General features: G+C 32.1%; 13 protein-coding genes across 13 annotated transcripts in view; 10 read left to right on the plus strand and 3 right to left on the minus strand.

The window, feature by feature from the left end:
- Positions 1-7,581, plus strand: part of LOTGIDRAFT_52385 (hypothetical protein) — a gene marked incomplete at both ends in the record, with an annotated part of 10,830 nt that extends 3,249 nt beyond the window's left edge. The window contains 3 exons of the mRNA XM_009065930.1: positions 5,860-5,969; positions 6,254-6,789; positions 7,421-7,581. Coding sequence (XP_009064178.1) covers positions 5,860-5,969; positions 6,254-6,789; positions 7,421-7,581 — 807 coding nt within the window. The remainder of the gene's footprint in view (positions 1-5,859; positions 5,970-6,253; positions 6,790-7,420) is intronic.
- Positions 7,582-13,235: 5,654 nt separating this feature from the next.
- Positions 13,236-20,481, plus strand: LOTGIDRAFT_168108 (hypothetical protein; the record flags this gene model as incomplete). The annotated part of the gene is made up of 3 exons (XM_009065978.1): positions 13,236-13,288; positions 13,386-13,901; positions 20,460-20,481. The coding sequence occupies 3 exons, from the start codon at positions 13,236-13,238 to the stop codon at positions 20,479-20,481; spliced, it is 591 nt and encodes a 196-aa protein (XP_009064226.1).
- A 9,994-nt stretch (positions 20,482-30,475) lies between these two features.
- LOTGIDRAFT_131099 (hypothetical protein) lies at positions 30,476-38,692 on the plus strand (the record flags this gene model as incomplete). Its single annotated transcript, XM_009065979.1, has 13 exons — positions 30,476-30,590; positions 30,982-31,155; positions 31,818-31,908; positions 32,280-32,408; positions 34,680-34,822; positions 35,771-35,867; positions 36,147-36,260; positions 36,436-36,517; positions 36,929-37,003; positions 37,336-37,395; positions 37,656-37,758; positions 38,152-38,229; positions 38,523-38,692. Coding segments are annotated over 13 exons (1,431 nt in total), but the record flags the coding sequence as incomplete, so codon positions are not given.
- A 4,285-nt stretch (positions 38,693-42,977) lies between these two features.
- On the plus strand, positions 42,978-52,905 carry LOTGIDRAFT_130986 (hypothetical protein; the record flags this gene model as incomplete). Its single annotated transcript, XM_009065980.1, has 13 exons — positions 42,978-43,085; positions 44,101-44,290; positions 46,342-46,432; positions 46,734-46,862; positions 48,964-49,106; positions 49,416-49,512; positions 49,744-49,826; positions 49,989-50,098; positions 50,442-50,516; positions 51,344-51,403; positions 51,835-51,937; positions 52,132-52,209; positions 52,736-52,905. Coding segments are annotated over 13 exons (1,437 nt in total), but the record flags the coding sequence as incomplete, so codon positions are not given.
- Positions 52,906-62,835: 9,930 nt separating this feature from the next.
- On the plus strand, positions 62,836-64,973 carry LOTGIDRAFT_130966 (hypothetical protein; the record flags this gene model as incomplete). Its single annotated transcript, XM_009065981.1, has 6 exons — positions 62,836-62,913; positions 63,316-63,420; positions 63,754-63,841; positions 63,956-64,170; positions 64,402-64,486; positions 64,774-64,973. Coding segments are annotated over 6 exons (771 nt in total), but the record flags the coding sequence as incomplete, so codon positions are not given.
- Positions 64,974-66,274: 1,301 nt separating this feature from the next.
- LOTGIDRAFT_204652 (hypothetical protein) lies at positions 66,275-70,368 on the plus strand. The gene is made up of 8 exons (XM_009065982.1): positions 66,275-66,285; positions 67,434-67,567; positions 68,015-68,120; positions 68,460-68,618; positions 68,871-68,994; positions 69,173-69,363; positions 69,571-69,752; positions 70,214-70,368. The coding sequence occupies exons 2-8, from the start codon at positions 67,434-67,436 to the stop codon at positions 70,311-70,313; spliced, it is 996 nt and encodes a 331-aa protein (XP_009064230.1). The 5' UTR covers positions 66,275-66,285; the 3' UTR covers positions 70,314-70,368.
- Positions 70,369-73,596: 3,228 nt separating this feature from the next.
- LOTGIDRAFT_168115 (hypothetical protein) lies at positions 73,597-85,311 on the minus strand (the record flags this gene model as incomplete). Its single annotated transcript, XM_009065983.1, has 14 exons — positions 73,597-73,633; positions 73,895-74,016; positions 74,328-74,487; positions 74,870-74,967; positions 75,164-75,337; positions 76,365-76,416; positions 77,439-77,518; positions 77,854-77,918; positions 78,147-78,270; positions 78,643-78,742; positions 79,028-79,089; positions 82,346-82,443; positions 84,141-84,197; positions 85,152-85,311. 14 exons carry the CDS (start codon positions 85,309-85,311, stop codon positions 73,597-73,599), a joined length of 1,389 nt encoding a protein of 462 aa, XP_009064231.1.
- Positions 85,312-85,652: 341 nt separating this feature from the next.
- Positions 85,653-87,609, plus strand: LOTGIDRAFT_168116 (hypothetical protein). The gene is made up of 4 exons (XM_009065984.1): positions 85,653-85,830; positions 86,176-86,327; positions 86,724-86,826; positions 87,313-87,609. Exons 1-4 carry the CDS (start codon positions 85,746-85,748, stop codon positions 87,414-87,416), a joined length of 444 nt encoding a protein of 147 aa, XP_009064232.1. The 5' UTR covers positions 85,653-85,745; the 3' UTR covers positions 87,417-87,609.
- A 2,022-nt stretch (positions 87,610-89,631) lies between these two features.
- On the minus strand, positions 89,632-96,484 carry LOTGIDRAFT_196086 (hypothetical protein). The gene is made up of 6 exons (XM_009065985.1): positions 95,990-96,484; positions 93,470-93,561; positions 93,059-93,103; positions 92,495-92,569; positions 91,542-91,612; positions 89,632-90,470 (listed from the first exon to the last, which is right to left on the minus strand). The coding sequence occupies exons 1-6, from the start codon at positions 96,157-96,159 to the stop codon at positions 90,414-90,416; spliced, it is 510 nt and encodes a 169-aa protein (XP_009064233.1). The 5' UTR covers positions 96,160-96,484; the 3' UTR covers positions 89,632-90,413.
- A 342-nt stretch (positions 96,485-96,826) lies between these two features.
- LOTGIDRAFT_204654 (hypothetical protein) lies at positions 96,827-104,476 on the plus strand. Its single transcript, XM_009065986.1, has 9 exons — positions 96,827-97,068; positions 97,802-97,966; positions 98,501-98,676; positions 99,050-99,217; positions 102,236-102,419; positions 103,132-103,329; positions 103,575-103,644; positions 104,011-104,095; positions 104,230-104,476. The coding sequence occupies exons 2-9, from the start codon at positions 97,806-97,808 to the stop codon at positions 104,391-104,393; spliced, it is 1,206 nt and encodes a 401-aa protein (XP_009064234.1). The 5' UTR covers positions 96,827-97,068; positions 97,802-97,805; the 3' UTR covers positions 104,394-104,476.
- Positions 104,477-110,969: 6,493 nt separating this feature from the next.
- On the minus strand, positions 110,970-118,595 carry LOTGIDRAFT_235954 (hypothetical protein; the record flags this gene model as incomplete). The annotated part of the gene is made up of 4 exons (XM_009065987.1): positions 110,970-112,229; positions 112,478-113,586; positions 114,564-114,648; positions 115,968-118,595. The coding sequence occupies 4 exons, from the start codon at positions 118,593-118,595 to the stop codon at positions 111,384-111,386; spliced, it is 4,668 nt and encodes a 1,555-aa protein (XP_009064235.1). The 3' UTR covers positions 110,970-111,383.
- Positions 118,596-133,727: 15,132 nt separating this feature from the next.
- LOTGIDRAFT_196090 (hypothetical protein) lies at positions 133,728-138,892 on the plus strand. Its single transcript, XM_009065988.1, has 9 exons — positions 133,728-133,770; positions 134,160-134,227; positions 134,469-134,515; positions 135,996-136,205; positions 136,487-136,601; positions 136,729-136,854; positions 137,161-137,376; positions 137,696-137,847; positions 138,514-138,892. The coding sequence occupies exons 2-8, from the start codon at positions 134,209-134,211 to the stop codon at positions 137,845-137,847; spliced, it is 885 nt and encodes a 294-aa protein (XP_009064236.1). The 5' UTR covers positions 133,728-133,770; positions 134,160-134,208; the 3' UTR covers positions 138,514-138,892.
- Positions 138,893-139,803: 911 nt separating this feature from the next.
- Positions 139,804-140,729, plus strand: part of LOTGIDRAFT_235955 (hypothetical protein) — a gene marked incomplete at its 3' end in the record, with an annotated part of 10,504 nt that continues 9,578 nt past the window's right edge. Inside the window, exons 1-2 of the mRNA XM_009065989.1 lie at positions 139,804-139,972; positions 140,370-140,420. Of these exons, the coding sequence (XP_009064237.1) occupies positions 140,397-140,420 (24 nt within the window). The 5' untranslated portion in view covers positions 139,804-139,972; positions 140,370-140,396. The remainder of the gene's footprint in view (positions 139,973-140,369; positions 140,421-140,729) is intronic.

Consider the following 140,729-nt stretch of genomic DNA (forward strand, 5'->3'; position numbering starts at 1 on the left):
TACTTTATATTCACATGATATTCTACACCGCATCTATAATTTCCGTTTTCCTTTCACTAGCGGGCCTATTCATACGGAAAATAGAGATTAAAGGCTTTGCCTAGTGTACTTTGGCATTTTACATCTTGAAGTAATTGACTATGGTTTGATTTTCCTCAATAAGAAAATCAGTCGGATTGTAATATGTGCTACAATTATACCATATAGTCATAATGTCTAATCAATGCACAGAGTTATTAAATTTGGTGATAAATGGATGAATAATTGTGATAATGATGTTGAAAATGATGATGGTGATGATGATGATAGTGATAACGACAATAATGATGATAATAATATATTTTATTTGAGAATGTTATGGAATGCAGATTTATAATTACCAATATAGAAAAGAAGATATCATTTAAACTTATGTTTCTTTTCTCGTTATTTTCGGCCAGGAATACAGGAAAGTAATGAAAAAGTTGGTTTTTTTTTTTTTTAAAGTTTTTTTGGAACTTGGTGGTTTTCTCTGAAATGACGCTTTGATTTCTGCTCAAACATGTGGAAACAGTTTCAATTTAATGGGGCATTCCGCTTTTCATTATCAAAAGCGTCGTAAAATTATAGCTGAAGATATTTCTTCAGTATGCTATTAATATCTATGTATCTACTTGATCAAACTGAATTTGTTTTAATAGGGTGAATTAAAAACGGAGAGTTCTAATTTTTAATTAAGCAGTTTGACCTTAATTGCTGGATATCATTAGTTGAAGCCTTTAGAATACTTAGGAGACATATTTAGGCGTTTATTTTATTTATCTGTAGGATACAGTAGTTTTCTAACAGTTTCCAAAAATCATAACTTTTTTTCAGTTTAATCTTTCAAATACGTTTTGGGATACATTTCTCTATATTTTGGCGTATAGCTTTTACAAATTTGTTTTCGACCTACAAAAAAATCGGAAATCCCCTTTTAAGTAATCATTATTAAAGGTTTTGGCGCGTTAATCGATGAAAAAAAATGATTGAACGCTGTGGCTTCAAGGGAGCCACACGGTATTCTTTCACTATGTAAATTGTTAAAAATTTGAAAGTGAAAGGAAAATTTGAAAGTGAATGGCCAAAGCCAGGCAAGCCTGAATTTTTTATTTTTAAATTTTGATCTTTTGCTACATGTTGATTGATATTTTGATTGCAACTAAAATCAGTTTTCTGGCGCTATATGCTTGTAAACGTTAAATTTCAACTTCCGGAATTTTATAGATATTTAATAAATTATTTTTGCAACATGTTAGAATTGTTGATTTAGAAGATTTGAAATGACAAAATTTGTCCCGGAAGTATTAGATCAGTCGCCGTCTTGAAATGACAAAATTCTCTAAAAGAGTACTTTTTGGGATCAGGGTTTAATCGGATTTGCATTATTTAAGGGTTTACATTAACAGTGAACGATTCCTCACAATCGTGTAGGAGCAGATTTTTAAATTTCGAATTTGCTTTTTAGTTATTTCCGGTTGATGTTTTTCAATATTGGCCAAAAATATCAAGGCTCATATCTCGTGACCTCGACCTTTGGTGACCTTGTGACCAGAACAAAAGTTGTTGCTTTAGACGAGATCTATCCACAGATGTCTTCATTTTTCTTATGCAATGTTAACTTCCGGTTTTACAGCCTTTAGAAATTACGATTTTTAACTTTGAAAAGCTCTGTTACGTGACTTAATTAACATACGACAAAATGTCTCATATATTCTTTTTGGTGATATATCACACTTGATATTTTGATCAAAATTGCGCTTTTTAAAAATTGAAACTTTTGTACTCACTTCTATAGTAGGCTAACCGTGCGTAAATTAACGGTGTCTTTAATCCACCAACAGTAACCGTTGCCTTAAAAAACGTATAACTACGAATATCTGATGGTTGTAAAAACTTGAAATTTTGAATATTATTTAACAATGTACAAACTATTAGAGGCAATACAAAATTGTTTAAATGGGCGTGTCAAATCCGGGTTACTTTTACCTTTAACTTAGATATTTGAAATTGTTATAACTCGCAAAGTTTGAATATATCAACATCAAAATTTTGCATATAAATAAATCACTATTTGGGACAATAAGTGATCAAGTAACATTTGTTTCGGCATTTTACTCTAAAAAAGGAAATAGGTTCTACAATTTATAAAATTTTGATATTTAAACCATTTTTAGATATTTCCGTTTGATGTTTTTCAATATCGACCAAAACTTTCATGGCTCGTGACCATGAACTTTGGTGACCTTGTCACCAGACCAAAAGTTGTTGCTCTTGGCGAGAAATACCATCATTTGTCTTGAGCAAATGGCAAGAGCCATTTGAAAATCGCGTTTTTTAACTTTTAAGAGCTCTGTCACGTGACCTAATTAATATACGTAAAAATTTCTTATATATTCTTAAAGTTCCCGATCTCTTCTTTTTTGTGATATATACCAATGGGTATTTTGATCAAAATTGCGCTTTTTAGAATTGGAAACTTTTGTACTGACTTCTTTAGTAACTGTGCGTAAATTCACGGTGTCTATATTCAACGGGCATTCACGGTTGCCTTAAAAACTTTTAACTACGAATATCTCATGATCTAATAATTGTAAACAATTGGCAAATCCGGGTTACTTTTACCTTTACCTTAAATATTTAAAATTGTTATAACTTGCAAACTTTACATTTGTCACCATCGAAATTTTACATAAAAATGAATCACTATTTGGGGTAATAAGTGATATAGAAACATTTGTTTGGGCCTTTCACTTTAAAAAGGTAATGGATTGTACAATTTATAGAATTTTGATATTTTGCAAGGTCAAAGGCCATTGATCTATGATGTCCATTCAAACTTTTATCTTTGATGTCCGATATATACTTCCGGTTTTGCAGACGTCCGAAAACAGCAATTTTTGAAACTTCAAAGGCTCATATTACTTTTATTTGACCTCTGTTGACCTTTTGACCAGAACAAAAGTTATTGTGCTCGACCAGATATATTTAAATATATCTTCATTTGTATTGTGCGGTGTTTATTATCAGTTATTATAAAAATCAACTTTTTACTACCGAGTGTTAACACTTTTGACTACCCAATGCTATCAACTCAATGCGTCTTTTCACTACCGAACGTTGGGTGGTTTATCGAATTTTTACTATCTAGTTTTGTTTTAGTTTGCCATACTATCGCAACAAGACGAACTGTTAACTTCTGCAAATTGATAATGAAATTGCATTATGGACAAATTAACCTGTGCCATATTTGATAAACATATAATCAATGAGCTGTTATATTATCTTTAACTTTATCAATTTGCTATTGGATATTTTCCCAAAAATAGTTTTGAAAGGAAATTTGATATTCCATGTAACACGACAATTTTATTGCTATCACGACAAATACCAACAAACTCGAATCAATCTTGCCAGATGAAAATTGAACTATATGTATTAATATTGTATATCCACTCCTCAAATGGGTACCATTATTGAACAATGGCGCTACAGTCCCCATTCTTGCATGATTTACATAGTACCACGACGCCTTTTTTACATAAGATTAAAATGACTAAATAGAGTCGATTTTATGAAATGTACTCAATATTGATGCTAAAGGTTCAATTTTTCTATTACCCCAAGACAAATCTATCTTCATGAAAGATCTGAAAATGCCAACAAAAAAAAAACTTTATGATATATTACCCCATGTATCTTTTGAGTGAGTGATATTACGAAAAGCCACTTGAAATGGATATTGGTTTTGGGATGTTTAAAAAGATATAAATCTTCAGCTGGTATACTATTGAGATTAAATATATTAGAATATTTGTACCGTGATAAATCGTTTTCTTTATAGTTTTCTATTTTAATCAAATCAATGCAATAAAAGCCCATATTGTAAGGTGAAGATTTATGATTTAGTTCACATGCATTTTTCATGACGTAAACAATCTGCTTTTTTCATAATAGTAACCATTCACTTGAGGTTATTTATAGGATTGTTCCGATTATTTCAACGATTTTTGGTGTTTGACGATCACTACGATTTGGAAGCACGATACTTTGCGCTATATGAGATGATTCAGATCGAACATCGATCCTATTCATCGTAAAAAAAAATTGCAAGATTTCACAATTGACTTCAAGATCTGACTAGATCTGAAATTGTCACAACAATTACAACCACGATTATAAAAGTTCGAGAAACAAGTCCATTTGAAACAGGTTCCAGTTTTAGCTCCAATAGTGACCACCCGTTGATCATGATTTTGAATGACAACTCGACTAAAATTACTACATATAGTAGGCCTAGTAAAGGTTCTTGATGAACGTATCAGATAATACGAATTCGGGTGTCAGATCGAGACCCAATCCTGGACTAAATCGACACATTCCTTTCGGAACGTCTGTGAACGTAACGTAATATCAGATTATCATATATTTACAAATCAGGAACAGATGGAATACGAATGGAACAAATCATATTAGAACTTATCGACTCGTATCACAAACTATTTCAGATAAATTCCACGATAAGCTATACGAATTGTCAATCGTGGAGTTCGAAAGACGAAGAAAGGAAGTACTGCAGTTTTTGGCTAATAAAGACGGGTAAAGATACAATTAACTTTGAAAGTAATGAAAATTAGTTGAATAATGGCGGTTTGAAAGATTCTCGTTGGTTAAGTTGAATTTGGCAATATACCATTTAATTAATCTTTAATACATGTATATGGCTTAATATTGCACTTACCAGAGTTGGTTAAATAGTTTCAGTTCATAAAAGGTAATATAAACGGACACAGAAAACTTGATTAGATACTATAAATGAATGACCTAAAAGTTAATTTGTTTTCGATCGTTCTTCTTTATTTACAAGATGTAATTGAAATGATGTCATTTGAACGTGACGACGATTTGATTTCTTTTCAGTAGCTTCACTATCACTTACGGTTATTGACAAGTGAACGAATAAAATCAGATCATTATATTATAGGCTACGCTAATAGTTGGTCTTGTTTACTTCTAAATGAAACATAACTTTTATTTTCAAATCTTTCCAATAAATTTCTTTCTTCACTAACGAGTGATTAATTTGAAGCTGTTTCTAATATCAATTGTCAGAAAGGATATATTATTTCTAATGTATACTCTGTAGGTTTAAATTGTAGTTAACTTTCCTTTGTTTGTGTTATCTGTAAGTTTGATCAACATGAGATACATACTGCTTTCTGTTTTCCATAATTCCCGACAGACTATTTTACTCTGCAGTTTGCAGAATTCTTTTGGGAGATAAAAAAATGAATGAATGAATGAATGAATGAATGAATGAATGAATGAATGAAGCCTGTTTAGTCATCTTTAACACTTTGAAAGATACTTTACTGAAAGTTATACAATTTTATTGTGGATGTAAAAAGTTTTGGGAGTTTGTTCGTTTTTCTTATGCGCTCTTATCTCTCTGTGCATTGGCATGTTTAACTGTCCTATTCTTATTATAGGAATGGAAGAATGACGAAAGATAAATTATGACATGTGTAATTAATGTGTCCTGTTTTATATTATAGGAATGGTATGATGAAAGATATTACATGTGTAATTAATGTGTCCTGTTTTATATTATAGGAATGGTATTATGAAAGATATGACATGTTTAACTAATGTGTCCTATTTTATATTATAGGAATGGTATTATGAAGATATGACATGTGTAACTAATGTGTCCTGTGTAATATTATAGTAAGGGTATTATGAAAGATATGACGTGTTATTAATGTGTCCTATTTTACTTTATAGGTGTGACATGATGAAAGATATGACAATTTAATTAATGTGTCCTGTTTTACATTATAGGAATGGTATGATGAAAGATTGGTATGGAACGCTAGTGATTTTGAGGATATAATATCTATAAGAATACCATGCGATACAATATGGCTGCCAGATATTGTTTTATATAACAGGTTTGTCGATATATTTCAACATTGAAGAGATTATGAAAAATGGTTTGTTGCGGAAACATCTTGTTTTTTATGGACGTTATTGATAAGGATTTTGGTAACTTTCTTTAACACTGCAGATGAGGATGGGCGTGGGATACAATAAGTTCGAGAGTTTAGCGTTCTATAATCAACATGTTTTTTCTGAAAAAATTTTCTCAGACACTCTCACTTGGGTTTCTATTCCTAGTGTGTGTAGGCTGTGTAATTTCTGATCTTCAAATGTGTGAAATGGTTGTATTTTTCAGCGTAGATGATTATACATCGGGTTACATGCAGAGTTTAGCTATGGTGTACAATAACAGCAGAGTGTTTTGGGGTCCCGTTATTAGATTTAGAAGTTCCTGTAAAATAGACATCACATTTTTTCCTTTTGATAACCAAATTTGTAAATTGAAACTTGGATCTTGGGCTTACAATGGGTGGCAGGTTGATGTGTGGAACAGATCAAATTCGATGGATTTATCTAATTTTGTTGATAACGGTGAATGGGAGCTGTTAGGGTTAGCAGTAGAAAGAAATGTTGTAACCTACAATTGCTGTAACGAACCTTTTCCAGATGTTACGTTCTATATCTATCTAAGACGACGTATTAAGTATTATTTTATGAACATTATTATTCCATGTATCATTCTATCATTCCTGTGTTTAGCAGGATTTCTGCTACCGCCTGAGAGTGGTGAGAAAATCACACTGGGTCTCTCCGTATTACTGACTATAACTGTATTTATGCTAATGGTAGCTGATAAAATGCCACAAACATCAGAGTCTATCTCAGTTATCAGTAAGTTACTTTTTATGTAGGCATAATGCGTTTTTTTTTTCACTTTATAGTTTGCGTTAAAATCTCCATTTCGGTCTCAAGAAACACTGACACAAGTTTATCCCATTTTACAAATGACATAGCAAGTACAGCTTGGTCATTGAACAAAATAGTAGAATAGACAGCCATTTTTGTTAAGATTTTTAAAAAAATAAAATGAATGGAGTTTTACGTCCTACTTTTCTGCACCATGTGGGCTAATGAAGACGGGCAACGCCATGTAGGGTACAATGAGGGAAAATTTGGCAGGACAGCGGCATTAGCCTGCTCTTTTTCGATTTCCAACTGTCGAGGGATCTTTAACGTGCACAGCCTGTAGCACACGGGGCCTCGGTTTATTGTCCCATCCGAACGACTAGACGCTTTTTACATGTCAGCCCCTCTTACCTGCATCACTGACAGGGGGTTAATATTCAGATGTCGCTTTGTTATATGATCGAATATGTCAGAAAGAATATTCCCCCTAACAAAACGACCACCAGGTTAGAAAACAACAGTCAAAGTCAATGTACTCCATTCTTGCTGCGTCGTTAATCAATGAGATCGTGATGTAAGATCGGACATGTTAAATTGCTAACTTTTTGTATTATAGGTATTTATCTGATGGTTGTATTAACGACGAGTTGTTTATCAGTGCTTTCTTCAGTATTTATTCTGGGTATTCATCATCAGAGAGGCAAACCGCACAAAGTTCCCACATGGCTGAAAATGTTCGTTTTCCGATTTTTATCACCCCTACTGTGCATTAAACAACGGCGTCACGAAGAATCTAAACGGAGACAAAATTCCAAAGATTTTTTAGTGTCCAGGAAAGGTAAAGTGGCAACAGAAGAATTGGAAGTAATAAAACTAGATCGGCGGAAAATTGAAGTCGAGATAATCGACACATCAGGTATGGATTTAAGGGGAGACAACCACAACATCAGACAAGACAACAATTGTCGTGAAGGACCGTGTTCAGAATGTATTCAAAATCAAAACACATATAATACATTAATAAAACAATTATTAAATTTAATACAAAGGAAACAAGTGGATGAAATGAAAGATGGAGAAGTGTTAAGAGAGTGGCGGGATGTGGCGTATGTTTTAGATCGTCTGTTGTTTATTTTGTTTTTACTGACCACTGTTATTTCTACTGTATGTATTTTAGAAATGAGGCCAGATTCATTTCAACCTATATCCAATCTCACTATGATCTTACCGCAGGTTGGAATGAAATAAACAGTTACTCATGTAGATAATAAAAAACACGAAGCAAAGGCACTGATAATCTTAGTTCTTATTAAAACACACACTGTTAATTTTTGTAGTACGGTAAACAAAATATTCCAAATGTGAAGAGATAGTGTGGTTAGATAATACTCTTTAAACATTTATACATGCCATTGGTATGTAAAATCAACATCTAGAATATTATAGTTTTACTTGTGGCTACTTGTATGGGCTGGATACTATGAATTTTATTCTATCGTTTAGATACCTGCTCATCTTGATAGACGTTTTAATTATACTGGTCTAAAGCGAAAAGCGGCCAAACTAAAATTGACTTATCTGCCTAAAACTGACCGATCATATCACCCTACTGACTACGTGTTAGTAATGTATTCAACTCTCCTTTCTCAATAAGGCATGTCATTTGAAAATGTATAGGCCCGATCAAAATTGGTCGTATAGGACCACGTTTCACCTTGTTCCATTGTAGTATTGTTTACACGAATATATAAGGTGTTTCTTTTAAAACTTTTCACTTGATAAGTTATAATGTGCATCAAAACTCGTCCTCTGTCACCTTTCTACACAAAATTTAAACAGGGATGTTTATAATCACCCAAGGATGAACTCTATTGAAAATCAGATGAATCGGAAAATATTTACTATGAGTTATTGCCCTTGTTCTTGAATTGTTTGTGGACACGATAGAGAGCTGGTTTCTTGATGGATTTTGACGAAATTTGGAGTGAGTGTTTGTAATCACCCAAGGCGGAATCCTATTGAAAATCAGACGTATCGAAAAATATTTACTATGAGTTATTGCCCTTGTTCTTGAATTGTTTGTGGACACGATAGAGAGCTGGTTTCTTGATGGATTTTGACGAAACTTGGTGTGAGTGTTTGTAATCCCCCAAGGATAAACCCTATATAGCCTGTCTGTCTGTCTGTCCGTAAATATATAACTGTCTTTTACCACTTGCTGTCACTTAAAAGATTCAATTCTATATGGATTAAATGAAACTTGACATGTTAAATTAATCCCACTTGAATAAAAAAGCTGTAAACAAAACCCATGAAATATGAAAATTTCACTCTCAGAAACATTCATTTACTGATAACTCTTGTCAACCTCTGGGACAAATTAGCTGCCATTACAAATGTGGGCGTATTACGTATCGCTATTTTATTATAATTCAGTGCATAAATTGATGTAAACATACATTTATAATTCAACAACATGTATATATTACAAATAAAGTCCTTTTTTCTGTCACTTGATCCTGGAGATTCCCATTTTCGTCCCCATGCTCTTAATTTGTCTTGTCCTATAAAACATAAACAGATAAAAATTATATATTAGCCCTGATTATTTCAATGAAATTCAATTTGAATATGATTTGCAAATACAAATTGGATATGAAATTTTTTTAAATATTGCAATGGAAATGGATTACAAGCCCTTAAATTGAATTGAAGCTTCACTAAAAAGGTCCCCTCGTGGGGAAGGGCATACTTCTATGCTTATTTGGTTTATCTCTTTAAGAAATAATGTTACCAATAAATAAAAGACAAATAAGGCTTACCTTACCACCATTTGATTCATCTACATATTTATCTTCTCCAGTACATCTTCTGGGCAAACTTTTTACTCTAATGGGTTACCCCAGTTAGTTTTGGATTGTATAGATATTTTCAATTTCGTCCATCACTGCAATCAAGTTGGAAATCATGTGAGCAAACTATTGTGCCATCAGTAATATGTTAAAACAAGCACACGTAGGCCTATGTCAGTATGTGTAAACAGCCTGATGGTGCTATTTAAGTATAAAATTATGACAAATTGGCCAAAATGTAGTAGGGCACATATCTGTTGAACAGGGGTGGGACTGTGAGCTGTTGTATTTAGAAAATTGGTTATGTAGACTGAAGATAATTAAAGAAAACTGTTATTGTTAAGTTGTCTAGGTTAGTAATTAACTAATATAGCTGCAATAGGCCTATGCCACCTAAAAAAAGCACAAAGAAGGGACCAAGCCCAAGCCAAGAGGATAAGTAACTAGTAAGACAGACCTACCCTACAAAGACTGATAAATGATTTTCAGCTTTTTAACTTACAAATAAAATCTATAAAAAAAAGGAAACGGGTAGACTTGCTACTCAATCCAGAGGGGCAGATTCTCTTATTCAGATAAGATTAAACTTACCCTCCAATCACGAAATATCATTTAACAAATCACAGTTGTAGGAGAGTAGGTTAGTCACTCAGTCAGGAATATTTTTAAAAGTTTTCATTTGGTCATATCACAATTTTTTTCTTTATTTTTCGTGTGCTAATTTATAATGATGCCGTCTATGAATTGATATTTTTGATTTTTGATAAACATAATCGCTATTATTCATTTTTTTGTTGTTTTGTGATCGAAGGCATCTTCTCATTATCCCCCTTGAATAGCAACAAAGACATGTCAAGGTGACAACTCTGCGGGAGATTAAAATAGCTACAAAAAGTTTTAACTCTTGGTTCTTGCTGTTCTTCACAACCAGGCAACATCTTCCCCACCCTTGTCTCCTTCAGAAATTGTGTTGGTCGATAAGGGGGCTGCAGGAGAAGATTGGAAACACACCTCTACATCTAGTGAAAACCTGTTACAGACTTTATAGGGAATCACACTCACAGTCGGATTCAACTACTAGTACTACTCCTCCATGCTATATCCACAGGGATATGTCTAAAAAAAAAGAGCTGCTAAGCCTAACTGGTAAAGGTTGCGTCATGACAACAATATAGGCCTACAATAATAATAGTAAAAATACTAATGTGAAAAGGAAAGTGACTGAAGTCACAAAGTTTCATGTCAATGTGAATGATAGGGAGAAAACAAAAGATAGCTTGCCAGGCAAGGTAACATACGCCCATTAACAGCTGCCAGAAACGATAAAATCGTTAGAGGCTTGATAATGAATTTTCAAATAATCTTAAAATCATCTATAAGTCAAGGCAAAAACCTGAAGCAGTTCATCAACTTATCATCAAATTCAAACATGAACAATGTCTCATCGCTGACACACAAGGGTAATAACTCGGAAACTGTTCATCCGATTATTACCAATTTCTAACCTAGCTGACCTGCAAGCCTAATTTGACAAGTTTTAATTAAGTCAATAACTACGAAACCCTTCACCTCAATGTTACCAATTACGAACTCGAGTGAGATCTCATCAATATATACATGCATACCTAGTTTCATCTAGGTTGGATAAAAACTGTAGCCTCTATCGCGCCTACAAAAAATGTGAACGGATGGACGGACCGACGGACAAGGGCAACGGCAATATACGTCCACATTTCCATGTGGGCGTATAAAAAAGGTGAGTCTGAAAGCATGGTTTATTTATTTCATACCTTGACTGCAATCTAAGCACTTGGCTACAGTTAGCCTACACACTTCTATGATACAAAAAAGGTGTCAATTGCAGTCAAGGGTTGAAACACTGTGATAGCGGGGGAGGGGCAGGGGGCATCTTACTCACTGCACGTTAGCCTGTTCCCATCATTCACATTGGCATCAAACTTTGTGACTTGGGAATGGGAAGACGCCTTCGATCACAGACAACAAAAAGTGGCCATTGAATAATAGCGATTATATTTATTAAAAATCAAAAAAATCAATTCATAGACGGCATTATTATAAACTTGCCCTGTGTACACGAATAATAAAGAAAGAAATTGTGATTTGACCAAATGCAAGCTTTTAAAAATATTCTTTTTTAGATGTAAAATGTTTTGATTCCCGAATTTGTGCACGCCCTTCGGCGCAAATTTAGTTTCGATTTTTTCTCTTTTCTGACCCAATTCGGACAGTTCGGACGGTTCGGGAATTCGGAATTTTAAAGCTGAACACGGTGACCACTTAGCCTCGCTGTGGAGTTAGTGGGCGGAGCTATGCATGCGTTTTGAGAAAGGAGTTGCTTCATGAAGTCTCTTGTTCTTGACCTAGCAATGACGTCTGCAAACTATGACGTCAGTGACCTTGAAACTAAGACTCAAGGACTATGTGAATTCTAAAGGGAGATAACCACAAAGTAAAATTAGGCTCCAGACAACCAGAATTTGCCCTAACATACACTTGTCTGAAAGTCAAATTCTCAAAATAATTGATAAAAATGAACACACAATAAGCCTACAATTAAATGCTTCAAACTACCCATAATTAACATGCGTAGGCCTAGGCCTACTAACTCTATAATATGTAAGAATACACACAAAACTATGTTTCAAAATATTGAAATACATGTAATACCATAGGCTACTATTGTTTTGAATTTCAGTTGATACTTTATTTGCATAAGTTGTGGTCTGAGGCTTTTGTAATGTGACCACGTGCTTGCTAGAGTTATTCGCCCTTGTTTCCGAGCCATTTTAAATGGGAACATTTTGAGAAACCTTTCCTGTTTTATTATGATTAACTTAATTTAGGGGCTTTGGACAAAACTCTTCAGGTACTTTTAAGATCAGCTTTATAACGGTCGTTTATATTATGCATACGTTCTTTTTGTATTTGTCTTAGAATATCGCGATGTAGAGCAACATATCGAGTCGAAAGTGCTTTTGATTGTTCTTCTACCCTTCTTTTCATTATTAATTGTAATTATATGGTTTTGCGTTTACTTGAATGTTTTGTTAGGTAACGGTCAGATTTGCTTAGCGTATTTTGTTTGTTGCATTCATTATTGTATTTTAATGTCGCCCGTAGCACGTGAATAGCATTACTAACTCCCCATTTGATAGGTTTACTGTATAAAGGGAGATAACTTCTGCTTGAACGGGCACCATTAAATGTAGTTATGTCCCATACAATATTTATTAGTAGCCTTAAGAAGTAAGTACATTTATTATCTCACGTAAAGGTTGAAGATTTGTACTTATGATTTTATTCTTTATACATTTCAGAATACATAGTTCGAATTAGTACATACATAAACTAATAAACTGTATTATTGGAAATTTGTCTTGACACCACCCCTTCCCTACCATAAATTTTCAGAAGAGTTTTCAACTGATCCAGTTGGACAACATTCTGTAGTAGAAGACATACATCAGGAGAGACCAAGTTTAATTTCTGGAGAAATTCTACTGCAGAAGAGAGGACATTTTTCATAACTATAGATTAATTTGGTAGAAAAAAATCATAATGGACAAAGGAGTGATAGAAGCTGTTGCCGACCTACCTACCCACTCAAAATCGTAAGGTTATTCAGCAAACAAGCGACCCAGCAGATTTTCGAGAGAGGAAGCAGAATAGGAAGATACTGAAGGGGAGAATAACTCGTGCTATAAATAGAATCACAGATTCTATTGAGAGTGGAAATATTAAAGCACGAAGAGTTCAGAAAGAATTGAATGATATCAAGCAAGACTGTATATTGGCTAGAGAATGTAATAACGCACTGTATGGATTAGTCGGTGAATCTGAAGAAGAAAGATTGGATCAATGGGACGATGATTTGATGACGACATTGTATGATATAGAAGAATATGTCGAAGATTATATAAAGGCACCACAACAGCAACAACAGAATCAGGACACAGTTACAGAGTCTTCAACGAATGGAAGGATAAATGGTACCGCTCCATCAACGAGTAATGAACACAGTGACGATATAGAAAGCTTATCAACTGCGGAATCTGGTTCAATACGTACACCAAGTGAAGTGCTACCATCATCTACCAATGCAATTACCAATACTCTCGTCATGCCATCTGACAATAATAATCATCGTATAGTAGCAGTTGATGATTGGATAGATAAGTTGGAAGAGTTTAAGGAAACCAGTTTATCCAATGAGTTTAAAGAGATGTCTGTAGCGGAAGCATTATTCAAATTAGAGGCTGCGAGAGATATACCTGCAGTACAGATACCAAAGTTCAACGGCGACGCTCTACTCTACGTTGACTTTATAGAGAAATTCAAATTAAATATTCATGACAAACAACATCTGAAGGATGACATGAGAATGACACAGTTGAAAATGCATCTGGAGGGAGAAGCTGCTCATCTACTGTCAGGAATGGGTAACCAATAAATTATGTACGCCACAGCACTGAAATCCATAAAGCAGGAATTTGGTCATAGAAGCAAAATATCTAGGAAATGGATCAATAAATTGACCAAAGGGAGTAAAATCACAATCATTGAAAGAAGTAAATTGAGAGACCTGTCAATGGACATCGTCAACTGTATAGCTACACTAAAATTGATAAGGTATGACGCTGATATTAATGTAACTTATAACATGAGAATGATAATGAAGAGATTGCCTGACAATTTGATTGATAAATGGAAGTTCTGTGCCATAAGTATTAGAGAAAAGGATGAGACTCCAAATATTGAACATATCAATAGCTTTATTAGAAGACATGTTAAGGCGATGTTCGATCCAGATTTCGGAGATATCCAGAAGTCAACGGCGACGTTCAATACGAAGGTACCGAAGTCTGTAAATTCTACACAAAGAAAGTTTGAGCAAAGACCATCTACATGTCCAGTTTGTGACGAGAACCATAGAATTTACGATTGTTCAACGTTCAAAGATCTTCCTTATGATGACAAACTCAACAAGATTAAAGAACTAAGGCTTTGTTTTAGTTGCTTGGCTAAAGGTCACATCACCAAAGACTGTCGAAGAAAGAGAGCCTGTGGCAAAAATGGCTGTGTTAGATTACACAACACACTCCTTCACACGGACCCACCAACAGCAAGCAGCGTTTCAACTCGGTATAAGGCTGGAATACTACCTGTACTACGTGCCAAGTTCCGGTCATCTAGTGGACGCTACGTCTGGGGAAATGTGTTAATAGACAGTGGAACAGGAATAACAATTATACGCAAGACAAGGCAAGAGCTTAATTTACAAGGAGCTAAAGATAGTAGAAGAGTGATATTTAAAATTTATGCTATGAATGGAGCCGAAGAATACTCAATAGAAGCCCACGAGCTAGATTCATGGTAATAGATGTCCCCAACTTGAATAGAAAATGACTTAAATCCTTTCCACATCTTACAGACATTGTTGATGATTTTAAACACAAAGGTGGACCTATAGAACTTGTTCTTGGAGTACATTATAGTCATATACACGCAGATGAAGAAATTCGGCAAGGCTTACCATACGAACCACTAGCAAGAAAAACTAAACTCGGATGGTACGTCATTGGTCCAGATAGCAGTTTGAGAGTAGCACAACTTTGTTCTGTTAGTTTTGTAGAGAAAAGAGACTTACAGAAATTTTATGAACTGGAAACTATTGGAATTCAAGCACCAGACTGTTCATGTCCAGTAAAAGCTCTATCATTAGAAGACAAACTAACCATGAAGGTTTTTGAAGAAACTTGCAAACGAGAAGGAGATAGATATTCCATAGGCCTACCATGAAAGACCCGTCATTATTACCAAATAATTATCTGGTTGCAGAAAGAAGATTAAAGTCATTAGAGAGAAGTCTACTAAAAGATCCAGTGAAAGCAACAAAGTCATCAACGACTATGAGCAAAACGGTTGGGCAACAGAAGTCAAACCAGAGGACGTATGTCGTGAAGATCAGCCTGTTTACTATTTGCCTCACCATGGTATATATAGACCAGAGAAACAGAGTACACCTCTAAGAGTCGTCTTTGATCCTGCAGTATTGGTAAATGGAACATCATTGAATTCATTCCTTTGTAAAGGACCTTGTCTCATTGGGAATTTACTAGAGGTTTTGATACGCTTTCGAGAGAACACAGTAGCAATCATGGGAGACATTTCCAAAATATTCATTCAAATTTTATTAGAAGAAAGAGACACCCAAGTCCATAGGTTTCTATGGAGAAATCTAAACCAAAATACAACACCAACTGTTTACAGACTTTTACGTAGCGATAAACCTTCAACAGCCATGGCAAGCTATGTCCTTTTACAGAGCGCTGCGGAGAATAAATATTTATATCCAGAAGCAGCCAAGATTCTAGAAAGAGATCGCTACATGGATGACCTAATAAGATCTTGTCACACAGCAGATGAAGCAATGGGTTGCATTAACCAGCTAGAAACTGTCCTCAACACCGGAAGTTTCAAAGTCAAGCAATGGTTCTGTTCAGATGAAAACGTGCGTCAGCGATTGAAGGGATTATCATTTATAGAAGATGTAAATATTAAAGCTTCAAATACCATTGAATTTAAATCTGACGGAGATACAAGTACCAAAACTTTAGGAATTGGATGGGATCCAGAGCCAGACATCATAAAATTTTCTGTTAAACATATAACAGTTGAGAACCTAACGAAGAGAACTGTCTTGTCAAAGGTAGCTATGTTCTACGACCCACTAGGATTAGCGTCAGGAGTAACCGTAAGAGCTAGGATTGCCCTACAAGATTTATGGAGATTAGCACTAGATTGGGACGACCGACTACCTAAAGAATTTCATCCAACATGGTACGACTTATTTTCTGATCTTAACAAATAGGCAGAAATTAGATTCCCATGATGTCTAAGACCTAAAGATGCTATTGGACAACCTGAATTACACATCTTTGGAGATGCAAGTGGTAAAGCTTATGGAGGAATGGCGTATCTACTATGGAATACACCAAGATCACCAGAAGTAAGATTAGTGTCAGCCAAAGCAAGAGTTGCCCCACTTCGTCAAACTACCATACCCAGATTGGAGTTGATGGCAGCATTGATTTCATCAAGACTGGCTAGAACCATCTATGATGCACTGGAAACCAAACCTTCAAGACTAGTATTATGGTCCGATTCTCAGGTGGTATTATTTTGGTTACGTTCTGAATCTGCAATCTTGAAGCCTTTTGTGGGATTACGTGTAGCAGAGATTCAATCTACATGGGGTTCTGATAAATTTAGATATGTATCCACTGGGCTTAATCCTGCTGATGATTTGAGCAGAGGAATAACTGTAGATCAACTTAAGGAGAGATGGGTGCATGGTCCCTCATTCCTACGATTACCAGAATACGAATGGCCTACAGACTTGCAAGAAAACTTAGAACCTGACGCAGAATTCAAACTACCCAAAATTGTTTGTCCTGTAATTAAAGTCAGTGAAGTTTTAGATGTTTCCAGATTTTCAAGCTATCCTAAACTGGTTAGAGTTCTTGCCTACTGCCATAGATTTATCAGTGCAACCAGGAAACTAAAAACCTATCCAAATCATGTATTGCAACCAGAAGAACTGGAACATTCCGAGTATCGATTACTTATGCTGGTGCAACGACCAATAACAGATTGGGAGGAGCGCTATCGAGATTTAGCCCCCTTCATCAAGGATAGCATCATCAGAGTTGGAGGTAGATTGAGAAAATCTTCATTGGAATATGACGAAATTCATCCTATTTTATTGTTACCAGAGAATGAAGTTACAAAGCTAATCGTAAGAGACTTTCATGCTAAAAATGGCCATTGCGGTGCAGAAAGGACACTTAGTGATATAAGACGTAAGTTCTGGATAATTAGAGGCAGAAACTGTGTGAAAGGCCTCATAAGACAATGCGTAATTTGCAGGAAACAGAGGCAACCAGCGCACACTACATTAATGGCTGATTTACCATCGGATAGACTCAGACCTTTACAGTAGCTGGTGTGAATTTGTTTGGCCCATTTAGCCTGAAGATTTCCAGAAATAAGACGATGAAAGCATGGGGTGTAATATTCACCTGCGCAACCGTTAGAGCGGTTCATTTAGACATAGTAGAAAGTTCGTCAACACCAGCTTTCTTGCAAGCTCTAAGAAGATTCGTCTCCAATCATGGATGGCCACAAGTTTTCATTTCCGACAATGGATCCAATTTCGTTGGAGCTGAGAAGGAATTGCGTCTACTCTACGAAAATGGTAAACGTCAAATCGCAGATTTCGCCATGTTACACAAAACCAAATGGAAGTTCAACATTCCTTTGAGTCCTCACCAAGGAGGAAAGCTTAATAAAGCAGACTAAGAAGGCTTTAAATGTTACAATAGGTGAACAGATCCTATCTTGGAGTGAGATGGCTACCATATTTGCTGAGGTCAAATGTTTGTTGAATAGTCGCCCAATTACATATTCATCAAGTGATCCTAATTACTATTCAGCTTTGACACCTAATCACTTTTTTATTGGAAGAGCTACCATTGAAGTACCTCAAGGTCCTTACAAAGAGACGAATAATCTACATAAGCGTTTTGAATTTGTGCAGATGTTAATAAATAAATTCTTTACAAAATTTGTTAAAGAATACTTTCCCACGCTGATGAAAAGATCTAAATGGCTTAGAAAAGAGAGACAATTAAAGATTGGTGATATAGTATTGATGACTGATACAAATATTCCACGAGGAAAATGGGAAATGTCCAGAGTCATCGAAGTTTATCCTGGAAGCGATGGAGTTATCCGTAATATTAAAGTGAAAACCAAAAATGGAGAGTATAGGCGTTCCATTCAGAGATACTGCCCTGTCCTTGAGTGCGAAGATTAGTTATAGTGATGTTTGTTGTAAATCATTTAGTGCAAAGATAAGACTTTGGTAACTTGTGTGACTGTGCACGCTTAAGAGACATTTAACATCACTTTATATAGTATTGACATTACTTCGTACACTGCTGTGGGTTGGGAGGATGTTTTGAATTTCAGTTGATACTTTATTTGCATAAGTTGTGGGCTGAGGCATTTGTAATGCGACCACGTGCTTGCTAGAGTTATTCGCCCTTGTTTCCGAGCACGCCATTTTAGATGAAAACATTTTGAGAAACCTTTCCTGTAGCTTTATAACGGTCGTTTATATTATGCATACGTTTTTGTATTTGTCTTAGAATATCGCGATGTAGAGCAACTTATCGAGTCGAAAGTGCGTTGCGTGTTCTCCTACCCTTCTTTTCATTATTAATTGTAATTATATAGTTTTGCGTTTACGTGAATGTTTTGTTAGGTAACGGTCAGATTTGCTTAGCGTATTTTGTTTGTTGCATTCATTATTGTATTTTAATGTCGCCCGTAGCACGTGAATAGCATTAGTAACTCCCCATTTAATCGGTTCCTTGTATAAAGGGAGATAACTACATTTAATGGTGCCCGTTCAAGCAGAAGTTATGTCCCATACAATATTTGTTAGTAGCCTTAAGAAAACTAAGGGAAGTAAGTACATTTATTATCTCACGTAAAGGTTGAAGAGTTGTACTTTTATTCTTTATACATTTCAGAATACATAGTTCGAATTAGTACATACATAAACTAATAAACTGTATTATTGGAAATTTGTCTTGACACCACCCCTTCCCTACCAACTATTAAATGACTAATAACTAACAAGCAATTTAAATATGAAACCTATTTGGAAGTCTGCTAAACCAAACGAATTCTATGCATCAGCTTCTAGGACAACAGAGATCTTATGAACAGGGCGTTGCAATTTAGTTGATTTTGCTTGCACATTTACAATCCGTACAAATCCTTTTTTTGTCATAAATTACACTTATAACTCTACCTAACGTATATGAACTTCGAATAGCATTATCTAATACAACTACTATGTCTCCTTCAGAAACATTTTTACGAGAAGTCCATTTTGCTTAGTCTGCAATAATGTTAAGTATTCTTTCGAAAATCTTTTCCACTTCCATCTTTTATTACTGAGATATTGTATTTGTCTCCATCGTCTATTGGCTTAATTATTATTCTTGCCAAAGGGCCCTGGGGGAACATTTTCACCATTGCGAAACAAAAGCAAATGATTTGAAGTTATGGGTTCAAGATCGTTTTTATTAGTTGATGAAATAGTTAATGGATGGTTGTTCAATACTGCCTCGACTTCGCACAGGGGAGTTGAGAGAGACTCGTCATCCAAAAGTACCAAAAGCATGGTATATAAAATCTTACGAGTGCTTCGGATGAGTCTCTCAAAAACCCCACCGAAATGCGAACCCACAGGAGGATTAAACTTCCAATAAATTCCATTCTGAAGCAGCTCATTCTTCATCTGTTCTTGATTCCATCTTCGGATGTCTTCTCTCATTTCTCTTTCAGTGTCAACCAAATTAGTTCGATTATCGGATCTGATAACCTTCACCGGACCTCTTCTAGCTATTAAACGTCTAATTGCGTTGATACAGGAATTTGTTGTAAGATGCCACCTCTAAATGTACAGCTGGACGGAAATATAACTCCGTACCTCTTCACGTACGTACGTCCTCTTTTGACATCGATGGGGCCAAAGAAATCCTTTTTGTTTGAAAATGGTTACAATCTGTGTCATACCTGCCACAGTGCCAGGTGCAGCATCGATATCATTATATTCGAGATAATCGGACAATTGTAAAAAACGTGATAAAGCGAGATCGCGACTTAGTTTCAGACCATCAAATCTGTCTAATTTTGTTATTCCAGATCTATCAATGGCCATGATTAAGCATAGGCCAATGAACAGAATTGACAGCGGATATCTAAGTAACAATTTCAGAAAAGGCATGGAAATAGTAAAATACAAATAAAAGAGTAATATCTTATGCATAGAAAAATTAAAAGAAAGCATTCACACACACAATCATACTGGATACATTACCACATGATGATAATAAACTGTCTTGAGTTGAATATCATAAAAGGTTCTTGAATATCATTAGAGTTCTTGAATATCATAACAGTTCTTGAAACTTTGGTTTGAAAGCTGGGGCTGATGAAACCATGAAACAATCTCTGCTGTTAGTTAAAACTAAAATGGTGCATAACAATAAATAGTCTACTGTAGCCTAGATCTAATGTAAGTTCTTGGGACAGATGAAATTCTGCAGCTTGCATACGCATGTACAGGAAACGCGTGGTGAGGCCAAGCTTTCTAGGCTCTTTTATTTCTACTAATTCTGCACGTACACAATACGATGAAACAAATTCTTAGTAGGCTTAATCAGTAGCCTCCAAAGTTTTTTTTTTTTTTTTATAAAAGTTCAAATCAACAGCAAAATTAAGGAGTTGAAAAATTGTTAGGAATGATTCTCTGGCTGATTTTCTATCACAGACCGTGTGACGAGTAGGTCATTAAATCGTTGAATATCACCTGAATTCTAGGTCATCAATCAAAATTGTTCTTCCAATTTTTTACACAGGAAAGGAAACGGCAATCTCCACCATGTTATGTTGGACTGTAGGGGTTTTGGGTCCAGGATAATCTGTCCTTAGTTCCTTTCCACAGTGAAAACAATATTCAAGATTCAGCCATGATTTGTATTCTCTAGGAAGTGACATCATAGATGTTACATATTCATAAGGTAAAATACAATCAACTAAAGGGAGGTAAATCCAATATTAGGATTAATAGTAATATTCAGACCAACTTAAAGGTAAATAATACTAATACAAATGAAGATCTAAAGATCTGAATGCGACAATAGTGTCCTTTCCTGGGGTATTGTGAATGTCCATCAACACAAGCTTTGACAAATTAGAGTCTTAGGAAGAATCATTTGATGTTTAGAGTCAAATGGCAGATTTTACCTTGATAATTTACCACCGACTCTCAAAGTCTCTTCCACTAACACAGGATCAAGCTTTAATAAGTAGCTGTTCTTCTTTAAATTGCTACCGGATTTTAAAGTCTTAATTTCTTCTTCGAAATGCTGATTCTTGACAAATTCTACTACAGTCAAGTAACCTAATTTCGTGGAAACCTAATATTCGTGGATTTCCGGAAAGGATTTATAATTTATATGAGCGACCGTGCGCGACCGTGCGCGACCTCCGCATTAGATTGTTTTGATAAACATGGGTTTTCTCTACAATATCAGCTAGTAGATTGAATCCAGTAGTTTTAAGAAAGGTAAAGTGTATTAACGTATACTTTGACAAATACAAAATGGCGGATTTCAGTTATTACCAAACATCACCATTTTTTATCGGCCGAATTTCCTTATAATCCCAAGCGGTAATCGGAATTCCAAGTGTTGTCTGCTAGAATATAGTCCAACGAATGAAGTCACGTGATCAACTAGCGGATTCCATGTCAGCAGAAAATTTCTATGAAACACAAAGTGGACCATATTCTTATGTTGTTTCAGTGACATTTTTTTTTAAATCGTGGTTCTTTGAAGGAATTGTCACTAGTTATAATGAATTGATATTTAAGATAAATACTAAGAGAAGTTAATTATACCACCCGGTATCTATACAACGTGTTTTTCTCAACTTATTTATAGATCAAACCTTGTACACGAAAATAGGTGATGCATTCTGCAGCCGTTGCCGAGTTGGTTGCTCATGAAATATGAGTCAAAGTGAAGGATTCATTAAGAAAATCGAAATAAACCAATTTTAATTATTTTGTAGAATATCTGAGGAAGCATTTAAGACATTACAAATTTTTTTCGTTTTTTTAACTTTGACGAAATTCGGTGTTGAATCCTTATATCCACGAAAATAGGTTACACCACTGTATCTTCTTCTCTACTTTCTGTAAAATGTCTCTGTTCATCTGAAGCTGGTAAACTCTTTCTTCTCTCTTCATCTGTAAATATCTAATGAATACAAACCAACCAATTGCTTTCTTCAGTTTGTGCCAGTTAGAATAAGGATTTATAACTGATTCTAATATTGTGATTGGTTTGTTTGCATTAGTTACCATTTGGGTGCATACAACTGTCTTCTTGACTTCAGCATTTTCCTGCGGAGTGTTGTATGAAGATGGTTCTGATTCTTTTAAGGAACTCTCACCCATCTGTTGACCTGCTCTGTGTCATTCATAGCGATACTTCTTGACGCGTCATCTGCTGGGTTGTTCTTGGTTCCTACGTACCTCCACTGCTCTACATCTGTGCCATCGCGGATTATTTCAATACGAATAGAAACAAAGGTATGGAAGCGAGTATTAACGTTGCGAATGTATCTTAATACAGTCATACTATCTGTCCAGTAAAATGTCTCATCGACCTTAAGCTCAAGTTCCCGTAGGACCACATGGCCGCAGTGAGTTCCATACGAGGTATCGTTATTCGCTTTAACGGCGCTACTCTGGACTTAGCTATTATTGGACTACAGTTAACGTTACGGGAAGAGCCTACGAGTCTAATATAAATAAGAACACCATATGCAATGTCACTTGCGTTACTGAAACTATGAATTTGGCACAAAACGATGTCTTTCAAATTGTCTCCTCTGTAGCACCTAGACACAGATAAATTGTTCTAATTGCGATATATTCTTCAACCATTAGTTCCACTTTGTAGATTCAGCGTAGTCCTCTCTGACACATACTTTGAATGATGAGTTTAGCTGATAAGATGAAGGGAGAAGCTAGACCTAAAGGATCGTATAGATATGCTACTGTGGACAGTATACCACGTCTAGTTTCTGATTGAGGTTTCAAGTTTATTATATCTTTTTCGACCGACCAACATATTCCTAATGCCCGTTCGATTGATAATGCATCAGTGTCTTAAGTTTAAGTTTTTTACACCTTTAGCCTTTTCAGTGTCTGGTAGTGTGTTTAAAACGCGACGACTACTACTGATCCATTTTGAGACGCGGAAGCCACCTTTCTGGCATAACGTACAAAGTTCTTTAACGAAATTTACTAGTTCGAGTTCACTGTCCATTGACTTTAAACAGTCATCTACGTAAAAGTTTTTGAACACAGTCTGAACCATGTTACTATCAAAAAGTTCTTCATTGTCTATGGCAGTTTTTCTCAGCGCGGCATTTGCACAAGAAAGAGACGACGTCGCACCAAAACGATCAACGACCATTCTGTATGTAGAGGGTTTCTCGTTTATGTTTCCGTCTGGCCATCATAAGAATCTAAGAAAGTCTCTATCTTCTTTTGGTACAAAAACATGCTATGTATTTCACCCATTACTCCATTATCGAAACTATAGTTTCAAGACTTTCATACTATGCCTTTTTTCGCTATGACAATGCTGTTTTTTCAAAATATAACCCTCACCGCTCACGGTTTTAGATTCCGCAATATTTATTTTCCTGTGGATCCATCCGATGTCTGAACTGTTATTTTTTCTAAACAGTTGCAGGTTCGTCTATTTTTGTCTCCAACTGCCGACGGTAGTGTGGAGCCAATTAAATCCAGCTTCTACCTTGTCCACCAGGACATTCTGGGACTTATCTGGAACCAGTGGGGGTTGAGCCACTGTCGAATTATAGGGCACATCTAATACGAGAATTCTAAACTTCTCCTCGCTTGATAATTCTTATTTACTATTCAGAAGATTTTCACTTTTAGACATTTCAGTTGCCATTTTTTCTAGCACGTTATAGCACGCAGTAAAGGGACATAACTCTTGCAAGTTATGACCAAGTTTTTATTCATTGAACTTGTCTTGTTTCGTTTTATGGATTTATGTATTTTGTATTACGGTTCTGATCGTTTGTACTTGGTATTTATTTTATTCCAGATTTCACCATAAAACTATAGTTTTGATTTACCTAACAGGTCCAAATTATAAATAAAACAGATTAAAATATTCCGTTTCATGTGAAACAAATGGCTATTCCGGATTTTATCAGAAACCTTTAGTTTCGTTTAGCAAGTCGTTTTTGTGCAGTTGGGCACGATGCGGCAAGTTGGACAATGCGGCAAAACGAACCCACCGCCATTCGAGAGCCTTATCCAGAAACTTGTTTGCTATTCTTTCGTTGTCTCCATATCTGTTCTCCAGTTCTTCTAATATCTTCTTGAAGGCTATCTGTGAATCTATGTAGCTTAAACTTCTAATGATGTCATTAGGTTCTCCTCTTATATACAGGTCTAAATAATTCAAACGTTTTTCATCTGATGAGGTATTGCTTATGATCAAAGAGTTGAATTGTCTCAAGAACCTTCGACAGCTCGTCATTAAATGTTTCTACAACACATGCTGGTTTCTCCAAATTCATCAAAATGGACTCGATCAATGTTTCAGTTGCTTTAGATTGTGACTGGCTTGAAATGGATTAGTGTGATAAAGGTTGACTAAGGAATGGATTGCTCATCTCTGGGCTACGGTCAACAGTCTCCAAGGCATACTTGAGTTTTCAAGTTTTCTTCGATTGTCATGTTTCGATCATTTATGATTAGAGAATTTTGATCGGGATTGTTCTTATTTTCTTCGTCCATGAGAAATTTTCGTTGTTGCTTGACAATATCCATTTGAACTTGCAGATCAAGCTGCTCTTCTTGAAACTTTATTTCCATTTCTGCTTCTTTCAATTTTCTTTTTTCAGCTTCGAGCCTCTGAAATGTATTTAAAGCCTTGACCTTTGCTACCAGTTCAATTCATTTATATTTAAGAAAATTTATGGAATGTTGTGATTCATTAGACATACCATGACTGTCTATTGATCCTGACTTTATACTGTATGTGTCAGGTACTTGGAAGGAGTGTCTTCTATCGTGTCGTCTTTGGTTACCATGTTTAGAAGATGCCTATCTTCCATTTATTGTATGATGACTATTATGAATGAAGGGGTGATGACTTAGACTACCATGGATGTTTTTATCTTTGGTATGATGACTAATACCGCTATTGTCAGACTGTTGTCTAGTTTCATCACTTGTAAACCAATTTTCAATATAAGTTTTAAAGTTATTGATATATACATCTTTGTCGTCAAAGTAATTATTAAAGTACGTTTGTTTATCCTTTTCGTCAAGGTTTTGACAAAATTCGTCGTGCTGGTTGAGAAAATCTTCATATTTTGTCATCCATTCTGCAAACCTATCTTTGATGTTACTTTCTAGATTTTCGGCTATCAACTGTTTTAACTTTTCTGATTGAGTTTTAAGTTTACCAAACGAAGCTTTTGGTCTCTTTTCACAAACTTATCTTTTGAGCCTATCGGTAGGCCTACTGAATGCCATTCTAATGTCTATCAGTTTATATTGTCTATGAATAATACTAAATTCGTCAATGAAATATAGGCCTAGCGACCACAAACTACATTGGTTGTAAAAATTATATGTCTTTATTCTAATTCTAAAATGTCTTAATATCAATCTATCTAACGGTATAATAACAGTCACGTGACTCATTGCTGTCAATGCATAAGAACGTCTCTAGCCACTACTAATACAGTGGTGTAACCTATTGTCGTGATAAGGATTCAACTTCGAATTTCGTCAAACTTAAAAAAACGAAATTTTTTTTTTATGTCTTAGATGTTTCTTCAGATATTCTTCAAAATAATTAAAATTGGTTGGTTTCGATTTTCTTTATGAATCCTTCACTTTGACCCATATTTCATGAGCAACCAACTCGGCAACGAATTTATTAATATCAATTCATTATAACTAGTGACAATTCCTTCAAAGAACCATGATTTAAAAAAAAATAGTGACTGACAAAATAAGATACGTAGCGTAGTGTGATTTATTGATAAAAGTCACTGAAACAACATAAGAATATGGCCCACTTTCTGTTCCATAGAAATTTTTCTGTTGACACGGAATCCGTTAGTTGATCACGTGACTTCATTCGTAGGACTACATTCTAGCAGACGACACTATTCCGATTACCACTTGGGATTATAAGGAATACGGCCAATAAAAAATGGTGACGTTTGGTAATAAGTGAAATCCGCCATTTTGTATTTGTCAATGTATACATTAATACATTTTACCTTGCCTGAAACTACTGATTTCATTCTACTAGCTGATATTGTACAGATAACCCATGTTTATCAAAACAAGCAAACAAACAGCGGAGGTTACGCAAGGTCACACGTGTAAATTATTAATCATTCCGGAAATGCACGAAAAATAGGTTAGCACGAAATTAGGTTACTTGACTGTACTATCTACTTTCTACTGCCTCTAATTCTTGGCTATTGTGAGGCTCTTGTTGATTGACTGAAAAAACAATAATTTACACTATTTACAAATAAAAAAAACTATTTACGATAAAGGCCTAATGAAATAGGATCTAGCTTCATCCACCATGGACAAGAACATTGGGGCCTAGCCTACTCAGATTTTTATTCTGTGAAATTATCAAAAACTAGCTAACCAATGGGTCGGAGCATCTCCCATGAAAATCGACATTATATTATATTTGGCCCTAAACCCAGTAGACTAATAGATAATTCAATGATCTTAAGAAGTTTCCAACATTCCAGTTTTTTTAAGGCGGTGTGTTCTGGAAAGTCAGGTCTAACCGGAAGTTGTTGTTGTACAGTCATCCAGTCTACCGTCATGGCAGTGATATGTTTTTTCTGTATCTGTCTCTTGTCTGTGTTTACATTTTCTAATGTAGTAAGTAGGCCTACGTTTGTTCTAGAATATTATTAACTATTGATAATCATATCTATAAACAATTTTAAACTGTCCAATAATCATTTGCTAACTTCATCACTTCATCTAGATTTCTATCTCATTTACGCTAGGCAGAGTGAAACTAGACTGACAAATACAGTGGCGTAACCTATTTTCGTGGATATAAGGATTCAACACCAAATTTCGTCAAAGTTAAAAAAACGAAAAAAAAAATTTATGTCTTAGATGTTTCCTCAGATATTCTACAAAATAATTAAAATTGGTTTATTTCGATTTTCTTTATGAATCCTTCACTTTAACCCATATTTCATGAGCAACCATCTCGGCAACGGCGGCAGAATGCGTCACCTATTTTCGTGTACAATGTTTGATCTATAAATAAGTCTAGAAAAGCACGTTGTATGGATACCGGGTGGTATGATTAACTTCTCTTAGTATTTATCTTTAATATCAATTCATTATAACTAGTGACAATTCCTTGAAAGAACCACGATTTAAAAAAAAAATAGAGACTGACAAAATATGATACGTAGCGTGATTTATTGCTAAAAGTCACTGAAACAACATAAGAATATGGTCCACTTTGTGTTCCATAGAAATTTTCTGCTGACACGGAATCCGCTAGTTGATCACGTGACTTCATTTGTTGGACTACATTCTAGCAGACGACACTTGGAATTCCGATTACCGCTTGGGATTATAAGGAAATTCGGCCCATTAAAAATGGTGACGTTTGGTAATAAGTGAAATCCGCCATTTTGTATTTGTCAAAGTATACATTAATACATTTTACCTTGCTTGAAACTACTGGATTCATTCTACTAGCTGATATTGTACAGAAAACTCATGTTTATTAAAACAAACTAATGCGGAGGTCGCGCAAGGTCGCTCATGTAAATTATTAATCCTTTCCGGAAATCCACGAATAATAGGTTTCCACGAAATTAGGTTACTCGACTGTACTCATCTGTTAGTCCGAAACATCTATCTCTATTCCAGCCTCTGATAGATAATATACACAATCATCGGCAGGAGTAGTCCGAAACATCTGCCTCTTTCCCAGCCATTTGATGGATATTTTGACAGCTGTCAGCTGGAGTAGAGTCAGAAGAAAAATTAATTGTAATTTAGTGATGGGCATCACAGTAACTTTCATTAGTATCACGTGACTCTGTGACCTTTGAACTTTTGGCTGTGCGCGCAGTTTTTAATGGTTAATGTTAGATCAGTTTCGCCATGATGGAACCAGAGGCATGACATGACATAACTTCAAAAATGTTCATCTTTCCAAATATACCTGGGTTTTGCAGATCCGAGGTATCTAAATAGGTTCAAAACCCCTGTACCTGCGGAGAATGGAATGTCCCAATTTAATAGGGCCTATTTTTTTTGTCTCATATTAAATTACCTTTATGATGACTGTACATAAGCCACTTTCGCATTGTGCAAACGCGCACCATACAAAAGTAGATAATTCAAAGGTCTTTGGAGATAAAAACAATGTGATTGTCAAGTACCGCAAACATGGAGAAGTAAAGAAAATAACTTTATTGATGTTATGCACATTGTAAAACAACCAAACACAATTTAGTTAGTAAGTTTAGAGAAAATTTATGTGTCAATATTTTCAGCTTTTGAAATATATATCAAAGGCTAGAATATGGCAGATGTTCAGAATCAGAAGTACATTTTCTACTGTTAATCATTTGTACATAATAGAATGTCTTTTATCCCATAAAAATATAAGGCTTATTAAAATTTTGCACCTCTGCACTCATCATGTTTTGTGTGACATAATAATCATTAGCCTATCATATTTTAGATGGGGGCTCTGTTGAATGTGAAATCTAGATCAGGGATATCTTGGACACAAGTCACACCTGCCGTGACTGCTGTTTGATATGGGTTGAAGAAAGAGTGTGTTAAAGAAATACGCATTGTCATCTCTATGTTTGCTAATTTGCACCACCTTCACATTTTTTAGTTAAATATTTCTAATTCACATACAGTTTAAATGCACCATAATAGATAGACTGTCGCCATTTTCATGGTGTTAATTCAAATGTTTATGAAATGAATGTTCTTTGTCCCACATAAAGATACATGATTTATCATGTCAGGAAAAACATCTATTGTTGAATATCCTTTCTAATCCATCATACTCAATATGTCAAAATGACTTCTCTTTTTTTATGATTTGGTTAATAAGTTCATTTCACATGATATTTATTTTCAGTGATTCTAACAATCTTTATCAGTTCTACAATTTCTAAAAAGTCCTGAATGCAATTGTAATGATCCCACAAACATTTCTTCACAATCATTCAAACAAATGTTCATAGCTCCCCAAACAATTTTCATAGTCCTACTATCATTTTTTTTATATACCCACAGGTAAGTGTTGCCTTCTTAATATGTGCACATTTCTTGTGAGATAACAGCTTCTATTTGATTTGATAAAATTTGGTTACAGTAATTTAAATGAAAATAGTGTGATCAATAATGATGAGATTTTGGTCAAATTTGACTTTGACTTCTGAATTTTAATGAAATTTGGTGTGATCATTTACATTGTTGACATCTTGGACAATTTTGAAATTGACGATTTGTTGACATTTTTGAGTTATTTCCATTGACTTACTAAAAACTAATGAAATTAGTGTGATCATTTGTTGTGATGAAATCTGGGTCAAGTTTGATTTTGACGACGTTTTGATGAACGCTTTTTAATGTGACAAAATGAACAGTTGACTTAGTTTAACATGTCAAAATTTGATTGTGAACACAATAGACATGCTACAATTTTCATCTGATTTTAATGAAACTTGGTGTGATTATTGGTGAGATCTTGAAAAAGTTTGAATTTGCTGATTTTTCGATATACGGTTTTTAATACGCCCATATGGAAATAAGGACGTTTATTGTCGTCGCCCCAGTGATAGATAGGCTACAGTTTTAATACAATCTTGATGAAACTTGGTATGCATGTGTAAGTCTAATGTAAGCTGTTATAGTTGGCAGACAGACTAAAAAGTGCACAATTGCCCAATACTTTCTATCTAACTAGCATTTTCCTAATTAAACATCAAGAACGGAGTCACTTAATTGTTTCAATATTATTTTGATTTTTATTATTTTATAGGTGAATGGAGAGCTAGGTATATTATATGCCAGATCAGGAAACAACAACTCATTAGAGACTACATTATGTATTGCCTATAATCCAAAATATCAAAAATTACCAAAACACTCATACTTGGCAGTAAGTTAGCTGAATTTTTTATTGATATTTTGTTTCACCAGATCCGTTCATGTACCGGTAACTGAACTATCAGGTTCAGTAATAGTGTTCACAGCTCACCGTCTAATTTTAAGCCTTTAAATCCATGTGTAACCAGAATTATCAGTTTTTAAAGTTTGACCAGTTGTCGTCTACAAAAGACATCTATAGAAATAGGAAAAGAAATTCCTATATTGAATTGAGGAATAATGTGATTTTGGTGCATTCTAGTACTTCTGAAGTAGACTCAATTCAACCCCCCAAAATGGTTTTTTTGTCCTTTGAACACATATTATTGTGATTTGTATGATCATCCATGTATGCTTATTCTTTCAATTCTAGTTTTTTTCTGTGTTTGTAGAAATCACATCCTTTAGCAGACTATTCATCCAGTAATGGCTGTGATGATATTTACACAAAAACAATAGAAAGTCATGTTGTTTTCGTACAACGTGGTTATTGTACATTCGCCCAGAAAGCCCGTTTTGTACAAAGGTATAATGGAACTGCTCTGATTTCAATAAATGATGAAAATAAAACATCACTGGTAAGTACAATAAATACACACAATGTTATACATGACATGATGACTCATGACATTGTGAAAATGTGCAATATTTCTAAGAACTGCCAACTTTTGATTGTTCTGTTATTAACAACATTTTAGAATGGATGCAAATTCAATGGTCAGCATGTGTTGATTTTAGACAGAAAATTGTGGATTTTGAAGAGTTTATTGTTAAAAAAAAACATGGAAAGAAAACTTGAGTGTTTAGATGGGTTGAACTGTTTTCTTTCACTTTTACTAAAACAAACTTCATGGAGGGTGTTTTTCAATCTCATAACTGATATTCAAGAATTCAATGATTGAATAATAGAAGAAAATATGAAGTAAAACTCTGATTCTGAAAAAGGTCAAAAATCCTGTATTAAGAAACAAACGAGTCTTAAAATGTCAAGTTCCTGTACAAAATAACAAATTATTCTATAAAGGTCAAGGTCTAGTGTTGTAACAAATGATTCTGAAAAGGTCAAGTTTATGTATATGTACAGTAACAAATGATTCCTAAAAGCTCAGGTTCCTGTTCACAGTAACAAATGCCCTTTATTCACTAATAAATTATTCTGAAAAGTCTAAACATCTATACACAGTAACAAATAAGTCTAAAAAGGTCATCATAAGAAGTAATTGTATAAATATATTTATAGACAGTGCCAGGTGGAACAGAAGACGATTATGATAATATTACCATCATTCTAGCTACTATATTATGGAAAGATTTCCAAACATTAGAGGCAAGTTTGTTACATCTACCCCATTTCTACTTGGTATATTGTGGCCTTTTATCCTTCTCAGTCCCAATGCCAACAAGACAAAAGGTAGAAATAATTGGATTGAATTTTCATTCAATGACTAACTTGAAAACGCAACATGAAGATCATCAGTTTATAGCAATTTAGAGACAATTATATTTAATAGTAATTTTGGAGGTGTTCATTCCTTTATCTAATCATATTTCGTCATAGAACTTTAGAAGTTTTTGAAATATGCATTTGGTCTCCCTGAAGAACAAAATCTATTGCTTGTGTTTACAGTTTTGAGTTTTGAAGTTTCAAGATGATAAGAAGAAGTTTGTATTTTTAATTTATATGAATATTTATAGGAAATAGGAAGTGATGTATATGTGTCTATGTATGCCCCTGATGATGCTAAAGTAGATCCTAATATGGCATGTATATATTTGATAGCCATGTTTTGTGTTGGTGTTGGATCTTTTTGGTCTGGTATTGTCAGACATGATATGTAAGTATTGTTTCTATAATATGTTAACAGAGACAAATTAAGATATTTATTATTTGATATTATTTATTAATTTGAATTCAGATAAATATAATTTTAGAATATAATGTATTGATTATTTGATATTATTTATTTATTTATTAGTAATTCTGATAAATATAAAGTTAGAGTATATTTATTGATTATTGAATATTATTTATCAATAAGTAATTCTGATAAATATAGGGTTAGAATATGTTTATTGATTATTTAATATTATTTATCAATAAGTAATCCTGATAAATATAGGGTTAGAATATATGTATTGATTATTTAATATTATTTATTAATAAGTAATCCTGATAAATATAGGGTTAGAATATATGTATTGATTATTTAATATTATTTATTAATAAGTAATCCTGATAAATATAGGGTTAGAATATATTTATTGATTATTTAATATTATTTATTAATTGAAGTATAGATCTAATTCAGATAAAAGTAACAATGACATTTATTATAATTTCAGTAAGAAGTAAAGATGTAATTCAGATAAAAGTAACAATGACATTTATTATAATTTCAGTAAGAAGTAAAGATGTAATTCAGATAAAAGTAACAATGACATTTATTATAATTTCAGTAAGAAGTAAAGATGTAATTCAGATAAAAGTAACAATGACATTTATTATAATTTCAGTAAGAAGTAAAGATGTAATTCAGATAAAGTAACAATGACATTTGTTATAATTTCAGTAAGAAGTAAAGATGTAATTCAAATAAAAGTAACAATGACATTTATTATAATTTCAGTGAGAAGTAAAGATGTAATTCAGATATAAGTAACAATGACATTTATTATAATTTCAGTAAGAAGTGTAGATGTAATTCAGATAAAAGTAACAATGACATTTATTATAATTTCAGTAAAAAGTAAAGATGTAATTCAGATAGTAATAATGACATTTGTTATAATTTCAGTAAGAAGTAAAGATGTAATTCAGATATAAGTAACAATGACATTTATTATAATTTCAGTAAGAAGTGTAGATGTAATTCAGATAAAAGTAACAATGATATTTATTATAATTTCAGTAAGAAGTATAGATGTAATTCAGATAAAAGTAACAATGATATTTATTATAATTTCAGTAAGAAGTAAAGATGTAATTCAGATAAAAGTAACAATGACATTTATTATAATTTCAGTAAGAAGTATAGATGTAATTCAGATAAAAGTAACAATGATATGTATTATAATTTCAGTAAGAAGTAAAGATGTAATTCAGATAAAAGTAACAATGACATTTATTATAATTTCAATAAGAAGTATAGATGTAATTCAGATAAAAGTAACAATGATATTTATTATAATTTCAGTAAGAAGTAAAGATGTAATTCAGATAAAAGTAACAATGACATTTATTATAATTTCAGTAAGAAGTATAGATGTAATTCAGATAAAAGTAACAATGACATTTATTATAATTTCAGTAAGAAGTAAAGATGTAATTCAGATAAAAGTAACAATGATATTTATTATAATTTCAGTAAGAAGTATAGATGTAATTCAGATAAAAGTAACAATGATATTTATTATAATTTCAGTAAGAAGTATAGATGTAATTCAGATAAAAGTAACAATGATATTTATTATAATTTCAGTAAGAAGTATAGATGTAATTCAGATAAAAGTAACAATGACATTTATTATAATTTCAGTAAGAAGTATAGATGTAATTCAGATAAAAGTAACAATGACATTTATTATAATTTCAGTAAGAAGTATAGATGTAATTCAGATAAAAGTAACAATGACATTTATTATAATTTCAGTAAGAAGTAAAGATGTAATTCAGATAAAAGTAACAATGACATTTATTATAATTTCAGTAAGAAGTATAGATGTAATTCAGATAAAAGTAACAATGACATTTATTATAATTTCAGTAAGAAGTAAAGATGTAATTCAGATAAAAGTAACAATGACATTTATCATAATTTCAGTAAGAAGTATAGATGTAATTCAGATAAAAGTAACAATGATATTTATTATAATTTCAGTAAGAAGTATAGATGTAATTCAGATAAAAGTAACAATGACATTTATTATAATTTCAGTAAGAAGTAAAGATGTAATTCAGATAAAAGTAACAATGACATTTATCATAATTTCAGTAAGAAGTAAAGATGTAATTCAGATATAAGTAACAATGACATTTATTATAATTTCAGTAAGAAGTATAGATGTAATTCAGATAAAAGTAACAATGATATTTATCATAATTTCAGTAAGAAGTATAGATGTAATTCAGATAAAAGTAATAATGTAGAAGAAGATGAAGCTGTTGATTTATCACCTATATCATTATTAATATTAGTTATTTTATTATGTGGAATGTTAGTTTCTTTATATTTTTTCTATGACTATCTTGGTGAGTACTTTTCGGTGATGTAGTGTTTCTTCTTTTGTCTCTTCCCCTGTGACTGGAAAAACAAGCATAGATCAAAACCCTTTCATTTTTGCAATTGTCTGAACATATAGTTGTTGCTTTTCTTTACAATTTCCAATGTCGAATCAAACAGCTGTATATGTTATAAAGAAAAATTTTCCTCTTGTAGATTTAAGTGAAATGATTTGGTAATTGATTATATTTTATATACATTATAATGTGGAATTACATTGTTGTCACCCTTGGCGTCAAAATTGGCTTGTAAACGCGATAGAGACTACAGTTTTCATCTGATTTGAATGAAATTTGGTGTGATCATTTATATTGATGAGATCTTGGACAAGTTCAATATTCACAATTTTTCGATGAACGGTTTTTGAGTTATTGCCCTTGACTTATGAAAAACGTGTCAAAATTTGTTTGTGAAAACAATAAAGACTACAGTTTTCATCCAATTTAAATGAAATTTGGTGTGAATATTTATAATGATGAGATCTTGGTCAAGTCTGAAGTTGACTATATTTCGATGAATGGTTTTTGAGTTATTGCCCTTGATTTATGAAAAATGGGTCAAAATTTGTTTGTGAATACAATAGAGAGTACAGTTTTCATCCGATTTAAATGAAATTTGGTATGATCATTTATAATGATGAGATCATAGTCAAAATTGAATTTGACAATTTTTCGATCAACAGAATTTGAGTTACTACCCATGATTTACTGAAAACTCATCAAAATTTGTTGGTGATAGAGGTGACAGAATTTTGTTAAATAATGTGTCTTTGTTTAAATCAACAATATCTTGCACAAATTAGATTTTTGGTATGATTTGACACAGATAGATAACTGCCCTTAATATACTGAAAATGTATGAGGAGAGTGGGCGTATCTTGCTAGGCAACCACTTGTATTGAAATGTAATTATTTCAGTGTATGCTGTGATAGGGTTATTCACTTTAGCTGGATCAGTAGGACTGTATTTCTGTTGTCAACCTATATGGAACAAGATATTAAAATGTCATGCATTGTAAGTAGAGTAGTTTGGTTTGACTTGCATCTGTGGGTACCAACAACAAAATATAAAACGGATTTGTCATTCTGTGTAGCAGGACCACTGTTATGGAACAAGTTACCTGAACAATCAAAAAGCGTTACTTCATAAGAACTATGTGTGTTAAGAAATGTGAAAAGGGCCATGGAATGCTCACATTAAGGCAGTTAAGTTCAATAATTTTAATCTTAATAGTATGGCAATTTACATTCCTCATGATGTTTATTTACTATCTTACAATTTTTTTTATTTCAGTATTTCTGTAGAAAAGATACCAGGGTGTAATGGTGCAATAGAAATTCGTTCAATTTTGTTATATTTATTATGTGCTGCCATCAGTATATTTTGGGCTGTTCAGAGACATGAGAGGTAAGAGAAACAGAAAGAATTCTAAATGACCTGTCTTCTTCAATGAGGTTCTAACCCATGACAAGTGGCATATGTTTTGTAATATAATTACTAAAAACATATATTTTATAAAAACAGTACCAGCATAAAAACAGAGCTCTACTTGAGATGAATTATTTTCTTCTTTTGCTTTTAGTTATGCATGGATATTACAGAACATACTGGGAACAGCATTTTGTATTAATATGTTAAAAACAATCCGATTACCCAATCTCAAGGTATTATTTTAGCAACCTTATATCTTGTTACATGAATATTTTCTTCAGAAAGTTAATGATAGAAACACCTTTATAATTAATGTGTTTAAGATTATTTTTAACTAATAAAGCAGTAGAAAGTTTGACAGTAACTCTATATATGCTGTAGTTTCATAGAACTATTAGAAATACATGTTCTACCTCAAATGATACTTTATATCATTTTCTAATTTTTGGGTATATTTTGACTATACTTTGAATTGGAGCAAATCTCCATGTAAATAACAAATATTTCCACCTTTAAAACAATTGGAATCTCGAGCTTATCTGTTAGTCAAAACAATACATTTTAGAATACATGTATATTTTGATTTATACATCATTATGTTTTAATTATGAAGTGATATCATTAATATTATGATCTTGTTATAGGTGTGTACCCTATTACTGGTCCTGTTATTTTTCTATGATATATTCTTTGTTTTTATTACACCATTATTTACCAAGGTAAGAATGTTTTTGTTATTTTTTGTTATTAAAGTATATCATGTGGATTTTAAGATATGTGTATATATTGTGTAAATTGGTATTTCTCATCATAAACTCAGATGAACTTTAAGAGAATGGCTGTGAAGTAGACATCCAAAATTCTATCCTGGTATAGGTTGGTAAAATACCTTTGATTTTTCATTTCCCCTGTTATGATGCATGAATGAGAGACCATCATTTCATTGATGCTGTTTGATTGGACTCTTATGGGAAAGACTGTCATTTGTGTAATAGTATATTCTCTGTGAAGTGTACCTTGTAGAATGTATAATATCAATATTATATTTTAGACTGGTAAAAGTATAATGGTAGATGTAGCTACAGGTGGAAATAGTTTAACAGGAGAACAGGTAAGAAATGTCTAAATATGGTCATGTGAGTTATTTTAACTGAGTAAACTTACCATACATAAAATTGGTGTAGAGGAAAACTGTATTATAGGATTCATAGAAAGTCTTGTCAAAAATGTTTTCAGCATGAAATAAAAATTGGAAGTCATATTTAATTTTGTTTTTGGTAACAATGCTATTCAAGTAAAGGGAAATTCCAGTCTGATTAATACTTTAAAGGGGGAATTTAGAATAACTTCTTTTTTTTTGTTCTGTTATAGTTACCAATGGTATTTAAATTCCCTAGATTATTATCCTCAGTATATTCTATTTGTACAGAACAACCCTATTCATTATTAGGTTTTGGTGATGTTTTAGTACCAGGTATGTATATGATTAAGATATCTTCTAATACACGCTTAAAAGCACAATAGATTTTGATGAAACTAGGTGTGAGTGTTTGTAATCAGCTAAGGATGAACCGTTTTGAAAATGAGAAGAATAGAAAAATATCCAGTATGAGTAATTGCCCTTGTTCTTGGTAATATTGTTCAGTATTACACAAAAAAGTGTATGACTGAAGGTTGAATATTTCCTAATGTTGATTGTTACTGTACTGCCAACTATTTTCATTTAAAATCAAAGCTGTCAGTGGGTGTATGTCCTGGTCATATCTTCCCTCCAGCCCCTTTCCTTCAATTACCTTTTCCAATATTAGATTTTGTATATGAAATGTGCTTTAACAAAATAAAACGAGTATTTATTCAATTATTATAGGTTTATTGATATCTTATAATCATGGTTTTGATATTGAAATTGGTTCTAAAAGATTGTATTACATATCATCTTTAATAGGTATGTATTTTATCAATTTCATATGAAAATTTGGTAGATCAATACAAAAAGGCTGGAAATTATTATTAAAAGGTGCTTGTAATATGTTTTAAGTGTGCTAGAAATTCTGTTTTAAGTGTGCTTAACTTTCACTTGTTTTTGTCACTGAAGAATAATGAATACAGAAAAATAATGTTAATAAAGATCTATATTTAACATGGATAAATACTTCATTTCATCATTTCATTGTATATATGTTATAATTGTATTTTGATTTGATTGTCTCTAATTACTTTTTGTTACTTTTCTTATAGCATATGCTGTTGGTTTAGGGTTCACATATTTAGCTCTGGCTTTCATGGAGACTGGTCAACCAGCATTGTTATATCTTGTACCTTGTTTACTTATAACAACTTTTACACTAGCTTGTCATAGGAAAGAATTTCGTCTACTATGGTCTGGTATTAAGGTATGCATACTTTAATCTTGCAGATACAGATATCTGTTAATTTGTACAGATTTCAATCCATTAAAAGATGAAACTGATGATTTCCATGTCATACACAGTAGTGTTAGTTGAAATACTGACAAAAAGAAATCATGTTCATTTTGAAACAAAGTGACTTTTGGAGGTGTTAAAGCCATGAAGTCATTTTCAAAATACAAAATGGAAATTAGTGATTTTATAAAAATGGTATTTTTTTTATTTCTAATCTAATCTAGAACTCTAAGAAGGATGATAATATAATAAACAAGGACAGTGTTATACCTACTGCTGTTGTTGGTTCTATAAATAGATCTGGTTCTACATCCACTTTATCAACTGATGGTGGTGGTGAAGAAAGAGTGTTAATTCGTTGATAGTACTAAATTTTTCTTCCATATTTTAAACCAATTGAAATTTTTTTTCTTTTTTCTCTTCGAAAGTTTAAAGTGACCACAAAATGTTAAATGTTCGTAGGCCTACTTGTGTTTCTAAAATAACCAAGATTACTTTGGCACTTAATAAATCTTAGCTTAACACCTTTAATAAATTTAACTGAAGTTTTAGTTTTAAATAGAATAATACATTAAGTAGGAATGGATGAAATAGTTGTCAAGAGTTTTTACCCTCATTTTACGTCAGATAAACACTTTCCATCATTCCAAATGATCTGCAAATCTGTATAGAAGCTAAGTAGAAATGATGTCTGATAACTTATAGATAGGACCTTTTTGGATTGTTACAAAGCAACACTAACTCTCATTTAGAATCTTGTCATTCTGGTTAAGTACATGAGTGAGTACATTTTGAACATAAATTGTGGTGTTTACAAGCAACCATCAAGTGAAAATCTATTGTAAATCTGTGATGCACTAATTAAATGTAAATTTTTATATTACTTTGATTGTAAATTTTGTTAACATTAATAAAGCATAAAGTAATTAACTGTGTTTCTACTTAGGGAAAAAGTCGGCTTTTTTGTGTTTCCATTGGGCAAAGTGTCGAATTGTAAACCTGGTTCAGTCTAATTAAAATAAGACCAAAATCACATCAATTGTTTGTTAGGAACACCAATAGAAATGTAGAAGTACTGGACGTCTGAATTTGATTCTGAAAAGTTTATGGATAGCGAATATTAAAGGGACATGTGGGCCACTTTTAGTGGTTGATTCGAGTCATGAAAATATGTAAATAGTTTTCAGAATTGCTAGAAATGTACGAAAATCATCTTTTCTATGTATCGCAGAGCATTTTAAAATGACGAGTCGTTATTTTAACATTCAAACGCGGATAAATCTGGAAAACACGTGGATATGAAGGCTCAAATTTCGACGGTAAGCAGTGAAAACTATTACAGATTAGCTTTGCTAAAAAAAATTCCCTTTTCTGAAACTTGAGTATGACTGGTCAAAAAAATGTCCCTTTAAACCACCATCATTATTTCGGTGCAACATGAAATGCACGCCCAGATTCCCGAATACTACAAACTAGAAAAATGAATGTGTGAATTTAAGAAGCTATGGCTTATTGTTTACAGACTTTCTGTCTTGAACTAAACTAGTGTCCAAAAGAAACGATACCAACTTATTTTCAAAGTTGTTTTTTACTAAGTGAATTGTCTAATATGAAAACATCCCAATTCGTATTGCACATCCCAAACACAGCATAGTCGATAAAAATACCGGGAACACGTGATCACTTCCGGGAAAAAACGTAAATTTCATGAAAGTGACATTTCCCTCTCTAGCATGTTCTGCACGTGCATAAAAACTGTATAAAACGGCTGATCAGACACGTTGATATCACAGCAACATAAAAAACACAAGATATGCCACGTTTGACAGCCATCGAGAGAGAGAGAGAGAGCCGTTTGAATGGTTCAACAAGGAGCGACACACGTCGACGTCGCCAGAAGGTTGGACTGCGCACGCATCACTACCAACATGACAATGCAAGGCCACACACAGCAAGATTGACACAGAACTTCCTTGCCAACGCCAACGTACAGGTTTTGCCATGGCCCGCATGTCACCGGACATGAATCCCATCGAGCACTTATGGGACCACTTCGATCGGCAAATCCGACGTCGCCGTGTGCCTCCAGTCAACGTCCAGGACTTGGAACGATATCTCCTCGAGGAATGGCAACGCATCACTCCCAACGTCATCATACGTTTGACGGCATCAGTCCGTAGGCGTGTTCTGGCATGTATTGATGCTCACGGTGGACATACCCGCTACTGACTTGACTTTGTGACGTGTGGTGTGACATTTCCCGTTGTTTCTGTGATCAGTGCTCTAACGAAATGTTCTTTTTTCGACCCCACCCATCTTTAAAGGCTTGTCATATTGGTTGTACAGATTTTATTGAAATGAAATTTTTGTACAGATGTTGAGAAAGGATTTCTCAAAAGCATAACACCAATCTTAAACTTCTGCATTGTTTAGTTTTTCTTTTATGTCGTTGCAAACAGGTGGTATCGTTTCTTTTGGACACTAGTTTATTTGCTTAAATTTTTAATAGTATTCATCCTTGGGTAAACATTAACACCAAGTTTTGTCAAAATCCATCGAGAATATTATGCCCTTAGGAGTATTTGAGCAATTTTGCTGGATCGACAAACGGGCGTATTATTATAACTATATATATTTTTTAAGCATACGTCTTCACTAAATCTGACAAAGCTCCTCTAGCTTTAAGGTGGATTTATTATAAATATATTTGTAGACATGTAGGTCCCGTAAACAAATTCTGGGAACAAAGGTTTGAAAGTGTTTTTGTGTTCTCTGATGAATACCGAACAATTTTGACTTGACTGCCCCCTTGAAAATGTCAGGCATTTCAAGGAGGGGTCAACAAAGGTGAAAATTCAAATATATGCCAATCGTGTCGATATGCGCAATACTCGTCGAGTCTTGAGATTCTGCCTCTTTTCCAGCCTCTGATGACTTTTGGCAGTAGCCTAGAATGGGTAAAAAAAAAACTTCATCCGTCACTCCGTCAATGATGTTGTCACTCCGTCAATGATTTCGTCACTCCGTCAATGATTTCGCCACTCATACCCATAGTAACGTCATTGAGGTTGCCAGTCTAGTTATTTTTAGGTGTCTTTGATCATGGCAGTGGTGTGTTATTTTTGTATCTGTCTCTTGTCTGTGTTCACCTTTTCTAATGTGGTAAGTACAATTGTTCTAGGAAATTGTTAACTATCTATTTGTAAGATTTGTCCAATAACCATTGGTGCTAATTCACCTATATTATTTCTGATCTTAATCCTCAATGTGAAACTCTACCTCAAACTCAAACTCAAAACGTGATTAGACAACATACCATACCATGATTCTGCAAAAACGTCATCGCATAGGCCTTAAGGGAAACCGCGTGGTAATGATGTCCTAATTTTTATCTTGCCAGCTGCCTGCACCCGTCAGCAAACGTGCTTGATTTGCTAAGGATTTGGTCAGGATTTGCTCGGGAGATTGAGTTTGAGTACACGTAAATCGCATCTTTACGCTGAGCTTGCTAATGACCTTTTCTTATTACTAGGCCTACTACATTGTCAGTGACTTGTTACTGTCTGCTGTTCAACCACCTACTCTGACAGTGTGATATCGAAGTTATCACTTTTTCAATTGTAAACCTAAATCATAAAGTAATATTGTTCAATAACTTTCCATCCTATTTCTGAGAGGTTACGAGTCATTTCAACAATTATTGGACTGATACCTCATCAGATTGATTTGCTTTATAGGCTATTTTTTTTTTCTTTTAATACCAAAAATTGCACATTATCTCCCAAAAATAATTAAAATGATCTCCTTGGGGGGTAATGACGATTAATAAATAAAGTTTAAAAGGGTCTGATTTATTCGTAGTTAATTTAAACTATGCACCAAAATCTGGAGAGATGTGTGACTTATCTGAAAATTTTAACCTAAAGTATCTCTACGTTAATTAAGAACGCCAACAGATAAAAAGTTTACAAAAACAATTTGCTATGTTTTTTTAAATTTAGAGAAATAGGTTGCCTACTTACTCTTTCAACTAAAAATGATAAAGTCAAACAACTAAAACTAGATCAAGCTGCTTAAATTACAATTAGTATGCTCCGTTTTTAATCACCTCTTTTATAACAAATTCAGGTCGATCAAATATATATATAGAAGCAAAAAAGCATTTTTTTTTTAGAAATCCTTTCATGTAAAAATTACAATGCTTTTTATTTTAAGAATTTTGCATACTGTCTTAATAAGCATTGCGCTTGTTATTTTATAGGTGAATGGAGAGCTAGGTATATTATATGCCAGATCAGGAAACAACAACTCATTAGAGACTACATTATGTATTGCCTATAATCCAAAATATCAAAAATTACCAAAACCTAGCTCCGTAGTAAGTTATTGCCTATTTTTTTTCACTATTGAAGCTGATGATTTGTTTTATCAGGCACGTAGCCAAACTTTATTTTTCAGGGGAACGAGTAATATATTCGGACGGGCAATGGATGGTGTTTGAAGTAATGAAATTGGTCGGTTGTCAGAATTTTTTCAGGGAGCCATCCATTTTTATACGCCCACATGGAAATGTGGACGCATATAGGCCGTCGCCTCTGTCCGTCGGTCCGTCGGTCCGTCCGTCCGTTCACATTTCTTGATGAAACTTGGTATGCATGTAAATATTGATGAGATCTCGGTCAAGTTCGAAATTGGTAATAATCGGATGAACGGTATCAGAGTTATTGCCCCTGACTTAGTAAAAACTCGTCAAATGTGACTTGTAGGCATAATAAAAACTAGTTTTTACCCAACCTAGATAAAACTAGGTATGCATGTAAATATTGATGTGATCTCACTCGAGTTCGTAATTGGTAACAATCAGATGAAGGGTTTGAGAGTTATTGCCCTTGACTTAGTAAAAATTCGGCTTGCACGCACGATAGAGACTACAGTTTTTATCCAATCTTGATGAAACTAGATATGCATGATGAGATCTCGGTCAAGTTAGAAATTGGTAATAATCAGATCAACAGTTTCAGAGTTATTGCCCTTGTGTGTACAACCATGAGACATTGGTCATGTTTGAATTCAAAGCTGCTGGTGATGCTATCAATATTGTTTATCAATATCTGCATTGATGTACTACAAGTTAGACCAATCAGAAATTGAGAGACAATCACCATTTCATTTTATCATAATCATAAAAAGATAATTTAGGGAGTATATCCCTTTAATATATTAACAAAAATCCAATGATAATGTTCTGAGAATGTACTACTGGTAGTACAAGAAAGAGAAAAGAATAATTAATAAATAACATTATCAGTATATTGAAAATAAATGAAGAAAAAATTGTATGATCATCCATGTATGCTTATTCTTTCAATTCTAGTTTTTTTTTGTGTTTGTAGAAATCACATCCTTTAGCAGACTATTCATCCAGTAATGGCTGTGATGATATTTACACAAAAACAATAGAAAGTCATGTTGTTTTCGTACAACGTGGTTATTGTACATTCGCCCAGAAAGCCCGTTTTGTACAAAGGTATAATGGAACTGCTCTGATTTCAATACATTATGAAAATGAAACATCACTGGTAAGTACAATGCCAGTGGCAGAGCACAAAAACAAAATTTATTGGAGTATATACAATGTTGTTTTGCTTTTCTGCTTCAGATAGCTCTTTTGAACACATTTATATGTATGGTAGTAGGTGTTGTTACCCTGGTAGTTGGTGATGTTGTTGGGGTGGAAGTAGGAGAAGTGGTTGTGAGGAATGTTTTTGGATTGGTAACAGGTGGTATTGTCGAACTGGTAGTAGGATATGTTGTTAGGCTGGTAGCATGAGATGTTGTAGGACTAGTATTAAGGGAACTTGTTAGAATAGGTAGTATACGATGTCGATGGAATAGTATAATATTATGTTGAGAGATTGATATTAGAGAATGTAATGGTAATTTTGTTGTTTTTTTTTTGGGGGGGGGGGGCGGAAAGGCGTCTTTACTGAGCCGCAACGGCGTTGGAAAATTAGCTCAGAACATGTTAAGGTCGCCATGCCTCAAGCGTGGTATAAGCGTGAATAATCGCCCTTGAGATCATCATAACATTTCCATTAACGCAATAAAAATGAAGTAGCCTACACCTTGAAGTAATGACTGACATTACTCCAAGTCTACACCAAGCCAAAAGATTGTATTAGAAACGCGCCTAAGGGAACGCAATAATGTTCATTTTAATTCCATGGGTTTTTTGCCAGCGTTTTCAACGTTTGCCGGCACCCAAGCCGATGTAACGGGATTATTCTTGAAACCCTTGCCTGAATCTGTCAATTAGTTCATCGTCATCAAGTGCAGCTCATATTAGTCATCTGCAGCAGTCTAATGGGTCTTGCACCGAGGAGAGTAAATATACCTAGTACAGTACTAACAATCGGAACCGCAAAACGAAACCTGAAATCCAAGCAACCTATTGGCGAAACATTAGAAGCAGAAATGAACTTTTCACATGGAGAAGTATCTCAATCATAAGTGACGAAGTACTTCATAATGGAAAGTGGCACAAGGTGTCTAGAAGAGTAAGCATACTCTTCCCGTCATAGCTTCTTAGGATCGTATTCGAAATTTGACTCGTTTCACGGCAGAAAAGGGGCTGACAGGAATGGCTACTGCGATAGCATCTCAAGATTGGGTAGGCATCCAACAATTGGTATTGCCGATGCATCTTTTTCCTGGTAACTATAATGTTGGCATATCTGCGTGTTCAGGGTTTTCATCGATTTCAATACTTTCAACTTTTGCTTTGTCTTTGGAGACGCTCAACTCAAAGGTTCTGCTGCACAGTGTAACACATCAAGGTCATAATTCACACAGAACGCTTCCATTTTTGGCTATAGTATATTTTTGGAAAGGTAGAGGGAGTGTTGCAGAACTGGTAGTATAAGATGTTGAAGGTCTGGTAGTAGAGGATGCCGACGGACTGAAAGTAAGGGATGTTGCTGAATTGTAAGATGATGATGCAGTCGGATTTGTGATAGGGGAATATTGTTGGGGTGGTGATGGAGGATGTATTAGGGGAGATTGTTGGACTGGTAGAAAGGGGGTGTTGTAGAACTGGTAGAAGGACAATTTATTGGACCTATTATAGTTGATGTTTTGTGCTGGTAGTAGGAGGTGTTAGAGAATTATGAGAGATTCTGGCGTTGGTAAAAGGGGTTCTATAGGACTGGTGGATGTTGTTGAACTGGTATTAAGACATTGTTGGATTGGTAGATGACAATGTTGTCGGACAGGTTGTAGGGTAATGCTGTTCGGCTGGTTATGGGTGATGTCATTGTTGGACTAGTATTATGGAGGTTGTTGATTGTTGGACCAGTGGAAAGGGGGTGGTGTAGGAATGGTAGTAGGATAATTTATTATATTAGGCTGGTAGTAGGAGATGCCGTCGGACTGATAGTAGGTGGTGTTAAGGGAGATTGTTCCACTGGTTGTAGGTTTGATGGTTAGGGATGTTGTTGAATTGGTAGTAGGAGACGCAGTGGGACTAGTACAAAGTAAAAAACGATTCCCAAAAAGGTCAAGTTCCTGTATACAGTAACAAATAAGTCTAAAAAGGTCATCAAAAGAAATAATTGTATAAATATATTTATAGACAGTGCCAGGTGGAACAGAAGACGATTATGATAATATCACCATCATTCTAGCTACTATATTATGGAAAGATTTCCAAACATTAGAGGCAAGTTTGTTACATCTACCCCATTTCTATTATTTTGTGTTTGTTAAATGCTGATGCCAACTCACAGTCCACCACTTTAAATGGGTGGAATTGCATTGAATTGAATTTTTAATAGTACAAAATGTGTGATAAGACTAACTGGAGACTCATGTACCATACCCATCAACAAACAATTGTCTAATTTCGGAGGCGTATACATTTAAAATATGCATTTGGTCTATTTGCTTATGTTTTGAGTTTTGAAGTTTCAAGATGATAAGAAGAAGTTTGTATTTTTAATTTATATGAATATTTATAGGAAATAGGAAGTGATGTATATGTGTCTATGTATGCCCCTGATGATGCTAAAGTAGATCCTAATATGGCATGTATATATTTGATAGCCATGTTTTGTGTTGGCGTTGGATCTTTTTGGTCTGGTATTGTCAGACATGATATGTAAGTATTGTTTCTATAATATGTTAACAGATACGTAAATGAATTGATTGAAAAATAGTTTCAGTTCATGAATAACATGTTTAGAAATTAAAAGTATATTCAATGTGGTTATCTAGTTATTTGTGAAGAACTATATGCATGATTATATGTAATGATGAAATATGTTACTAACTAATTAAAGTTTAATTACATTCAGATAAATATGATGTCAGAATACATATATGTACTGATTATTTAACATTGTTTATTAACAAGTATTTCAGATAAATATAATTTTAGAATATATGTATTGATTATTTAATATTAGTTAATAATCAGTAATCAAGATAAATATTTTGTTAGAATGTATGTATTAATTATTTATTAATAAGTAATTCAGATAAATATAACGTGAGAATTATATATGTATTCATTATTTGATATTATTTACTTATTAGAGATTCAGATAAATGTTATGTTAGAATATAATCATGTATTGATTATCTAATATTATTTAGCAAGTCAAATAAGTATAATGTTAGATCAAATTCAGATCAAAGTATCATAATTTCAGTGAAAAGTATAATTGTAATTCAGATAGAAGTAAGAATTAAATGTATTACAATTTCAGTAAGAATTATTGTTGTTCAGATAAAAGTTAAAATATAATTTAGATGTAGGCTAATTCAGATAAAAGAAAATTTATTATAATTTTAGGGACAAGTATAGATGTAATTCCGATAATGTAAACATTAATTTTATTGATGTAATCAGTAAGAAGTATTAATATTATCCGATAGAAATTATAAGTATTATTAATATCTTTGAGAAGTAAAGATGTAATTCAGGTGAAGTGAAAATTGAATTTATTATAATTTCAGTAAGAAGTAAAGATGTAATTCAGGTGAAGTGAAAATTGAATTTATTATAATTTCAGTAAGAAGTAAAGTTGTAATTCAGATGAAAGTAATAAAAATGAATTTAATTATAATTTCAGTAAGAAGTAAAGATGTAATTCAGGTGAAGTGAAAATTGAATTTATTATAATTTCAGTAAGAAGTAAAGTTGTAATTCAGATGAAAGTAATAAAAATGAATTTAATTATAATTTCAGTAAGAAGTATAGATGTAATTCAGATATAAGTAACAATGACATTTATTATAATTTCAGTAAGAAGTAAAGATGTAATTCAGAAAAAAATAACAATGACATTTATTATAATTTCAGTAAGAAGTAAAGATGTAATTCAGATAAAAGTAACAATGACATTTATTTTAATTTCAGTAAGAAGTAAAGATGTAATTCAGATAAAAGTAATAATGACATTTATTATAATTTCAGTAAGAAGTAAAGATGTAATTCAGATAAAAGTAACAATGGTATTTATTATAATTTCAGTAAGAAGTAAAGATGTAATTAGTAACAGTATGACATTTATTATAATTTCAATAAGAAGTAAAGTTGTAATTCAGATAAAAGTAACAATGACATTTATTATAATTTCAGTAAGAAGTAAAGATGTAATTCAGATATAAGTAACAATGACGTTTATTATAATTTCAGTAAGAAGTAAAGATGTAATTCAGATAAAAGTAACAATGATATTTATTATAATTTCAGTAAGAAGTAAAGATGTAATTCAGAAAAAAAATAACAATGACATTTATTATAATTTCAGTAAGAAGTAAAGATGTAATTCAGATAAAAGTAACAATGACATTTATTATAATTTCAGTAAGAAGCAAAGATGTAATTCAGATAAAAATAATAATGACATTTATTATAATTTCAGTAAGAAGTAAAGATGTAATTAGTAACAATGACATTTATTATAATTTCAATAAGAAGTAAAGATGTAATTCAGATAAAAGTAACAATGACATTTATTATAATTTCAGTAAGAAGTAAAGATGTAATTCAGATAAAAGTAACAATGACATTTATTATAATTTCAGTAAGAAGTAAAGATGTAATTCAGATATAAGTAACAATGACATTTATTATAATTTCAGTAAGAAGTAAAGATGTAATTCAGATAAAAGTAACAATGACATTTATTATTATTTTAGTAAGAAGTAAAGATGTAAGATAAAAGTAACAATGACATTTATTATAATTTCAGTAAGAAGTATAGATGTAATTCAGATAAAAGTAATAATGTAGAAGAAGATGAAGCTGTTGATTTATCACCTATATCATTATTAATATTAGTTATTTTATTATGTGGAATGTTAGTTTCTTTATATTTTTTCTATGATTATCTTGGTGAGTACTTTTAGTAACAATTAGTTTCTTGTTTATGCTTTCCACATGGCCAAAAAAAAAAATACAGGCAATAATACAAAACACCTCATTTTGAATTGAGCTGAACAAAAATTAATTTGAAGCTCTTGAATTCTAGTTTACAAACTTTATCGAATTTAGCTCTTGAGAATAAATAAATATATATATTTTGATAATTTTGGCAGGTGTTTCTTTTCTCTTTTTTTACAACTGTTTTAATATAAAAACTTTTTAATATAAAATATTTTCCTTATGTGTAATTGAATTTGAAAATTTTTGTAATTGTTTCAGTGTATGCTGTGATAGGATTTTTCACTTTAGCTGGATCAGTAGGACTGTATTTCTGTTGTCAACTTATTTGGAACAAGATATTAAAATGTCATGCATTGTAAGTAGAGTAGTTTATTATATGGAAATGATTTAGAAATGCTATTTTAAGCAGAAACTTTAAATGAATTTATCATTCTAATAGGTGAAAGATATCAAAAAAGAAACATTTTGTATTGTATCTCTTACAATTAAATTCATTGTCTATATGTAAATATTTTAATCTAAATAGTATGGCAATTTACATTCCTCATGATGTTTTTTTCCTATCTTACAATTTTTTTTATTTCAGTATTTCTGTAGAAAAGATACCAGGGTGTAGTGGTGCAATAGAAATTCGTTCAATTTTGTTATATTTATTATGTGCTGCCATCAGTATATTTTGGGCTATTCAGAGACATGAGAGGTAAATACTTCAGGAATAATACTTTCATGATGATTTGATGAAAGTATTTATACATTTTGTTATGAAATGATTAATAAAATAGATATATTTTATAAAAACAGTACCAGCATAAAAACAGAGCTCTACTTGAGATGAATTATTTTCTTCTTTTGCTTTTATTTATGCATGGATATTACAGAACATACTGGGAACAGCAATTTGCATTAATATGTTAAAAACAATCCGATTACCCAATCTCAAGGTATTATACCATCAATATGTTATAAAAAAAAAAATGAAACTGATTACTAATAAAGTAATGAAAATTTTGACAGTAGATTTTTGTTTTTGCTGTGTTTTTTCATTATGAAAAAGCGTTTTCCATAAACGTTCAACGTTTATTTAAATTTTGTGATTACTAAACTTTGAATCTGTTCTGCAGTTAGGCATGTAAATTGCAAATATTTACACTTTTAAAACAATTGGAATCTCGAGCTTATCTGTTAGTCAAAACAATAGATTTTAGAATACCTGTATATTTTGATTTATACATCATTATGTTTTAATTATGAAGTGATATAATTGATATTATGATTTTGTTATAGGTGTGTACCCTATTACTGGTCCTGTTATTTTTCTATGATATATTCTTTGTTTTTATTACACCATTATTTACCAAGGTAAGAATGTTTTTGTTACTTTTTGTTATTAAAATATATTGTGTTAACGGGACAGATGCACCTTTGTGGGGGTTGAATTAAGTCTTTGATATATGTAAATAATCTTTAGAAGTACTAAAAATATACGAAAATCTTCAAAAATATCTCAAACAAGGAATTTCTTTAGATGTCTTTTCTAAATATAGCATAGACTCAAGAAAAAACTTTTTAACTTTCAAACGCTGATAATTCTGGACAAATAGGATTTGAAGGCTCAAATTTCGACGTTAAGCTGTGAACACTGCTACTGATTGGCAAAGCTAAAAAAAATTTCCAAGGTTCGATTGATAAAATAATGGAGCACCTGTCATTTTAAATGAAAAATATTAATATCTTGATGTTTAATTGGTATTTCTTCAAATATACTAATATCACATCTATCTTTGAGTTAGGCCACCAAGGTGATAATTAAAGTTTTCAATTCAAAATAACAGGAATTATCACCTGATTACCACCTAAATGAAAATTAAAAAAAAGTGAAATGTGTCGTATATAAGCCTCCGTACAGATCTGACATGGAAAAGCGTTTGGATAAGACAATTAACTGTGCATGTTTAAGATTCCTGGACAGCTGTAAACACAATGCATGGTGCCACCCATCTTCTTAAAGCCAATCAGATGCACAAAAGGAGGATGTAAAACACCACTTCATTTAATTTTCTGACACAGTTTTATCATGTATGTGATGCAGTTTTATGGGATTCTCATTAAAAAGACATTTGAAGAATATATTTCATATTTTTTGTGAAGTCTATTAAGTAAAATGTATAATATCTATTATATTTTAGACTGGTAAAAGTATAATGGTAGATGTAACTACGGGTGGAAATAGTGTAACAGGTGAACGGGTTAGAAATGTGCATTCATAAATATACCGTTCATTTTTAACTATGTAAACTTGCTGTAAAAATGATGTGGAGGAAAACCATAATCCACGATTCAAACAAATTACAATATATATACAATACACAATATATATAAAATGTGCAAGTCATATTGAATGTAATTTGCGGTGACATATTCAATGCTGTGTATTGTTGTGTATTTAATTATATAGGAGACATAATGCTGTAAAGGAAGACATATACCATGAATTTAGAAAGAAAGAAACTGTTTTGTCACAAGAATAAATATCTAGGTTCGGTAGGAACCTTTTTACCAGTTGGTCACTGGCCAAACCTCTTGGTGTTAACAGTCATAAGACTTTCACATACCGAGTAAAATTAACATGACCATCATTTGTTAGGAAGAATTCATGTTGTTTTTTGTTCTGTTATAGTTACCAATGGTATTTAAATTCCCTAGATTATTATCCTCAGTATATTCTATTTGTACAGAACAACCCTATTCATTATTAGGTTTTGGTGATGTTTTAGTACCAGGTATGTATATGATTAAGATATATTTGAATGGCTAATAGCAACTTCAAGCTATGATAGATGTTTCAACTATACTTTTGAACTATCAACTTCGCTTGACATACTCATAGGCTCTACCCCGTTCTTTTCCAATATTAGATTTTGTATATGAAATGTGCTTTAACAAAATAAAACGAGTATTTATTCAATTATTATAGGTTTATTGATATCTTATAATCATGGTTTTGATATTGAAATTGGTTCTAAAAGATTGTATTACATATCATCTTTAATAGGTATGTATTTTATCAATTTCAAAAAATTAAGTATAGATCAATACAAAAAAGGCTTGAAAATTTCAATTTTACGATTAGTTGCTCTGTAAGGGTATGTATACCCGCTTGAACAGGTTTTGGCATTGTGACAAAAAAGAAATAAAACGAAGATTAGTAAAAGATGTCTCAGAATTCTTCACATCAAGGAATTGAGCATTCATTTCATACTTATAGTCTGATCTAAAACCAATGGAAAAATAGTACTATTAGTCTTAGAATGTCTTTGCGTTGAAAAAATATAAACATAAGCACGTATTTTGTCTTCAAAATTTCTTTTTACAGAGGCCCATTTTCAGCCAAAATTTGTGAATTTTTGGGTTGAATTTCTAGGAGGGAAATGTGTTCCATTTCAACGTGAACTCCAAAAAGACATTCTAATTCTTACAATACTATTTTGAGGATGCAGTTCCAATTCTCATCTTTTTTAGTCTTCTCAGCCAATAGATTGTTCCTAATTACAATTTTACTTGTTATTTCATGATTTCAGCATATGCTGTTGGTTTAGGGATCACATATTTAGCTCTGACTTTCATGGAGACTGGTCAACCAACATTGTTATATCTTGTACCTTGTTTACTTATAACAACTTTTACACTAGCTTGTCATAGGAAAGAATTTCGTCTACTATGGTCTGGTATTAAGGTATGCATACTTTAATCTTGTTAATTAAACAGATTTCAATTCATAAATCCTTTGATTTCACCGTTATACATGCAAGAGAGATGTGAGAATTTGAAAGAATGAAAAAGCTTCGTTAACCCATTGGAAGCAGAATTATGCAATCTAGTGATTTTATGAAAATTTCTATTTTGTAGAACTCTAAGAAGGGTGATGATATAATAAACAAGGACAGTGTTATACCTACTGCTGTTGTTGGTTCTATAAATAGATCTTGTTCTACTTCCACTTTATCAACTGATGGTGTGGGTGAAAAAATAAATTTGTAAATTTGTTGATAGTATTTATTTAAATCATCAGAAAAAGACAGCGATCAAAGATTTTGTCTTTGAAAGTTTCATGTTATAAGTTGAACTTTGATACCAATTTTACTGATAGATTTCCGACTTCAACAATATGCTGTCTTGGTAGCAATTTTCAGCCAATCCAAATAAATCAATCGTTATGACGCTTTGTTTGCGAACTTAATCAAAACGAAAGCAGCTTGCCATTATATATTTTAATTAATATGTAGCCTACGGTACAGAATTGAGTAAGATTTTCGGTAAAGAATTGAAGCCGAGAGAAAATCCAACCTAACTTAGGAATATTTACTTGGAAAAGATGTGTTCTTCTCTCTTTAAATAACTCCAACCAAATTTCCACGCCCATAAAACGAAGTGTAGTGGAATTAGTTTAATACGTGTTATGCGTTATACGATGATACATACATACATATTATGTATAATAAGCAGTGGCGGAATTTGGACTTGTTGGACCATAGGCAAACTAACGGTAGAGGGCCTAATATCTCATGTTAAGGAGGGGGCATGGCGTGTTTACAATTTTATGGCAGGAAGTTTGCGATCTTTTTTTTCAGGAACAGAAAGCTCATCAGCATCAATCGACATTCATCACCATTATATTCAAACAACCCAGTAGGACACTTCATTAGTTTTAATCTGGAGAAAGATCGCCTTACATATGCATTCGACACCATTAGTCTCAAATATATCCTCAGAGTTACCACAACATTAGGATACTTAGCTTGGAATTTGTTATTTTTGCGCTTGTATTAGCTGCTCCTTTCAGCTTCTTGGCCTTCAACTTTCTCCCATCTGCCCTTCTGATTTTGAGCCATGATTACCTTACTCTGTTATAATTATTCTCATGTATATTAGTTATCAGTTACAGAGTAGGCCCTATAATTAAATTGCATATAATTTTTAAAAAATCTTTTGGAAGAATCTGGATTTGGTTATATGTGTAGCAGTAGGCCTCATAACAAGTTGATAGCACCAATAGGACAATTAAGTTAACAATGAAAACTTTTGAATCTATAACTTCTGAAGCCAAAGTCGGGACAGACTGGATTCCAATCCTAACGGAAGCCTATTTAATTTCATTTATTATGGTCTATCACAATAAAATGTGTGTGGATGGGCTGAGCATACGGTCGCGGGTCGGTCTACGAAGCGAAGTTTAATATAAAGCAAAGACACGTATCGTCCTCTGATAACGAAGCTTGTGTCTTGGCGACTGCTGACAAAAAGGTAACGAAGTAGCGCCGTCTGTTATTAATCTAGGGAATATGAATATCGAACGGTATTTTAATAAAAAGTCGACCAATAAACAAGAAAATATAAATCACACGATAACGTGCAAACGGTAGGTTGGTAGGTACAATAAGAGTAAAGGTAGCTACGTTTCGTGACAAATCCCTTTATCAAGCGAAACAAAATAAAAATAGGCGACTTAGGTTCTACCTCTACGAAGAACAGCACTAATCTAACAAGAAATGACACATTCAGCTGGTTATTTTTTCAAGGGAGATAATAAACTAAAAAAATTATATAGGTCACAGAAACATTAAAGAATGGCAAAGAAATGGATGAAAGAGTAGTGTATGCTAAGGGTGCGAAACCTTTATAATATTGTTAATGAGGAAGTTTAGTATGTTTTATGTGAAGAAATTTCTCATCGGCTGGGCCGAATTTTCGATGGGCCTGCGGAAATATATTAACTGTTCGATAATTTTTACTGTTTGAAATTTGTCATGGGCCGAATTTTGCATGGGCCAAAAGGCAGCTGCCTAGTTTGCCTGTAGGTTAATCCGCCTCTGATAATTAGACATGAGAATAAGTTCTACTTGGCCAACTTCAAGCTGAAATAGGTCAGTTGTCTGAAGATCGCATAGCGTGAAACTCTGAGTTACAATAATATGGTGTTTTTTTTTAGTTCTGTTTGAACATTTCAATGTATGATGTGTGTAAATAGTCTTCAGAAATACAAGAGCTGCACGAAAATCGCACTTATACGTCAAACGCCAAATTTCAATCGCGGATTATGGATTAACGTGTAGCTGAAGGCTCAAATTATGACGGTGGGTATCTTCACAATGTCAAGCTTTTGCGGACTGCGTCTTCTACCTGGACTACAATAGCCACCTTTCTTGTATCATCACAGAAAACAACGATTGAATTAGATCGTAAGAAAGCGAATACGACCAATCCCAGCCCTCAACAGAAAGAATGTAAACGTTGTTGCCATTGTTTTTACTAACCAATTTGAAATGATGAAAATTGGGCCCAAACGTCTGAAGTTGGACGATATCATTTCTTGGCATATTGTTACCCAATTCAAGTGACCTCTCAAAACAACTTAACTCACATTTACTATTTACTTACAGAAATAAAAAAACATTTTATGACTCTGGCAGATTTATTAGTGATAGTCAAAGCTACAGATCTAGTTTAATAATGTTGATCGTATGTTGACCTTGAAAATTTCTTTTGAAACTAATTTGCGTCAAAAGTATAATGCAAAATTTTTATAATAAAAAAAATTGAAAATTTTACCTGAAATATGTTATTTACATCTTTGTATCTACTTAATCAAAATAAATCAGTTTTAAAAGGGTTATTCAAAACGGAGAATACTAATTCTTTATTTAGCAGTGTGTTTTGGCCTCATAAAGACTCAATATTTTCTAGTGGAAGCTTATAGAATACATAGGACAAAAATGTAAACCTTTTACAAAGTTTTCGTGTTAAATATCAACCGCAGGATTTTTTAAGTGAAAACTTTCAGATAAGTTAATGTGCACATTTCTCTAGATTTTGGTGTAGTTTTCATAAATATAATTATAAGAAATTTGTCACCTACTAAAACAAACTAAAAGCTTCTTTATTTGAGTCTAATACAATCAAACTAGTTGTCTGAAAGACAGATAGGAAAAGTAGGACAACGTAAGCCGTCGTCGCTTCAAGGAGGTTTGAAACGCAGGATTTTAGCCCCTTGATTTTCACAATTTTTTATTTGGGGGAGTATGCTCACGGATCCCCTAGAATTACTCTCATATAAGTTTCCTTTACAACTGATCCAGTACATCAGCTGTGATCCTTGACTTCTATGGAGGTCAATTTGCGCCATTAATCCACACTCCACCGATTTTTCTATTAGTAATACAATGATTCAAAGACAAATGTAAAATATCTTATTACCTACTACTTATAATTCAAACAACTTAATGATTGAAAGGCTAAAATCAAATGTTTATATTCATATGTAATTTAACTAAAACGTTCTTTCAAATAATTTATTTAGCATCTTCCAAAAATCTTAAATAATAAACCACCATAATATTTGATAAATGTCAGTAGTAAATTGGAAAATGTTTGTAGTAAAATGATAAGTGTAACTTCTTTTGTGTATTATGTCTTCTGTTTTATCTCAAATGAATTATATTTTATGCAAATTATTAAGTTATTACCCTATTGAATATTCAGCATTGATACGTCATTTTTTTAAACAATGACTTCTCTATGGTGGCCCATAACGAAATAAATTATGTTTTTAAAAAATTGTCTGTTCTGTTTCGCCTTAAATCATAATGGCGAATGTCACCGAACAGTCTTATCAATGCCCTGATTAGATGTGAAGCTCCATAATGGTGATATTTTCCATCCGCCCGTTCGTCGGTCCGTTCACAATTGCTTGTAAATATTCTAAAAGTCACAATTATTGACAGATTTTGACAAAACTTTGTGCAATTGTTTATTATCACTCAAGGATGAACCTTGATTATAAGACAAATCGAAAATGTTAAGTATGAACTATTGCCCTTGTTCTTGAAAACTCATTCAATTTTTTTAGCTCGTAAACACTTTTGAAGGCCCTATTCCTAACAGATTTTGACATAACGTGGTGTCCATGTCTATTATTATTATCATTATGATTAATGTGAGTTATTACCCCTGTTCTTGAAAACACGTCATATTTTTAGCTTGTGAACACTCTACAAAACACAATTCTTGGCTGATTTTGACCGCAGTTATTGAAATTTGTTTTTCATTGCTCAGGGATGAAACTTATAGAAAATAACAAAAATATTTATTTTAGTTGTTGCCATTATTCTGTGAAAGGTGTTCATAATAAATACTCTAGAAGACACAATTATTGGCGCATTTTGACGAAACTTAGTGAACTGTTTAATTTCAACTATGGATGAACAATATAAAAAAATGAAATATAGGTTTTTGTGGATATCTGATATCCAGGTCCATTCTAAGTGTTGTATCTTGCTTGCGGTGAACGATAGGATACTGGTTGATAAGGTATTTGCACTGAATGTTAAATTTCGTCAACAATAATTGTGCCTTCTATGTGGATCGACAAACGAGGGCAATAACTCATAATCATCTGACGTATTGTTTTTCATTAGGGTTCATCCATTGGTGAAAATAAACAATTTCACCAAGTTTCGTCAATATCAGTCAAGAATATTTCCTTCTGGAGTGTTGGGTCACCCTTGGATGATAATGAACAATTATCTCAAGCACTGTGCCGTGCAGAGCGTTTACAAGCTTGAAATTGAAAATGTTTTAAGAACAAGGACAATAATTCATAATAATACTACTAATTCATAATGTTTTTCGATTATCTTATTTTCATGGTTCATCTGTGATAATAAACAATTACACCAAGTTTTGACAAAATCTTGTCAATTTGTTATGATGATATTTTTAATAGGTTTCACCCATGAGTGATAATAAACACCATGTTTCATTAACATCCGCCAAGAATTGTGCCTTTTGGAGAATATACGAGCTAAGAATTAAACGCGTTTTTAAGAACAAGGGTAATAACTCAATCTTGATAGTGATTACTAACACTCACACTAAGTTTCACCTCTCAAGAATTGTGCCATTTATATTTTACATTGGTCTTTGAATCAGTGTATTAGACAAATCGATAGAGCATGGACTGATGGCACAAATTGATCTCCATAGACCTATAACAATTCACTTTCTTTGCTGTTCAATTCATTTAATTTTCGCTGTTATCTGTATTTATAACTGTCATTACTTCTCTTGAACATCTTCAGATTAAAGGTGATATTTACGATATGATTTGAGTAGTTCAATGGCTCTATATAAAATCATTCCGAATATTGATGTACACAGATGCTCGAGGCTCTGATTGAAAACAAAATGTTGTCCATTATATTGTTGTCTTGTATCTCTGTGGCCTTTACGACACCAGCCAACAGTGGACAAGACTTTACCAAGTAAGTATTAAGTATAAAAAATAATATAGTGGTATGGACTAGAAACCTGTTAATTTGACACGCTTAACTAATGGAATGTGTTCTACTGATACGATTTTTTCTGAAAAGATAAGATTTTAATGCGTGGGCATACTACATGTAGAAGAAATACAGAAGATAAGTTCTTATAGAGACAGGATTAGGCTAAGTAACAAGTAGCCACGAATGAAAAGCGTGGTCGTACGTCTTATACTTTGTCTGTATCTTATTGGGCATCTAAAGCCGCACAACGCTATACAGTATGCATGAAGGAAATATCGCTAGAACAGTGGCATCAGCCTACTTTTATTGATTCACAGGATCAGGGGATCTTAAATTGCATAGCCTAAAGTACATGGAGCCTTGGAACCACAATACGCTTTCCCGTGTCAGTGTCGACTGAACTTCGACCTTGAAGTTTGAACCCTAGGCAACATAAGCCATATTCCTTTAGCAACGGTACGATGATCATCATCTAGCCGTTGCTCTTACAATCTTAATTATTGTCATAAAGTTTGATTGGTAAAGAGTTTACTTCTCTACCAATAATATTCGTTCAAACAACATTTTGCGGGAAAATGTTTGAATAACCAGACGCAAAATTTGAAGTACCAAATTTACTTTCTTTTAAATCTGTAAGTTCATAGTTGAGTCATAGTGCCAAACAGCTTTGATAGTTTTCAGAGCAAGAATTTTTACGCCTCCTCGAATAATATTCACATGTATTCCAAATGACCTGCGAATCAGTGACTCGACAAAGCAAGTAGGCCTACGCGCGACTACACAATTGAGTTATGTACCCTCTCATTGCGTCGGTTTCTGAAATTCTGACACTTGTGCGTACCTTTCTGTCAAGTTTCACATTTATCACTGATCGACAAGTGGGTTGGTGCGAATTTGCAATAGTTTCCGATGATTCAATGAAGGCCGCCATTTTCAATCAACGTCCTTTTATTCCAAATACTACGAGATTCCTGATTGGATGTCGAATGTGACGTATGGTCTACCAAGGGAGGTTATTAGTCCGAGAATATGGGATTGATTTGAATAAGCATCTACCGCTAAAGGAACATGCATATAAGCGAGCAAACGTTTAACTCACTGAGCTACCGAAGCCCTTTACGTGTACAGATGATAATTATTTTGGCCTTTGGGTAAGTCATTCTAATTTTCATTATAACTGTTGTAGAAAACCACGTAGGCCAACTAGGTTTTCTTTTAAAGATAAATGGAACAAATCCAAATGTGGATACTAAGTTTTTAAAAATTAAAATTTTAAAATTATTTTCCAGTTTCCGTTTAATATCAGTTAAAGCCTCTACTCAACAACAGTTACAAGTATTGATGAAGCTACAAGCTGATGGTTTAAATGGGGTAAGTGGTATTCTTTCACTCTTAATTCTAGCATTGGTATTTCCAGAAAAAATAAATGATGGTGATGGAAACAGTTTTTCTGGGATCACTGGAACTATAGGCGTCGGATGGGAACTTGAAATATGCTAGTTTAAATGCATCACCCTGCCTTTTATTTTAGGAATTTTATGACTTTTGGGCAGATCCCTCCACAGTCAGGAATTCTGAAATCATGGTCAGCCCTGCTCAGTATCAAACAGTGGTTACACATCTTCAAGCTAATGGTTTAGAACCCCACGTTGATATTGACAATATCCAAACGTAAGTACACACAAGCATACCTGGAATATTTATCATTGCATGAGAAATAGACCAGCCTCGTCCGTTTTTCTAACATCAAAGTTTAAAAAAAATCAGATTTGAATTGAAAGGTCTAATAAAAATAAGTATTGCTATTTTGTTTATTTTTGCTTACAGTTTAGTTGATAGATCAATGCAGAGAGCAAAAACTGCTACTCCCCTGAACTTCAATAATATTGTTGATCATGGACAGTATCATACTTTAAGTCGTGTAAGTATATCATTCATATTTTCATTTTTATACGCCCACATGAAATGGGGGGCGTATATTGCCATCACCCATGTCCGTCCGTCGGTCCGTTCGTCGGTCCGTCTACAATTGCTCGTAAACACTCTACAAGACATAATTCTTGACGAATTTTGACAAAACTTGGTATGAGTGTTCGTAATCACCCAAGGATGAACCCTATTGAAAATCAGAAGAATCGAAAAATATTGAGTATAAGTTATTGCCCTTGTTCTTGAAAACGCGTTCAATTTTTAGCTCGTAAACACTCTAGAAGGGACGATTCTTGATGGATTTTAACGAAACTTGGTATGAGTGTTCGTAATCACCCAAGGATGAACCCTATTGAAAATCAGAAGAATCTGAAGAATCTCTAGAAGGGACAATTCTTGAAGAATTTTGACGAAACTTGGCATGATTTTAAAAATACTGTTGAATTTATAAAAATACTGTAAAAATTATTTTTTAATTTGTAAAAATACTCTTGACTTTGAAAAACTAGTTAGTAAATTCATGATAATGTTTCATGGAATCGAAGCCTGTGCCAAGTTAGTTCCCTACCACCGGTTTTAAGGAATCAATTAAACTTATTTAAGACTGTGTGCATTTTGGAAGCAGACGTTGAGGTTTAATAATCATTCAATCCCAAAGCAGGCGAGGTCAGCTAGACACTCCCAACCGAAGTTATATGACCAGATTCAGTTCCATTGAAAACAGTAGGGTTGTCAATTAAACCCTGCCCCCCTATCAGAGTGCTGGAAATTATATAATTATTAAGCAAAAACAGATAGCCGTTAATAAGTTTCAAAAAGTATCAAGAAGGTAGTCTACAGGTACATGTAACGTGTTAGAATTGTTTCCCAAGGAAGTATTATTTGTGATGAAACGCTGTGTTAAATTGTTTATTTAGAAGTGTGCTTATCCTTAATATTGTCTTCTGTTTGTGATTCCCGAGGAAGGTTTTGTTTTAACCTAATGCAAATTTTATTTTTTCAGTTATTGGGCTCCTCCGCCTCAGATTCACAATTTATGTCGAATAATTTTGATTGCTATGTTTGAGCCGTTAATATGTTTCAAAAATACATGGTTCAAATCAACCATCAAGTGAACTGGGATAGACAAATGGGCAAATCAAATCTTTCATTAGGTTAATAGCCACTAGCCTCGGGATAATTACTGTGAATTAGTAATCTCCTCATATGGATACAATTTAATGTCTCATTAATCCAACAAACGGTACCAAGACATGGGGGGAGGGGGGAATGATTTCAGCATCATCAGCATAGAGTGACACGTATATTGAATTTCAAATTGGAAAGTATTTTTACAAATTGGAAAGTATGTTTACAATTGGAAAGTAATTTTACAAATTGGAAAGTATTTTTACAAATTGAAAAGTATTTTTACAAATTGGAAAGTATGTTTACAAATTGGAAAGTATGTTTACAAATTGGAAAGTATTTTTACAAATTGAAAAGTATTTTTACAAATTGGAAAGTATGATTACAAATTGAAAAGTATTTTTACAAATTGGAAAGTATGTTTACAAATTGGAAAGTATTTTTACAAATTGAAAAGTATTTTTACAAATATTGGAAAGTATTTTTACAAATTGAAAAGTATTTTTACAAATTGGAAAGTATTTTTTCAAATTCAAAACTATTTATTCAATTAAAAAACATGTCATATTTTCAGATAAATAACCATATATACTGTTTGTAGATAATAATAATATATTTTACAGATGTGTAAATACTTTAATGTGTTTCAGATCAATAACTATGCAGATTCATTTGTCAGCACATACCCAACTCTTGTGAGAAAACGTCAATTGAGTGAAAGAACCTACTTGGGAAAGACCATGGAATATCTTGAGGTAGGTAATAATTTTTATGAATTCACGAAGAGAATAAAAACATAAGTCATGACTGCAACTTACAAAATAAATGTATCTTTATGTATGTTTAGAACCAAAATCGTAAAAGATATAATTTAAATTTAGAATCACCTCCAATATAAAACTATCCAATGGCATACAATGACATGTATGTTACAACTTGTGAACGTTCGAATCTGAATCAATGGAAATTATATATATCCTATGTGAACACTTTCTTCAAGAAAAAAACCCCTTATAACTCCGCTATTATCATCGAGAATATCATGGACTCTGCCGATTGGAATAAAATTACAACTTCACAAGGCCAAACCTATTTATAGACCGAAACATCTGCCTCTATTCCAGTCTCTGGTAGCTATTTGTACAGCAGTCGGCTTGTTTAAAATAGCTTTCTGAGTCCGGAGGCAGATGTTTTGAACTAGGCCAAATTGTCCAAACTTTGTCCAATAACATTCTGCAAAATATATATTATTACAGATTTCAAGAGATTTCGCCGGAACCAAGCCAGCCATTATAATAGAAGCTACGATTCATGCCAGAGAATGGATTTCACCTGCATCAGTTCTATACTTTGTTGACAGAGTAAGAATTTATTGACATTGAACCTCAAAACCGTTCTAGCAAAAATCATTTTTAAACCTGCTGGTAGTTTAGTTTAGAGTTCTCAAGATCCTGTCAGCCTTGGATAAAAGGTCGCTATATACATGTAAAATATGTAGTAAATATAACACCTTTCTTGAATAGTGCTTAAAGCCTGAAACATATAGTATTTTTTTTATATCAAGAAGGTAGTTAGGTACTTGTAACGTATTAAAATTGTTTCCCAAGGAAGTATTATTTGTGTTGAAACGTTTGAAATGTGTTAAATTATTTTTTAAACGAGTGTGCTTATTCCATAATATTGTCTTCTGTTTATTTGTGATTTCGAAGGAAGGTTTTGTTCTATATAAGAGCGATAACCTAATGCAAATTTTATTTTTTCAGTTATTGGGCTCCTCCGCCTCAGATTCACAATTTATGTTGAATAATTTTGATTGGTATGTTTTACTTGTCGCTAACCCTGATGGTTATGAATACACACATACAGACGTAAGTTTCTTTTTTTTCATTCTTTATACTGTATTAACTATCAAAATCACATTATTGGTGATGCATGTTGTACTCAGAATTTTAAGAGTAATCGATTACAAATCAAACTTCAGTAATCGAGCAGTGAAGTTGAATTCGGTTATATTTATAAAGCTGTGGAAGTAATCTTAAAAATCTTTGGTATTGTGGAACCTGCGAGAAACAATCTGTCTTTTGATCATACCTAAAAATGATACGATATTAATCGATGAGAAATAAAGATATTCCTATGTGACGAAATATTAATAGGTGAAATATTATGTATTTATGTTTTTAAATTTTACATTTTGCTAGTATCGAATGTGGAGGAAAAATCGTAGTCCCGGAAATGGTAATTGTTATGGTGTTGATTTAAACAGAAATTTTGAATTCCGTTGGGGACGTAAGTTTATATTAAACATTTAGGCATTAGAAAGTTGTCAAATGTTCTGGAAAGTAGGCAGTATGAAAGTATTTTATTAGATTTTTACAGTCCAATTGATTATAATTATTTTAGTTACTGGTACTAGTAATAACTGTGGTAGTGATATTTACCTCGGACCATCGCCAATGTCAGAAGTTGAATCAAGAAATATTAAAGAAATGGTAGATACAGTTCAAGATGGTGGAACTCGTGCTATTGGATTCTTGGCCGTACACTCCTATTCTCAAATGATATTATTACCATATTCTTTCAATTATAATGAAAGGCCTCCAAATTCTAATGAATTGGTGTGTAAAATTTCTTATATTTTTTATGTTGAAGGCCCACAAAAGAAAAGAATACCAATATTTAGTAGTTCGATTTACTGTCGTCTCAGACTCGTCGGGACATCAGCTAGTTTTGGAAATGGGTACTGACTTTCCGATATTTATGAACTTTAAACGTGTAAGCAAAGTATGCAAATTCACTAAACAGTACTTTTCTAATCAGTATAGCCAAGTTAACTAATTCTCTTCCAGGATAACTATGGCTATGCAGCTGGTAGTGCAATGTCTGCAGTTAATAACAAAAATTTCCAAGTTGGAACTGGACCAAATTTGTTATGTAAGTCGTTTCTAATAAAAACTATCATGAGGCCATCTGCAATGCAAGGTCATGTACAGAAAATAAACACACGAGTCATAACCGATAATAAAAAATCAAAGTCTGATAAAATAAAATCAAGATCTTGTGAAACTGGCAAAACTCGAGGGAAACAACATTTAATGAATAAGGCTTGCAAATTTCATTCGAAACAGTCCGTTTGAATTTGATATTTTGAAAAAGTATAGTCCTGCTTATACTATCATTTATACAAAATAGATTGGATACTATGATTCATGTATTTGCAGATCCAGCAGCCGGTGGATCAGATGATTGGGCTATTGCACTTGGATCTGTTAAATATGCTTACACTTACGAGTTACGACCAAGAACATCAGGTGAAGGTGGATTTGTTTTGCCTACAAGTGACATCATTCCTAGTGGAGAGGAATTATACGCGTCCTTCTACTCTCTAGCTCAAAGTTTCGCCTCAGATAGTAAGAAATAAGCTGTATCTGAAAGCCAATTGTGTACAATAAATGTATTGAAATTTTGTATTTATGTATATTTCAAGAAAATACACCACAGAATTACAGTTTTATTAAAGCAGGCATCATATAAACTATCCAGCTCGGAAATGAAAGATAATTTTGCACGAAATAGCTAATATTTAGGGGTTAGACCAGTGCTTCTTAACCGAGGTCCGTATGCATCTCCAGGGGTGAATTCAAAATTCTTGAGGGTGAACTTGAGCAACGGTTTCAAAATGAAATCACTATATGTATCAATATACGCCACTGGCAGCTTGGATTTTGAATACAAATATTTGGCAGAACGGTAACAATCATCAGTATGAAATATTCAACCATCAGTCATACACTTCTTTTAAACATTTTGGGGCTGTACTGAACAATATCAATAATCTTGCCTTTTAGTGTTTATGAGCTAAGAAATTAAAAGCGTTTTCAGGAACGAGGTCAAAATCACTATTTTTTTTATTTTCAATAGTGTTCATCTATGGGTGATCATAATCAATTTCACCAAGATTCGTAAAAATCTGTTAAGAAAAAAATTATGGTCTGACCGACGGACATGGGTGACGCCAATATATATAAGAATAATTGGGCCAGACTGTAACCACTTCTAGGGTCTAGAGAACATTTGTCAATTTGATGACACCACCAGCAAATCGAATTCTTGCCCTCTCCGGCGCTGAAATTTTGTGACGCGATGAAGTTTGGATTTTGTGACGCGATGAACAAAACGTGCATTCAGTGCCTAATGCCTCTCAGAATAACCTTTTGTTCGCGTCACAAAATACCAGCTTTAGAGAGGGCAGGAATTTGATTGGCTGGCGGGGTCATAAAACTTTCTTTAACTGAAGTGAAAAATGAAAGCTAATAGAAAACGGAACGATTGTTTGGTCTTATTTTATTTATAGGCTACTGATGTTTTAGATTTCTGGGGGTGAATGATGGAGAAGTTTTTTTCTCAAAGGGGGAATTTGATCATAAAGGTTGAGAAGCACTGGGTTAGACCAATAATAATTGTGCGTCTAAGTTTTTGTTATCAACAAATACGATCTAATAAAGTCAATATCTGGCGCAATTGGTGTGTTTCCTTTGGAAATAAGGTAGAAAGTAGTCACCATATCCCGCTCCTTGTTTCCATTCAATCTCAATGTCGTATGTCTATGATGACCTTGCTACCAGGTACCCGTGATATGTGATGTATATCATGTGGTTTTGTTATCAATTTTGATAGGAATATAAAAACAGGCCAAGTAATTTATTTATCATATTAGCAACTAGAATATCAAGGTAAGCTCAATTTAATCTATTTTGGTGAAAATCTAATAACACCATTGCGGCTTCGACTCCAGAGATTGTGTCCAGCCAGGTGTTATAGGCTCTTCTTCTAAATGAATTGAAAATGTTTGAATGTGTTTTTATTGATTCATTCTTTCCATAATATAGATGCCTTTGTGTCGGGCCCAAACTGTAACCGACAGATTCGCCTGTTTTTGATGTAGTGCATTCTATTTCACAAAACAGCAACTATGATGTTACTGAAACCACAAATGATTTAAGAGGTTCTCTACATCTCGCTTTGTATTCAAGAACTAGAAACAGGCTGACACTCAAATACCTGTAATCTTTTTCCAGACGGAACTATAGATGCGCTACACCTTACCAGAAATCTACTGGCGTTGATGGTGTAATTTGATTTTAGACATTATGGCAGTAGTTCCCTACCTATTACAACCTTCACACCCCTGGAGCAATCATTTGTTTCATCCACATTTGCAGCATGTGATGATGTGAGGTGCTCTCTCAACTAAAAATAAATTCTTCTCCTACACCAGTTGGCCACAACCCACACCCCCAGGGGAGAAAACACCACAGGTTGGGAACCAGGGCATTAGGGTCTTAATCTTTAATAAGTTAAAATCAATTAAAATTTTGTACGTCAAAAAAGTAAATATTTATTATATCCATCATGACAAAAAGGCGATTTCAGTTTGAATTGGATAGCTAGAGGACGTTTACGTCTTTAACATACGGTACAGTATTATGAACAATGATTTTCTGATATGAGAGACTATGGAACTGGGTGACATGTCTTCTGATGATGATTTGCGTATGAAAATTGAATAAGCTATTAAACTATGCCTGAAGAATCTGTTTTTATTGGTTATCTAATCATAGTTGATAACATTTTGCAAGTATTTTCACACTGGACTTTAACCATCCTATTAATCTAATGACCTGGATTGATAAATATGATTTGTTATTATCTATAGACAACAATGTAAAATGAAAATTGTAACAATATTGGAATTTAAACTCCTTACCAAATCAGCTTTCCAGAAGTGATTTTTATATCTCTACCACGACAAAATATACTGCGTTCATTCTAGTGAGAACATTTCCCTTTTACTCAAAGAATTTCTTTCTATCATTTTCAGATGTTGCGATTCCTTGCCGCTTTTGCCATATTGGGACTTGCTGCCGCTCTTACCCAGGAACTTCTGGACGAGGAATGGACACAGTTTAAAGCTGCATATGGCAAGACATATGCTCCAAAAGAAGAGGCCATGAGGTAAAAAGTAAAGTGATTTGTTAATGTTATTGATATCTATAAGATTAATATCTTTGCGTCTAACATCCATATGAACTAGGTTCCTCAAACAATCATTTTAACTGACTTTTCGTAGTGCAACGTCAGTTATTAGAATCTTAATGGTTTTGTAAGGCACAGACTAATCAATACATGTAATTGTAGAAATCTTTACTTTTAAATAAAAGGCATGTAAGGAGAACTTAACCCAACAGAAGTTCAATACAGAAGACAAGCCATCTGGTAGGAAGTTTAGGTTGTAACATTGCCGTTAAGCAAAGTTACGAAAGCACAGGCACAGGCGCTATACATATGTGTTGTGCTATATAATTATGTATAATCGATGTTTCAGTTGATTACGTTTGAAGTAAAGAATTGTGAACTTTTTCTCCTTGGCATCTGATTCATACCTTGCATTTCACATTGTAGACGAAAGATTTGGAATGATAATCTTAACTACATCCAAAAACACAATCTAGAAGCCGATAGAAATGTCCACTCATTTAGAGTTGGTATGAATGCTTATGGAGATATGGTAAGTTATAAGATTTCAATATTGTGTCTAATCTACGAATGATTCTCAACATGTTTTATATGTACAGTTAATTCAAAGTAGAAGCAATTCAACTGTTACCTTAATCAGTGACGTTAAGAATAATGGTAGATTCATAACGTTCTGTTCTGTTCATGTAGTTGAAATTTAAGCTCTCATTGAGGACGACTATCTCGTTTCGTTTCTGATTCTGTCAATTTCTATGGAAATCTAAAATTCACATGTAGAAAAAAACATCCCGAGATTTTCAGTGTAAGCTGTGCTGAAGAACCACAATCATTCGTTCCAAATCTATCAATTAATTACACTATTACATTGCAGACAAGTGAGGAATTTGTAAGTGTAATGAACGGTTACAAACAGAATGATAATCAAGATAAGAAAGGAAGAACCACGTTCTTACCCCCCTCCAATATTGGTGATTTACCAACTACTGTTGACTGGAGAACTAAAGGTTACGTAACAGATGTTAAAAATCAGGTAATGTCGATCCTGATGTGAGGCTTATTTGTCTATATATGAGAATAGATTTCAGAATGATTGGGATATGACTTTATCACTCGATGCGTTTTATGACTAACTTAAGTCACTATTGATATGACCAACTCAAGGCCATGGATATCTGGTATAACTCTCACTTAGCTTCAGATGAAGGTTTGTTTAAGAAATAAACCATAGCACCATCAAGCGGTAGTCTTTACCTGCGAACATTTCCTTCTTTTTTTGTTACAGGGACAATGTGGCTCATGTTGGGCCTTCTCTACAACCGGCTCTCTGGAAGGTCAACATTTCAAGAAATACGGACAACTCATTTCAATGTCAGAACAAAATTTGGTTGATTGCTCCAAGAAACAAGGTATGGTCTTGGCTTATTCTTACTCAAGGTCTCTTTCTATTTTGCGAATTGTTCATATTTTGACTGACCTTTTACTTTAATACCTATGGAAACAAATTCTGTATAGTTGTGCTGATATGATTTTGTAAGGTTTTTTTTCTGTCTTGGACTAGCAAATTGTGTTTTATCTCCTACGTAGGTAATATGGGATGTGGTGGCGGTTTAATGGATCAAGCTTTTACCTATATCAAGGTTAACGATGGTATTGATACTGAAGCCTCCTATCCATACACTGCTCAAGATGGTACTTGTCATTTTACCAGAGCTAACGTTGCTGCTAATGATACAGGCTTTGTAGATATCCCATCCGGAAATGAAGATGCTTTGAAGGTACAACTTACTTTGAGATTCCACATTTAAATCATCTCCTTGTTAATATCCGAAAGACAATTAAAACTTCTCCCATTGCACAATCTAAATATGCATGGATTTTCCCTGTTAATCCGATGGATCTATATTTCAGGTATGTTCATTACGTTTTCTGTCGAAATTCTACCTGTACGTGCGTTATATATTTTATCATATTTTATTTTTTAGACTGCTGTAGCTACTGTTGGACCTATCTCTGTTGCTATTGATGCAAGTCATCCATCATTCCAACTCTACAAATCTGGTGTCTACTATGACTTTTTCTGTAGTTCCAAACGATTAGATCATGGTGTGTTGGCTGTTGGATATGGAACTGATGGATCTAAAGATTATTGGTTGGTTAAAAACAGGTACGCATTACCATTTACCAGCAATCATAGTGAAGGAAATAGATGATAAAGGCGTTTACCTAAAATTATATAAAGTATGCCAGAATCAATACAAAAAAACCTACTGTGAAAGTTGTAATCTCTGCAGATTCTGTTGTGAGGTAACTGTCGAGTATTGCAGTATAGAATCAATCTAGTGAAAAATTGCGTTAGAAAGTCTGACCGAATGTGCGAATAAATGAGGTCATTAAAAGGGTTTATTTTTTGATTTATTATTTTCCAGGATGATTGCTTTTTTTAATTGTTCAAGCGTATTAGCATGAAAAGGGTGACTTGTAATTAAAAAGGCCTGGGCTTAATATCTGTCACAGACTGAAAAATATCTATGTTCATATTTCTCCTGTAACACATTGAATTTCCTGGACAATAATTAGGTAAACATGTATGAATAAGGTATAAACTCTATATCATTTTTATTTCAGCTGGGGAGCATCTTGGGGTGATAAAGGTTATTTGAAGATGTCCAGAAACAGGCGTAACAACTGTGGTATTGCAACATCCGCTAGTTATCCAACTGTTTAAGTTATATAATAACAGTTGACATCACGTAATAAAATTAGTCACAAAATTTATAAAAGACTTATTTTTTTTTACCATAATAACCAATTATACATTTACACACTGAAAGAGTGGTGACTAATATTTGGCAGTACAGTAACAATTACCAGTATGAAATATTCAACCTTCAGACATACACTTCTTTTGACCTTATTGAGGCGATACTGAATAATATTACCAAGTTTCGTCAAAATCCATCAAGAATTGCACCTTTTAGAGAAGAACATTGGCAATAATATCGATTCCTCTGATTTCCATTAGGGTTAATCTTTGGGTGATTACATACACACCAAGTTTCGTAAAAATCCATCAAGAATTGTGCCTTCTAGAGTGTTTACGTGCTACAAATTTCAAGAAAAAGGGCAAAAACTCATACCAATTATTTTTCGATTTTCTTGATTATAGGCTTTATCCTTGTGTGACAACAAACACTCACACCAAGTTTCATCAATATCTGTCAATAATTATACCTTCTCGAGCGTTTACGAGCTAAAAATTGAACGCGTTTTCAAGAAAACTCATATTAATTATTTTTCGATTATTCTGATTTCCAATAGGGTTCGACCTTGGGTGATTACCAACACTCATACTAAGTTTCATCTAAATCCGTCAAGATTTGTGCTGGAGTGTTTACGAGCTAAAAATTGAACGCGTTTTCAAGAACAAGTGCAGTAACTCATATTAAATATTTTTCAATTTTCTGATTTTCGATAGGGTTTATACTTGGGTGATTACAAACACTCACTTCCAATTTCGTCAGAACGCGTTTTCAAGAACAAGGGACGGACGGACAGGGCGACGACAATATACGCCCCATTTCATGTGGGCGTATAATAAAAAGGTGTTTGTTGAATATTTTTTCACATTGAAATTTCTGGACAGTTATTTAAATTTTCATGTTGTGTCCTGTATGCATTGACAGATTCCAAGATATAAAAGGCAGTGTAACGGCAAACTCGTTGGTTATTCTGATTAAAACAGTGGTAAACAATATATTATTTTTATTCATTTCACTGATACCAACACCTTTTGATGGCAATGATAAACATGACAACAATATCTTTAAAATATGAAAATAATAATAACAAAGACATATATAGGAGTAATAAAAACATTGAGCTTAAGGAAACATGATAACAGAATTTCCGTATGCAGTAAGTCTGCCCTACTTTAAAGGTTTAATGAAATATTTCATCAATATTTTATGAAATTCAAATGTTGTAAACTGTTCACTGAAATATAATCACTACAATATTTAGTAAAATATTCCAATATTGCAACTCTTGATTGACACATTACTTCATCATTCAATGAAATAAGTCTTTATCTTTACTGAAATATATATTTTACATTTAAGTAAGATTGTATCATTCTAATATTCATTACAATATAAACATTTTCTCAGAATTCTTTGTTTTATTTTGGCTTCATATCTAACGTTTATTAGTTTTAACTAAGAATGTGTATAGATGATGGAATAGATATATATTAATATAGACAATTAGACTTCAGATAAATGTAAAAACAATGCTGAAAATAATAGGAAATAATTATAGGAAGACATGGGATTGGCAATTCTAAACTATAACTAACAAAAATGCATCGAAATGGAGTAACTGTTTAAGATCAATTTTTAAATGATGGTTTTGTGTATGAATTAAATACAAATTTAACTTTTTGACTAAACAATCTGATTAAAATACAGATTCAAGTTAGAATCTCACAACCATAAGTTTCAAGATAGTTCCCAATTAAATTGAATCCTTTGGAATTTAAGGAAAAGCATTCTACCACCAATAATTCTTCCTGAGACATGGTTTTTATAAACTATGGCATAACAGATCTAGAATCAGAGAGATTACTCAAAGAACAAACTGAAATAAAACATGTAGAGCTGTATTTTAATCAGGTTGTTGACTAGACCACTACTAAAGTTATTATATTTTATTTTTATATTACTATAAACATGTAGAATTAATTGTAAGGCTTAAGAAAAAGTTGAGTTTGGGGTATTAATGTATTAGAAGGCACAGAGACAATAGCAATATTCACACAATACACATATATACATTTTTACTATAACATTGTCAAATAAATATTACCTACATTATAGTCTGAAACTGTTAAGGAAGCAAAACTATCCTTTGTTATAATATTTGTATCTGTTAAAGATACACACCACACAATCTCAAGATGTTTTAAAGTGAAAAATAAAGTAAACAATCTCTTTGGAATGGTTTTATTAATTATCAATTAATCTAATTGAACAGGAAAAAAAATAACATTTATGAGAAATTGTCATGATGCATGATTATATATACTTTTCTGACATATTTTCTAAAAAGTCTTATTTTAAATATTAAACTAATATTCATTTATTCAAATGTGTGATATCCTTCTGAAATATTCCATTTTTCTTCACAAATAATTCACTGAGCACTTCATAAACAGTGGAAAGATATTGTATTACATTTCAAAGACTTCAAAACTCATTTTGATAAAGAGTGACTTTAAGGCCCAATTCATGGAAAAAATTGTAGCAATTAATGTAATAAATTAATTGTTATATAATTCAACAAGAGATCTTTCAATTTTGATTAAATACAAGCGTTGAAACTAACTATAAATACTTAGCACAAGGATTACAACGTTCACAATTTCAAATAACAAATACACAAAATGATGAAAATTTGTTTTGATTTGAAAAAATCTAAATTGGCTACATACTACCTATAAAGAAAATGTCGGCAAATCTGCTAGCTGTGCACCTTTTATTAAAAACTATAAATTAAAGCATGGAATATATTTAATAGCTTCACAGCAGATCTTCTTTATACAATAAATAATTCAACATTTCTTATAACTTCTTAATTAAATAACACTCTTTATCAGTTTTAACTGTCAATAAATATTGATGAGATAACATTTCAATTGTTGATATCATTTGTAAATACATTGTAAATTGTAAATACAAAATATAAACATTTAGAAACAATTTCATTTTTACCCAAAAGTCTCCCACGTGGAATTACTTAATTAAATATTCTTAGAGAAACAAAGACACCTGTAGGATGGCTACAACAAACAAAATTGTCAACCCTGTTCACAAAGGGTTAATAGAAACAATGATCTATAGCAGTTCAACGATACAATGATGAGATTTGTTATCTTTGGATTGAATAATAATGACTGAATGATGTTATATCACGGAATATAAAGATGACAATAAAATAATGAAAGTATAAACCTAATAGAACTTCTTAGCTTGAGCTTCTTTATTTTGTCTGAAAGTTAAAGATAAAATCAGTTAATATTCTATATCTACTGCAAAAGATAACTACAAAGATTCTTTTGACCATTTCTCCTTTTTTCTATTTAAGATCTACTGCTACATGTTTTCTAGCTTTTTCACATTTCACAAAACATGAATTTTGTACTATGTTCATGACACAAATTCCTAGCCGCAACAGATAAAAAAATTCCAACCAACAACACGTAATATACAAAAAGTGTTGATGTTGATAATAATGTATTAAATTACCTACCTGTACACCATATAACCTAACATGAATATTAATTGGGCACCTATTGCTATAAAAAATATCATTGGTGATAGACAATTTATATTGGGGCACATAGGTGGTGGACATCCTGATAAACTACCTCCCTAAAATATAAATAAAGATATAGATTGATATAAAAAGAATATGATATAGAGTGGCCACCAGAATACTGAGGTTGGTATCACAAACATGTTATGACAGGGCGTAAGTTTGAAACCAAAAGTACCTCTCATACAGAAAACTCAAGTAAATGGAATAACTATCTGAATCTCAAACAAGAGGGTTCTATTCTCAGTGACCATTTGATTGCTTACAAGTAACCATCTATCCTGACTTCCTGATGAGTTCAATATGTATTTGTATAAACTGACTGAGTCACATCTGTAGTAAATTTCTTTTAACAATCTATTCTTACCTGTGGTCTATTTAATAAATTTGTTACATCTTTTCTTACACCTTGTAAGTTATCTTTTAATTCATGGAATGCCATTTGATTACCCATAGCAGCTTGTCCACCACTAGCTCCTCCACCCTGCATTGTTGATGCTTTAATTTGTATATCATTAACTAATCCTCTACAAATATAATAATTAACAGTATAAATATGTTAACTGGTTTTACATGTTACATTATCTTCAGACAAAAATTATCCTCATTTTGGGATGATTCAGACCAGAATCTCCATGTAAAGTAGACTTGGACAAATGTTGGTTGAAAGCATCCCGAATTTTGCCAAATTGTCCAAATACTGCGAACAACTAGACTAGATAATCATATAGTATTAGTCCTCACTGCCCTCTCTCATTTATGACGCCCCAGAAACCACCTGAAGTAGTTTATATGTTAATGAACACAATAGCAGTAAACTTTGTAAATGAGTATCTGTTGATTATAAAAGTCTATGATTGAGCTTTCAAAGTGAGGCTGTTAAAATGAAATGGGAGTAGAATAACATACCTCATCTCTCTAAGTTGTACTAAAACATCATTTTGATTAGTAAGTACTTGATTAACTTCATGTCTTTTTATTGTATCTATCATAAGAGGTTGTTGACCCTGACAAAAGACAACAAGATGAAATTCAAATTTCATGGGATGATAAATAATCAGATTCAAATATCAAAATTTATCAAATTTCATTCTTTTAAAATATAATCATCCAAATAAAAAGGAGATCCAAGGTATATATTTTAGACAGAAATGTTGTGAAAGCTACAAGAACTGAAAATAGTTTCAGAATCAAAATTCTTACCTGTTGGCCTTGACCTTGAACAGGCACTGGTTGACCACCACTGACACGAGATAAAACTAATTCCTGTCTACCTAATAACTCATCTAATTTACGATTTAAATCTTTCATTGTTAAATGTATATTACTCTGTCCTTCAAATATCATCTTTAATTCTCGTTCATTTTGACTTTCAAACTGAAAACAAAAGAATGAAAATGGAATATGAAGATGATAGGGATGAACGTTGATATCAGTATCAAGCTAAGAGACTCATAAAGTATGTCCAAACATAGAAAATTTATAATACCTTAACTTTATTAGTTTCTCTGAAAATTCTAGTTGCAAATTCATATTTCAAATCCAGAAACGAATTGGTAGATTGTGATAAATTTTTAAATTGTAATTGGATCCATCAAATCAAATTTTTAAGTAAAGCTAAAGATTCACAGGTTCTATTAATTTAGCATTTTGATGAGATAAATTGATGATGTTTTAGTATTGATGATCTATGTACAGGGAATAGGCTAACAAATTGATAAATGCAATTCTAAGGAAAGAATAGCAGCTAGCAGCATGAAGTAGAAATTGGTCAAAGTGTAACTGCTTTTTATAACTTTTATTTTGAAAACTTCTCTATTTCAGAAGCAGGGTCAAGAAAATGTGGTGGTAAAATAAAATTTCATTTCACATAAATGAGAAAAGGAACAAGGCAACTAGAAACAAAAATTGTTGTAAAACTCTGATAATGAAGTTAAAACAATTGTTAAGACTTATTGGACATATAAAAGTTAGGACAAAACTACAAAAATATGTTCCCACTGCAGGTCTATATAATTGTTATTATAATTTAGTGTTAAAATACGATTTCACTTTTTTTTTATTTTCACATCTAAATATAAATATATACAGTCCACCCCGTTCACTATTCTGATGTTTTACTTACATAATCATCCTATTTAGATAAAAAAAATAAAAATAAAAGAAGAAAAATGAATATATCTACTAGTTATTAAGTGAATATATTTAAGGACAAGCCTTTTTAATACACAATCAATTTGAAGGGATATACATATCGACTGAACACTATTTTCAAGAATTTAATTCTCTGAGAGCTATGATTAGGTTCTAAATCTTGGTATCTTGAAATTTTTATGAGATGACATCCCATAAGAATTTTGAAAATTATAAAGAATTGATCTCAGTGAATATAATATTGACTTACAAAATTATCTTCACCATACTCATCAACTTTGTCAGGATGTTGTTTCTTATAGCTACAAATAACACATACCTTGTTAATAATCAATTCATTTATAATATAGAAATATTAGACAACTGACCTGTATATATAATTCAGCCCGAATCTCTACTGAAGTTGGACAAGTAGTTGACGCAGGCTGAATTATATAGGTCAGCTGTCTGAAGATCGCATAGCGTGAAACTCTGATTATTTAAATAGTGAAAATATTTTATTATTATTGTATCATATAATGTATATGATTTATGTTTAAACACATGTGAAAACATTTTAACATATATAAATGTGGAAAAATCAATTAAAGTCATATACACAGCTGAGTATTGTTGTTTAAATCATATACATAGACTTTTTTTAAGGTTGTTTAAAAATTAGGATAAACACATAAACTTAGGCTTGCAGCAAGTTTGTAAAACAAACTCTATATCGTAGCCTGTAGAGTGAGGACAAGCCAAAAAAGTAAAAAAACACGATATCAGAGTTTTATGCGATATCTCTCAAGAAAATCATTGGATCATCACCAAATTCAATAGTGCACATCTTCATAATGATATTGACACATATACAAAAGATCAAAAGAATCTATAGAGAATTGTAGCCTGTAGAGTGAGCACGAGGTAAATTTGAATGGACGGACCGACAGGGGCAACCACAATATACGCCCATACTTACATGTGGGGGTATAACAATACTTTACATACAATATACCAAATAAATAGTGTAAGTTTAAGGGCTGATAATTTAATATTATACTGAGTTATACTGTCAACATGTGAGACATGTCCTGTATTTTTAGAGCAGGACTGTTGATTTGGTTTTATTTTCCAGATATAAATGACAGGAAAGATCATGTATCCAAGGATATATAAAATCTGTTCTGTCCAGAGTATCGAGACAGAAGACAACTCGTTGTTGAGCTTAAAATCAAGAGCTTAATAGGTTGAAGATTGACCTTACGTCAATTTTATTCACCAGTAAAAATATAGTCTAAAATATATTACCGATAATGTGTTAAATTATAATAATAAATCTACATACTCTTGTTTAGCTTTTTCTAATTCTTTATAATAATCATCAAATTCTTTCTCAAACTTCACTTTTTCATCCTCTGATACAGCCTACAAAACATCAATAGTTTTATAAATTATATACATGATACAACTAATATAAACCTACATCATTTCCCTATAACTAGTTATCTAGCATTGCAAGTAGTGAAACCAATTGAGAGTAACAAACCAGAACTAATATAAAGTGGAGTAAATCAATTGTTATTGGGCACCAGTCAAAAAAGTTAAGGCAAAACATGAGTACTTTCAAGGTTCCATCATTTTCAGGTATACATTTTGCCCCCTAAGTCTACAGTTCTTGGCACTACGTAATTTGCAAATATCTTCCAATAGACCACTTGAAGACAAGATAAGAAAGAAAAATAAACACAAACTAATCTAACCTGTCCCTGTGTAGCAGAAGGTGATAACAAGGAATGTGTTAAAAATGATATAACATCATGATCATCTATAAAATATACAAAATATGAATATTTTAAATGTAACATCTGATAAAGTTATGGTTCACACTCTTTATAAATTCATAGAAGTTTTCATCATTTCAAGGTTTTGAACATTTTGTTTTTTGACAAAATGATAATAAGGTTTTTCCCCGATTATGTCAAAATGTTGATTGACATAAGGATTTAAGAAAAGAAGACAATGCTGGAAGCAAAGTTTGCTAAAATAATCTTACCAGCTAGACCACCAGTAGCAGCACTAACACCAAAGAAACCCATCTTAGGTAAGGTCACATCTACAGCTCTCAAACACAATTCAAATTCGTTCTGGTTTTGTGTCATACCATTGTGATAGTATACCTAAAAATTTAATAAGAAATAAGTCTTTTATCAGTATTATCTCAGATAATTAATTAATTATTTTAATCATTTTACATCCTCGAGTTGTAGACAATGGGTCAACTGTGAATGAAAAATTCAGGATCCTGCGTACTATATATAGTCAGTTAGAGTGTTGGTTCTTTACATGACGTCATTTCCTTGGTTACATCTAGTGAATGGCAGCTGTAGGTCCGATGACCTTGAATAAGTCATCTTCACTCATAATTTCAGGCGATCCAACTGTAAATTGGTACGTATAATCCGGGAAAGATCAATGCCAAGAGGTTTGGTCAACTGTGAACCTAAGTTGTAAAATATAGTTGTTTCTTTCTTTCTACTAAAGATACTTACTGTTAAAGCTTTTTGATAATATTCAACTCTAATTTTAACAGGATATGGTTTATTTCTAAAATCTCTTAAACATCCACCTAACTGTTGATTAAAACCATCACTAGCAACAAAAATAATAATATTTCAAAATTGGAATAATAATCATCACATGTGAGTGATTGTCTACACGCTAGCCAAAATTAAAATTTTTTTACAATAACAAGGGCAATAATTTACAAATCCCGTGACTAAAATAAAAGTTGAATTCATACAAGATCATAAGCACACCAAGTTTAATATCAAAATCAAAAAATAAATTAACCAAGAGTTGGGCAGGGTTACAACAATAAACCTCATAACTAGATACAGAAGTTTCTGTTTCCTTAACAAATAACAGTTAACTCACTTGTGATGATCAAACTGTTTAGTACCATCATTTACTACAGCCATGACATATGGATTGTTTTGCTGTAAGAGAAAATTTGAATTATTTAAATTGATAGGGTGGTAGGTCGAACATTTTTTTACTCAAATTTGTAAACATAGGCTTGTGGCAAGTCTCGCAAGTGAATATGCCCACCAGCAGCTTGATAAAGAGCTATATGTAAACTGTAAAACAAACTGAATATCGTAGCAGAGTGAGCACAAGCTAAAAAAGTTAAAAAACACGATATCAGAGTTTTATGCGATATATCTAAAGAAAATCATCGGATCCTCACCAAATTCAATAGTGCACATCTTCATAATGATATTAACACACATACAAAAGATCAAATGAATCTATAGAGAATTGTAGCCTGTAGAGTGAGCATGAGGTAAATGTGAACAGACGGACAGGGGCAACCACAATATACGCCCATACTTACGTGTGGGCATATAAAAACTATATTTATAGTATTATATACAACAAAATCTAGAGAAATGTCTCTTATTGCAGTGCGTTCTTCATTACGTATTTCGAATTACTGCTCTAATTCTGCATCTATTTTGACCGTAACTTTTGTTTTGTTCATTACTTTAAACCAATGACTAAAAGATAGCACTTTATAAAATTTCAGATTTTGACTTTTGTCGCTGACTTTTTTGGTTTTAAATTTAGCGTTTTTTTCAATTTCTACAATTTTATTTCAATCGGTCTAAAAATTTAATAGTAGATAAGCATTTTGATTCCTGACAAATCTATTTTCAATATGTCGATATCACTTCCGGTTTTGACGTCATTCGCCTCTAAACTTGAAATTTCAACTTCCAGAATTTTGTAGGTATTTGAAAAATTCTTTTTGAAATTAGTTAAAATTGTCCCTATAACAATTTTGGAATGAAAAAAAATTTGAACCGGAAGTAACGTGTTAGACGCCATCTTGATGTGACCAATTTTTGTCAAAAACGAAATTAAGCTTCAGGGGTAAATCTGATTTGTGTGATTTTGGTGTCTAAAGAATCTGCAATCGATTGCTAACAAAACTTAGGAAGCCGATTTTTAAATTTTGGATTCGTATTTTTTTTATTTCCGGTTTTATGTTTTCAGTAATTGTCAAAAATATTAAGGCTCATATCTAGTGACTTTGACCTTTGGTGACCTTGTGACCTGAACAAAAGTTATTGCCCCTGACGAGATATATCCGATGATATCCTCACTTTTGTTGTGCATCGTTAACTTCCGGTTCTACAGCCATTGGAAAATCACGATTTTTAACTTTGAAGAGCTCTGTCACGTGACCTAATTAACATACGACAAAAATTCTTATATATTCTTTGAGTGCATAAAATCTCCTTTTTGGTGATATATCACACTTGATATTTTGATCAAAACTGCGCGTTTTAAAAATCGAAACTACGAATATCTCATGATCTAATGATTGTAAAGACTTGAAATTTTGAACATTATTTAACAATGTAGACATCATCACAGACAAATTAAAATTTTTGAAGTGGGCGTGGCACATCCTGTGTGCATTTACCTTTACCTGAAATTTTTGCAATTGTCATAACTCGCAAAGTTTGTAATTGTCATCCTAAACATTTTGCATGAAAGTAGATCACTGCTTAGGACAATTTGTGATAAGATTACAGTTGTTTGCGTTCTTTACTTTAAAAAAGGGAACAGGTTTAACAATTTTAAAAAATTTTATTTTTGAACTTTAATGTAAATGACCTTGACCTTTGCATGGTCAAAGGTCATTGATCTAAGATGACCATTCTTACTTTGATTTTTGATGTGCAACATATACTTCCGGTTTTACAGACGTCCGAAAACAGCAATTTTCGAAACTTCAAAGGCTCATATTACTTTTATTTAACCTTTGTTGACCTTTTGACCTGAACAAAGGTTGTTGCCCATTAAGAGATATATCCGATAATATTTTCACTTTTGTCGTGCTCCGTTAATTTCCGGTTCTACAGCCAATTGAAAATCGCGATTTTTAACTTTAAAAAAAGGTCTATCACGTGACCTAATTTATATAAGCGAAAATTTATCTTTAGTCCTTATTACACGCAATCTATTCCTTCAAATGATATATAACACTTGGTATTTTGATTCAAATTGAATTTGAAAATTTTGTATTGACTTCTATAGTAACTTTGCGTAATTTTAACGGTTTCTATAATTCACCGACAGTCACCGTTGCCTTAAAAAAACTTTTAACTACGAATATCTCATGATCTAATGATTGTAAACACTTGAAATTTTGAACATTATTTCACATTGTACACAATATTATTACAGACAACACAAAATTTTTGCAGTGGGCGTGGCAAATCCGGGTTACTTTTACCTTTACCATAAATTATTCAAATTGTTATAACTCAAAAAGTTTGCATTTTTCACCATCAAAATTTTACAAAAAATTAAAGCACTATTTGGGACAATATCTGATAGAGTTACATTTTGTTTAGGCCTTTTACTTTAAAAAAGGGAATAGTATTTACAATTTATAAAATTTTGATATTTTGACCATTTACATGCATAAACTTGGTCTTTAGAAGGTCAAAGGTTATTGATCTCGATATCCATTCATACTTTTATCTTTGATGTCCGACATATATTTTCGCTTTTACAAAAGTCCCAAAACAGCAATTTTCAACACTTTTAAGGCTTATATTCTCTTTTATTTGACCTCTGTTGACATTTTGGCCGAAACACAAATTATTGTACCTTTCCAAAAATATTTTCATTTTTGTTGTGCGAATTGAACTTTTAACTTTACAGCTATTTGAAAATTCGACTTTTTACTACCGAATGTTAACACCTTTTAGTACCGAATGGTATCAAATTCATGCGTCTTTTCCTACCGAACGGTAAACGGTTTAAACGATTTGTTCTACTATTGAACGTTTACATGCTTTTCTTTCCGGTAAGAAATCCCATTGTGATTTTAAAATGCAACGTTTTATCGATGTATCAGGTTGGATGCGCACTGCTCCGGCACCGTTATAACGGTTCTAATTATATTTGAAAGTTATCACTAAAAAATCCAGTAGTTCATTTTCTTAACTTTGTAGTTTGTAATGCTTTTTGGAAGACGTTAGAAAACTACTGTATGGAATTTAGAGAAATGTGTCTCCTATTATTCTAAAGGTTTCATCTAATAATATAAAATCAAACACCACAACTAGGTCAAATCAGTAATCTCAGTTTTTAATTTCCATTAGTAATGATTAGAATACCATTCAGTTAACAGACTACTAAACATTTTTTTTGAAATTATTAAGAAAAACATACCATGCCATCAGCACCAACTCTACCTCTGCCAGATACCCTGATTGTTACATCAATCTGCCAGTTTTCAGAATTGATCATATTCTTTGTCCAGATCCATCCTAGAATAAAACCATACTTTCATTTTCATTTCTATCAAATCAAAAGATTGAAATAATATCCACTTTAAATAGAAAGTTTCAACATACCGGTACAGTGCAACCTCTAAAGTTATTACTGATCCTTACAAAGGTGAAATTTGGAATATATTGCTTACATCTAATTTAAAGTTTCCATTGTTCTTTATATACTTAAATCAATCCATTATCTGCCAATGATAATCTGAAATCCTTATTTTTTTCCCCTTGATAAAATATAAGCCATTTGTAGTTTGTACGTGTCTGCCTTATTCAGATGCTCTTTTACTATTTAATCTTTTTCATTTACTACCGTTATAACTTATATGTTTACGCAAAATTTGAGACTCATTCTTTTGCCAAAGTCTAACAAAAAAGTTATCTAAATTAAAGAGAGAAAGTAAATAGAGTCTTGTAAAAAACAAGAAAAAGAATAATGATGCAGTACAATGTAATTATTCAGACCATAATTACCATTGTCAACAGCTGTTCAACAGATTAACTACAAAAAATACTGAACAGTCAATAGTTCTGACTAAATATATCATTAAATGAAAAACTATTTAATAATGAAGAATTACAAATTCCTATACATCCAAAAATGATAAAATTATTGTAGCAACAGGTGTATTCAATGAGGCTTGAAGGGAAAGAGCCAGATGGGAATTCAGGACTATCAGATGTACCAGTGGTTCAGATTTCAAACATAAGAGTGTCAGTTAGTTATTGGAAAAGTTTGGGTTGGTATAATAGTTTTATAAATATCAATAAGTTGATGTGATTGGAAGGAAGTATAACAATTTACTATTTAACGAGACACTGGAACAGGTGTACGGTACTTGATTAAAGTAAATCACATGCTCAATCAAAAATTTCAATTACCATGTCAATGATTAGAGAATATTCAGTTCTTCATGAATTTATAAAGTTAATTTAGATGGTCTTATGATTAGGACTCAAAAGGTGTTATGAATTTTAAAAAGGGGGAAACTGCAAGCTAATAAAGATGATTAATGAAAGCTAGAATAAAACTTAGATTCAGGAAGAAAATACCCCTATTGTTTTTAAAAATTATAATTGTCAAATTGATTTAATAATCAATCTTTCTTAGATAACATCACATTGACACTTTTATAGCTCCTTACATCACCAACATCCTTTAGGCTATAATCTAATCTGATTCAGACAAAAGATCTCTATCCCTGTCAAATATATGGTTGACATTCCTCAATATAATATCTTACAGAAATGATTAAAGAAATCAGAAATATAAATATTAAGAAAAAGCTTAACACAAGAAGCAAATTGCTGGCATAAGAAAGGATCATCTCAGGGCAATCTTGAGATACAAAGACCATATGGCAAGCCATTGAAGGCAATCATCTTATATTTAAGGAAAACATAAATGTACAATACAAAGATACAATATCTAAAATAAGTTTCAAGATAATACTAATAGACAGAAAGAGTAATAAAAGCTGCAAGGTCCTCCCTGTGGTATGGAAAAGAGTACTATTCATAACCCTTAGATTGTACAATTTACAGTACAGACTTACAACACCAAAAAAAAACAAATATTTAATATCCTGCTCTTTTCCAATTGTCTCTCTGACTAAACTAAATCATCTTTATAATCTTTTGCAATACCGGTACTGCTAAATTTAACATGAAGAATTACCTACCTTTCTTGCTGCGTAATGAAGGAGTTATTCTCATAGAATCATCACTAGGAAATGCATCTGAAAATGAAAATCAGTTTTGCATTAATGTTACTCTGTACCTCATAGCTCAAGACTCAAATAGGGCATGTTGTAGGAAGAATAAGGAGAAGAACGCTGTGGTAAATTGGTTGGCATATCAGATTCTCTTTCTGTGGAGGTGTGAAGTTAACAGCTTGAGCATATAGCTCTAGTTTACAGTATGAGTTAGAATGAGCCAGAGTTCATATCTAAATAAACCAACTATTTGCGCATCAACACAACACACTAATTCCCTTCTTCCACCTTGGGATGAACAACTTTGCTTTAACATGGCCAGCGATGGAAAAGGATACAATATAAAGGATTAACTACATTAACTGTTGTCCACTTTTGATTTTGAACGTTGTTGAAAGAAAGTTGAGGAATTAGCGTGTTGAGCATGCGCATATATAGTTTCGATTGGCTTATTGCATTCTCACTATTCAAGATTTAAGGGAGTTAACAATGAATGTACTAATAGAGCTGAGGCATGACAGCTTCATAGCCAGGCCTCTATCATTTAATGTTTTTGCACTCTTACTGAAATGTTGTTACAGATTATCTGAAAGTGAATTGAAATATCATTATCAGTTTGAAACCAGTACTGGTCATCTTAAAATGACCTTGCATTGAATGATGATAATTAAAGATTATGAATACAATTTCGATTTTGGTAGTGATAGTCGTTAGGCCTAATAATGCATACTGCTTTGCTAAGACGTAGACATTTAAATAAAAGATAAATAAATTGGTTAAATCGGACTGGAGAGCAATCCAGAACCCTCACAAGTTGTATTCAAATTATTCCTAAATGAGCAGACAGATATTTGAAGAATTGGTTATTTATATCTTGACCATATGGTTTGAAAATAACACAGAATAGAAGGCCTGAAACAATAACACGTGTACAAAACAAACAATTTATATTCAGAACCTTGCAATGTTTCAACTCACCTCCACCATACGTCCAAAATGGCACTGATTTATCTCTTTGCACTAGATGTGGACCTTTAAAACTTAACTTATATTCGAACTTTGCTTTAGGAATTTCACATTTTACAATATAAAGTGACAGAGAAGCAAAAATAACAAAATACATTCGATACGAGTCCATGTTGACGTTTTGACTGAAACGGAAGTGAAACTTCTGACCTATTTGAAGGATCGATACGTGTAAAACGCATGCGCAGTATTACATTTACTCCTCGGCAAGAGAGGTGGATGACACATAATATAGATTCAACCGTAGTCTAAACGTTTCACATTTTAACTCTAAATGGTCCATTTTAATGATTTGTTGATTATATAAAATATAAAAGTAATGCTATGATTAGACAGTAAAATTTGAGCACATTTTTCTGATCTGACTGTGTCAGAATTGAATCAAACAGATCATATGGGTCAATACAATATGACCTTCAACTTGACCTTTGATCCTTCTCTATCCGGATATTACAGTTGTGCCATTTCATAACCCGTTTCATGTTCAGTGTATTAAATAGTCTGGGCAGGGTCGTTTCTCGTAAAGTATCAAGAAATATCAATCAAATGGAGCAAGTTCTACCCCATTTTGCCGAGGGTGAAGTTGTTAAAGGTTTTGGTAGAGGAAGTAAAGAGTTAGGAATACCAACTGGTAAGGATACTGACTATATAGTACTAGTGTTGTAGTTGTGAATAATCTTTATTCACAATCTATGTACATAGGCCTACTGTGAATTATGAATAGAATAGATCTAATAATAGAAGTAGATATTTTGTTTCTACCTTCTTAGGCTGCTACCTAAGGTATGTTTTGTGATGTAGAAATGGTTTTGTAACAAATGGAATGAAACAAATTATATTAGTATGATTGATGTAGGCTATAAATGAAAAATCTGAAAAAGTTAGAGAACAGAAGCAGATATGCCTACAGCTGTACAGCGTCGCATGGAATTGGAAGTGTAAAAGTCAACATATTTTTTACTTTAAATTGTTTCAGCTAACTTTCCAGACAATGTTGTAGACAATTTACCAGAATGTATAGGTTGTGGTGTTTATTATGGTTGGGCGAAGGTTGATCAAGGTTCAGTTTTTAAAATGGTCATGAGTGTTGGGTGGAATCCATATTATCAAAATAAAAAGAAGACAATGGTTTGTAATTTTTTTTTTTTTTTCGGTTAGCATTATGTAAAATAAATAGTGTCAATACTCAATGAACATTACAAATTGATATATTGTTTTATATGAAAATCATGTCAGAAGATTTAGGAAAACCATCATAAAATCAACCTTGTCAATCTGTCCATAATACCCACTTTCCCCTGCAAGCAAATAAATTAAGATTAAAAGTTATTTTAGTTTATTGTTTTTCTATAGATTCACTGTAGATCTGATGAGATTACTCATTAAATCAGTCTGAACAATAATAATGATGTCATAATTTGTGATACTTGTAACTAATCAAATTAATAAATTAATATTATTAGGATAAGATTACTAGAATCAGATTATGAAATTAATAATTATAAGTGTTTTACTTTGTTACAGGAAACGCATATAATACACGCATTTGTAGATGATTTTTATGGTTCACATTTAAAAGTTGTTATGTTAGGTTATATCAGAAATATGAAGAATTTCAGTTCTCTAGGTAAGCAGCTATTTCAATGTTTAATTGTTCACACTATGTTGGTAATATGACACTGTAATATATTGAAATTAAGACATAGTTTAGGTTTAACTTGACCTCAATCTGTTATATATATAAAAGAGTTACACAGCATGAGACCTGTTAAGATCTAGTTAAGGTGTCTTTTTCTATTATAGAACTTACATATTACAACCTTTTTGGCCTTACTGTATTATGCAAGATGGAAAGATAGACAAAGCTAGGTGTTTGCAGAAATTATAAGGGATTTGTTATCTGTTTTGTAAAAATCCTTATGATGTTCAGGTGATTCAGTCTTAATTGGTTTTGTGGGATATCAAATATAATACTATATATATATGTTTTGGATATCAAATTCATCATCAGGACAATTGAGGATTTGAACATTGCTATCTCAAATGTCCAACAAAAAAACCCACTGTTCATGAACATTGATGTCAAAGTCATAGTAATGTTTTTATTTTTCAGAGGAACTGATAAAAGCCATAGAATCTGATATATCTATAGCTAAAGATAAACTAGATGAACCAGAAAATATCATGTTCAGAGATCACAATTTCTTTGAAAGTTAACAACTTCTACAGATATACCAATATAGAAAATAAGGGGCCACTTGATTGGTTTTTTCTGTAACTAAATTATAAACAAATTTAAACACATGACTTATAGCCTGTTTCTTTGAAATCAGGAAATACATTTGAGTTTTGACAAATATTCATTGCAAGATTTTATTAAGAAACAGGGGACTGGGTTATTGTGTTGTATAAAAAATCAAAAGTTGTATTTTATACACTTTCATTCTAATTCATATGATATTATTTCTGTTCATTAAACTCGTATACCGGTACCGGTATGTATGCCTTTGTATTCAGTCCAGTAAATCTGTTAGGTTAGTTTTCAAGGAGCTGGCCAAAGGTATTTATTTTGTAATATTATTACTATTATTATGATATATATATACAATACCAGTGAATACCTGAAATATTAATATATGTTACTAATTTCAATATATTTCATATGAATTCTAAGCAAAAAGCAGAAAAAATATGCCTATCTGGGATTTGCCATAATGTCTATGAAAAAACTTTTATTTTCATTTTTTGTTTACAGTCCCTTGTACAAATGGTTTAATGTTAAATGGTACATTTCAATTATATTTATTGCCAACTATGTGTTTTGTAGGTGGTAGTTGTTTTAATGTTGTAAAATACTTAGTTGGAGGAAGTAACATCAAAATATGATTAATTCCCGGTTTGTGTATTATTATTGTAAGGGGAGAGTGTGTCAGCTTCACATCTCCCAACAGCCAATAATATTATTTAAAGTGAAGTTTGGTATTATACTTTAATATCATATTATCAAGTAATTCTTGTTTTATGAATTTCAATTGGCTCTTCATTTTTACACATAGTTTGATTTTCAATTTATTTCACCATAACATTTTTGACTCTTGATGTTAGAAGATATTTCCTATTTTGCGCTTATAGCTGAGTATAGAATAATGACTGAATTTCCCAGAAGGAGTTTATTATGTTCCATTGCCTTTCATATATCATTATAGTTGATCAATGTGATGTGTTATCCGAATATATCTATGTTCCCAAATTCAGTTTAATCCTTGTTTAGCCATCATTAAAGCCTGATATTGATAATATATTGCTTAGTATTAGACTTGTTGTATAATATTCTTTAAATGACATTTAGAAGTAGACTATTTTCTGGTTGTATAATGCTTTGTATAAGAAAGTATAAAGAAATCCTATTGCTTACTAATGTGATGCAAAGTCTTTCAAATGTCAAGTAAGGAAAATCTTAATTGTGTTGTTAGAACAAATACAATGAAAGAAAATGTGATAATTTTGATGTCAGAGTAATTTTTTGTTTTCATCCATGTTTGATATATCTATACTGATTTCCATGGTATGAAAGTTGTTAGATGATAATTTGATTGGGAAGTTTTAATACAATGTTATTGGAAATTTATAATATACAATTATGTTAAATTAAAGATATATATTTTATACACCTTTGTTTTTTTTTTCTCAGACATTATTCATCATTAGAATGCATAAACACTTGACAGTATAAAGTAGAACTGAATATATCTTGCAATCTTCTTTTTAATAGGAACTGAAAATTTCCCTGCCTCAGAAAATATAACTACCACTCTGTCCTCATTTGTCACTGCTTATTTGGATGTATTACTCACACACAAGACATCTCTTGCATGTGAATGAATAATTTTTCTGGCCACTGTGCAACACAGTAGATATATACACATGTTGAATTGTAGAGGTAATATTTAGAGTTTGGTATATTACGATATTATCGAAAAAAACGGACAATACTGTAGGTAATTTTTCCTATATCAGTATACCATTGCAATAATGAGAATGAGAATATTACGTGACATCAGACGATAAAGACTACTACTGTCTATGACCCTGGGCTATCTAGTTACATTTGAATCGCAAGTATAGCCATTTTGTAAAGGTTGGTCAGAATTCAGAAATCCAACCTTTCAGCCCATGAATCCCCTTCCTACAATGTTCTACCAGAGCTGTGCATGTTGAGCTTTTTGTGTCACAGTACCTATATTCAAACTCATATTCATATTGATATCGCAATGTGCATAAAAACAGGAATGTAACACTAGAAACTTTTGGAATAACTGTGTCTGATTGAGAATAACCCAAAATGCTCAGTCTCCTAGCCAAATTGCTTGTTACTTTGCCAAGTCAACAGTCATAATCAAAGAATGAGTTGAAATATTGAAAAAACAATTTGGGGTTTATATTTAAATTTTTTTTTAATAGTTAATAATTTTTATGTAAAGTCAAGTATTATAGCTGTTTATATGCAAAAGCATTCAAATAAAGAGTTCATATTATAGTATATAACAATATTTTATTATGATACAAATGGTGGTTTTACAGGATTAACTAAATGCAGTAAGGAGCCCAGATGGCTGAGGAGGCATAAATTAGATTTTAAACATGATTTGAATAAGAATGATAACGATATATATAGTATGAATATGACAATTTAAACGCATTAAGAGATTCAGATTGAATAAACATACATGATCACATTCAGTTCAGACAGGACAATTCAAGATTTCTAATTTACATGATACATGAAACTTTCCTGAAAGTGTTGACAACTTTCATACTGCAAACAATTCAAGGAATTCAATGATTAAAGGTCAACTAAAACTGAATTCTGAAATCTCATCTCACTCTAATGAATGGATAATATGCTATAAGATGACTACTTCTTTTAGCGTATGCAGCTAGACAATTGAACGTAGATTTAACATTTAGGGACTTTTTCTTTAAGTTTGTATAAGATCTACATTCATGATTGAAAACCTGAAGAAATCATATTCATAAAGTTTTACAGAAGCCTTTAAAGGTGAAAAATAAGATAGCATAGATGTTAACAAAAATAAACACTACTATTCATGTCAAATACACATAATTACCATTTCTTTTTTTTGAAAAAAAACTTATAGCAATCTCAAGTAAGGTCATCTAGGTATAGCACTTATCAGCATTGTATTAAGAACACTATTTTGTACCTGTAGAACCATATCCACCATCACCTCTCTCTGTTTTATCTAATGACTACAAAATCAAAATCAAATATATTAATTTTTCAGATTTTTTTTATTATTTTCCTTTACATAATAAGAGCAGAACTTAATAAATTTGCTTTTTGTTACTTATAAATAAGTTGTTCCTTAAAGGGACATTCTGCTTTTTTTATATGTCTAAAAAACTTTTTGCTCTAATTTGTTATACCAAAATCTATCTATCCCATAATGTATCTGAAAGTTTTAAGTAAAAAAATTCTGCTGTTAATTTTTTAACGCTAAAACTTTGCGCAAAAAGATTATGTAACTTTTTAATGTTCGTTATGCTTTTTGCAAGCTGTTACAAAACTACAGTAGGGATTTGAGTAAAATAAACGCCTAATTGTAGAGAAATATGTCTCCTACATTTTCTAAATATAGAAAACTATAAAGGCAATCACCTAAACTTGGTCAAACTGTTTAATTAACAATTAGTACTCTCACACAGATATAAATAGCATACTTTAGAAATATTTTCAGGTATAATTTACGTTTGTGATAGTGAAAATGTTTCACAAAAGAAGCGGAATACTCCTTTAAGTTTTATAGATTTAAGTACACATTTGTTTAACATTTTCTGTTTAGAATAAATTTTTTGATTCTTTGTATTAACTGCCTAAATATACAGCATTGACAATCAAACTATACCTTTCATTTCCACCTACAATTCTACAGCTAAAAATGCCTCAGTGATAGTCAAACCCTTTTATAAAGAACTTCAGGACGAATTCTCTAATATCTATACTAAACGTTTGGTGTCTGCTTACAAAAGGAATAAAAATCTGAGTAATGTTTTTGTCCATGGTAGATTAGATTTCCTTTCATTAACTCCCTGAAACAATCGCTCCAGAAGTAGGTAATTTCCTAATTTTCCCAATGCTGAAATCCCTACTTGTGACCTATGCCAGTGATTCTGTAAGAGAGTATCTCTTAAAAACCCTTATACTAAATATTGAGCAAATAAGTAATTGTTTACAATTTGCCTATCTAAATAGAAAGCACATTTTGTGAAGTTTGGTATAATGTATTAGAGTAACATGATTTTTAACCAAAGTTTACTTACAATTTCTTCTTGAAGCTCAGGAATATATATTCTTTCACAAAGCAATTGAGCTATTCTATTTCCTTTCTCAACTGAAATATTGTGATTAACATAATTAAGGTCACCATTCACCATGTGTCTAATGGGAGAAATTGTGTGTACTTTAACTTTAGACATTTGTAAATGATGTGATAGTGATGGACACTGGAGGTCATTCATTCCAAATATCAAAAATTAACATTGTTTAGTTTGCTTTATTAGATTTTGGTACCTAGCCCTTCATGCTTTCAGAAAAATTAACATTTGATCACATTTCACCAAAAAAATAAGTTAATTTTTTTGGCTCCTAAATTTAACAAGTGGTTGCCTAGCAAGATACGCCCACTTTCCTGATACATTTTCAGTATATCAAGGGCAGTTACCTATCTGTGTCAAATCATACCATAAATCTAATTTGTGCAAAAAATAGTTGATTTAATTAAACACACATTATTTAATAAAATTCTGACATAAACTGTCACATCGCGTTAACCAGCCTACAAATTTTGATGCCTTTTTAAAAAGTCTACGGCAATAACTCAAATTCCGTAGTCTCCATTGTGTTCACAAACAAATTTTGAAGCGCTCTCTCGTAAGTAAAGGGTAATAACTCAAAAACATTTATCAAAGATCGTCAAATTCGAATTTTCCTAAGATCTTATTATCATAATTGATCACACCAAATTTCATTTAAATCGGATGAAAATTGTAGTCTCTTTTGACAAGTTTTTCCTAAGTCAAGGGCAATAACTAAAAAAACGTTCATCGAAAGATCGTCAATTTCGAACCTGTTTAAGATCTAATTGATATAAATGATCACACCAAATTTCATTAAAATCTCTATTGCGTTCGCAAGTCAATTGTGGGCGGACAGAGCGGGGCGACTACAATATACGACCACATTATAATGTGGGCGTATAAAAATGAGGCCTAACCTTTGAAATCTTTATCAGAAAAATTAAACAAAACAACCCCAACATTGCCTCTGTAATCTTGATCTATAACTCCAGCTGTAACAGAAATAATATATTTTCTCATTTTGAAGTGACTTTTTGATAACAAAAGTAAAAATAAATGTATAAGCTTAGTTATCTTATCCATTAATTTTCATATTTTTCCTCTGTTGAAATTAATTTGATGACTAGTTATTTTATGACTTTGTAAAATTTCAGTTTATAAATGGAATTTTTACAGGATCTTTATTTGTTATTTAGCTAGATGTTAGATGTACTTCACATCACAATGATTTTATTTTTTGGCCATTTCCTTTAGAGCAGGCTTTCATCGATTTCCTATTATAAAACTTGTTGACAAGACCTACAATATTCAAGCAATATAGAAAGTGAAGTTTCTAGTTTGACGAATATTTGAAAAGATAATGCATTTCATACAGTTCTATTACTACATCAGCTATTTATATTATTCTAGACCTATATCAACACCCAAAAATGCTTAATGTTGCCCTTAAAAATCAAGTTTTGTTTTTAGTAATTACTTACCTCCAACATCAATAAAATTCTTCACAGCCAAACCTGACCTAGGAGCTGAAAGGCAAAAAATTAATTATGAATAGATATTATATGCTCTTATATGATAGGAATATGTCACCTCAATTAATAAACTCTTTTGCCATGTCAGCCCCTCAGTGACCTGGTGAAATATTTATAGATTATACTATCTTATAGCTGAAAGTGAATGAAGGCTAATATACATCATATACATAGGCCTACATCAAAGACTGCCGAATATTGTATTCAAACCAGTAACTCTTCCACAGAGAAAAGTAAATATTGTACACTACTGTCTACTTTTTACACTGACTTAAAAGAGTAAAATCAAGCACACACTTTTAATGGAACCTTTTTACACCAAACAAGAACTATAAAACTGTTACTAAGGCCTATTCTTACCCACTCTACCATAGCAACCATCTGGTAAAGCTATCTGGATATCAGTTTTCACTACTGCTTTATCTTTTGCTGGAACTATCACTTCATATGCACTGCAAATATATATACAGATTATATCACTATCATGAAATATAGAGTACTTTAATACTAATAGTTAGATCATGTAATAATAAGTAAAATTTATGTGATTAAGAAGAAGGTAAAGGGTCCTTCGATCCAATTTAGTTAGAACCTTACTTTAGCCAAGCCTTGTTATCGGTCAAATTTGGCCAATCTGCTGTTTAGACGAATAAGCAGGTTAGTCTCGAAAAATGGTGTTCAGTCAATTTGACAACTCTTCAACAAACCTGGATAACTCATTGACAGCCTTCCGACAACTTCGTGACAAATCAAGAGACTCGTCACATATCACTGAAATAAATTCTGTTTTTTTGAAAGGTTTGTTTATGTTTATTGAGTAACAAAGAAGATTTGACTTAGTTTGGACAAGTTCTCCGAAAATTGTTGATAAAAATCAACAGGTGGCATTGGCTTCGAATTAACAATAACTGCACAAGTGCATAATTCAAAGCTAAATTTATTCTTTCACAACAAGAAGTCCTTTACCTAGCAAATAAAAGTAGAAAACTACAGAAACAATCAGACTGGGCCAGGTGGAATGGCACCATTTTCAATCATTGCTAATCTCAAAGGATTAAACAAGTGGTTGCCTAAGAAGATACGCCCACTTCCCTGATAAATTGTTAGTATATCAAGGGCAGTCACCTGTGTCAAATCATACCAAAAATCTAACTTGTCAGAGATATTTTTATATCACAAAATTTCATAAAATTCTGACTTAAACAGTCACTTTGCATTCTCAAGTCTCGATAGAATTCGTGAACAAATTTTGACGAATTTTTACTTAGTCAAGGTCACTAACTCAAATTCCATTCAATGAAAAAACAGCAAACTGAAACTTGACCGAGACCTCTTTATCATAAGATAGCTTGCCAGGCAAGGTAATATACGCCCACTGGCAGCTTTGATTTTGAATAAAAATATTTAGCAGTACAGTAACAATCACCAGTATGAAATATTCAACCTTTAGTCATACACTTCTTTTAGACTCTTGAATATACTGAATAATATTGAGTATGAGTTATTACCTTGTTCTTGAAAACGTGTTCAATTTTTAGCTTGTGAAAACTCTAGAAGGCAAATGTTCAATTTTCAGCGCCGGAATGAATAATAAAACCAAGTTTTGTCGAAATCCAGCAAGAATCATGTCTTTTAGTGTTTAAGAGCTAAATTTGGAAGCCTTTTCAAGAACAAGGGCAGTAACTCATACTAAATATTGTTCAATTCTTCTGATTTTCAATAGGGTTCATCCTTGGGTGATTACGAACATTCACATTCAGTAGTTTCAAGCAAGGTAAAATATATTAATGTCTACTTTAACAAATACAAAATGGTGGATTTCAGTTATTACCAAACGTCACCATTTTTTTATAATCCCAAGCGGTAATCGGAGTTCCAAGTGTCGTCTGCTAGAATGTAGTCCAATGAATGAAGTCACATGATCAACTAGCGGAATCCGTGTCAGCAGAAAATTTCTATGGAACACAAAGTGGGCCATATTCTTATAAATGTTGTTTCAGTGACTTTTAGCAAGAAATCACGCTACGTATCTTATTTTGTCAGTCACTATTTTTTTTAAAAATCATGATTCTTTGAAGGAATTGTCACTAGTTATAATGAATTGATATTAAAGATAAATACTAAGAGAAGTTACTTATACCACCCGGTATCCATACAACGTGTTTTACAGTACAGTGGTGTAACCTATTTCCGTGCATATAAGGATTCAACACCGAATTACGTCAAAGTTAAAAAAACGAAACCTCAGATATTCTAAAAAATAATTAAAATTGGTAGATTTTCTTTATGAATCCTTTACTTTGACCCATATTTCATGAGCAACCAACTCGGCAGAATGGGTCACCTATTTTCGTGTACAATGTTTGATCTATAAATAAGTCTAGAAAAATACGTTGTATGGATACCGGGTGGTATAATTAACTTCTCTTAGTATTTATCTTTAATATCAATTCATTATAACTAGTGACAATTCCTTCAAAGAACCACGATTTACAAAAAAAAATAGTGACTAACAGAAAACCCATGTTTATCAAAACAAACTAATGCGGAGGTCGCGCAAGGTCCCTCATGTAAATTATTAAACATTTCCGGAAATCCACCAATAATAGGTTTCCACGAAATTAGGTTACTTGACTAGTATATATTTCCTAATAATAGGTTAATAGTTTAATTAAATGTTAGGCACACTCTTCTTAAACACAATGTTAGATCAAATACCTATTAGTATTAATCAGGGAGAGTAAGAGTCTATCTTTTTCACTCCCTATAAACATAATAAATCAACATAGCAAAGTAAGTAGGAGTAAGCTAATATCACTGGCATTATATTGCACTTAGACCCTAGGCCCTAGATTAGAATAAATCTATACAATCATGTACCTGTACAAATCATAGCCTGCTGCAAGTTTTGAACCTCGAGTGGGTGTTAAAGCTTCAGCTGTTAACTTGGCAAACTTCAAAACAACGTTATCTACAGCCATTTTAACTCTTTTAGCTTTTGGTTCAGTTTCTGAAATAGTTTCTGAGTTGAAAACTATATCTGCAGACATGAGTAGGCCTACCCGTTACTTTGTTGATGATCAGAATTCCCCGCCAAAAAGTTGGTGAGTTCCGATTGACCTTTGACTTGGCCAAAATTCTAAAAATAGATTTGGTACGGGATGACAAAGACTACTTTTATGTCTGATTATCGGTGTGACTAAAGACTGTAAACAAGAAAAAACGAATTTCTGATTAAATTACAACTGCTAGACTGTCACATCATCAACAGGAAACACATCATAACTAAGGACAAGGATAGAATAAAGACAATCAATAGGCAATTAGGCATACTGATCAAGTTAAAAATGCGATTCATTTGACTTTCAGTTTCACTCTCCTTCCTTGATGAAGTTTATTACTCGATTATCAAGCACGTAATTTTCTGGGTGATAAGTCGCAATTTTTCCAGACAACAAGAATTACTTATTAATATTTCAGCTGTGGTGGTGGTCTAGGCTACTTCTTAGAATTAAAACATAATTTTCCACATAATATTTATTAATGATCAATGGACTAGTCCCGACAGTTTAACAGAAAAGGTAGGTTATTGTTTTGTTGAATATATTTCCTACTAACATTATGATGATACCTCATTCTGTTGAATTTATTCAACGACAACAGACGACACTGGCATATCATTGACATTGTGTAGCCTATAAACATATAGATCTGATAGATTATTGAAATTCCATTGTATTTCTATTAAATGGGTAAATATGTCGTGAAAGGTATTATACATCAGAATCCCTTTTCATACTAATGCTAATGCATGAAATTTGAAACATTTGTGATCTCATAGATACCTTCTTACTGAACTGAAGTTTGAACTATATAGAAAGAATTATTAGGTTTGAATGACAACACACCTAGAATAGATATCTGCTGCACTGGACATAGATAGCTCAATTTGAATCAAGGTAAAAGTCTGTTCTCTGTGAAATACTGAATTCAAAATGTTGTGTTTGAGAAAAGAAAGTGTAGGATAGTTTTATAAGGGCCTAAACTATGAATGAAGATTTGTAGGCAAAGATAACATCCCATCAATGCTCTAATTTCAATTTATACATAGACTGGTAAACTATGGCATCTGGACTTCAAACAAGGAAGCTAAAAGATTATATTTGGAAGTGACCTCATTCCTTATATACGGTATAACATATTTCTGGGTCTTTTAGTAATTAGCTTTTGATTAATTTGAGACACTTTAAACAGCCTGTTTAGATTTGTTCAACTATCTTGGCTTGGTGAGGAAGAATTAGAAAAGGGAGCCAATTCATCTATTGCCAAAACTATTAGGCCCTTCTGGTGTAGACCTACTGATTTTCATTTACCACATATTAGAAGTTAGAGCTGCTATTTGTAGAAAACATATTATATTTACTCTTTGTATAGATAGGAAAAATATCCCAAAAACCTATTTTTGGTAAAATCCTTAACAAGATATGTGCTTTTTGAATAGAGCATAGGCCTACCGGCTATAATATAAAGTAAGCATTTTGATGCCCAAAGAATTCCATAATTCTTCAAACTATAAGCTTTTAATCCTTTTAAGAAACGGTAAGTTATAATCAAATCGGAATGCACTTTGATGTATAGGCTACAGGTAAATGATTTGATCCCAATGTTTACTTCTTTCTTTTTTTCTTTCAGTACAATGTCACTCCTCATTGCAACTGGTTTATTTTGTGTAATATATTTATTGGTAAAGTTTTTAAATATATCACAACCTTGTCATTTACCAGAATTATATTTTAAAGATAAAACTTCTAATTTTATACAAACAGTATTTACCATGTGTCCTATTTTATTTGAAAGGTAAGCACTGGTTTTGTCAGTTGAGCTTGTTGGTTTACCATGTTGAGATATTTCAATTTTCTAATTGAATTCATACCATAATATCAGCTATTCTTATCAATTAACAGAATAAAGTTCTGACTTCTAATTCAACAAAAGCATACCATTGAAGTTCAGACTATCAGCGCTTTAACAGAGCTGTTAACAATATCTCTTGAGTTATGAAAGTCTGAACCTTTTAATTGAGATGTATGAAAACAAGACATTGGATTATAAATCTGAAAAGATCATTGAAGGAAGTGAAAAAGCTGAAATTGAGAGTATCAGCTTGCTTCACATGTACATTAAATATGCTTGAATGTTGTTTCTCACCTTGTTTTAATGCTTGAATATAGTTTCACATTATATTTTTAAATGCTTGAATATAGTTTCACATATATTTTGAAATAATTGGTTGGTGGTGAAAAAAAAAATGGCTCCATACAGGAATTTCTGTAAATGAATTTGTGTATCTGGGGTTGATATACTTGATAAAATGACTTTTTCATATTCCAGTTATATTCCACCATTATTATGGGGTAAAAGTGGACACCTACAGACATTCATTTATGCTAAAATGGGTCGCATCATGTCACCATTACCTAATGGTAAACGTATAGAACTTATCAGACCAGATAATGCTACGATGTCTTTTGATGTCTTCCAACCTCATTATGAACATCCTACTGGAAGTAAGTGTATATATGGGTAAAGCATGGATGAAAATATGGGTTTGTTTTCAAAATTTGCAAGAACATGAAACAGAATCAAAGGTTTGCTAGTACTCATAATTTAACAAAAATTAACAAAATTAGTGGAAATGACCTTTGTAGTTTATTTGATTCCCACTAAAGCCTACATCAAGCTATAAGATTTTCATTGTAATTTTTCTTTCTATGTTTTCATTTTATTATGGAATATGTAAATAAGAAGGAATTTTCAATACCAATTTCTGTAAAGAATTTATATATTAAGATACACATATTTATTAAATATCACACACATATATACAAATAATCGCTAATGGTATAAAAGAGTGATAATTTAAAAATTTGTATTTCATAGGAGACTATACGTTAGCAGTATGTCCTGGTATAGCTAACAGTAGTGAAAGTCTATATATAAGAACTCTGGTAGATCATGCTCAATATAATGGTTTTAGAGTAGCAGTATTAAACCATCTGGGTGCTTTACGTAAAGTCAAATTAACATCTCCAAGAATCTTCAACTATGGTAAGTAACTGAATCACAAATCTTCAGTATCTGGGATTGGTTTGTGGAGCAGCAACATGTTTTATTCCTCTGACATTCAGTGATGTAGGTCTGAGATGCTGACATGGAAAAAGGATCTCGTCATTCGGATTGGGCAATTAATTGAAGCCCAGATAGGTTATAGGCTGTACATGTTCAAGATCTTTTAACAGTTGGAAATCTATACTGAACTGTCTAATGCCGATCTCCTGGCAAAATTTCCCTCATTGTGTACGCTAGTTGAAGGAATAAAAATTAAAACGTGCGTTAATTAAGAATTTCTAGTACAGTTACACTACCTATCTATCAGTATATAGTTTCTATTGTAGGAGCATGTACTTATCAGTTGTAAATATTTCATATAGGTGTGTTTGTTGGGCATCAATGTAACGTCATAAGGTCAAAAGTACAACCTTTATCTAACAACTCACTCTGTCACTAAAATAGCACTTGTTGTACTCTCATGGATCTATCACTAGACACTCTCAAATGAAAAAAACTGTGATATTCCTTTTTATACGCCCACATGAAATGGGGGACGTATATTGCTGTATATTGCTCGTAAACACTCTACAAGACACAATTCTTAACGGATTTTGACAAAACTTGGTGTGAGTGTTCATAATCACCCAAGGATGAACCCTATTGAAAATCAGAGGAATTGTTCTTAAAAACGCGTTCAAATTTTAGATCGTAAACACTGTAGAAGACACAATTCTTGACTGATTTTGGCGAAAATTGGCATGAGTATTGGTTATCACTCAATGATAAATCCTATTGAAAATCAGAAAAATCCAAAAATATTTAGTATGAGTTATTGCCTTTGTTCTTGAGAACACTTTAAAATTTTAGCTCTTAAACACTAAAAGGGTTTTGATTAAACTTGGTTTTATTATTCAGTACCACACTGAAGATTGAATATTTGTCTTCTAGAGTTTTCACGAACTAAAAATGGAATACGTTTTCAAAAACAGGGGCAATAACTCATACTCAATATTATTCAGTATCGCCCTAAAGTTTTCAAAAGAAGTGTATGACTAAAGGTTGAATATTTCATACTGGTGATTTTTACTGTACTGCTAAATATTTTTATTTAAAATCAAAGCTGCCAGTGGGCGTATATTTCCTTGCCTGGCAAGCTATCTATGTTTTTTTCTGTATCATTTCCTCTGTTCTCTTATTTTATATGTAGGTCCTAATTTAGTCACCTGGAAATTTTATGAGAGACAAGTTAGATAATATATTTAATGATAATGATAATATAATAATAATGATAATAATTTATTTCTATAACGCCTATAATCCAGCAAATTCTGCTCTATGGCGCTGTTGTACAATATGGCATATTACAAATCAACATAACATACATAGAAAAACAGACAGACAATGAAACTTCAAGACCTATCAACCAAAGATAACATTACAAGCAATAACATGCATTAAGAAAATAAAGCATTTACCGGATGGGCTCAGCTATCTCGAGAAGATTAGATTGTTGAGAGCATAGTTTGCGTTCAGGACGATACAGCTTAACAAGGTCTTTCAAATATTGAGGAGTATTTTCTACATTTAAGCTTGAATATGTCATTGTTAAAATTTTAACTTCAATTCTTTTATGTATGGGAAGCCAGTGTAAATTCTTTAAGACAGGAGTAATATGTTTGAGGAGCTTAGTTCTTGATACTATTCTGACTGCTTTGTTTTGAATTTTTTGAAGTTGGCAAAGTTGGTCCTTAGAGATATTAAATAAAAGAGAATTACAATAATCGAATCTGGAAGTGACAAGAGAATTCACAAGCAACTTAGCGGTTTCATTATTGATCATGTTCCTAATTTTACCAATGTTATACAAATGAAAGTTAGTAGTTTTACAGATATAATTAATTTGAGAGTCCATTGACAGATTGTGAGTATGACCATTTGATTCGCCGATATTTACTGAATTCCTTGATGTGTTAGCCAAGTTTTTTCTAGTTCCCATTTTCAATAGTTCTGTCTTATCGTCATTTAGTTTTAAGAAATTATTCTTCATCCAGAGTCTTATCTGCTCCACACATTGTTCAAGATTACCTAGCTGCTCACTTTCATTCAGTCGGTTTAAATTTACATTGTTAGAACCTACAGTATAGGTAGAAATCATGTTCGAGCTAATATATTGGTACAAATAAGTCACTGTGTTATTATTTACGTTCTTTTATTAATAGATTTATCTTTAATAGATAGTAGATGTTTTTGAATAAGTGTCAACACAACCCTGATACAAAATTTAAAAAATATTCTTTATCAGGTCAAGTTGATTATTTTGCCATCAGAATCGGGTGATAAGATACTGTCAACATTGTATTTAACCCTTTTAACACTAGCCTTATAGGTCACATAATGACCTCTTATCTAATGAGTCATAAAATAGCCATGTTGGTGTTAAGAGTGAAGAAGTTCCTAAAAACTTCTATGTAAAGCACTGGCCAAGGTCACAAAAAAAGAGATAAATGTTCAATACAAGATAAGGTGAAGTTAGCATAGTTAGTATTAAGTTCAAAAAACAACCACGAGTAATCTACAATAAACAAAAGTCTATAATATGAAAGTTTTCTTGTTACCAGTTCTAAAAGAAAAGAGTATGAATAGGTTCTGAAAAGATAAACATCTATATATAAGGATTAGAATATATTATACTTAATGAGCTAGAAAATAGAGAGGAGGGTATGACGTTTTATTTCATTCAAATTCAGTGTTCAAAGGTTAATCGGTTTACAATTTGAAATGTCTTATGTCAATTTTTTGTTACCTTCTTTTTAAACATGGGCGACAATAACTGGCAGCAGACATTAGAAGAATGGAATGTCATAAGTTCTGCTGCATTAAATTTGGGATACTTGCTTTGACTTCAATTCTTAGCATAATTCAAACTGATTGTATACTGCCAACATATGTTTCCAAACTCACTGAGTTGCTTGTTTCTACAATAAGTGTCTAATGCTTTGATTTTTGTTTTTACAGGTGAAACTGGTGAATATAATTGTATGATAGATGAATTAAAACGACTATACCCCAATACCAGTATTATAGCTGTAGGTTGTAGTATGGGAGCTAATATAGTTATTAAATACCTAGGTGAATGTAAACAACATGAAAATAAAGTTATTGGTGCTTTATCGTTTTGTCAAGGTTATGATGTCAATGAGTGAGTTAATGGATAAATTTCATAAACTCATTTGAAACAAATTATTCGTTCTTGTCCCTAATAGTAAATTTGTTGTGATTTTAAAGAAAAAACACTTTAATCAACCATTCCTTGCTCATTTGTTTCTAATTTGGGTGCTTTGAAAATACATGTATGTGTATTTTAGTCTTTAAGGGATTGTAAAGAGGTTTTCCATATTTTTTATGTGTATTGAGGACATTGACACAGGATCAATTTGCACCATTCCAATTTTCAATTAGATGTCTGTGGTTCCTGCAATTCCACTAAATCTAAGCGTTTTATGTGCCACTGAACGATAAGTCCTCATGCGATTAAGTCTATTTTACGATTAGTGATGTCATAAAAAACTTGGTTTTAGTGGAATTGTAGGAACCACAGACATCTGATTGAAAATTGGTCTGGTGCTAATTGATATTATCAGTTACCCCGATACACATACACAATTTAGAAAACATCTTTACAATCCCTTTAATTAAAAGCTATGCAAGTACTGGCTGAGCTTTCCTGATATTCTCACATACCCAAATTACAATTACAAACATTCTTGACTAGCAAAGGTAAGTAATAAATATGAAGGAAGGATAAGTTTGCAACTGTCATCAACATTTGCCTTTATCATTTAAGTTTCCTTTAGAAATTACTGGTATTACATGTCTTTGAAATGATTATTTCTTGAAATTTTACTTTTCAGTGCCAAACCATTTTTATTAGGCTGGGAGTCTTGTAGACGTTTATATTGTTATTTTATGGCAATCAATTTAAGACAGTTATTAAGAAGTCATCAAGATATATTGTTTACTGAACAAGCTCAATCAGAGTATGGAACTGTTGAATTAAAAAAACTCTATTCTGCTACATCATTATTAGCTATAGATGAATTATATAGTGTGTAAGTTTCTATTTCTGTCCTAATACAGTCTCTTATACCTGCAATAGAGATCTATATCAGATCAATGCTTAAAATTTTCTCAAGAATCCTTTTACCTACTTATCCATGGCTAATCCTGTGAACAATGATTATTCCTAGATTATCCCAGAGGGAAAGAGGATATAGTATGATCTAAGATATTTCTAGGAAGTATGATAAAATTCTGGTATATTAAAATTAATGGATGAACTGTCTATTTATTATAGAAATGCATTTAAATTTAAATGTTGTGAAGAGTACTATCATTGGGCGAGTTGTAAGCAGTATATACAGAATGTAAGTTATTCAGTTTACTTGTATATAATTATAAGGGGAGGATAGTGTGTGTGTGTCTATATTTGTATAATTATGTCATCATCACAATTTGGCATCATTTCATATTACTAAACTACAGACACTCAAATACAACATGTTTTTGAATTTTGAATTTGAAAAAATTCTAATGTAATTTTACAAAGTCAAAAAGAAAATTTGAAATTCAAAAATTAAAATACATGTCGTATTTTTGCTTCCTTACTAAACCTATATATTTATATTATTTCAGACTAAACCACTATAATTTTTGTAATAACCTATAATATATATTTTAACATCATAATGGGAATTATTTCATATTATTAAACAATATTTATGATATTTCAGATAACTAAACCTATATTTATATTAAATGCAGAAGATGATCCTATTGTTCCCAAACAGTTATATACCACACCTTTAAAATATCAAGGTAAGTCAATTGACATTATTGAACAAATTCCTGGTAATTAACTTATATGTTTTCAGTTTATAAACTTGTATTTGAAGTACTATTTATGTTAAATACTAAAACCCAATATACATGTATATCTATTTTTCTTTCAGAAAACCATGATAACTGTTTATTTATTGTAACTAAACATGGAGGTCATTTAGGATTTTTTGAAGGAGGATTTATTAAACCTAATACAATAACCTGGTTAGATAGAGCTGTTGTTCAGTTCTCTAATGTTCTCTGTGAATTAGATTGTAAGGAGAGGAAATCTTAGACTTTATTAAAAGGGTATGATCATCGAAATTTTCTTCTTTAATTGATAAGACCTTCATATCAGATATTTCACTTTTCAGGATGAAAAAATGACTTCAGGTTCACATGCAATTAAATGAAATGGACTTTAATGTCAGAAAATAATACAAGGTTGGAAAATTAAATTGTCATTGTTTTTATCAGTTGATGAAAGTCTCGTTAAATTTACCGCATATGAACAGGGTGTCAGATTATAATATCTAATGGTTAAATGAATAACTAGATTGTTATATCTTTAAGATTTATAACCAGCCTAATTCTACAGTTTTGAAGCAGGTCAACTTTTTTGAGCTTTACATATAAACACATATTTTAATTTCATGCATAATCTTTGTCAGTTATTTCTAATTAATTAAGTTTTTACCATGTGCCAAATGTTTGATTGAGTACATGTCAGCAGTATATACTGGAGATGGAAATATCGACTAAATCCTGAAATTCACACAATTAAAAATCTCTCATTATAAAGCAGAATTCCATGATTCATTGACCAAAAGAAGTTTCTAAATTTTGAATCTGACATAAAAGTTTGAAAATACACGTTATCATATTCTAGGTGAATATGTTTAGTTTTTATGATTTAGTTCTTTGGTACTAATAGTAAATGATTTTAGATGTCTGTTTAAATAAGGACATTAGATGATTTTAATATATATATACATTCTGGAATTAGCTTTAGAATGCTTTTTGGAGCAATTATCAAAATTGTATTAATCATACTTTTAACAGTTTTGAAAAAAGCAGTCAAAATTTTATGGAGCAGTTCTCAAAAGCTCACTTTAATTCTGGTCATTTTTAACTCTATTCCATGACAGATTTATATTTTGTTACTATTTTATTTTGTAATCATTGTAGATATATTTTATGACTATGCAATGAAGCTGATGTGATTTTAAGTAGAATAGTATGGTATTATATTACCAGTCTAGATTATTAATTCTCAGTGACTATTCAGTGTTCAACATTAAATGACGTCCTTTTTTCCATTTGTCTATCATCATCCATTAAGGACCACAAATTTGTGACTCAATTAACTAACAAAATGTCATAAACATGCAACTTCAAGTATCGTGGCACAATATACGTGTCAGTGAATCAGGACCACTGCAGTTGCACAAAAACAATTAGTTCATTTCTTGGTACAAAATCATTGGTTGTCATAGGATAAATTGTTATTGTTTTCATATTTGTAAGAATAGTTTAATTTGTTATTGTTTGAATCATTAAAAAAACAAGGGACCATGTATTTCAAGACAGGAAATTTAAACTGAAATCAATAAATAGATAAATAAATAAATGAATAAATGTGTATTAGCAACATTTATAGCTTCTATTTAGCCTAAACATTTTTGATTTTCTCATACGTCATTCTGTGGTTCCTGTAATTTTGGAAAATCTGGGGTAATGATAAAAGATTTTAACCTTAATATTATTTTATTATTTTTTAGAGTTTCATTCTCAGAATAAGCATCCATTTAAAAGCCTTTAATTAATGTTGTAGCATAATTTGTTAATTATTGATATTAAGAGGATACTACCTCTTAGAATAGACATAAGATGTAAAGACTTAGTATCAAACTTGGTCAATAAGAATATATTGATAAGTTGAACTTACCAGGTGCCATGTCTAAATAATAGAATCTCTATGTAACATCTTGTATCCATTAAACTAAATAATTATTGAAACATGCCTCAAAGCATGCTTCAAAATTACCTAGTTTAATGACTTATTACTTAGTTTGGTGGATTTATTGGATTTTAGATAGATTCTGTCCACTAGTTTTGACACCAGGTAATTCCACTGATGAAGAAAGACTCATTCTAACTAAGTTTTAAAATTTAAATTGTTTTGGTCATCTTAAGAGGTAGTATACTTTTAATTTGGTATAGTTTATTAATAGTTAATTATACTGTGATAAAACATTTCATCACCCACCTTTTGTCATTAGTTATACATGTAATCATTAATCAAATATCTTTTTTTACTCAGGAAATTTGTTGTGCAGTTATGAACAAATTATTTGAAAACCATTCAATTTTACTTTAACTTCTATTTGAAATTTTGTTTTGAGTAATTGAAAGTGTTCATTGAAATGTTGATAAATTTCCTTAAAAAATTGTTGAAATTTTATATGAATATAGTATAGAACATTGCATGAATATGATAGATTTTTCGCTTTTATATGTGGAAACTAGATGAATTGAAAAAAGATAGATTCTATACTTACTTACCTAGCTGGCAGAGCAGCTACTTTTTGTAATATACCATTGCTTTCCGTACCATGAATATAGTAGACAAAGAAATTTGTTCACATCCAGGTTTGTTCAAAACATAAAACATATTTTTGGTAAATATTACTATAAATACCAACTAATATAGAATTATTAAACTACTCTTGATATTCATGATTTAGATAGTACTAGAACATGCACAAAAATAATATCTTTTTTCAAAAATTATACATAGAACTCTACATCTAAATCAAATTATTAGAGAAGCTGATGTACATGTATTTAATTAAGAATTATAATTAGCTGATGTTTGTTACAGATCTGTTCTTTATGTTCAAGTGTTTTAATTTATTCTTTTTGAATTTGACAAGTTAATAAATTTTTAATTTCTTATATTTGTATGGAGTGGAATTTTCTAATCTTTATTTTAGAAATTAATCCTATTATCCCACCCATAGTAAACAGAATATGAGAAGATAATGAAGTGGAGTTCTGTACTGATTAAGATCTGAAATTTTTCAGTCGTACCACATTATTGGCCCCCTGTTATAGAGAAATATGAACATCTCAGTCCCTGATATATCAAGACTCAAGACTATTGTTTTAATTATTGAAAAAATTGCTTCTTTATTTGGATATTTCTGCTAAGAATAAAATTTGAAACCAATTCAAATGTAAATGAGTGAAATACTGGTCTTTAAACAATTTATATTGAATATGTAATAATAGGCCATGGTGTCAGGACAACCACTTTCAATGTACAGTCTCTGTTTAGCCTATGAAATGACACTCTAGATCTGCACCACTGACAATGAGAAACATATATTATGGTATTGATAATTTGCTTTACTTTGTGTAGTAATTATATATACCAATTTATTTATGTCTAATTCTAATTTCAGTATTATACCAGCTCTTTCAGAGAAAATTCATTTTGTGTTTGACAAAAAACGTATTGATATAACAATTGTAGTCCATTGAAATAGATTGATTCACATCTGCAGACAAGCATTTCCAAATATAAACAGAACAGAATTCTTAAATTGAGGTAGCAATAATTATGCCTCAATACTATCTCTACAGTGGACTGTTTAAATACACAGCTATCTTGCATAACTATTCTATAATATACATTATACTTTTTCTATAAAAAGTAAACTAATTTTGCAAAGATTTTTTTATTAATAGAAAATTGTAAGAATTGGTTTATCTCAGTTTACACATCACCAGTTTAAAATAAATTTTTTTACTATCATTTACATAGAAGATAAATGTGACCAATCTAAAAAACAATATACCAGAATAACTTACTCTAAAATAATGAAATCAAATTTTGAAACACACTTTAAAATCTCACAGTACAATCTGTGCTAAATAAAAATGACAAGAAAACTTTACTTTAAAGAAAAAAATAAGATAGGGCATTATCACAGAACAAAAGACTAAAATAAAAACACAACTAAAAAATTATGACACAATAAAAGAGGTCTGATGATAAAGATGATGCAGTTTTAACACATCAAGTGTAAATATGTATAAAAATGACCGAGTGATAGTTTTGTAAACATAAAAGTAAAATAGATCTATAAAAATTCTAAAATATTGGAATTCTTGATTGACAATTAGTTGGTCTTGTTTGATGATATTAATACTGTCATGTTTATACTTATAAATAGATGCTTGATGATATTGTTTACATTAGTTACCATTGAAGTCAACTTTCAATTTCTTATTTTCAAAATGTTTTGGATTATTGGATGGATAATACTCACAACACTTATAATAATAAAACATAAATACATACTGTTAGTAAATGGGACACAAATCAACAAATGGTCAACAAATTATAAGTTACACTTTAAAAATTTTGAAAATTCAAATATTCGATTAATGCATGTTCGTAACCAAAGACAACATAAATCATGAAACGGCTTAACTAAAATATGTCCTAATTATTTAGAGCACTAGAGTTCAGGCTAAATATGATAGTGAAATACAGTGAAATCTAGTCAGTAGTGTGAAAACCAGTATTAATAACATGTTTAATATGGTAACATCTGGATTGTGTAGGTGTCATATCATTACTGGTAAATAATTGTAATTATTCTGTTAATCAGCTTATAGAACTCAGGTACACATTAGCTCTGCAGTTTCCAGAATATAACTCTGATGCCAAGGTTTAGCTACAATTAAATCAACATGATTTGATGAACGCAAGTTAAACTTAATTTCAGTAATCTGGACAGAGATCAAATGAACTGTTTTCACTTCAGATTATCAGATTAAGCTCTGACATTATTTTGTATTAATTAAAATTACTGAACACACAAATATAATGTCTATCGTTTTTGATAATAAATATTGTTTGACAACCTTGATATTATGTTTTTAGTGTTTCAACTGCATGATTGAACTAACAAATACAGTAAGCATTGTATGTCATAAACAGTCAATACCAATTTATCAAAAGATGATTTTAAAGATTTGTTTACCTTTATAAAGGTGAGGTCAGTGACTGTACTAAAATATTCTAATAAAAGTAAAAAAAAGAACACAAAATTGCACATGTGTACATAAGAGTGGATGTACAAAAACTGTGAAAATTTTAGTAAATTTACAACTGTTGATATACATTATAAGCAAAACTCAATTGCTACTATGTAGTAATTTAAGATTAATTACTATTTAGTAGTCCTTGGCAAAACTAAAAATCTTTTCTGACATCATACCATAAGATCTTCATAATTAAATTCTGTCTTATACAGAACTAATGACAAACATTTAAAAGCTGGAAACAATTTAAAAATGTGTAAATAAAAAAGTGTCAAAGTAATGGCTACAGTCATCTAAAAATATGCTCAATTTCAACTATTTGCATCATTCTTTTTTTTTAACATTAAATACCAACATATCGGTAGAATTTTTACTAATAAATGTCACTATTATTATTTCATTAACCTAATTGTTGATGAACCTGATAATCCATTTTTAACCAAAAAAGTGATACAGAATTCTATCAAGAGCAATTGATTCAATGTTTATATCCTTATAAACTGAGCATCGCATCAAGATAGAAAACATATTGGATGATATTTCATCACCATCAAAAAATGAGAAAAAAAGAGAAGAAAAAAGAGACAAGTACAAAACAATACAATTGATATACAAAACATAACAAAATATTATTGAGCATTTTAGCTATGAGCTATATAACTATAATAAGCAACACACAATTCAGCAATATCTAATGTGGACATGTAAATAGAAATTTTCAGTAGAATATAAGGATTCAAAGAGAAATAATACATCATTATTTAATAACATTTATTGAAGTACTTAATTCTTAAAAATAATGTCATATTCAGAAAAAACAGCGTGTTAACTTCTCAATAAAACTATTCATTACAAATCCACAAAAGATAAAACAATAAGCTACATTCTATAAATAAACTATGATCAGTTCTAGCACCATATGATATATCAAAATATAAACAAAAACATCTTTCAATCCATTGGTATTAAATTTTACATATCTACCTGACTTTCAGGTACAATTGAACAACACTGTATGTGATACATCATCATTAACCAACAGGGTATCACTCACACCAGCCTTCAGTTTCCTGTCAACAGACTTACAGTCATATTCTACACAAATGATGTTGTAGTTTTCTGAACTTGCACTAAAACAGATGAACTCAACTTGTTTATCTTATGCATTGTCACTTTTGTGAGTGAGTTCATCACTATCTGCCATTTCCTGGCCATGAACTCATTTTCATTTACAATGTGAAGCAGTATCTGCATAATTCTGACTTTCTTAAATCATATAATATACACATTATAAAAGTATGATTATGTTCTACATACTATGTTCATATTGTCTATTATATTTTTTTTTTTTGCATATGTGTGACATAACATTGCCATAGTAGATTTTGATGTCTGCAATTACACATATTCTTAATAAATAAACAGAGAAAAACTTGATAAATTATGACTAGAAAGAGGAGGTGTGAAATATAGAGAATAAAAACACGAAGTATACAATATACGATTATCATACAGTTTGTATCCCAATGACAAGGGATGTGTATTATACACAGTGAATTACACCTTTACATAAATACAGCACAGCAATCCAAAAACACTATCTTAAAATAGATATCATCTGGTAAGGATTTTAAATGTTTTATAATTGGCTTGGTCCTTTACAATAGTTAAACATATAATGCCTAATTTGATGTTCATTTCAACGTAAATTATGCTTATTAATGTACCTGACATTATTTATTTAATTAGCTTCTTTTTTTTTTACAATCTTACATCAAGTTGTTATTGACCAAGATTTCACTTGATTTCTGAACTTCAAACTGGTACATCAAGTCAGATTCTAATCAAAGATCACATATTTGCACACAAATAAGTGACTGTCACAGCAGCAAATAAAAACTATGTCTGTATGAATAGTTAAATATGCACCTAATAGTTTCAAATTAACATTGTGTTAAATAAATACAGTTGTTTAGTATGAAATCATTAAAATTATCTAAAGTATAAAAATGAATATCTCATAAATTGAGAAGTATTTTCCATGACAGTCTAAAAGTAATAATAAAAGTTAAAAAGATTTATAAAATAAAATAATGACCGCATAATTCAAATTTCACCTTAGAAATTGACAGATCTAAAACAAAACAAAATAATCAAACAACAGTTATCATGGCAAGCGCCGAGTGCTTTCAGCTAATCCTACAGCGCTTGATTTGAGTAAAAACTTCAATCTGTAATAATCATCTAATGCTATACCATTAGATATACCACAAATATTCTTAGCAAATCTGGCAACACCTACAGCACGTTCTTTCTCCAACCAAATACTTAGTTCTTGTTCTATGCTGTTTTCACTATCTTTATCATCATTGAGTAGATCTGATTTATTGGGTCCCCATAATAAATATTCTACCACTGATCGAACTTGAGCTAAACAATCAACACGTTTAGGTTCTAACATTAACCTCATATTCTCTATTGTTAATAGGGTCTCATTCTCTTCTTCAAACTCCAGATAGTCAGCTGTAACATCTTTAAATAATTTATCAATAAACGTACACATAGCTTCACCTTGATGAGCATCATGAGATCTTTGATGTGGTAAAAATGCTATAATTTTACCACGTAAATCTGCTCTGGTTAATAAAAACACATCACGGAAATCTCGCTCTGTCACTGTATAGCCTTGATCTAAACAATGAGACATAGCACTTAATAACTGAAGAGCTAATGTTAGGATGATATGCATTAATGCATCTAAATTGTGTGATAATGTTTCTCTTAATAGTGCAATATGACTGTCTAAAGTTTCAATTATATCAAAACTTCCAACAGCAATAAAACATTTAGCTAGATTAGTATCATAAATAGAATTCTGAGCAACTTGACTTGTTTTGATAAATTCTTCTGATAAGTTAACAAAAGGAATGGTATCAGCAAATACAGCTACAGGTTTTAATAAACTAGGATGACATGTTGAACTCATTTCTGTAGCTGGTCTTGAATGTAATAGCTGAAATGACAATTGAATAAAGTTATTAATGTATATCCATGGAAATAAACCATTGTAAGAATGAGAATCAATTGTCAGTTACAGATCTCAAGATTTCCAGGAGAAATAATGAGGAAGAGGAAAGACAGTCTCTAAGAGAAAAGCACAGCACGTATTATATACAACCTCATTCTAACTGTAAACATTACTTTATATATGAATCAAACTTATATCTGATTTAAAACAAAAACAATTAATAAATTACTTACCATTAATTGACATGGTGAATTGTTGGCTTTATATTTAGCATTGTACACAATACACCTCTCTGATGAATGTAATGGTTGACCATATACATCAAAATCTACCCATTTTAACATCTGTGGATTTAATAAAGATAATTTTTCTGTAGATAATATAGCTTCAGTTTGAGCATAGATATCTTGTAAAGCTTTCAGATTGATACCAGTTAGTTTACTGTAAACATCACGTAATCTCTCTTCACCTAGAGTAACAGCCACATTAGATCTATTCATAGAAACATACTGATCAGAGCCACCTGTATCTGGACGTTTTGGTCGCCGTCTGGGTATAGGACGTGGTCGTGATAATGTACTACAAGTTGATTGGGTATCTGATTCTGATGATAATGTTTCTTTTGATTGTGATCTAGTTGTATTTTCTGTAACTACTAGTGTATCTGCTTCTGGTACATTAGTTAACTGTGATATTTGTGATACAACAGATTTGGTGTCTTCCTCTTCTAGTTTATAATAGCCATTGATTTCTTCATAGATAGGTTGTGATGCTAATAACAGTCTTCTCTCTTCATCAGCAGTAGTATTACCCGGTTCATTAGACACTGGTTTCTTTTCTTTGACAGGGGGAGGAGGGGGTGGGGGGATATTTATGATACTACCACCAATTGTCTTATTTAATGTATTAGTATTAGGTTTTTTAGTTTTTTTGGAAGCTCTAGGAAGGGTTGAACTAGCACAGAAACTGGTTGACATGCCAGAGTGGTTGAGACTTGGAGGAAATTGATGGTCTACTATCATGCTAGTGGTCATTATATTAGTGGAACTGGTACCAGTTGTTAATGATTCTGTGGATGGTAGACTCACATTCAGGGTACTAACTGAAGTCTTAGATATCATAGGATTTTGGGTAGCCACAGGCTCTAAATAGCCTTCCACTGGAATAGAAGCTGTAGGTTTTTTAATAGTTTTATCTTCTTTAACTGGATCATACCAATGTGGTCTGCCACCAAATTTTGGAAGAATGGATTCATATAGATTTTCCAGTGAACCAAGGGGTGATATAACTGGTAGATCTTCAAAACTATTATCCATATTACAATCAGATTCCAATGTTACAGCTACAAATAGAAAAGATATTGATTAAATTATAAGACATAATTATTGTTTGAAGTTTCATACAATATATGTGTGTTTATAGCAAGGCAGAACATATCATTAATAAACATGATGCTACTTAAAAACTGAAATTGTGACAACCTTCTTCTTTTCCAGTTAATCCACATTCTAAAAGCATTGTGGTGGCATCTTTAATCCATCTGAACATGCTATTTTAATTCTAGTTAGGCTATATTTGTATCTGTCCATCTTGCAGCACACTGAATGTCTAAATGAAATTTTTGTTAAGCTCAACTGAATTTTCCAGACAACTTAATTTTATACTTTGCAACATTTTTTTGACCCACAGGATACTTAGAATAATTCAAAACGTTTCATATTTCTCTGGGCTGGGCTAGTGATATAAGTTAGTAACATCAAACATTATTTCATTTCTAGATGAATGATAAACAAGATTCCTATTTATTCATTTTGAAGTACCGGTAGTTATTGACAACTCTCCAAATTGTTTTGACCTTTATATTTAAATTCAAACTAAAAGTTGCCAGACTAATTTACTATCTACTAACTAGGTCAGATTTAACCTTGCTAAACTATAGAGTGGTGAAAAACTTCATGTTCATAAAATTGTTATCTATATTAATAGCAATATTGACTTTCAATCAATTCTATGATGTTTGACCTCAAGTTTTAAAATCAGTCATTTGTTACAAGAATTTAGGTTAATAGAAAACCTTTTAACTGCCTTGGTGGTCCCTTTGTCAAACAGGGTTTAAAATGGGGTTTGTATTTCTTAGTAATACTGGTACTAAAAGTTATTACACTTTAATTCACTTTAACAGCACAAGTGATTATACCCAGATTGAAACATAATTAAATGTGAAAAATCACAAGGTCTCAGATATATCTTTTCAAGCACAGAATTGGTTTTTAAAGCAAAGTCAAAAATATTGCTTCTGTCAAATCTAGAATACTATACCTGTAGTGAAAGCTGGTTCATCACCTAATGATATTGTATTACGTCTATTTTCTAACACTTTATTATTAACTACATCAGTTACCATCTACAAAATAAATAAGAACAAGAGTTAATTTGAAACAAGTACAAATTTGACCACAATATCATAAGATTGGTTATATAAAATCAATGGATATAAAATATAATGCATTTAACTGTATTGGCAGAAGCACCCTACCCCATTGTATATGTTTAAGACAGATGAAATTAAGTACATGTATAGCAAAAGACTTATCATTCTGCCATTTAATGAACAGTTGCTAATTTGAAAAGTAGTTTTGCACCACCATTCCATTTTCTTAAGTTTAATAGATCCTTTATGCAAATTAAATTTCAGCTCTTAAGTAAGGAGTACCAAACAAAATACTACTGGTACTTTAAAAATAGATCAGCCCCCTTTTTTCAGCAGAACAGCAAGTAGCCAAAGGAAAAACAAAGATAGCTTGCCGGGCAAGGTAGCATACACCCGCTACCAGCTGTCAGAAATGATAACAAAATCTGTAGTGGTTTAATATGTGAAACTAATCATCCGATTGTTACTAATTTCAAGCTTTACTGAGATCTCATACCTAGTTTCATCCAAATTGTTCAAAAAATGTAGTCTCAAACAGGCCTACAAGCCAAATTAGATGCATTGAATGAATTCAAGGGCAATAACTCCAAAACCTTTCACACGATTGTTATCAACTTGACTGAGATCTTGTCCATATGCATACCAAGTTTCATCGAGATCAGATAAAAACTGCACTCTGTATCTTTACTAAATCAATGGAAATAACTCTGAAATCGTTCATCCAATTATTACCTATTTCGTACATGACCGAAATCTCATCAATATATAAATGCATACAAAGTTTCATCCAGATCAGATAAAAACTGTAGCCTTTATCGTGCATACAAGCCAAATTTAACGCGTTTTTACTAAGTCAAGGGCAATAACTCTGAAACTGTTCATCCGATTATTACCAATTTCGAACTTGCCCGAGATCTCATCAATATATACATTTATAAGCTTACCAAGTTTCATCAAGATCAGATAAAAACTGTAGCCTCTATCGTGCATACAACAAATGTGGACTTAATATTATAATAATAGGCCATTAAGATAAAATTCCTGTAGCTTTGGTATTACTGTTCATGTTAAATTTAACCAGTGCTCAATCAACCATTAATTCTAATAGGAGACAGATTTAAACTCGCAAGAATTGGTCATAAAATAATAATAGAATATTTGAACTGAATGGTTCAATGATCAAATCAAATCAATAGTTCATCAATTGTTCACGGTCCCCATCAAGAAATAAATTTCATTTTAGCAATTACAAGCCTACAAACTGAAAAATATTACTGAGAACCTATACTTACCACTGGGCCAGATATATCAGCAACATTAATTTTCTTTCCTTTATTCTTCTTCTCAATTCTCGGTAATGTAGAATCATTAATTGACTTGGCTCTTTTAACTGATGGTGGTTGCGGAGCTCGTTGTTTAGGTTTGGACAGCTTCCCAAGAAAACTTTTCCTACCTTGTCTATCAGCAGTAGGCAACTCAATCTTTTCTACTGGTAGAATATCATCATTTGATTTACTCTCTTCCTGTATCTCAGGAGGAGATGGTGATTCAGACTCTTTTTCTTCTTCAACAGGTGAAGCACAAGTTTTAGGTGGAGGGGAAGGAGGGGGGCCCATTTTTTCAGTGATTGATCTTCTTGCTTCTATAATAGTATTTAAATCAACAGGTCTACTTAATCGTCTCTCTAATTCTTTAGCGAAATCTGGGTTATTAGCATTTGAGGTTTTGTTTGGTATTGATGTTCTTTTAGGAGGAGGTACTGGAGGGGCTGTTCTTTTGGGACTCTTGGCACGTCTTCTAATAACAACATCCTCTCCTGCTTTAGTAGGTTTTGCTGATATTTCTGGTTTAGGTGCTGCAACTGGTTTTGAAGCTTCCGTCTTGGGTTCCTTGGGTTCTTCTAGTTCTTGATTTGCAAATGTTTTATGTTGAGTAGGTGGAGAAAAAGTTACTCGATCTCTTTTCAGTTTGGGACTAGATGTACTATCATTTTTACGAGAAGGTGAAGGACTAGCAGTAGCTGAATCAGATTGGTTATCTTGACTAGAGGAAATAGGTAGTACTCGAAATTTTGGCTGTGGTGAGAATTTAGAGCTTCTTTTCATTGATGGAGATGCTTTACTTTCTTCCTGTACGCTCTCCATTTCAGTAGAGGGTGTAGAATTATCAGATCTAGACTCAGCTTTCATCAAAGTGATATCAGGATTCAGAGGTTCAATTGGTTCTGGTGATTCTTTCCCTCTACGAAACACACTCCTAAAAAATGAAGTGATGCCTCTCTTTGACTTGCCATTCTCTGCTGACTTTGTGTTAGACCGCGACATGTCCCCATTATCATTGAAGAAATGTTCTTCTAGACTGGAGGAGGAGTCATTACGTGATTTAGATACTGGAATAGGTGATTCTGGTGGTGGTGGTGATACTATAGATTTACCAAGAGGTACCATCTTAAATACTGGTTCTACTTCATCTTTATTAGCTAATTTTCTGGTTGGAGAAACTTGTGGTTCGGGAGGTGGTGAACTAGGGGGTCTTGGAGCAGGTCGTTTAGATTTAGTCTTCTGAAGATCAAGAGAAGCAGCAACTGTAGCTAAATTATTTTCAAATGCTGACTTTTTAGCTTTATCTTTCTTGGACATTGATCCACGAAGATCCTCTCCTTCACTGTAACATGCAAGGACATCATTCAACATTTCCACGGCTTCCATACTAGCAGAATCCATTTCTTCATGTTTTGGTGTTTCAGAAACACTCTTTTTAAGGATTTTAGGATTGGGAGCTGGTTTCTTAACTGGTCTATCTTCAGAGAAAGACTTAATCATCACATTAGCTGACTTTTTCGGGGTACAATTTTCTTCACCTGTTCCATACAAACATTCAGTTATGTCATCCATTGTATAGGATTCACTTTTATCCTTGGAGTCCTTTGTTTCTGAAAAGGAATATTTTTTTGTGATAACACTGACTATCTTATATGGTACAGCTATCTCATCTATACCTGGTGTTAGTTTACTGGATGAGTCTGAATTAAATGATTTATCACTGTCAGATGATAAAGATGAGTTAGTGGAAGGTGTTAAGGATTTCACACGATTCACACTACTGGGTAAATGTCGATAGTTTTCAGAACCTGAAGACTCACTATCAGCATTCTCTACAGTATCAGCTATCCTATTGAACTCTATGTCATTAGACATTTTACATTGTGAATTAAAATAGTCATCTAATTTCACTTTGGAATCCACATGTTTCTTTCGAACAGGGAATGTTCCATAATTAACAGAATTCACTGGTATTGCATCACAATCTTTTAAATTACTAAACCTTTTTGGTTCAAAATATGACAGAAGATCTAAATGAACATCTTCAAACTCTCTACACTCTGCCTTATAACGCTTTTTATCACTATTAATTTGTAAATTTGTAACTTCAGCATTCCATATAGTGTTCTCAAGTGCTAACATAGCAAACTTCTTCTCTTCATTGGTGAAGGTAAAATTGGGCTTAGAGTCAGATGTATCATTATCATTATTGTCATTATCATCATAAAGATTATCTAAACCACCATCACATCCGATAACTTTAGCTTTTGATGTATCAAACACAACTTTTCCACTTTTATTCTTACGATTAGAATTAGATAATGCACTTTTTAGTTGTGGTTTATTAGAGGAGTTGTTATCTAAAATGTTTAATCCTTGTTTAGACTTATTGCCATTTACTAGATCAGTCTGTCCATTTTCAACTGAACTGCTAACAGATGACTTCAATATCACAGATGTACGTTTTGTTGGTTTTGGTGATGTTTTGGAAGTACATGCCAAATCAACTGGAGAGGAATGTTCACCTCGTGGTCTTTGACAATTTGCACATAACTCCTTCCTCCAAGCATTCTGGGTAAACTCTGGACAAACTGACATTCCTGCACACTAATTGATGATACTTTAGTCTTCATTGCATTACCTAAAATTAGAAAAGATATAATCTTTTATTAGGGACTCTTCTTTACAAACAATGTCCAATATCTAGGAAATGATGTTGTTATTGTTGCTACTAAAAAAATGCCAATTTACAGAATTCTAATTAGTTCACAGTTTGACCAATTCAAGCTTATTGAGTGAAAGAGATCTTAAATAGAGGTTGCAGGTTTAAGTTGCTACCCTATCCGTATATTGCCATTGGTAGTAATTCTAAGTTACTTTAAAATTTTGGGTATTTTGTTCATGTTAACAAGAAGAGAATGAAATAATTTGTTGTTTTCAATGAGGAATAAATGGTGAGAGACACTTAACAGAATAGTGATAAGTATATAGTGTGATATTGACATTATCAGCATTAGTAATTGATAAATCAATAGTCACTACCAATATACAAATATACCCCTAGCTTACTGACATTCAAAATATACTCTTCAAATTTCTTACAGAAAAAAAAGAGCTATATTCTGCACAAAATCTTATTGAAGGTATTCAGGTGGGGATGATATAAAACTTCCTTTCTCAGGCCTTTCGATGTTCACAGAACTAGAGCTGTGAACTATAAAAGAAATCACATGCAGCTTTTACTCTTTGAATATCCCTTGCTAAATTTCCTTCAGCTCTGTTGATATGAGCACAAAGAATAACCTATAAAGAAGTAGAAGTTTTGATCTGAACAAAGATTTAGAATCTAGTAAGAATGGCTATAGGCCCTATTCTCACATTGAAAGTTTTTGTTATAAATTAAAATCCACTCCGACAAAATTGTATTAGAAGAACTTTTTAGTACGAACAGGATACATACTGTTGACATCATAATCAAAAAACCTCCTGTCGAAAAATAATAGTTCATTCTTGTATTTTACGTTTTTAAAAGGGACTCTTTACTTATAGTAAATCAGTAGTGCGTAAGGACATTTGTATTTGCGCGCATCGATTATTCGGTCAAATTATCGGTCACAGCCAATCAAACCTATCGTATAACATCACGTGATGTACAGAAGCCCTCCCACAATAAATGTAAATAAATATGGCATTCCAGTCGAAAAATGGTCATTTAGATTAGAAAATGTCTTAAGACCACGAGAAACGTATATAGACTAATATTGTCATATTCGTGTAAAATCGCCAAACGGTCTGTGACGTCGTGACCTTATTATGCGCAACCATGACGATGGCCCATTTTCCGACCCCTCTCATTTGTTGAACTAAAAATATCTCTACGACTTTTCCAAGAAAACCTTATCACTACGGGAAAATGGTGGCTATACACTGCAATCAAGGAGTTTGGTACTTTGATGCCGGGAACTATCTAAAGCTATAAAAATTTGTGGGAACCTTTAACTGCGAGTTAACCAAGCATAGTTTTACATTTCTATGTGAAGCACATGTTGCGCAGATTATGTCAGAGCCGAATTGAACTTTACGCGATCAGTGAATGAGTACTACTATTAGTCTTGAATAAAAAACATGGAGAAGATTAATTTTTCAGTCTGAAAAAATAAAGGAAAAACTTTTTATTTCAAAAGAATTCTATCATGTCCTCAAAACCTGACTAATCAGTACACTTAATTTGTTACATATCAACACAGTAAACAACAACACAGTTCCCTAAAACATACTCAAATAACATCAAGATTAAGTTCTCTACTAGTTTCTAGTATACTGAATAGTTAATCTACTATATTCAATCAGAATACAGTCTAGAGTCAAATTTCTACTCAATCCTATTTCTAACAGTTCATTGATTTTAAAGTGACTACTATTTGTATAAAATATAATATTGTAGTTTATAATCTTCCATAGTTTTATTGTAATAATATCACCTCCCTATAGACTTTTCAAATATAATGAAAATATGTCAACATCCTGTATGAGTTAGGACAAAGAAAATAATGTGAGTTTTGTAAAGTGAAATTTAAGATATAGGATATTCATCGTACTGAGTAAGCTTGGAAGCCTTAATACGAAATAAAAAATAATACCCTGATTGAAAAAAAAAAAAAGAACTAGAGCCACTCGTGGCACAGAGTGGGACTTTGCTACTGTGGCAAATTGCAAGAAACTCTGAAAATATGAACCTTTTCGGTTAATTAGGTCACATGCTAGAGCAGTCTAAAGTTACGCCATTTTTCTCTTCAGAAAGTTGTGAAAACGGAAGTAGAAGTCAGAAATGAAAGTATCTGCGAATAGCCCAAGTCAATGACCTTTGACCTTGTAAAGAGGGAGGTCAACAAAGGTCAATGTCAAAAATTGAAATTATGGAAATTCTAAAACCCGTTCCTTTTTTTGAACTATAAAGCTGTAACAACTGACCTTTTACCAAAATCTGGCCAAATGGATGATGTAATTGTGTGCAAAGTCCCTTTTTGAAAAAACGTAAACTATGCGAGTTATGCCCCTACCCCAGATTTAAACGATTTGCAGTTTGACCCGGATGTGCCACGCCCACATCAACTATTTTGTCATATTTCTATTCATATTATAAATGTCTAGTAGTGTTCCAAATTTCTAGATTCTAGATGAAATAGGTCATAAGATATACATAAACTAAGCTCAAAGAGACAAAAATATTGTGATAAACATTCAAATTTTAAAAATATACGAATTTCAATTTGCTTTAAAAATAGGATTGTTATACATCGCTGGAAAGAGCATGAGATGCACTTTAAGAATCTGAAAAAATTAACACTCTAGGTTACCAGTTTTTAAGATTTGATGTAGCTGTCACAGTTGAAGCTGTGTGCTCTTTGTAAAATAGACCAAAATTCAGACAGGGAAAATGTCAGAAACAAAGAAATACTAGAACCACACGTGGCACAGAGTGGGACTTTGCAAATGTAGCAAAATGCAAAAGACCCTGAAAAAATCAACCTTCCACGATAATTAGATCAAGCGCAAGAACAGTCTAAAGTTGAGAAATTTTCATTTTTTAGAAGATTTTAATACCGGAAGTGGACGTCAGACCTCACAAATGAAAGTATCAGCAGATAGCCAAGGTCAATGACCTTTGATCTTGTAAAGGGGAAGGCCTAAAAAGGTCAAGATCAAGAGATATACGCCATTAAAATTTCAAAACGACTATAAAACCAGAAGTTGACTTGACAGCAAATATAAAAGTATAAATAGATAGCCAATGCCAATGACGTTTGATCCTACAATGGTCAAGGTCAACAAAGGTCAAGGTCAAAAATTGACAATTTTGAATTTCCAAAACCTGTTCCTTTTTTTGAACTATGAAGCGGAAACAACCAAAATTCTAAGACAAAGTGGCTCAAAATATGAGGTAATTGTGTAAAAAGTTCCATTTTGAACAAATGTATACTTTGCGAGTTATGCTCCTGGCCAAAAATGTCAATAATGAGTAATTTAACCCGGAAGTGCCACGCCCAACGCAATTTTTTTTTAATAAGTTAATCAATATTCAAAATGTTACGTTAGGTTCCAAATGTCAAGTTCCTACATAATAGAGGTCAAAAGATATAGGTCAACAAAAGTCAACAAAGGTCAAAATCGAAAAATGAAAATATCCAAATGTTGAAACCCGTTCCTTTTTTGAAACTATAAAGCTGAAACAACTGAGCTGTTAATACATACTGGCCAAAAGGATGAGGTAATTGTGTGCAAAGTCTCTTTTTGAACAAACGCATCCTATGCGAGTTATGCCCCAGCCCCAAAATGTAAACAATTAGTAATTCAACCCGGATGTGCCACGCCCACATAAGTTTTTTTGTCATAGGTGAATTCATATTCAAAGTGTCTAGTTATATTCCAAATATCAAGGTTCTACATCAAATAGATCATAACATATACATACACTAAGCTCAAAAAGTCGCAAATATTGTAAAAAAAAAACTCAAATTTGAAAAAATCACGAATTTCAATTTTGCTTTAAAAAAACGATTGTTATATATCTATTTAAAGTACACGAGAAGCACATTAGGAAACCGAAAAAATTTACTCTCTAGGTTAATTAGGTCACGTGCTAGAGCAGTTCAAAGTTGCGAATTTGGATGTTCTGGACAGCTATAAAAGCGAAAGTAGACGTCAGAGGTCAAATATGAAAGCATAAACTAATAGACAACGTCAATGACCTTTGACGCAATAAAGGTCAAGGTCATCAAAGGTCAAGGTCAAAAATTGAAAATTTTGAATTTCCAAAACCTGTTCCTTTTTTTGAACTAAGAAGCGGAAACAACTGAACTTCTAAGACAAAGTGGCTCAATTCATGAGATAATTGTATGCAAAGTTCTATTTTGAACAAACGTATACTTTGCGAGTTATGCTCCTGGCCAAAAATATCAATAATGAGTAATATTACCCGGATGTGCCACGCCCACCTGAGTTTTTTTGAATAGGGTAATTGATATTCCAAATGTTATGTTGTGTTTCAAATTTCAAGCTTCTACATTATTCAAGTCAAAAGATATAGGTCAACAAACGTCAACAAAGGTCAAAATCGAAAAATGAAAATATCCAAATGTTAAAACCCGTTCCTTTTTTGGAACTATAAAGCTGAAACAACTGAGCTGTTAACACAAACTGGCCAAAAGGATGAGGTAATTGTGTGCAAAGTCCCTTTTTTAACAAACGTATCCTATGCGAGTTATGCCCCAGCCTCAAAATGTAAACAATTAGTAATTCAACCCGGATGTGCCACGCCCACCCCAATTTTTTTGCCATAGGTGAATTCATATTCAAAGTGTCTAGCTGTATTCCAAATATCAAGGTTCTCCATAAAACAGGTCATAAGATATACATACACCAAGATTAAAAAGACCCAAATATGGTAAAACAAAACTCAAATTTGAAAAAATCACCAATTTCAATTTTGCTTTAAAAAAGCAATTGTTCTATATCTATGTAAAGTGCATGAGAAGAACATTAGGAAACTGAAAAAATTAACCCTCTAGGTTAATTAGGTCACGTGTTAGAGCAGTCCAAAGTTGCGAATTTGGCTTTTTACGGATAGCTATAAAACCGGAAGTACATGTCTGGGGTCAAAGGTCAAAGTATCAAATGATAGCCAAGGTCAATGACCTTTGACCCTAGAAAGGTCAAGGTCATCAAAGGTCAAGGTCACGAGATACAAGCCTTCAAAAATTGAAAAAATTCGACCGGAAGTTGCAAAAAAGCAAAAGTCAAATTCAAAAATCCATTTCCAACATTTTTGTCGCCATCGACTAAAGTATACACCAACATAAAAATTTGACCTATCCCATTCTACCCCGAAGCCCCATTTTGAGTTTTATGAAAAAGTATCAAATCAAGATGGCGGCCGAAGTATTTTTTTCGGACTAAATTTTATTTTAAAATCGGCCATAGAATTAAGATTAATAACGATATACATAATTTCGTTGAAATATTTCAATCACACCGGAAGTTATTCAACAGGAAGTGAAAATCGATTTTCCACTTTAACCGGAAGTGGCGCAAAAATTTTGAATACGTCAAATGGTTTACAGTAGTGACATGCATCTTTTATCAAAATTTCAGATTAATCCGAAAAAAACTGAAAAATGGTCCCAAAATTTCGAAAATCGGCCAAAAAATGTCTGCGACAAATTTTCGAATTTTGAAATTTTGAAACTGCTATTCTTTCAGATTTTAACAGTAGATTCCAAAAATGAAAAAAACCCAAAGAAAATCGACCGAAAAATACGACTTCTAGAGCCGATTATCTATTCTTGCACATATTGAACTGTGGCACTTCCGGTTTTGCAAAAAAGATCCAAAATATATTTATGCACAACGTTGCCATTATCTAAGGTTCAAGAAAGTTGAATGATTGCTGCAACTATTGTAGTATAAGCTCAGGAAGGTGTGTAAAAATCGGAAAAAAAAAAAAAAAAAAAAGAATGGACATTTCGATAACAAACTGGGACTTTGCTGAAAGCAAAAAAAAAATTAAATTACATTAAATGTCTAATCGTCTACATTATAGAATTTTCCACTTCTAGCGCTTAATCTAACAGACTAAAGATCACAAACAGCCTTAATATTTTAATTAAAAACTAGAACTGTTCTAATAACAGTACTGATGCAGGGCGGGTTACGACATTCAGGTACATACGAAGATGGTCTATTGCAATTACTTTATGTAAATACCTTTCTGCATCTCTAAATGCAAATATCCAAAAGTGCCTGGAGTTTAAAGTATATTTATTAGGAATAAAAGAATATTTGTTAATTAATAAAGAATAAGTTTGATGAAATTTGGATAAGAAATAAGAAAGTTGGTAATGTGCATGCGCTCAACAAAAATTCAATATTTCCATCAAATTTAGAATTGAATTAAACACATACATACCAAGTTTGGGGAAATTCGGATAAAAAATAAGAAAGTCGGTAATGCGCATGCGCACAACAAAAATTGAAAATTTCCATCAAATTTAGAATTGGATTATACACATACATACCAAGTTTGGTGAATTTCTTAAGAAATAAGAAAGTTGGTAATGCGCATGCGCACAACAAAAATTCAATATTTCCATCCATTTTAGAATTGAATTATTCACATACATACCAAGTTTTATAAAAATCTGAAAAGAAATAAGAAGGTTGGCAATGCGCATGCGCACTACGCAAATTCGATAATTCCATCAAATTTAGAATTTGATTATACACATAAATACCAAGTTTGATGAAAATCGGATAATAAATAAGAAAGTTGGCAATGCGCATGTGCACTTCGCATTCGATAATTCCATCAAATTTAGAATTTGTTTATACACATACATACCAAGTTTGGTGAAAATCGGATAAGAAATAAGAAAGTTGGCAATGCGCATGCGCACTACGCAAATTCGATAATTCCATCAAATGTAGAATTTGATTATACACATACATACCAAGTTTGATGAAAATCGGTTAGTAAATAAGAAAGTTGGCAATGCGCATGCGCACTACGCAAATTCGATATTTCCATCAAATTTAAAATTTGATTATACACATACATACCAAGTTTGATGAAAATCGGATAGAAATAAGAAAGTTGGCAATGCGCATGCGCACTACGCAAATTCGATATTTCCATCAAATTTAGAATTTGATTATACACATACATACCAAGTTTGATGAAAATTGGATAGTAAATAAGAAAGTTGGTAATGCGCATGCGCACTACGCAAATTCGATAATTCCATCAAATTTAGAATTTAATTATACACATACATACCAAGTTTGATGAAAATCGGATAAGAAATGAGAAAGTTGGTAAATTAAGTGGAGGTATACCTTCAATATGCTGCCGTGAGCTTAAACTAAAATATGACATGATTCAATCCACCTGAAAGCTTAATTTTATACCATAACTGGACAAAGATCATTTCTAAGAAATATAAAAGGGAGGGTATCTTTAAAACAACTTAAAATTTGATTTCTGTTGGGGTTGACAGCCAGGTTAATCTAATTAGCCGATTTATCTAATAATAACCCCATGTTAAGTGAATGGAGTTTTGAATTTGCATGTAAGGTATGCATGTTATGGAGTTTTGAATTTGCATGTAAGGTATGCATGTTATGGAGTTTTGAATTTGCATGTAAGGTATGCATGTTATGGAGTTTTGAATTTGCATGTAAGGTATGCATGTTATGGAGTTTTTAATTTGCATGTAAGGTATGCATGTTATGGAGTTTTGAATTTGCATGTAAGGTATGCATGTTATATATCTATGGAAAGCTGAGAATCTCTACATTACAAAATTGAAAGAATTATTGCCATATCTCTATTAGGGACCTAGATAGAGCACTTTAATGGTCCATAAAAATGGTCCATATTTAGACCCCTGTAAAATCAGAAATAGGTATCTGATCCCAAAGGTCAAAAGGTCATCAGATAGACAAGATCACAAATGATCATCACAGTAAATATGAAGGTCATCAAAGGTCAAGGTCATGAGATATACGCTTTCAAAGTTTTAAAAAAATAATCCGGTAGTACAAAAAAGGCAAAACCGAAAATCAAAATTATGCTTCCTATCGTTTGTAGACAAACATTAAACAGATCGTTTGACACAAACGTTACGCAAATCGGATTAAAAATGAATTCTGGGAATCGATTTGGGCAAAAATGAGGCAAACCAATATGGCGACAAACATGTTACTTCCGGTACGATTTTTTTTAGTTTAAAAGGTTTGTATTAAGGCTGGTAATATAATGCATATGTTACTTTTGAAATAAATCAATTCCACCGGAAGTGACGCCACCGGAAGTACTAACATCGAAACTGGAAGTAATGAAAAAAGTTTGAATGTGTGCTTTTATTCCACTTTGCTGGCGGTCCACACCATGTAAGTTTCAAGTCAATCCGCCAAATAACAACCGAAATAGTATTTTTCGATTAATTTCGGCAAAAAAAATGTATGCAACGAATTTTCGATAATCGAAAATTTTTAACTGCTATCATTTGCCCTTTGTTATAAGAAATACAATGAAAGAAACCCGATCAAAATCGGTTGATAAACATGCCCTCTAGAGGCCATTTTCCGTTTGTTGCTAACATCGCTTCATGTTGCTCAGAAAATTTTCGTTTTACATTCATTCCACAATTCTCCACAGGTTAGAAAACATGGTGAAATCCGTTTTGCCGTACCCGTTCCGAGAACTAAGCTCCCGGGATGAAGAAAAAAAAATAATAAATAAACAGTTAGAAAACAATGCAGGGCGTTCGTTTTACGAACGCCCTGCAATAAAAATCTTACCAATACCATTGTATTTTTTTAACTAGTTATAGGTTTATTGTTCACTAACAGTAGGCTCTAGTTGATGTCTATGATGAACAGGAACACATTAGTAAAAACTCACAATGTACATTGAGAAAACAGATATTGAATTGTTCTAGACTGACACAATCTTTATTCTATTATAAACGACTAAAACATAACACAGGCTTCTCAAGTTAGTCTAATCCAATGTGTTGGTTTCAATCTACTACTCTCTGTATTCTCTATGATCACTACTACAAATGTCAAGGCACAATCAAGGTTAAAGGTCAATGAAAAGGTTAATTAAGAAGAAAATATTTGAATTAACAAGTAATTAGTAGACAATAAATTATCCCCACCATTTTCACTAAATCACTACTATATAGAAGCTCATAAATAATATAGCGATTTCTACAGTAATTTTCAGTGTAACAATGAACTTAACCAGTTGATGTAAAGAACACATGTTGCTTTATCACAAAATGTCAAATCAACAACATCATGTATATTACAATATCTTCATGTTTGTTATGTAACACCTAACCAAAAATGATCAAGGTTCAAAAACGTTGATGTGAACTATAGATTATAACAAAAGCTTGCCATAAATTCAAAACTCAGGGTTGAGACAAAAAAATCCCATTTCTGGTATAGCTTGATGACTTTGGCTGATTAAGACTCATTGATAATTGGACAGATCCCTCAACAACTCAATGTCAATAGTAGAGAGTTGAGTGTAGTTCAGTCAGGAGCCATTGAAATTTGGAATAATGTTACCAGCCGATTTTTCAGGAATCATAGGTTTAAACACACCTTCTTAAATTTTTATAATTCTTGAAACTGCAGTCATGATAGTCCAGATGTCAGCTTTAATACCCTTGTCTACATTCAGTAGAAGACAGCAGGATTGCTTAGTTGGTACCAAATTTTATTGTTGTTATCGTATTCTAGCAATAATAGCCATGAAAATTCAAGGCAAAAAGATTTTCTGATGTCATTGGATTTGGCATTGGCAATATAAAAATGTTTTTATAAAGCATTTTAACCTCACTTATAAAATGTAATCAAAGAGCAGAAAATATATCTTAGTGATACCAGAAATTATAATTATACAAAGTAAAGTGCTATCAATCTGGTATATAAGGAAATCAGACAGATGGTTGTTAGTAAAATCAGACAGCCATCTTGGTATCATCTATTATCACATAATCAATATCATGGCTAACTCTGTTACATGAAGCACAATTCTACATGTTGAAATAGTTCCAATAATTGTCTTAGCAGAATCAAAAACTAGTGCTAAGTCGAATCAAAAAATTTTGAAGAAAAAACAAATCAACCCAATAATGAAAACAGTTAAGGAAAAACTAATGCCAAAATATCATAATTTTTATCTTGTTTGAAGTTCATTTCTTTCTTTCTTTTTTTTTTATATCAAACCGCTTCGCTTATAAGCCACACCTGCTCTGAATCATAAACAGTCTGAATTTATTGAGTAATTAGGTGATAAAAAATACCAAATGTTAGACTTTTGAGGTGGAAATAGAGGTCAAATTCTATTATTAGCCAAGTTAATAATTGATCCTAAAATCAATACCATAACAAACATTATTATAATAGCTACATACATAAAATGAACATAGTAAACTTACAGTTACTCATCAAATTCAAGGAAATATAAGCCAAAAGGAACCAAAAAACTCAAAATCTTTGTTGACCTGTTCAAGTTAGCTTATATAATCCAGTTACGTTAACTAGTGCTGTGCTGAATTTAAATCTTTGTCTGAGAACAAATAGATTCATAATTTTTGTGTAATTATCGTGCGTATTTCAACAAAACCCTACAATAAAACCACTATATGTATTATATCAGTCGATCAACAAAATCCTAAAAGCTTCACTAGAGGCTATCCTGACCACAAGTACCTGAGAATCAAACAACTTACGGTATAGAAATATAATAAACAATATGATGCGTTAATAATTGTGCAAATCAATGCACTGATAAAGTACTGGTATTTGATTAAGGCTTCTAGAAAGCACATGACAGTATAGCCTATACTGAATGGCAAGTTCGTCTATGATGTTTGATTAATCTTGTATTTTGTATATTTTGAAATAATAGTTGAAATAATAATTAGCAGATTTTGATACTAAATGTTACGGAGAAATTATTTAAGGAGAAAGCGAAAAAAAAGATTTTTAAATAGCAAATAAATGTATACTTAATAAGGTTAAAAATACAGCAATGCTGTCAACTTGACAAAGTAAAGGAATACAATGTATATTGTATGCAGAAAGAATTGCCATTTTAAACATCTGAACTTTAGAAATAAGAACACATAATAGAAAGATATTTCAGATAACAATTAGGTCATTGATTGACTAGATATTGCTGTAACATAACAGTAGTCTGAACCAGAAGACAGTATTCTGAAATCAATCCATAGTCAAACAGACACGCGACACACTTTAATGTCATGACATTGAAAATACTCACGTCATTTATTCAACATTTTTAACATTTCCGCACATTCCATCAATTCAATTGTGCATGTTTAACCACGGAACATCAGAAACAAGTATCACAATTATTGATTTAGTTAAAATTCCATTCATTTGACAAAATTAAATAATTGCAGTTCTAGAGTGAAAATGGGAATTGTCTTTTATTAAATATTCTATACAAAAATAAAAAAAAATGTAAATATCTCATATGCATTTCAAAGAAACAATTCATGCAAACAGTTATTTTTATAAAAGTCATTCTAGAATATTTTCAATGATTTAATTAAATTCAATAAAATTGATAATATATCAATACACCAACAACATGGTGCCATGGTATTTAATATTTATAAGAGTTGTATGACCTATAAAATAAGTAGTACTTATAATTCAATATGACCTTGTAATATGTTGTCTGTATGTCCTAATCATTTTCAAATAATTGAAAACAAACACCAGATGCCACATGAAACTAAGAAGAATCTGTAAGCTTATATAGTCTCTCTACCTAATATATCTAACCTACTCCTTCAAAAGATGGCATGAGGAAAATTGGATTATCTTAAATTCTAATACCCTTCAATTCTATTTGAAATCAATGAAGAAAAAATAAAGCCTTTCCGGTTCAATTCGGAAGTCAAGTTGTTTAAAAAGATTGGTAGATAATCTTACATTGTGTCTTCTTTAAACATCAAATAATCATTTTAACAAACAACTTTAGACCACAACTAACAACAAGAAATGCTGCTTTACACACACAAAATATTGACAGACAATTGTAACAGAAATAAATTGAAGAGAAATTTAAATGAATGGGGAAGTAAAATATTGATCTTATATTGGCACTAGTGTTAATAACTAATACAGTAATAATACCAGGCTTACTAATTTTCATGCAATTATTTACTGCTAGGTGGGTGGGAATTAGTACAAATTTCATTTTAATCCTATATCTTGACTGCTTGGGTGGCTACCCAAAATTATTTCCGAGAAAATACCATTTTCATAAAATTGTAATAAACACTTCAAAAGAAAACCTTAGTTAACTTTTACACATTTGTTCCTTCATTGCTGAACATTCCAAAACCAATCTGTTTTCAAATTAAATTCATTTCTTGAAGTCGACCACTAACAGTATACCATTTCACCACTTAATTTATATGAATTAAAATATCAACTTCAAAATATTACTGAAGTAGATTGGCTTTGGGTTGGCAAAAGAGAGGAATTTTCAGTACAAATTGTGGGTAATTACATGGACTCGAATAAATTGTGAGAAGAATGGCATGCAACTGAATTTAAAAAATTGTGAAATGAGAGAAAAATTCCGAGCTAAATGTAAATAGAGAGCACCAAACTTAAGTTGAAATCCACAGCATGAAATTTTGTCTGTAAGGGGTATGGGATACCCATAGGCATCTGTTTTTATTGATAGTCGACTCTCTCTATAATACTGATAGTATATATATATACTATTATAGAGATGGTCGACTATTGATAGAAACAGATGCCTGTGGGCATACCAGGCCAGAGGATATACCAGGAGCAAGGGCTCTAGCCTAATTATATAGAAAAGGGGTACAAAGAGAGTTCTAACTACAGCAAGAAGTTGAAATATAGAGCATGTATGCTATTTTGATAAAATATAAATTATCTCCTAAAGGCTTTATAGTTAGATATGCTGTAAGCTGATATATTGTCAAATTATGGTCACAATGTTGTCAAAATATTTCTGGTACTGCCAGTAATACTTGTTTTATTTTTTTTTTAAATTTATTGATTATTAAACATATAACTTTAACTTGATAACTAAGTGACGGCTCATCTTTTGCTTCGGTCATGTCTACAGACTATAGTTACTCTCTGACTACATTGAGCTTTGAATTAAATTTTTTTCATAATTTCATAAAAATTCAAATTTCATCAACCCAAAGGCAATCCATGACTATCACTGTAGTATTTTGTAATTGATATTCCAATTCATATGAAAATGACTGCCAAACATTGAAGTCAGACAGTGAGTAAGTTCATTTCTCCAATGCTGACAATGGTTTCATGTCTTAGATCTATACTAAATGGCATTTTTTGATCTCAAGGTAAAAAAAAAAAAAAATTGTAACTAAAAAAACCATGTCCAGGAACATGATGGTCTTGAATTAAATCAACATCAAGCTTTCTTCAATACCATTTCTGCATTCCTTCCTGCGAATTCTATATTTCCATTGGTTCGAGTTTTAAGGCAATTCAGTCGACCTGTCTAATATATCAGTAACCTAACTCATATTCAAAATATACCTACCATATTTTTTTAACAAATAAGCAATTTTCTTTTTTCATTTTTAGCATTTGGCATTCATTTCACAATATTCCTAAACATAAAGACTACCGACTTTGTCATACAGCCAAGTCACATTTGCATAACCTAACAACACCTCTAACTATACAAAACCGCTTTCCGGTAAATAGGTCAGCGTCAAGCTTTTTTATCAGTGGATTTTCGAAATATTTTGCACCTACTCACTTTTTATTGATGGCATATGAAGTGTCATTTTTAAAAGAGTGTTGGTTGTTCTAAATAAATTTCGATTCCTGTTGGAATATGCAAATTAATAAAATTCATTCGCAAGAGAACGAATCGCCATTTTGAGAATATTGTTCATCCCCCCTCTACTGAAAATTGAAATTAATAACAGTAGCACATGGCCTGTACAGTCGGTAAGGAACATTGCAAGCAGGCCGGTTAAATCATAATTAGTGCATCTTTAAATGGAAGAGGATAGGTGAATGCTTTTCTATGTTGTATTTGTCATGAGTCATTTTATTTGATCGAGTTAGAGTGAACCAAGCAAAGACCGTCGACATAAAATTAAACTGTAGACTGAATTCATTCTTTTGACAGCGTTTCCCGCGGTTTAAATTAAAAATATGAATTTAAATTCAGCTATGACTTTCTTTATAAACAGATTTTGAATTGACATGAGTATGTAAAAATGCAACCGAATTTTTATGACTTAGATCTACCATATACGTAATGTTTAAGTATTAATTATTATAGGCCTACTGTACTTAAAGTGATACTATGTCTTAGAATGAAGATAAAATTTAAGTTCTCGAAATGGTCAATATGAGTAAATTCATCAGGTAGCTTACCTGGTGTCATTAAGTTACAATCGAATCCCTGTAAAATCTGGAAAATTGGAAAATGCATTAAACAAAGGAATTGTTGAAAAACGCTTACGCTTAATCTTGATATTAAGCCTTTTTCAATAGTTAATTGCATATTTATGGATAATTACTAAGTTTTTTGGATCTATAGGAGTATATAAGGATCTTGTTATGTTATTTAAGACACCAGGTATATCTACTGGCTCTTATTCGCGAAGTTTGAAATTCTTAAATTTTATGTTAATTCTAAGATGTGGTATCACTTTAAAGACTATATAAGATCTATTAATGATATGTAACAAGGCCTAGATTTAGATCTACAAATAATAAGTAATGACCAAAAAGCCTATATTGTCTATAAGCCTAGTAGGATACTGGTATATGGATTGGGAAATCTGTCAGTGAAACATATATTCTGATCTCCAGGTAATGTGTTAAAATGAATTGTTGACAAAAACAGCAAGCACTCCTAGGTTTTGGGACCAGACTCTGTGAGTGGTGACTGACAACTTATAATGATTCAAAAGAACTGTGCCCTTTGTGCTAACCCCTATAAAACCATAAAAAAATAATTTTTGTTTTCTCTGACTTCTTTCAGTTGTTTTGCAGAGTGAAAGATGGATTTAGGACCAAATGCAAGTTCTAATATGTTGTCTGACATGAGAGGCCTGAAGATGAGTTTTGAAAATTTTGATGATGATGTATCTAAAGAAAGCAATGATTTAACTGTAGACAGCAGGTAACTCCCACAGTTAGGCCTATGTTACTGATATTTCAGTAAGTGACATAGTCATAGTTGATGTGACAGTGAGGAGGATGGTTTCAACATTTGCAGCTCGAGCAGCCATTGCTGAGTGATGTCATATTATTTTAATGTCATAGTCTTTGATTAATACACCTTTTATTTTATTCACACTCAATGCTACAATAGTTTATAGTATTCTACTAGTAAAGCAAATGTTTATAAGACTAATCTTATTATATCTCTTTTGTTTTAAAAGCTGATTTGTGACTCCCTGTAGGATCAGGCTTGATAGAAATGTAAACCATTTTGACATCACATTACTCTAGGTGTGAATAGTAGCCTAAAAATCATTTCTCTCATTTTAATTCTTCTCTTATTTTCAGTTTTCCAGATTCAGGATATTTAGCTCAACAAAAGGCTGGAGATTATGTTATGTCTGAACTTAATTCAGGTACGATATAAGCTCAGGTATATATAGCCTTGGATATATATAATGTTCTCTTTTCTGACTTAATCGATTTAGAAAAAAATGTCTGTTATATTTCTTTGGTGTTCAGCCTATAGCTTGACCAAGGCTTTGTTTTTACATTGCGCATTATCTCTCTACCAGAAATGTATTGTTAAATGCTAAATGTTCTTGATAGACATAGTGTTAGGGTGTATTGAGACAAGTCTGTAATTGTCTATTTTAGGATTACAGGCGACTGCTAATCCTTCTGATCTTCATGATACCATAGAGGTTAGATGATTATTTTTTTAATATTACTGTACCTGATGTATTAGTTTGTTTTTAAAACTCTAAATATCTATTTAGAATTGCAATTTACAAGTTTTCAACCCTTTTTATTATACGCCCACATGAATATGTGGTCGTATATTGTCGTCGCCCCTGTCCGTCGGTCCATCCGTCAACATTTCTTGTGAGCACTATAGAGACTACAGTTTTTATCTGATTTTGATAAAACTTGGTGTGATGCTTTAGATTGATAAGATCTCGGTCAAGTTCGAATTTGACATATTTTCGATGAACGGTTTTTGAGATATTGCCCTTGACTTAGAACGCCTTGAAATTTGTTAAAAATAGTTCGTGACCAGGATTGAAGCTACAGTTTTCAACCGATTCTGATGAAACTTGGTGTGATCATTGGAATTGATAAGATCTCGGACAAGTTCTAACTTGTCGCATTTTAGATGAAAGGTTTTTAAGTTATTGCCCTTGACTTTGTTAAAATGTGTCGAAATTTGCTAAAAATAGTTTGTTGAGCAGGATTGACGCTACAGTTTTCAACCGATTCTGATGAAACTTGTTGTGATCATTGGAATTGATAAGATCTCGGACAAGTTCTAACTTGATGCAATTTTGATGAACGGTTTTCGAGTTATTGCCCTTGACTTTGTAAAAGCGTGTCAAAATTTGTTTGTGAGCACAATAGAAGCTACAGTTTTCAACCGATTCTGATGAAACTTGGTGCGATCATTGAAATTGATAAGATCTAGGACAAGTTCTAACTTGACGCATTTTCGATGAAATGTTTTTGAGTTAATGCCATTAAATTTGTTTGTGAGCACAATAGAAGCTACAGTTTTCAACCGATTCTGATGAAACTTGGTGTGATCATTGGAATCTCGGACAAGTTCTAACAAGAGACATTTTTGGTGAACATTTTTTGAGTTATTGCCCTTGACTTTGTAAACGTCAAAAGTTGTTTTTTGCCCTTGATTAGAGTTGTGTGATTTAATTGTTTGTTGTATTTGGGTTATTGATATTGATTTGAAAAAAATTTGTGAATTATTCAGAATGAATAATTTCTTCAATATGAGAAAATTCGTACTTTAGTCACTAAAGACTGTTTTATTTTATCTGACAGCTGCCAGTGGGCGTATGTTACCTTGCAACGCAAGCTATCTTTACATTTCTATGTGATATTGAATACAATGTATTCAGCTAAATGTCTTTTGTACTACTAAATAGGCATTAGAAAAAAAGATTATTACTGATGGCTTCCAAAAAGTTTCAAGATTGAATAATAGCTTCCACAGTGCATCAGTTCAGGATTTTTTCTTTAATACAATTGCTAACAAACTATTTGCCAATTTTTCATTTTGAAAACTGATAACTATAGCTGGAAATTTTCTTTTTTGACCTTCAAAGCAAATATGAGATTACTCAATCAAATTAAGCTGCCAGAAAGTTCAGAATGTATTTACTATTTTTCTAGACAAAGAAGAAAAGTGGTTGGCCCAAGGGCAGAAAACGAAAGAAGAGTTTAAAAGATGTAAATGCTCCTAAACAACCACTCACTGGTTATGTTAGATTTCTAAACAATCGTAGAGAACAGTTGAGAAGAGAAAACCCAAACTTGTCTTTTAGTGAAATAACCAAAGTATTAGGAGCTGAATGGTCTAACTTACAGCAAAGAGAAAAACAGGTAACAAGGCTTTTCTACTAAGATTTTTATTTACATTGCTGATGATCTAATGAAAACCATTTGTAATTGTTTGTTTGGTCATAAAATGGTAAGATTGAAATATCAATTCCTGTGTTTTCACACAAAAAGAAAAAAAAGATGAAGCAAATATTAACTTTAGTGTGAAATGTTACAAAGAGCCAAAAGTATGAAGATACAAAGCAAAGTTCTTTAATATCCTATTTTGATATTTTATTCAATGTGAATTTTACATTTTTCAACTTTGAATTTCATTTTTCCAGCGATTTTTAGATGATGCTGAAAAAGACAAAGAGCGATATCAAACTGAAATGGAAGCTTATCAAAAAACAGATGCCTATAAACAATTTAAATCACAACAGGAAAAGAGACTGAAAGGTATTTAGTTAATATATTTGAGTTATTATTAAATTTCAGTCAGAAAGGCCCCAAGTGGCATTATGTCTGCTTCAGAAAAAAAAGGCTGGTAAGAAAAGTTAATATGATGATTTATTTGTTGTTATAGGTGATATTGAAGAAGATATGAATGTAAATGGTGATACATTAGAAGAAGAGAATGATACAACAACCTCTACTAATGGAAATTTTGATATACCTATATTTACTGAGGATTTCTTAGATCATAACAAAGGTAAGTAGAATTTCCATGAGAGGGAAATATTCGTTCTAGCTTCTGGAAATTTTGATGCTTTGGTTAGGGGGGATTCTTTTATTGAAATAAATAAGGCCATGTCTTATCCTTTTTTTTTAATTCTATTTGAGATGATAAATGCTTTAGAAAGTTTTACTAATAGGACAGTGACAAATTGAGGTTTGTTTGTCATATTTTATTTTCAATGGTCAAAGGGAGATAATTTGTCCAAAATTGTCATATGAATAGTTTTTCCTCTTGAATAAGAGATACTCAAAGTAATGAACATTCTAATTTGTTTTACAGCTAGAGAGTCTGAATTACGTCAGCTAAGAAAACAAACAACGGAATTAGAAGAACAGAATGCTATATTAAGTAAACATATAGAGAATATGAAACAAGCTATAGATAAACTAGAAGTTGATTCTGTCCAACAGCGTAATAGTAATTTAGCTCTTCAAAATCATCTAGATAATTTACGTTCTACTCTTACATCTCATTTCTCTACTATTCCATTACCAGGTAAACATGATTATCTTTTATTGACTTATTCAGGTTTGATGGTCAAGCTACATTGCAATGGTTTTACTGTATTACAATAGTGTGCAATTTTATGCATTTTCTTTCCCTTCTCTTTTCAGTTATTATTTTCGTCTCCATTGTAATCTAACAACTTTTCTACCACAGTCCTGTTTAAAGCATGTCATGTAGGATTCGTTTCTTGAAAACAATGATGAACTGTGGGAAAGTTAATTCAAAGGAGACTGCCATATTGGTTTTTTAAATTTTATAGTTCACCACAGAGAAAATGGTATAATGTTTGTTATATTATTATTTTCAGGAACCAATGAAATACCTTCATTAGATACTATAGATACATACATGGGTAAACTTCATACCTTAATACTGGATTCTCCCCAAGAAAATGAAAGTTTGATAGCCACAGTGAGAGAAATAGTGGGGCGTTTTAACAGTGACAGGTTAGAACAATAGGTAATCTTATATATATCTGTAGTTTGGGATATCTACTCAATATTTACAGTTAGATTCATTGAATTTTATATGATGTGATAATTTTATACGCCCACATGAAATGGGAGGCCTGTATTGTCGTCACCTATGTCAGTCCACCGACAATTGCTCATAAACACTCTAGAAGGCACAGATTGATTTTGATAAAACTAGGGATACTTTTAGCTTGTAAACACTCTAGAAGGTTCAATTATTGACAGATTTTGACGAAACTTGGTGAGAATGTATGTTACCAACCAAGGATGAACCATATTGAAAATCAGAAGAATGGAAAAATATTTAGTATGAGTTATTGCCCTTGTACATGAAAGTTTTTTCAATTGGTGGTATCTGGGAGAATTAATCTCTAACTAAAATATTGCAGTTGCTCATGTTCTAGTTGTTAGGTTGGAATTTGTGACAATCAAATTGACCATAGTTGCTTGTAATCTTTCACTATCTTGATATGAGTGCTACTTCATAATGACTGCAATGAATCCAATAAGATGCTTTAATGGCCACTCAAACCTAGCCCGCCTTCTCAACTCTCTTGTGCTAATCATTATGTTGTATTGAAAAGAATAGATGAATTTCAAAACTATGTCTTTCTTCAGATAATTGAGCATACCATTATTATGTTTATTTCAGTGATAAATAAGATGTAAATATAAAGGTTATTGTGATAAGGAAAGAAGATGTAGTTTGTAAGATACATGGTACGATATAGTTAAACTGAGACAGCAAAAATCAAATTTGTTGGCTTATGTGTTGTCTGTGTCTGCCTTTTGTCCTTATTTTGTCACTTCTTGTGCATAATTGTTAAAACACCGGCATGACATGTTTTCTGGACTAAACTAGGGTGCTAGCTTGAGCTTGACTCCCCTGTTGTCTGTGACTATGAAGAAACTGCACTTATGAATGTTGAAAGAGTATTAATGTACACTTGTGTGTAAAAAATATGAATGTTTTTTTGACTTTGTGATTTTGTTAAGAATTGTGTTGTAAGATATAAATTATTTTTCAATTTTGAAGTCTTTATTACGGATTTTTTCAAATTTCAGTTATTTTGACATATCCTACAATATGAATTTATTTAGATCTAGTAACCTTTACAGTTACGAACTGATTGGATGAATTAAACTCTTTGATTTATGAGTGAAAATTAAATTAAATATGATATGAAAATATGTACCCTATGGATTTAACATGGAAATAAACACAATCGAAGTTGTTTACAACCATTTTGAATTTCTATCTCAAAATTGTTTTGAACTACAGATCTGTGTTATTTCCTTGCAAGAACCATGCCTAGTTTCGTGTTTATGTGATGCTTATTGAGACGTTTTGTGAAAAACATCAATAAATATCCCAGGACTATCAATACTCCCGAATATACAACACAATAACAATCAGTAGCAAGGACAAATCTATGAACCGAACGGGATATATAATACAAATAATAGTCTATGATCTTACACCAAATATATATAAAAAAAATAGTAATTGAACATTGGACCCGGTATTTACTCTTTTAATTTAGTTATTTTTTAAAATCAGACCATAACCAAAACTAAACATAAATGTCTTTTGTTTTCCTTTCGCAATAATTTATAATCTTGAACTACCCTATCCTATCATGCCACAATTATATCAATAAAGCCATTCACCACCAAACAATAAACACACACTTGTATGATAAATATTATGGACGTTGCTAGACGCAAAATAACGACAAACATCGATTTTAACTGTTGTCAACCTAGATTAGGGGAACTAACTCTATGGATTAAGAAAGGCTGTTGACATGATTAGACCTTTTCGTACAGTGGATTAATGGATTTAGGTTATTTTGTGTAAAATTTCTCAAGGTATGGGTACAAAATTTTACAACACATTCTTAGATTATTTCTTTTGGTTATCCGGAATGAATATCATAGGCCTATATAAAAATGTGCTATATATAGAAAATGGTAGCAAAGTGAAAACTACCACGGGCCATTGATCGTTTTTTTTTCGCCTGTCTAATGTCATTCAATGTATTTTATGTTTTCGGAGGACCTTTTCACATTGTTAAAAGAATACAGTATTATCAAAAGAATGTTAGGAGGTCTCGAGTATTTTATTTTTTTATTTTATGTTCTGTTAGACTATATATTATTTATAATATGTCATATATTCTTATAGCAAGGTGGATTTTAACTTCTGACGCCGTCAACAGCCGTAATACGCAAGAAAACGTTATGCCGGTTGACGGCGTCAACAGACCTTACCCAGCGTTAGCGTCATTGTCCCATGTGTAAACACGCGTGCGTCGACCTATTTTAAGCGTCGATTGTCTGAGTAATCTTTTAGCTTCCTGGGAATGGTTCAAACGCCGGCATATGCAAATTCACGTCGTAGATAGTATAAACCTATGCGCTGACGAACGCTGGCAACCTACATTTCTTCAGTTAGATTTGTTATATCTCTACATTTTATGCTATTTTTTTCACCATTTTCTGTAGATTTTCACTATCTAGCCTAGACCTATCATGACTTCCAATATCCATAGAAAGGTAATTAATATTGATTGAATTGTTACGGATATCTGTAGTTTGAAATTAATGCCACTTCGCACGTTCACAAGTTATCTTAATGCCACTTCGCACGTTCACGAGTAATCTTATTGCCTGTCTGATTAAAACGCAGCTCAAATTTTTCTTTCGGATTTTTTCTCTACAGGTTAATTCACTTTTCATCCTGATCTGATAAAATTCTTCTTTCTTGTTTGTCCAAATTTTGACAGACTAGCCTAGTATCAAAAGTTATTATAACTTATCAAGCGACAGCGACAACGGAAGTAGAATACATTTTTCATTTTGTAT

Source organism: Lottia gigantea, assembly GCF_000327385.1.
Source record: "Lottia gigantea unplaced genomic scaffold LOTGIsca_72, whole genome shotgun sequence".
NCBI lineage: Eukaryota > Metazoa > Mollusca > Gastropoda > Lottiidae > Lottia > Lottia gigantea.

Coding starts and splice junctions, on each gene's coding strand:
- LOTGIDRAFT_204652 (XM_009065982.1), top strand. CDS start 67,434: ATGTTGCGATTCCTTGCCGCTTTTGCCATATTGGGACTTGCTGCCGCT. Junction 69,364..69,570: donor GAAATGAAGATGCTTTGAAG/GTACAACTTACT, acceptor TTTATTTTTTAG/ACTGCTGTAGCTACTGTTGG. Junction 69,753..70,213: donor TATTGGTTGGTTAAAAACAG/GTACGCATTACC, acceptor TTTTTATTTCAG/CTGGGGAGCATCTTGGGGTG.
- LOTGIDRAFT_168116 (XM_009065984.1), top strand. CDS start 85,746: ATGGAGCAAGTTCTACCCCATTTTGCCGAGGGTGAAGTTGTTAAAGGT. Junction 85,831..86,175: donor AGAGTTAGGAATACCAACTG/GTAAGGATACTG, acceptor AAATTGTTTCAG/CTAACTTTCCAGACAATGTT. Junction 86,328..86,723: donor AAAATAAAAAGAAGACAATG/GTTTGTAATTTT, acceptor ACTTTGTTACAG/GAAACGCATATAATACACGC.
- LOTGIDRAFT_196086 (XM_009065985.1), bottom strand. CDS start 96,159: ATGTCTGCAGATATAGTTTTCAACTCAGAAACTATTTCAGAAACTGAA. Junction 91,613..92,494: donor TTCTGATAAAGATTTCAAAG/GTTAGGCCTCAT, acceptor ACAATATTTCAG/TTGAGAAAGGAAATAGAATA. Junction 90,471..91,541: donor CTGAGCTTCAAGAAGAAATT/GTAAGTAAACTT, acceptor TTGATTTTGTAG/TCATTAGATAAAACAGAGAG.
- LOTGIDRAFT_204654 (XM_009065986.1), top strand. CDS start 97,806: ATGTCACTCCTCATTGCAACTGGTTTATTTTGTGTAATATATTTATTG. Junction 97,967..98,500: donor TGTCCTATTTTATTTGAAAG/GTAAGCACTGGT, acceptor TTCATATTCCAG/TTATATTCCACCATTATTAT. Junction 102,420..103,131: donor CAAGGTTATGATGTCAATGA/GTGAGTTAATGG, acceptor TTTACTTTTCAG/TGCCAAACCATTTTTATTAG.
- LOTGIDRAFT_196090 (XM_009065988.1), top strand. Junction 136,206..136,486: donor TACAGCAAAGAGAAAAACAG/GTAACAAGGCTT, acceptor TCATTTTTCCAG/CGATTTTTAGATGATGCTGA. Junction 136,855..137,160: donor TTTCTTAGATCATAACAAAG/GTAAGTAGAATT, acceptor TTTGTTTTACAG/CTAGAGAGTCTGAATTACGT.